Source organism: Botryllus schlosseri, chromosome 2, assembly GCF_051294905.1.
Source record: "Botryllus schlosseri isolate E-star chromosome 2, Bs_hap1, whole genome shotgun sequence".
NCBI lineage: Eukaryota > Metazoa > Chordata > Ascidiacea > Stolidobranchia > Styelidae > Botryllus > Botryllus schlosseri.
In genome coordinates, this window is record NC_137237.1 from 20,801,665 (window position 1) to 20,940,137 (window position 138,473).

A 138,473-nucleotide genomic window follows, 5' to 3' on the forward strand; every position below is an offset into this window, starting at 1 on the left:
AAAATGCGCATTTCCGTATTCAACGTAATGATGTCAGACTTCCTTGCGGCACATCGTCCACCTATTATAATTTTATTTGTCTCATAACAGCCGTTCGATTCTCACCTGGTGTTCGCTTTGAATTGATTTTAGAGCAATTAGTTTGCAGTGCAAATCGGTATATCATTTAATTATAGCTAGGACAAGTTTTTGTTGCACTAAAATCGCGAGAAAGTTGCATTTAATCTTGACAAAAGTTGCAGTAAAAAGTTTCATTTATAAGTTTTGTTGAATTAGTCGGGTATGAGATACTCGAAAGGTTACGCTCCTGCAGAGCTGTCAAATTTGTTACTTTGCCATTTCACGGATATTCTGGAAAGACCGCCAAAATTATATATTTTTCCTGTACACAGCAAGAAAATTACGCAATGCAGGAATAATTTTATCCCAAAGAGCCAAACAGCATAACGATTACCCCTCCCCATAAAACAAGTCAAATAACACACCCATAACCCCCAATGGTCTGCCAGCTTGAACGGCCCCTTGCGACGACGCGAATTCTGTCGTCTCGATAATTTCTCGCACAGGCGGGATTATCCAACAAGTGGTTGCCAATTTCAGAATTTCAGGCTTGGTTGTTCCGCATCAATCTTGAGGGGATGAGTCGAGGGTTGAGCTTTTCACCCAGTGTGAAGCGTGTGTTCTAATAAGTCTGGAGACATGCTGATTTATGCGTTCCTGCAAATCGGGTTTGTATGACCTATGATTAAATTTTGGAAGCAATCAGTCCACCACGTCAATCATGTAGGCTACTACTACTTTTAGAGAAGTAGCCGTTTTGGCTGGAACACTGAAAGATTTCGTCACGTTAAGATTGGAATTGAATAACGGATCATGGGTGTAGGTAAGTAATGACTAGGGCAGGGGTGTCAAACATACGGCCAGCGGGCCGCATCTGGCCCGCGGACCGATTCTGGGCTGATTGATATATATTTATAATATCCATCATATTTGTAACAAATGTCGAGAGTTTTTGTAGGAATTTCTTCCTTTAAATCAGTGGTTCTTAACCTTGCCTCCAGCGCCCCCGAGGGGCGCTGGCGATTTTGAAGGGGCGGAAACGCTCAGGGGGCGATATGGGGGGCGCTTGGCTCAGGGGGCGGTATGGGGGGCGCTGGAGAAAAATGGCTTTGCAGTAGATGATGTGGTGTTAGGACATATTCCTAATGAGTATTCAGAGTGAATTAACACCGAAAACTTCGTTATATATAGCCTACAAAAGACATATAGGTTTAATTGTCCATGGGCGCCTAAATGACTGGCACCGAATGTTCCTGTCTTGGCAATCTGAACCCCAGAAGACGAATTCCATCTGGCAGGGAAAAATTATATGCAAGTGAAGAAATAGGCCTACCACTCTGAAATCGTGTGCGTCTTTTAGTTTAGTACGATTGGGCGACAGGGATATCTAAAACTAAATATTCCTGTTGGGCGATATCCCTGTTGGGCGATTCTATATTTTTTTATATAGCAGACAGGAGGTCACGAAATACCATCATGCAACGAAGTCATACCAACGGGCTCGCCCGCCCGAATATGTTTAATTATCAGTTAAGGGCCTACAGTTTTCAAGACACCTCACAATGTTCGCTCTAAGTTTTGATGAGTCTGCGCACAGTCTGCGCTGGCCCTTGGACAACAGTACGTAACGACTAAAAAAAGGTCATAACTTCGGATTTGTTGTGCGCAACGTAGATTTTCTGTGCGCAAAGACCGTGCACTGCGCACGTGCGCAACTTAGAGGGAACATTGCACCTCACTCAGCTCTACAGGTAAATCTGGTAACGAGAGCAGAGAGGACAAGAAATTGATAGCAATATATATGCAATTCCCGATCTTACTGACCGATTTTATTATGAATTATCGAAAGTTTTCGCGCTTCGCACTGGCTCGCTAAACAGTACAGCTGATTCCTGGCAAAAGCGAACGACGTGATGGGGGACGGTCGGTTTATCACCCTATGGGATCCCAAGACCCAAGTTTTTTCGGGGGCCTGACGAAGTGCCGTTTCGTTCCTGCCAACGGGTATACGCCCGAAGATGTATAATTATTATTGAGGGGTCCTACCTTTTCAATCACACATCACCCAGCTTTACCGGTAAATCTGTTCACGCGAGCAGAGAGAGGATAAAAATTGATCTCAATATAGCCTACATGCAATTCCCGATCATATTGACCAATTCAATCATTAATTAGTGAAATTTTTCGCACTTCGCGCGGCTAGGCGAGAATAGCTGCCTCAGTAAATGGACACCCAATGCAGATGACTAGTTTCAGCATTTAGCGGATAGCCGAAGGGGGGGGGGTCTGGGGGCTGTTTGGTTTACCACCCGATGGGGGCCCAAGACCAACGTTTTTTTGGGGGGGGGCGGCTGACGGAGTGCTGTTACGGCCCTGGTAACAAATTAATTGTACCTAAGGGCACGCCCAAATATGTTTAACTATTAATTAAGTGCCCTTTATTTTCCCATACAACAGCTCACTCAGCGCTACTGGTAAATCTGATTACGTGGGCTTAGAGGATAAAAAGTTTATAGCAACTTTTACATGTAATTACCACCTATTCATTCATGCATTATAGAAAATTCTGGTACCTAGGGCGACCAGGCCACACAAACTTTGCTGACCATCGAAATCACGCTGCGGGGTTCTTGGGGGCAAAGCTTTCAGACGTTTGGTTTATCACGCTATGGGTGCGCAAGGCAATCGTTTTTAGGGGGGTTGACGAAGTGCTGTTACGGCCCTCCCTCTTACTCATTGTCTTTATTACATTCCTTACAATATGAGGTTGGGGGCGCTGGAGCACGATAATTTTTGAAAGGGGGCGCTGGAGGAAAAAAGGTTAAGAACCATTGCTTTAAATAATACAAATGCAAATATGCAAATAATTCAGGACAGGAAATGTAGAGCATGTCCATTGTCCGTATAGGCCACATTATTACAAATCGACTGTTGCGTTGTGGTTTCTTTCTAGTTACCACTGGGAAAAGTCGGTGACTTTATCACCCAATTTCGATAAGGCATTGAGGTCACACTAAGTTTCGAGTTCTACGGAAAAATGAAACAAAATACGTAGTTTTTCACAGAAGCAAACACGCCAATGCGAAACCGTTATATGCAGTTTGCATCTAGAACATATAGTGGTCATAGAAAAATACAATGCAAATATCCGTGGTTGCACTGCCGAGTCACTTCTCACTCAAAAGGTGCCCACTGCCCTGCCCAGTTTTCAGACAAACCCGAATCGCCATTGTTCGCGAATAAAGGTGTTACTACTTGTTAGAATAAAACCCCTATGATCCGTGGTACAATGCATTATACTATTATCTGTATATACTTGACAATAAAGTAAAAAGATAGGGCATCATTTTAAAATCAGTTGACTGGTGCAGCCCGCGAGCGATTTGATGGTTTGAGTCCGGCCCACGACGCAGTTTGAGTTTGACACGCCAGGACTAGGGCCAGTTTTTGCAACTTTTGTAACTTTTTTTTACAGCTTCCGGCAGTTTCCTAGATACTCAGAATCCAGCATGTCCTATGATGTTTTATTGTGTTTGGAGGGATTTTATAGTGCAACTTTTCGCAACTTTTCTATATTTTTCATGTCAATTTTTACTGCAACTTTTATCAAATATTGCGCAAAATGTAAAGGAGTCATTTAAAAAACATGCCAAATTATTCTAGTATTGTTCTTTTCTCTTTGATTTACATAACAAAAAGCTATATGAATGGTTAACTGCATCTCACTGTTATCTATGACACAATGGCTTGCAAGCTAGAAATTAACCTACCATGCCAAGTACGACCGTGTCCGAACAATATGTAAATAGATCGCTTTATTAATTCTGTCGTTTGAATCTGAGATAATTTCCCAGGCCTAGTGGGCTTGGGTGTGGTATTTGACTTGTTCTAGGGGGAGGGAGGGGTGGATTATCGCTTTGCTGTTTGGCTTTTTGGGAAAAATTGTTTCCGCATTGAGTCATTTTTTTTGCTGTGTACGGGGAAGAGATGCAATTTTTGGCGTTTCCGCCAGACCTTCCGTGAACTGACACAGAATTGCTGTCAGGAATAGGATTCAAACTAAAATAATCTAAAAATGTATTCATGATCGTGATCAAACGAATAGCGAGAAAAAAATGGATCAAGCATGCACCCTGCAAATCTTAAACTGTTGGGTTATGCAACGGAACCTTTCGAGCATCTCATACCCTAATAATTTGTAAAAAATTTATAAATGCAACTTTTTACTGCAACTTTTGTTAAAATGAAGTGCAACAAAAACTCACACCAGGCCTAGACTAATGACACCAACTCGCTCAGTCGTTCATATTGGCTCGTAAGGACCTATCCGTGATCTCCATTAACTGGGGTTGCCATACGTTCTCTTTTAAGAGGATTTGTCCTCTTTTTGACATTTTTGTCAAGTGTCCTCGGAGGACGCCCAAATGTCCTCTTTTGAGATTTTGTCCTATTATTTGAGAATTTTGGTTAAATATAGGGCAAAATTCGACCAGGATAGAGTGAATCAGCACTGAAGTAGCGCTCTGCCGGCTATTTCGAGAGCTGACTTTTTTTTTAGTCCACCGACCACGAAGTGGAAGAATTTATCACTTTCTCAGGATTTTCATCCGGTATTGCAAGTCTGAAATTTTCGACAAAATGTCCACGTTTTCAGATTTCCAAAATATGGTAACTCTACATTAACGCAAACCACGCTTCACAGTGAAGCTCGTCTTCCGACACACGCACTGCTCGAACGTGTAACGGTGGCATGTGTCGGAAGACGAGGACGATATTTCATATCGTGGTCCAGTAATCTCGAGCGAGCGCTGACTAGTATTCAGCTGAAAGGTCTCAAGTACGTCGTTCGGAGACGCTTGGCCGACATTGGGAATCGTCGCAGGCTTTTCTTTGGCGATCGCAGGGCTTTAGAAACACCATGTTGCTTGACTCCAAAGAATGGAATGAATGATAATGGAAGGCTCCGTTGGCGACGCATAAGTCACTACAGTTTTCACAATTATGATAATACAATTGTGCGTGGGCCCGACGAGCCAATCCTGTATCATTAAACAGAAAGCATTCAACCATGCAATTGACTTTTCTGTCTATATATATACAATATACATAGTACACACACTCTTTACAATACAGCTGGAAAGTATCTCCCGGCCAAATAGCCACACTGCGTCACAGTATAGCAAGTACAGCTTTGCTTCTCTTGAAATTAATAGCGTACTCTCAAGTCTCAAGTCCGCAGCGATAGTTGTTCCACGGAGACGAGTCGAGTATTTTAAAGTAGGCTCCATTTCCGTTTTGCCGTTCTACGAAAGTTCTCGTTTATTCTTGCAGTACAGCTCCATCCACTACCAGTGAGATGTCATACGAAGGTATAGCCGATTTCGATGATGAACGACATTTAGTCGAATGTTTGAGGGATCTCTGCACGCCTTATGGAGACGAACGGAAATCAGAGTTGCGAAGGAGCGCTGACATACTCCTCAAATATGGTCGGCTCTATGCACGAAAGTCCATGTTATCAACTGGGACGGATCAGAAATTGAATTTCATCAAATGCGCTGCGTTGTTGAATGCATGTAAATCTAGATGTGAGATGTTCCACGATTATACGAAAAACTGTGAAGCTGTGAGTGCCATCCAGGACGTTAATCGCATGTTGGTAAGAGCGTGTAACGGTACTGGATTCGAAGAAATCGCGGTAACAGCAAACAACGTGAAAAGGAGATTCAAGGAGCTCCGCTTGAGGGAACTTCAGGATCTTGAACGTTTAGGTATCATCGGTGATGACATCGCAGAACAAGTAGCGCGTGATGCCCAGGAAAGTAAAATACTTACAGTAAAGCGACTAATAGAGAAAAATACTGCAAATTTCAAGGCCTTGATGTGTTATATCGCGAACAAATGCATTGAAATTCTTGGCGAAAATCCGTGTCAATTCAGTATTTTGGGATTGGGGTCGTTAGCCCGAGGAGAAATAACTTTGTATTCTGATTTTGAAAACGTAATTATTTTGGAAGATGGCGTAGAAAATCATCAAAACTATCCAGACATTTTGGAATATTTCCGGTGGTTCGCGGTACTTTTTCAGATTATTATCATCGGTCTTGGAGAGACTATGCTCCCAAGTGTTGGAATCGAAACTCTAAACAATTTCTATTCTGAAGATAAGAGAAAGAATTGGTTCTTCGATGCGTACACTCCATCAGGAGTTGCGATTGATGGCATGATGCCTCAAGCTTGCAAAACACCATTTGGAAGGCCATATGGCACACCGAACAAGCCTCATACAGTCGAACTGATACAGCCAGTGCGAAAAATGGCATCGTTTCTTTCTTCTGAGGAAGACTTGAAGAATGGGTATAACTTAAAGGATGTGCTACGGCAGTCGTGTTTTGTTTTTGGCTGCGATGTCGTACATAATGACTTCGCGAGGCATTCCCGTGACATACTGAGGTATTATAAAGAACGACATGTTTGGTCTGAAGTGAGACGTCTGGTCGCAGAAAACATTAACGATATGGTCAAAGGCTTACCACGCATTCAACTAGGGAATTTCGATATCGACACCAAGTCATTAATGTACAGACCTTTGGCAACTCTGTTTAGTTACGTTGCTCATGCTAGAGAAATGAATGGAAATTCATCGGGATTCGAGATCTTATCGAAGCTTGCGCCAGGTCAAAATGTTTCTCTGCGCCACCGGTTATCATGGGCCTTCGCCGTCAGTTGCGAGTTGAGGATGAAGGTATATGGAGTAGGTGGCGGCTCCAGACAACGGGTAGTTCGAGAGGATATTCACAAATTCGTAGGGAAATCCTGTCTTCATAACTGCATTCAAATGTGTCTCAGGTTATCAACAATTCTAGCAAGCGCTGATGCGAGTTGGGAAGAAATTTTGAAAAGTCCAAATTATTCTGAAAATGGAGTAGCAGACGCCGGCGCTGAAGCACATACTCTTCTTTGCAACCATGGCAAAGCGATCGAATGTTACGAGAAAAGTTTTATGTTATTAGAAAGCAGGAAGAAGCTAGGAGAATATGAAGAGTTGCAGTTCGTACAATGTTGCGGCGCTCTTGGAACAGCATATTATGAACTGCATAAACAGACACAGAGTCACAATGAAAGGAGAGAAATGTTGAAAAAAGCTAAAAGGTACATTCTGTGGAACGGAGACAAATATCTGAAAGATCCAATCGGAGCAGGGACCCTCGTAAATGTGTATTTTAAGGAGAATAATTTCAAAGCTGCGCTAAATACATGCGAACAATTGATCGAAAGGCATAAAGCAAAGAAATTGAAAAGTTTGCCTGTTATTAAACGTCTTATGGTGCATTCGTTACAAAATACGAGGAGTCCTTCGCGCGTCATCTCTTATTGCGAAGAAGCATTGTTGAAATATGACGATGTCGCATCTAATCTGGCGTTCAAATTCGGTATCGCTGTTGCTAAATTTCAAGTTACAGGCACTGAAGAAGTATTGTCTGAATTTGTCGAGTTTCTTACATCAGAGGGAACCAAGCAAGGGAATAAAAATACAATACTTCAGTACCTGTCACGAATTATTGTACTACAGCATCAAATCGCAAGTTCGGCCGTTTTGAAAAGCTGGAAATATTTCGAGATGATAATGGAATCGAAAGTACAATTTGTACCAGATCAAAAAATCGATATGTTAAATCATCCGATATTCGCAAAAGCAAGGGATTGGATGAAGCAAAGGCTACGCGAAAGGACAGACTCGATCAGCTCAGCTGACGAGGAGAAACTAAAATATGTTAAAAGTGCCATGTGGGATCCGTTGAATATTCCTACTGAATAACATATATCTCATGGCTATTACATTGATTCACACTATTCACTCTAATATTAATAGTGAAATTACTAGGGATGGTGTGAACCTCTGAAAGGTTCAGGTTCGTGTGAACGCGAACCTTTTTGAAAGGTTCTGTGTGAACCCGAACGTGAACCTCATGACGTCACGTGACGTCATATTCCTAATTCCAACCCTACATTTCAGTGAAGTGATAGCCTATAATAACGTACATTGTAACTAGCGACGACTCGGGCCACATAATGCCGCAATGCTAAAGTACATATTGACGATTTAAACGTCGCCAATGTATCAACTGGGTCAATCAAATGATATAATAATCCCATATAATCAATATCTTCCGTCGCTTTTCCAAAAAATTCGACGATGACTGGCAAGGGAATATAAGCTTACGCCTTAACGGTCTGGGCCAGACCGGACAACGTATTCGGCGTCTGAGTATTGCTACGTTGATATTAAGCAGAGTGTAAAATGGGCTCCTCTGCTACCAATATTACTCCATTAACAAAGTTATACAGCAGTAGCCAACACCCTAATCGCACAGATTTGGTTTTTATGATATAATAAACATATGAAATCAAGATTGACCACGTATGCCTGCTAGATTTTTTACGTCAGACAACGATGTCAATTTCATTGATTGGTTTAATAAGCATCATTGGTTGTCTACCTAGGCTACATATATTGTGTCACTCTTGATGTTGTGTGATTGTGGGTCAAGCTCACTGCAGAGAGTCAATAAATATTCACAAACGGAAAGCTGGATATTTCGAGCAAACTTTTGCAACAAAGCAAGTAAAAGTTTTGAGATTTTCAAGGGGTATGTTCGTTTAGTGTTGATTTTTTATGCTCCCAGCGCCATGCATAGAGTGACCCGCAGTTGAAACGCAATAAATTTCAACCAAAGATGTTATAATAAGGCGAAAATTGTAATACATGAAAAAGGTTCACAGTGCAGAACCTACCAAGGTTCGTTTGTGAACGTGAACCTCTCAATTTCCGAGGTTCACACACAGAACGCGAACGTGAACCTGACGTTCACACCATCCCTAGAAATTACTTGTCATTTTCGTGTAAGACTTTATATATCAGACCAACGTTGAAGCTACTGGAGAAACGACATCAAATTTATTTCTGCTTTTTAATAAAATGTAGTTGCATTTCTTTTTATACACGGTATCATTACTTTGAATGCTTGTAAACAATTAGAGTTCTTTTTTCTGGAGCACATACAAGTTGAAGTTTGTTTGTTTGGTATTCATGGTGTTTGTCGACTATGATGGTCATTTACACAAGGCCGATATTCGGTATTTTTAATTCCGTAACTGCCGACTTGCAGCATGGTCCACTTGTATGCTTTTTGTTAGACACCGCTTATGCTGATGATATGGCAAGGAGGGGCCTATATAGATCAGCAGTTCACAACCTTTTTGGACAAGGGCATGCACCCCCTTTGGCGATGGTCAAAAATTGCGCCCCCTGATCCCTCTGCACTTATCGTCATGTGAAAGAGAGCACATCATCTAATACAGAGGTATGCAACCTTTTTGCTAATCACGGCCGCATTTCAGGGCATAGCCGTATAATGAACGAACTGGACGCAAAATCATCTGTTCATATCCATTTCCGGTGAACTCCGGAATATTCTAATTTTTCATACCGGTCTATTGTACGCACCGAAATCGCGAGTGGCAATGTTATGAATAGTTGCTGGGATTGCATATTGTCGCGCGAAAGTTTTTCAGATTCACGAATGAATTCCGTACTTAATAGTAGCAGTAGGCCTATCACATATTATCATTTATCCTTTCTCAGCCCATGTGATCAGATTCGCCGGTAGAGTTTATGAAGGTAGTGCTTTCGAAGATTTAGGGCAAGTTATAAATGATAATGCATCTTCGGGTGGGCCAATTGTTATTTGTCACTTTTTTGCATGGTGTTATTTCTTGACCCCCCATCAGGATTGTCGATTGAATCAGTAGTGGAAATATATTGAAATCGCCCAAATGTACCATAAACAAAAATCTTTCGTGGGGAGCACACGATTCCGATTCCGGCTCAGATTGAGAAGGGCGCTACTATTAGGGCTATACGTCCTCCTTTAGGAGGATTTGCCCTTCTTTTTCAGGTTTTTTGAAAATGTCCTCCGAGGACACCTAAATGTCCGTCTTTATGAGATTTTGTCCTCTTTTTTGAGAATTTTGGTCAAATTTACTGTCAAATTGGACTGCGATACCGTAAATTAGCACCGAAGTACGCTGCGGTGGGTGTTTTGGGAGCTGAGCCGGAAAGTTGACCTTTTTTATTTTATTTTTAACCAACCACTTGTATGTAAACGTAAAGTAAAAAATGTATTTTGGGCGTTGAGCGAGAAAGTTGACCTTTTTTTTTTTAGTCAACCGACCACGAAATGTGAAAAATTGACCATTAATTCAAGATTTTTTTCCGGAACTCTGAGTTGAAAATTTTGAAAAATTGTCCTCCTTTCCCGATTCCAAAACATGGTAACCCTAGTTACTATATTAAAATCGAAAAATGAAGAAAAGTTGAATTGCGCGGAGCGCGAAGAAAATTCAAGATGTGAATTCGTAATTTCAATATTTCAATTTGCATATCGACGGCCGCGAACACATACTAATTGAATTAGGTGTTGACGGCCGTACAATCCCTAGTATACATATATGGTATGTCTCACGGCAAGTTTGAATCCGCATTCCAGTGGTTGAGTCTTTAACATTTCTGACAAATTTCCCCAAACTTTTTGAAAAGAGCAAAAAACATTGAACAGGGCGTCAATTTATTTCAAGGTATAGGTTGCACTGAGACTTACCCTAATGCTGGTAGTGACTACAGAGAGCACGGCGTCGTTCTGTAATGCCATGCTAAATTTGATCAGTTTTGGAATTGAATTAAACTGTATTGATTTAGGGTAGCCTAATTGAGGGCGTAACCGGGCAGCCCATATTGCATCTAAGTCTGTCTTAGGCGCTGCAGTCCGCCAGCCATTAACAACAGCTACTCGGCGCACCGAATTTTAGGCTACTGCCAAAGCTATGAAGTAATAAATGACTTACACGTAGGAATTTCTCTAAATCTTCAAAGAATATAAAAAAAATGCTCAAATGAAGCTGAAATCAGCCTATATACTCCGTTGATCGCGACTGTTGGAGTTTGAATTTGGCAAGCTTTCTTGAATACGAAATAAGTTTCATTTTCAACAATCGTCTTCTCAGAATGGTTGTGAAACGCATGTTCAGTCAGAATTCATACAGACGTTTGCCAATTTCTCACGCTCCCTGAGAGCCTCCCGCGCCCCCAATGTGAGCGCGCCACCCAGGTTGAGAATCACTGCTATAGATATAACTCCAACACTTAGGTAGGAATTCTGGAGGAAAGTATTACCTCAAATCTTCAGTGGTGCTCGATCGTGACAAGGTTGGGTGCTGGGGCAAGGGTATACAATTTAGCTATTTTTGTCATAATGACGTATTCTGGCATGAAAATATGACGTCATTGTATTTTATGTGCTTTTCAGCCGGTATGCCGTGAGAGGTGCCTTGAGAGTATCCGTTGCTATACCGTCGCAGAGTCGGGATACTATGGCAAAAAGCTATCCATCGAAGCTGTATAATCAATGCAATCCAAAATACCCGATATTGAGAGAAAGTCCCGTAATTCTAATTGTCGCCTCTAATAAAGCGCAATTCATTGAATATAATTGCATCAATCACCCTAGCGAAGTGCTCTTCAACCTTTTTCGGCGTGGTATACCCTTTTTATCGTTAACTCAAAATCAGACGTGGTCAAAAAATACCTACTTGATCACCTCTTGTCGTTATACTAACACTGTTGCCCTACCTAGCCCAGACATTGCTTCATTGATCATTTGCTACCATCGTTTAACTTTTCTTCTATTTTCCTTTTTTAACTAACATTTTTTCCAGACAGACTGTTTAGAGCAGCGGTTCTCAACCTTTTTTGACACGCGCCCCCCTTGGCGATGGTAAAAAAAAAACGCGCGCCCCCTGACCCCCCCCCTTATATTTATCGTCATGTCAAAAAGAGCACATCATCTAATACAGAGGTGGGCGACCTTGCTAATCATGGCCGCATTTCGATTACTTATGTAGCCTAAGGCCGCATTCCAGGCATAGCCGCAATGAACGATCTGGACGCAAAATACCTATATGGTAAACTGTCCATATATCTATTCCCGGTGTACTCCGGACTATTATACTTTTCACAACAGCCTATTGTACGCACCGAAATCGCGACTGGCAATGTTATGAATAGTTGCTGGAAGTGCATATTGTCGCGCGGGGCGCGAAAATTTTTCAGGGCCGCGAATGAATTGTTATTTCTTGAGGATTCCCATTCCTGCTCCAAATAAAATCGAAAAATGAAGTCTTGTTGAATTGGGCGGAGCGCGAAGAAAATTTCAAGATTAAATAAAATCTCTCGAAAATTCGGGAGTGAATTCGTAATTGCAATTTGCATTTCTACGGCTGCCAGCACATACTAATTGAATTAGGCGTCGACGGCCGCACAAATTCCCTTCTACGTACTGGCTGCCCATACCCCTGATTTGATAGTATACATAAGGATCCTACTCCAGTTTTGAAACCGCATTCCAGTTGTTTAGTCTTCTACATTGCTGACAAACTTTCCCAAACTTGTTTGAAAAGAACAAAAAAAAACATTGAAAAGGACATCAATTAATTTCACGGTAGGTTGCACTGAGACTAATCCTGATGCTGGTAGCGACTACAGAGAGCACGGCGTCGTTCTGTCCTGCCATGCTAAATTTGATCAGTTTTGGAAATGAATTAAATTGTGTTGATTTATAGCAAATTAAGGGCAAAACCGGGCAACCTATATTGCATCTAAGTCTGTCTTAGGCAGTGCAGTTCGCCAGCTATCAACAACAGCTACCTAGCGCACAGAGATTTAGGCTACTGCCATAGCTATAAAGTAATGAATGACTTGCACGTAGGAATTTCTCTAAATCTTCAAAGAATATCAAAAATTTGCTCAAATGAAGTTGAAGTCAGCCTATACTCCGTTGAGCGCGACTGCTGGAGTTTGAGTTTGGCAAGCTTTTTGGAATACGAATTAAGTTTAATCTTCAATAATCGTCTCTTCAGAATGGTTATGAAATAAATGTTTAGTCACAATTTATACAGACATTGACAAAATTGACAAAAATTTCTCGCGCCCCCCCCTGAGAGCCTCCCGCGCCCCCAAGGGGGGGCGCGCCCCCTAGGTTGAGAACCCCTGGTTTAGAGCAGTGGTCGGGAACCTACGGCTCTTTTGGGCATAAGATATGGCTCTTTGCGAATTTTTTATTTTTGTGCCCAATTTTTCAATATTGCAGCAACGAGTTATTAAATCTTCAGCACGAGCAGTATAATTATACTTGTGGCAGTATAGAATGTATTTGAGGGGTTATTACAGTGACGTATTCAAGGTTAAGAGTTCGGACCCCCTTTTCAAAATCCTTAAATTGAAGTTGCTGTCGCGTCGGCGACCAATATCACTCGCAATAAATTCGATGTACCCGGTACGAAATCTTGAACTGCACGATGCATTCATTGACCAAAGAGACGAGGAGACATGGCGGCGCCTGTATCACAATGCAGTTTTCAAATATGCGTTGTCTTTCTGATCTGCGGCGAGAAATAAACTGCGATGGAAGTGACATTCACAATTACAAATTCAAATTACAAACAACGCCATAGCTATCCACGTTCTTGATTGATAACGTAGCTTTGTAGAATGTAGACGCTGTAGGCGTGTTGCGCAAATGTTACCGCCGAACACGTCAGAATTAAGAAGCCGAATCGGTATCAGTGAGACAATTACATTCGAATAATATCAGTCATTATACATTCAATGATATTTACGATGAATTGCCCTATCACAATGCGTTGTCCTCTGTTTCGAACTTTATTTTCTGACAATAAATAGGCAATAAGTTACGTGATTTTGGTAGTAAAAATGTTTAAAATCTAGTAGACAGGTGAGGCACTGCGAGCCATATATAACTCTTTCGAGTATAAATATGCTTCTTTGCCAAATATATATTGTTGTACTGAATTGATCAATATTGCAGCAACTTGCTAGAAAATTTTCATCACGGCCAGAATAAATATTCTCGTGGCAATATACACATGGCTTTGAGAGGTAAATACTAGGGATGGTGTGAACCCCTGAAAGGTTCAGGTTCGTGTGAACGCAAACCTTTTTGAAAGGTTCTGTGTGAACGCGAACGTGAACCTCATGACGTCACGTGGCGTCATAATGCTAATTCGAACCCTATATTTCCGTGAAGTAGTACATCAACGTACATACCTTAAGATATAGAGACGACTCAGGCTACATTATGAAAGCATTCGAGTGATATATAAGTACACACCGACATTTTCAGTATCCCTAAATATATCAAATAAAATGATCAAATGCTATATTAATTCCATGAAACCGATATCTCCCGTCGCTTGGTCAACAATTCCGACAACGTCTTCGCAGGGGGATATATGTTTACGCCTTAACGATCTAGGTTAGACTGGACAATGTATTCTGAAGGCGTCAGACGATTGCGGCATAGATGTTGATCAGAGTGAAAAACCGGATTCTTCACTTGCTACAGATATTGAAGTCCGGAAATTTATGCATGGGAACTTGCACAAGCTTGCACAAGCAAAACGTGCCTTATTCATACCAATTTTTTTGATGTAAATAATTGAGTGAGCACGATTCAACAAGTAGCTACATGTAGTGTATTTCGTTCTTGATTTTATGTAATTGCCGGCCACAACAGATAGTTACTAAATATTCAAAACGGAGAGCCGAATATCTTGAGCTAACTTTTGTAAGAAAACGAGTAAAATATTTGAAATTGGCAAGGTGCATGCTCGTTTAGTGCTGAGTTAATTTCCGTGCTGCCAGCTCCACACAGAGAGTGGCTCGAAGTTGAAATGGGAAGACTTTCAAGCAAAGCTGCTGAGGTGACGTACAAAATTGAAAGGTTCACAGTGCAGAACCTACCAAGGTTCTGTTGTGAACGCGAACCTCTAAATTTCCGAGGTTCACACACAGAACGCGAACGTGAACCTCACGTTCACACCATCCCTAGTAAATACAACGCCGTCTTCAGGTTTGGGGGCAGGAACCCCCTCTTTTCAAAATCATCAAATTTAAGTTACTGTCGCGCCGGCGACCAATATCACTCGCGAATTCGATGTACCCGACTCGAAATCTTGGATTGCACAATACGTTGATTGATCAAAGAGATTAGCAGACATGGCGACGCCCATATGACAACGCAGTTTTCAAATACATATTATCTTACTGATCTACGGCGCGAAATGAAATGCCGTGGACGTTAGATTCACAATTACAATACTCAAATTACAAAAAATGTAGTAGCTATCCATGTTTTTGATTGGTAGGCCTAAGTAGCTCTGTACTACCGGCAATAAGACGTAGGCGTGCGGCGCAACGTTATGTGTAACTGCCGAATACTTTGAGGATTGAGAATTCGATCAGTATTTAGATCTTCGGAATCACGGGGACAATTAGACTAGATTAATATCAGTTATAATAAATCATATAAGCTATTTACGATGAATTGTGTTATTATGGTCTGTGTCTGCGTCTGTGTCTACCTCACGTTTCGCGCTATATTTACGTACAATAAATATGTAAATTGTGTGATTTCGGGAGAAAAATGTTAAAAATCGTGTCATTCATGAACATCGATAGAAGATACCAAAAGTAATTGAAGGTTTCAAAATTTTCGTTCACTCATCCTGACGACAGGTGAGGTACTGCCTTACTTGCCCCCCCTAACCCGACGTCACTGATGTATCACAAATTTTAGATTGGTAGGCATATTACTGCAGTAGTGGCCATGTTTGGCTCCACCTACGCATGTGATCATGGGTTCTCGCATTTAAAAGGACAATCACGACGAATCTACGTTCTAGTAACTCATGTTTTGCATGCTTAAATAAGGTAACCAGTGTGATTAGAACGGGTTTTAACAGAGAAAATGTGGCGCACCCGACGGATCCCATGTAGTTAGTTGAAATTATTGCTACCATGACATCACGAATTTTCAATTGTGACGTAACAGTCGATCCACATGTATGGCTCTTTGGGAGTTAAAATGGAAAAAATAGGGCCAATATGGCTCTTCGGACAAAAAAGACTCCCGACCACTGGTTTAGAGTCAAGTGTACCTGGTTGATGCTGGTGTGACCAGACTAGATGACCTTCACGGTCTTATTGATCATTCTTATCTAATACCGAATACTGTGCATTGTGCATGCATGTTTTCTGTACCACCATCACCGCCGTGTGTTATGGATTTTGGTTGTATGAAAATAAAGACTCTCTCTCTCAGTAACGAAGTACTTCTACCTTTGGAAGTACTCAAGTAGATTTCCTTTACTTCTGGTACTTACTCAAGTAGATCTGATTTTCTCTGCTTCTACTTCGTAATATTTTGTGATCTACTTACTTACTTTTCGCTATTTTCAGTTTGTCAAGTAGAAGTAGTTCAATTCCCAATACGAAAGATAGCCTGAGGAATTTCGGGGCTGTTTTCACGGAGTACCAACATTTAATATTTATAAAAGTCAAGTAAAGCCCAGAAATTTTGTTGCGCTTCGCGCACAGCAGTAATGTTGTGACATATATGTTTTCACGAAAGTATCAGTGAATATAATTTAGGTGCCGGATTGCTTGGTTCCGCTCACACCGCATTGTTGCCCATATGAAATATTTCATCACAGTAAATATGGTCCACCAATCACCATAACGTTTGAAACGACCGTTTCGCCATCTAGCAATTACCTATATCATTTCGTAATCCAGCAGCCCATGACGTGTCCTGCTAATCTGAAAAAATCCGGATTTTCTAACGTTACACCTGTTTCAGCAGATCCCCTTTGAAGCTTTATGGACAAAAGACATGAAATATGTTTTCCGCTTTTTAAAAGTGGTATTTGTACTTCACTTTCAATTCCGAGTATCATACTTTGAGTTCTAATTACTTTCAGTTCCTTTGTCTGCAGAAAATACATGTTGATGCATAAAAACAAGTTTAGTAATGCCTCTATTTTCCGAAAACAAAGCTACATTAAATATAACTTTTACGATCCAAAATATTTGTTATTAACGTCTACTAATCGCGCAAAGTGTTGTAACCGTATCAGATACAACTTCTCCGTATTGCTCTTCGCCTAAACTTGGGGCCTTATAATAAGGGGTAGGGCGCCATGCCACGATATTCTCTAAAACGGGGTCTTCTAGTAAAAGGGTTAGTATCGCATTTTCATATCAATACTATAATTTGCATCCCATGATGCGAAAGAATGCTTATTCTGTCGAAAATTGATATTTCCTGGGATGCATCAATATGAATCAAGCACTCTGCAACCTCCGCATAGCTCAATTTGCAGCTTTTGACAGTCGATGCGAACGAATTAAGAATTTTCAAAACTACTCACTTACTTGAGTAGTCAGTCAATTCTACTTCTACTTCAAGTAGTTTTAGGTAGCTTATGGAAGAAGTACTTCTACTCGTACTTGATTAGATTTTTTTTTCGTTGCTACTTCTACTTCTACTTGAGTAGCTTTCTTGACTACTTTGACCACCTCTGCAGTCAGAACTCGTACACTCCTGACCGGTGACCACATAATACACCGATTCCGTAGTAAGTCGCATTTCGATTACACATATAGGCCTATACTTACATAGCATACGACCGCATTCCAGCGGAGAGTCGTCATGACCCATCTGGACGACAAGTACTCATGTGAAATTCGTAAACTGGGAACTTTGCACCGCGGAGAGCCCTTGTGGTATTCTGTGCCATCACTGATTTCTTGAGCTAAACCTTGCGTATCAAATTTTCTAATTGTGGAAGCAGATCATCCCGCAGGCTTACTATATTTTATGCACTAAAATCGCGAGTGTAAATGTCAGGAAAGTTACTGGGATGCGGTTTCTAGTCGTATGTTTGCTTCAATTGTCGAAATCGCATCAGGAAGAGCGATAGTGAGGACGTCATTTTATCAAAAGGTAATCAGTAAAGAAGTATTTCAACTTTTCGAAGTAGGCTAGTTGAAGTAGATTTTGCCTACTCGCACCACTTTCTCAATTGGCTTACTTTTTTACTTAGCCTACTTGTAAATCGCTTGTAAATGCGTACAGGGACCAGAGTTGGATCAATTACATTATTTCAGTTCAATTACAATTACAATTACAATTACTTTCATGAATGTTTCAATTACATTACAATTACAATTACTCCTTGCTAAAAATATCAAATTACAATTACAATTACAATTACTCCTTGCATGCTTCAATTACATTACAATTACAATTACAATTGCTGCTGTCGAACATGTAATTTAATAATCATAAATTCAACCGTGCTCCTTGACAACCGTAGCGTCGTATTTAACAACAATTCAAGTCTAGTTCGGATTGTGCTGTAATAAATGCGTTTATGTGCGTACATAATATGCTATGTGAGATGTCATTGTGGCGTAATATAAGCGTGTTTTGAATGCTCGGTAATTATGGCTCACGTAATTGGAAATGTAAAATGTTATTTACGTAATTTTCTATGGGTTAGGACAGGGGTCACCAACACGCGGCCCGCGAAGTCATATTTTGCGGCCGGCGACGTGATTGGAAAGCTAAGCTGAGAAACATTTTGAAATACTGAAATTGACGCGCAATGGATCAAACACTGCCAAGACCAAGACGCTTAGAAAACGGCTTAGGAAGTGGTTCAGACACTGGGGTGCGCTCCCCCATTGTGGGGGCGTAAAAGCATCTGAAGGAACGCGGAGCTGTGGCCAACTGAAAATTTTTTCGCGCTCCGCGCGATTTACCTCGAATTCACAGTTATAGAAGTTGCTCTGTGTATAATCAGGAATTCATATTATAGAATTCTCTCATAAACATTCATAACCTTCCATGCCATCCAACTATCCGTTGGGATTGTTTGCATTATGGGTGCATTTTGTGATATGACGATAAGGGGGGGGGGGAGGAATTTTTCAGTATCATAAAGGGGGCATGTCTAAAAAGGTTTTAAAACCATACTAGCTTAGGGCTTCACCACAAGATCAAGCTTTACGTGGAGATGGTCTTTCTGCTAGTAGGCCTACCGTATCTCGCTAGCCCCAAAAATCGTTTTCAGGTATCGTTCACAGCTCAGAGCTCAAAATAACATGAAATTGGTGACAGTGATCCTTTTTTGGATTTGTATTCCTTTAATTATAAAATATTACTTCTTCTGTGGTCACTATACCACACCCATCGCCTATGTTAGGTGGCACAAGCGTTGTACTGACGAAGAGTTTTAAAACGTGGTTGCCAACTTTATATCGATTTTGAATTCATGCGGCCCGCGGCTGCTACGAAATTTGAAAAGTGGCCCGCGACCCGTTTTGAGTTGGCGACCCCTGGGTTAGGATTAAGGATAGGGTGCAGTATGTCGTTGACAAAGTATTATAATATATGCACGTGCGTTTACCCCAACGAAACACCAATAATTACGTTACTATTTGAAACTACAGACGGAGTGGGGGTTTATTTGGCAAAAATAACATCCATTAAAAAGTCACTTGACGAAATTTATCAACCCCCGTATATTAATCGATGTAGTCATCTGGTTTGTTTCGTCTAATTTACTTTCTGCACCCATTTCACTGCTCCACACCAGGTGTAAACTCGAGTAAACATATTTATTTAGGCGTATAGCACGCAGTGGGGTCCCTATGGGTCACGTTTCAACACTGTATTGGTGGGCACCCAAAAAGCCTTCATATGCGGTCATGTGACGTTGAAGGACTAACGAAATGGCACGTTAGCGCCTGTGTTTTCACAGATCATCGGCTTACCTATGAGTAAAAAGCGACATTTATCGTATGGTGCGGTAAACGATCGGTTACGGTCCGGACTGAGATGTGGCAAACGCGTATTGTGTTGAACGCATCAAATTTGTCCCCCTGTCTATTCATGACCACACTCGATGATAACAAAAATTCTAAGGCATGAAAGAACGTACGAACGAATATCGACGCTAACAAGAGAACGATCAGTCAATGTTCAACTTGGCAGTGACTTTCCGCGTTAGTAAGTTTACCATAAACCATGAGCTCGTGCAAATAGTCCAGGCGTCAATTTCTATATTCTACACATGAGCGAGTGATCACTATTACGACGTTTGAAATTGGCTCTACAAACAGTGAGATAGACTGATGCTAACAAAGGTCTTGGAGGGTCAAGAACCACGACTGAGCAGATTGGGAGTATCCGACTATATTGATCAGTCCGGAGCGTCTCTAATCTGTATTGTCTAACCACAGAGCCGTAATATAGACAATGCGGTAATACTGTATACTTCAAGGCTAGGCAAAAGTATATCTGTTCGACAGCAGATCGACGCAAATCGCACGCAAAATTAATATACGATCGACACCAACATGGTATACCATTTTACACACAGCGGATTGATTACGCAGGTGGTGATCAGGTTTTGATCGATTTTTAATGAGGTCGGGCACAGGATAAAGTGGTTTGAGATTTAACTTGAATTTGCTTCACTGAAATACACAAAACAATACAACGTTTTTAGGTATGTTGTGGACTTGGTTGAGTAATGGCGTTAAAAGACGCTACTGATTCGAGTACTCGGTACTTGTGCTATAAACCCAAGTCGTTGTTACTTACTCCTCAACCGTTTCAGGTGAAATTACTTACTCTTTGCATGTCGGACTTTAAAAGCAGAAAGTAGTTTTGCAATGAGTTTACCTCACTTTTACAAAGTTATAAATCAGACCTACACCAAAATCCTACATTTGAATAACGGAATTATGCGAAAACAGCAAGATAGACCCTACCCGCCTCTCGTAGGTCCTTATTTCGCGTTATTCACGGTCTTTTGGGGTATTTTAAGCTAAAACGGAAGATAAATTCACAAAAAGGAGTACATTTATGCGAGGATATTTTCCTGGAGGAGGACGTACGCCAACCCCATTAGTATGAGAATCGATGGGGACATCAAATATATCGCATTGCCGTCAACCTTTACAGCCAGACTGTTTAGAGTCAAGTGTACCCGTTTGATGCTGGTGTGATCAGACTAGATGACCTTCACGGTCTTATCGATCATTCCTATCTAATACCGAATACTGTGCAAGCATATTTTCTGTACCACCATCACTGCCGTGTGTTATGTATTTTGGTTGGATGAAAATAAAGACTCTCTCTTTCTCTCTCTCTTTCTCTTACTGAGTATACGAGTTTCTTCAGACAGCTGATAGGACCGACTTCGATCGCGTCACACTCGACTGATCACAGCTGTTTTGAGTACATCACACCGAAATTACAAGCATTCGTACGACAAGTGATGAGAGCCCGTAAGTGTGATCATGGTTTCCGTAGTAAAAACAGAGTGATTTTGTCGAATACCCCACCGTCAGACGGGTGTATCACTAACGAATACCCCTACCGTTTTAGACCTAGTGTAAAAGACCATAGCTCCCGATCATCATTTTACAATACTAACAAACCCTACCGAAAGAAATGGTACGTAACAGTATCTTGTGGTCGATTAGCTTTTTCATAAAAATATGAAATCTACATTAATACATACCGTTGGAGTCGTTGAGGGGGTAAATTTGGTATCGTTGTGGGGTAAGATTTTATTCATCCTCAAATGATTACGTTCTTGTGGGGCTAAACACGATTGCACTAACAACACATGCACAGCCCACAAATAGGTCGCTACAAAGTTTCGCTGTACGCAGAACTATTAGGCCTTGTATGGAGGTGATCACGAGCCGGTCTTTCCAAATACCTACTCAAAAGCGGTGGACAGGCTTGGCGTAGACTCATGGTCACTTATACCCTATACTTTTACTCGAGGCAATCGCTGGGAATCAGACAGACGAACTCCGTTTTTGATTGTGGTATGTGGCGTGGAAAAAATACAGTACAATTACTGGGATTATATCACACCTCAAAAAGCTTTTCGTGTCTAAACTTGCCTCATGGGTCAGGCGAGGCGACTCACACAGATATTCTTAGTTTATCCTTGAGGGTTGTATAGATTACTGGTCAGCTGTATTTTTTATGGATGATTGACAACCGTTAGCTGTCGCTATTGCACAATTTACGTAAGTGTTATGCCAGGGTTGCACAACTTCTTCGGTCGGCGGGGGTGGATATAGCATAATGAAGTACTTGGACTCGACAGTTCTATGAAAACCTACTCTTTATAATTAGGATGAGAAGTAATTTCACGATATCAACATTTATTTAAAACTACTTGTACTTGAGTACTTCAAAGCTACATTTTTTTACCTACATTTGAAGGAAATTTAGCATTTGTTGCAAATCGGTCCCCGCTATCTCGATAACCTCGCCAGAACACGTTATTGATTTTGTAGTATTCATGGTGTTTTCCGACTACTATGATCATTTACACCGGGTCAATATTCTTCATTATTTTTCGTAACTACCGACTTATAGCACGGGCCACCTCTAGGCTTTTTGTAAGGCACTGCTGCTTGCGCGTATGAGGTGGCGTCGCGAGAATACGTAGTTTCGTCTGGATCTGTAGCGCTTAGGATACGTTGTGTATACACAGAGAGGGATTGCAGTGACGAAATTGCTTCAGTCGAGTAACGGGCGATGTCGATTTCACACGCGTTCCAAAGTACATCTTGTGAGAATGATGTACCATCTCCCCCGTATATTCTCGGCACGACATCGGGTCATTTGGCTGCACTAAGGTGGGTAGACCCCGACAGGGACGGTCGAGTGGGGCCGATTTTATCATGTGATGGTAGCTTGGGTCGCTTTAACTATTCACCAATAGATGTTTACACAGCCCCGTATTCACGTAATAGCCCGCGCAATGCCATCATAGGGTCATTTTTCGACTTGAGTACCTACATACCCGACTTTCGTAAACTAGCCCCGCATTTTGCGTAGTTCGCAGTGTGTTTTTAAGATTATGAGCCAACAAGGGAGCAAATTGACAAGGTGCATTTGGTCGAAGGGAGGGTATATCTGGGAAAAGAAGGGCATATCCTCCCCTAAATGAGGCCGTATGGTAACCCTATTGAAATAGGGATGTCGACGGTGACATAAAATACATTGCACTGTGTTGCTGTCAACCCGAAAACGCGAGTTTTTCCAAACAGGCGGATTGATGACTGACATCGATTGTGTCACGCTCGATTGATCACAGGTGATTTGCGTACATCACACCACATCGAAATTGGAAGCGTACCAACGACAAGTCATGAGAGTTGTTGGCGGGTAAAGTTGTTATCGTTGTGTGATTTTGCCAATGCTCCTTGCGGTGCCAAATCTAATTACACCAATAACACCAGCACAGACAAACAGAAGTCCGCCAATGAATCGATACAAAGTTTCGCTGTACGCAAATTAATGTACAACGACACTCCCCTTACAGCAGAACTGTTTTGTCTGGACGGGGGTGGTCACGATTCGTTTCCGGACCCTGCACAGATTTCATCAGTTTTGGTTAAACCCGGGCTGGATGCGGCCAAGTGTCTTTGAGAGTCGGATTTCTGCTACATTTTACCAGCCTAATACATGGAAATACCAGGACTTTACGTGCCAGTCGGATTTTTTGGACATTGATTTTGCAACCCTATAGTTGCAGTGGATTCCGATTTCGAAATCTCCCACTCTACTTTACACCTCACCGAAAGCAGGCTATAGATCGCATCACGTATGATCTGTCACAATTCATTCCCATTATTGCACCACCGAGCGCGTTTCAGCCAAATAAGGGCAGTCCACTGATCCCCGATAAAGCGAGCTACCCCGATTCGTCACTGTACAATTGAATCTGACATCGTACTCTCAGTTACCTAGTTCGAACGGGAAATGCGAGGCTCGAAGGTGTGACGCAGCAATTCTCTGACGGTAACACCTCGCCGATTCAATATATCCGTAGTATGATGCTGCAAATATGCTCGGCGGTGTTGGCATAACATGTGTTGAGGATATGTTACGGCACACGTGAGCACAACTGATTGTTTGCAGCGAAATTAGTCGAATTCGAACGACAGTGCGTGGCTGCCGAAGCAATATATCCTTGGTATGATATTGTAAATATGCTTGGAGGTGTTGGTATAACAATTGTTGAGGATATGTTACGGTGCACGCGAACACAACTGATTGTCTATAGCGAAATGAGTCGCTCTCGAGCGACAAGTGCGTGGTGAGCTCGCGATCGATATATATATCGTACATACGGGTAAAGCATTAGTTCGCCAACTGATCGATTCAAGTTGTACATCATGTACATTATACAGCATACAAAAATAATATGCCGCGGTAAATTGTATATCATTTACAGACACCGGCATGATTATGCTTGACCAGACGTGAAGAGTAAAAGAACCCATCATAAATACATTGTTTGCTTGGGACTGTCTGTCCTATATGAAGACGCTAGAAAGCGGTAAAGGTGTGGAACAGCAGTTGTTGCTTGCACCAATTACTAGGTACGTAATATCGGAAATTAACACGTTGATGCGAGTCAAATTGAGAATGAGGTATTTCTTTGATTACTTATTATATTCTAAATGTTACTTTATTTAAGTTAATCTATGATGTTCGTGGGAAAATGTAATAAATACTATCAAATACGGGGGAAAATATAATAAATAATACACAAGTCTCGTGTCCAGAGGTCAGGCGAGGTAGAATCAGGAGTGGAAAAGTAGAAGTAGAATGACTCCAGTCTGAGTACAAAGGTCAATCCAGATTCTTTGTTCGTTTTCTCTCAGTCAATCCCCCTTTTTTAATTGCCGCACAGTCAGAAGGGAAATCCCCTCGAGTATTGCTGCAAAATTGATAATGAGCTAATTCTTTCACTGTTTATTATCTTGATAATGTTTGTTTGTTTTTTATAAATCGCGAATGAGGGGATTCCGCCCATTTATCTAACTACTAGTTACAATTACAAATTACAATTGATCCAACTCTGACAGGGACACTGCGTGTATATGACTTTATGCATTTATATATTATAGGGTTATCATATTTTGAAAATGCGAAAAGAGAACACTTTTTCAAAATTTTCAGAGTAAAAACCGGGAAAATGGTAAATTTTTCCCGACTTTGTGGTCGGTCGACTAAAAAAATGAAATTTTTCTGGCTCAAATACCGGAAATCACGTCGGAGCGTTGCTTGGCCGCTGATTTCCTATATCTCAGTCCAATTTCCACGTGCAGGAAAGGAAAGGACGTAATTTATTTTTGTCCTTGATGTATTTGCGGCATTTACACCTACTCATGATCTACATAGGCCTATAGGCCTACACACGATCTGTGCATACTGCATATGCATACCATGAGCGCGTGATGTGCATATGCCGCTGGACAAGGAAGAAGGAAGATGCAGATATAGCCTTTTAAGACTTTCTAAGTCTTGCATCAACCCTCCATGCCATCCCAGTAATGCACGAGCGCCAAGCAGGGAAGTCATGGATACCAGTGTTACTAATCAGGTCTTTGGTCTGACCCGGCCGGGGATCAAGAAGCCGGACGCTTCACCAGAAAAAGACCCGACGAAAGAAAGCACTCATAAGGAATGGAAAGAACTAGAAAGGGCCATGACTTCAGAAAAGATCAAATCGAAAAGAACTGTTACATCGGACACTCTAGGGCTAGGCCGAGGTGAATGTCAGTCTAAAGAGGATCGCAACTGCGTTTCATTCGATATTCTCCTATCTGTTCATTACATCGCATTTTGTCTTATCGCATTGTACATTTTGTGTGACTTGTTCAGATGAAAATTATAACCAAACGATTATTATTGATCTTGTCGGTAAATGCAAAAAGAAATTCTCAAAAAAGAAGACAAGTTCCCCAAAAAGAGGACACTTAGGAGTCCTCCGAGGACACTTTGAAAAAAGTAAAAAAAAAGAGGACAAATCCTCTTAAAAGATGACGTAGACGTATGGTAATGGTAACCCTACTATATTAGAAATAGCCATTACCACGGATATCCGTGATGTCACTAAAACTATAGATTACTAACCTACGGATAGATACGCAGGTCCCGTCGTTACGCTCCGGCAAGCAGTTACACTTGTTGCTGAGCAATCTAAAAGCAGCATAATTGGTGGTGTTATAGTTCGCGACCCGAGGGCTGAAATTTAATGAAACTGGTCTTAATCGAGAGCTACTGCCGCACTGATTCCAAAAATACAAATTAAAATCTTGACGGGGATATGGAACCACCTCAAAACAGCCCTCAAAATCCGAAAATCGGCATTGTTCCAACAATGGCACCACCGCAACACGATGAACGTAACAATTGCAATTTCATCAAGCGATTGTTCAGAACAATGCCGATTTTCATATTTCAAGGGATGTTTTGACGTGGTTCCCTTTCCCCGACAAGATTTTAATTTGTATTCTCAGAATCAGTGCGACAATAGCTCTCAATTAAGACCAGTTTCATTAAATTTCACCCCTCGGGTCGCAAGTTATAACATCACCAAATATGCTGCTTTTAGATTGCTCAGCAACAAGTGTAACTGCTTGCCGGAGCGTAACGACGGGACCTGCGTATCTATCTGTAGGTTAGTAATCTATACTAAAACACGATGACGAGCTCATACAGTAACTGATAGAGATTTTTTTTTAATTATTCGAGGCACTCAATAAATTTATCATCGTCTCAGGACTTCCGGATTTTCTCGCAATGACCACTGCGGTGGACTGACAGCACTGAGCTATAGAAACTATAGAAATTAAACATGGAACGGCAACGACCGATTTTGCAGCTTCGTTCCGCTTCGCAGAGGCTGGAGAGGAGAATTGTTTTGCGTAAGCGAATGTAGGATTTCTGGCGACCCAAAAGCTATCTCCCCGAGCGCAGAAATTATTGAATCTGGTCTTGATCGAAAGCTACTGTTGCACTGATTCCAAAAATATAAATTTAAATAATGACCAGGCACTGATCCACCTAGAATCTGTCCTCCAAGTCTGAAATATCGGCATTGTTCAGAACAATCGGGTAACCGCAACACAATGACCATAACAATGACCCGTTGCGACTCTCCGATTGTTCGAACAATGCCGATATTTCGACTTGGAGGACGGATTCTAGGTGGATCAGTGCCTGATCATTATTATACTTTATATTTTCGGAATCGGTGCAGCAGTGGCTTTCGATCAAGACCATATTCAATAATTTCTGTGCTCGGGAAGATGGCTTTTGGATTGCCAGAAATCCTACAGTCGCTTACGCAAAACCACTCTCCACTCCAGCCCCGGCGAAGCGGAACGAAGCTGCAAAATCGGTCGTTGTCGTTCCATGTTTAATTTCTATAATAGAAACACTCGTAGAGCCATATACGCATTCATGCAGAACGCCCACGTTCGGTGCAAAAGCTCGGCGCGATCTATAGACGAATTTAGCGAATAAGATATGGTTTGTAAAGTTGAAAAGAGAGGAAGCTATATTCATCAGCGCTCGCCGCTCTGTATTTGAGTCCCGAAAGTATAGGATTCTGCATCAAAGGTTGCGGTTGCTAAATATCTGGCGTGAAGTATATATGTGATCTTATTCACTTGAAATTGTAACGACGAATTCTAATTCATATAATTCGAAGTTGGAATCTCACAAATAATACGGTACGGTATACGATACCGTTATCGTGTTGGCGAAATTTGTTGACCACTTCGGGGAAATATAGTTCAGTTGAGCTCAGAATTCTCATCTCTTTTGCCGTACCACTGGCGTTATTGTGAGACGTGGGGCAGTCAGGCCTGAGGTGAACCATAGTTATGAAATTGGACTGATGATTTTATGACTTGTGGTGGTGTGTCATTATTTCAGGTCAATCCATAACGGTCTTGAGGTTAGCTTATGAATTGAATAACAAGGTGTTCATTTTTCTTATTAGCAAATGTAAAATTTTTACTCCTAAACCAAAAATTATTGTGTGATCTGTCATCTGCGGAAACTCCGGGGAAGGATGTCACTGATTTGCTCGAGTAAGTAGCCTATATGTCAAATATGCATAATATATTCATTATTTGGTTATTCAAGATTTCATATCTGATGATTGTTATGAACTACGAAGCCAGACTTGGATTGGCTTATATACCAATGTTATATGTCTGTGGTCATTGTGTGGTGTCTATAATCTCAAATCAGATGATTGCATTGATGGAAAAGTGATTAAACCAATTAACCTCAGTTTTACAACATATCAAAATTTGGTTATCACTCCGGATCACACCACTGGAAGATTTCATAGTATTTTAATAAAATCATGTTTGTCTTCTATTCCAGTATCTGGTGAGGTGCCTGAAAACCCTTGCATCTCACACGTTTCCGGATGTATTTTTGAGCGCAGACTGCTGGAGAAGTACATTCAGGAACATGGTACGGACCCTACCACTGGCGACGCAATGACTCCGGACCAGATCACAGAAATCAAGGTTAGTGACCTCCTTTCTTGGCAAGAGCTGAAAACCCCGACACCACATAATCTGTCGCCATTTGATTTCCGTATTGTTCTGTGCGAGCAGTATTGGGCTACCGGTACTAGCGATGTAATTGATTAGGCCTACCACTATACAATTACTTTGGAGATACATGATTATTGTTATTATTTGATTACAGCAAAACCTAGAAGTTTTGGATGTCCATTTCGATTACATGAAAATGTATTGACCATTGCATTATTTCAAGTCCTTGAAATGGAGCCTAGAACACATGTTCCAAAACAATACATCCATTACGGAGATTGAAGCTCATTTTTGACTGTCAATGATACATTACATTATTCCATGTTCAGTTCATGCCATAGACCCTTTAAAACTCAGATTTTGTCCTGTTCATTACCTAAAAAGTTGAGTGATTGTCCGGTAAATGCAAAACAACCGATTACGATTAGTTTTTTTTCAGGTGTAAGCAATTTGATAACTTTTTTAAAATTCTGTAGCCTAAACGTCAGTATCACTTGCAATCTCATGTCTGTTCTGTGAACTGTAACTATACCTGCAGAATCTTGTGTTACATGTAATGTACGTACGAACTGTCCACTAATGATGTAAACAAAATCAGCTCGGCAGTAACTCCGGTGTCCAGCGTGTGGTTGATTCAAAACTACCGTCGTTGAACTGTGATTATGATCAGAAAAAAAATTATTACATATTTTTACTCAAATAATAATACAGTAATGGATATTAAATTGCACTGTGGAATAAATCCGTCCGGGTAATCAAGGCCTATATAATTTACTTTTTGATAATCTGGGCTTCATGAAATATAACGCAGTGCTTCATAAATGCAGGCTAACACAGTGATCAAACCGAAACCACCGTCCGCCACCAGCATCCCGGCTATTTTGAAGTCGTTGCAAGATGAATGGGACGCCTGCATGCTGAATTCGTACACGCTCCGACAGCAGCTGCAAACCACCAGACAAGGTTACTTCATAACTTTCATTTCCTTCTTTAGTACCGATCGGCCGCTTGTCAATAACGACTCTTCCGTGCCAATGCTGCAGTCAAGACCAGGTACATGGAGTCGGTTCACTTTATAACCGACTCCGGTCATTTCATTTCAATATATCTCGACTCTGACTCTGACCAAAATTCCTGTTTATCTACTCGGAAAATTATACATTATTACAATTTTTAGTTCGTTCCCAAGTGAATCGACCTATTTTTTAATTAAAAAAATTGCCCTCATCAACAGAAATGAAGTTTGTGAAGGTCCGCCTTCATGAAAAACTCAACTTTGTAACTGCAGCACTTTTTAGTAACATTTAGTTTGATTTTATAGTAGTTGGAGTCCGAGTCCGAGTCAGACATTCTAATAAACTCCGACTCCAGCCAGTATGTGCTTCCCCAAATTACAATTTTCTCGTTAAGACGCACCTCTATATTTTAGAACTTGCTCACGCCTTGTATCAGCACGACGCTGCATGCAGGGTAATCGCAAGGCTTACAAAAGAAGCCACCGCTGCCCGCGAGGCCTTGGCTACCCTCAAGCCCCAGGCTGGCATTGTACCAAATGTTCCAGTTGCCGCTGCGCAACCGATGGCCGTCGATGTCAAGGTGGAGGATGATGGTAAGTTGGGTAGGAACCTAGTGGGGGGTTGTTGCTTGGTGTTTAACCGTCATTGTCTTTGTAGGCGAACCGATCGGCATTTCGGAGGACGTGATTCAAACCTTGTTGGACAAGGCTCACGTGCTTACCAGCGAGAGGAAGAAACGAGGAAAGCGTGTGCCTGATGGTCTTGCCAGCAGCGACGACATTAGGAATTACAAACAAGTGAAGTGAAGCTAGTCGATTTCAATCGTATTTTGCACCGATACTTTACGCTAGGGGTTATTAAACTGGGGTTCACCAACCAGTTTTACGGGTTCAGTGAAAGGTTAATCTTGAAACTACAATCGTAAACTATCAAACTGCATTGTCCTTCATAAGATATGTGCTTATTTTTTAATTCATATTTACTGTGACAAGCATAGCTTTTCCCCTAGTGCATGTGTGGATGAGGCGTCGTTGGCGGAAAGGATGACCTATTTTGCAGTCATGAACATCCCAAATTTTTGTGAGTCCAATGAATTGAGGGGTCTGTGCTCCAAAAAATTTAGGAACATCTGCCGTAGGCCTATTTTTAAGTAAGGCTGGGTAAAATTGAGTACCTGAGTGGCTGAATGATTCGATTATTTTCTCAAGTTATAAACTGCATTTGATGTAGATTGCAGACATTTAAGGCTATCTTACGTTAAAGTTTTCGTGACAGGATTTGTGCTTCATAAGTTGACGAGGACTCTATCAAGCATTGTGTTTTTCTGGGACAAGATAAGGAACTTTGTTGTAATCGTAAAAACTCGACATGAACGTCACCAGCCGTTCAAAATTGGCATGCTGTTGATGACCTAGATATCCTGTTTTGCGTTCCAATGATATTGTTAAATACTAATAGTAACATGCAGTATCCAGCCAGTCTCTACTGTTACGGCTCGACAACTCTACCGTTTATAATGTGATATGGTCTCTCTCAATGGATCGGATATATTTCCAACCGTCCCATCTCGACCAATTCCGATGCTTGTTTTTTGCAGGTTGCATCTCACCCGGGACTGCACTCCGCCTCTGTGCCCGGAATATTATGCCTCGATCTTTGTGCGGCTGACAATAACAGGTACGCGTCACTGGATAGCTATATAATCACACGATAGACACCCATCAAGCAAGGACGCTCTACTTTGTTGTACCTGAACTCACAGCCCCGTAACTAACTCTTCGTAATCTAAACTTGCCGGTTTGCTTTCGACGGCCCTTGTGGTAGAAAACATCTCCCCAACCCCTTGAGCGATACCCCATGTCCTGACTGATTCACCGACTGATTAAATAATGCCGTTTTCGTTTCACGCCGCAGAGTTATCACGGGCGGAGCTGACAAGACAGCGGTGGTCTTCGACAAGTCCACGGAGCAGGTGATCAGCACTCTCAAGGGTCATACCAGGAAAGTGACGCGCGTCATTTACCATCCTACCGAGGTCAGTCACCGCAAATTGTTCCTTTGCAGTTAGTCAGCTTGTGTTCCCATCACGCCGATAGACGGGGTCAAAGTAGTTATCGTTGGTACTGGACTAGTAAGTAAGTAAGAAAGTATTCTAGGCCCAGTAAAAAAATACGTATTGTAGGCCTATACTAGACTGAAAACTGTCAAGAGGATGTAGAAGTAGCCTAAAATCGTAACTACTCGAGTGCAAAGCTACTGGACTACTCTAAAAAGCGGAAGTACTTCTTACTGACTGTCTCTTCGTAATGACAGGACGTCGCCTTCACATGCTCTCCTGACTCTACCATCCGTATCTGGTCTGTTCAAAACGGAAAGTGCTCCACCATCATCAAAGCGCACAAGGACAGCGTTACGGGTGAGATCACGGCATTACGACACTATGCCGCCAGCGAACTAATCGTAATTCTCGTTCAGGCATCAGCTTGCACGCCCTCGGAGATTACCTGCTCAGCTGCAGCGAGGACCAGTACTGGGCTTTCAGCGACATCCGCACCGGCAAGACCCTTTGCAGGGTGACCGACGAAATCGGAAGCGGTACGATGTGTCTCGGTCGGGTCCGGTTGTGTGTCTCTTTAACCTGTTCTCTGTGCTGTTGCAGCTTTAACTTGCGCGCAGTTCCATCCGGACGGCTTGATTTTCGGCACCGGGACTCAAGACAGTCAAATCAAGATTTGGGATTTGAAGGTTTGTATGGGTGTTTGGCCAATTGATTGTGGTCTGTGGCCTTGCTAATCATGTTTCGTCGCTAATCCTTTCAAAAGTTGGCCTGGGCAAAATCGAGTATCTGGGTGATCCGATTCTGTGTTGTGTATATATCTTCAAGTCGAGTAATAGGAGTACCGTCTGTTATGGCATGGCATCTGGCAACAGTAATGATGACTTGTGGGTTCAAAATTGTATCTTTTTTGCGGCCGCTAGGAAACCAGTTACACCCCATCCTGTATGATTTGGTATGTCTGGACCATGGCTATTTCGTAGCGCTTGTGGGGGTCGATCACATGACAGAGCTGTCGTTCCATGACTATTAGTAGACTTGTCCGATATGTTTTTCAAGGCTGAACTATGATCATGAACACTGAACAATCAGTTCTTCGAGGCTTTAGCAGTAGAAATACAAAATAATAATAATAAATAATTAATAATAATAATAAATAATAAATAAATAGATAGCCCTGCCCATAAAGCTGTTTCGGAACTGGATTGTACGTTCAGTTCTGTAAATCCCGTCTGAAACACTTGCTGGATTAGAAAGTTTCGTTAGTCAGCATGCTAGACTTCTGCAAAGCAATGGCGTCTACTGAATTGTGAATCTCCTATATACAGTGTGTTTGGTAGATTTCTTATTTAGATTCTCAGGGTGACATTGACATGTGAAATTGTGAATAGCTGGTCATTCTGAAGAGAGCTTTCGATCCGGCACTGATGTTTTGTTGCGTCTACTTTCAGTAAGCGAAAGATGTTTTCATGGACGTATGCCCGCAAAAAGTAATACTTTCGAGAAATGTATCATTGACAAGTTTGAACTGCGAATGTGTTGCAGATTTCTCTTTTTAGCGAATCCTGCTTGTAGCCGACTTACACCACGAGACGCTGTCGACGTATGAATTTCATGAGCGGTTTTTTATTCCTCTTCCTGTGCAGGAGCGTGCAAACGTCGCCAATTTCCCGGGACATTCGGGACCGATCACGGACATCGCGTTCTCTGAAAATGGATACTACCTGGCGACGGCGGCGGACGATTCGATGGTCAAGCTTTGGGATTTGAGGAAATTGAGGAATTTCAAAACCCTCACCATGGACGATAGACACGAGGTACAAGCTGGTTTGAAATGGGATGTTCATTTCAGGAAATGCATTCATACTTAATGCGGTCAATCCTGATTTGATGTTTTTATCCTCTGCAGCTACACAGAATTTATATTCCGCTCAATTACAAGTAGAAGTAGTCATTTCAGAGGCATGTTCAAACTTCTTCAAGTAGAAGCGGAAAATGCAGGTTTCAAAAACTAAAGTAGGTTCGAAGAGTAAATTCGGTTGAGGGGTCGTGTGACTGCTGTGACGCTACAAATAATTACAAATATATTCATATTCATGATATGGCAACTGTAATTGTTTCACTCTTATATCCCAAAACATTCTAGCGTATTAGATCCAAAGTGTTGTAAGCAAAAGTTGTAGCAGTCTGAGAACTTGACCGCCGGGGTAGGCAGTTCAAGTGGGTAATCTTACTTGGGTACCAGATGTGGTCAAAGTAGTTCTTGTTGGTATTAGAGTAGAAGTAGCAATTTTCAAGTATGTAATTCAATAATAATATTTTTCGACTATTTGTCTAGAAAACTGAAGTACTGGAAAACTGAAGTAGAATTGGAAGTAATCTAAAATCTTAATTACTTGAGTTAGCATTGCAAAAGACAAAAGCTACTCGAGTACTCCAAAAAGTAGACGCACTTGGTTGCTGACGCTCACCACCTCTGAGTAGAATTATGGCGATCTAAATTCTACACGAGCAGAATACGGTAGCGATTTTCGAGTAAGTAGAAAACGTGAAAATGCATTTTAGGCCTAATTTTGTTAAAAAAAACTGAAGTGTGAAGTAGAAATGAAAATATTCTTGATAATAACCACTTGAGTGAGTAGTGCAAGTTCGCAAAACCTGCAAGAAAAGTAGAGTACCTCGCTGCCGATGGCATTGTCCAGCACTCTGAAAAAATAGAGGTTCTTTGTTACTGAACGCCCTTTGGAACCGTTTCAGATCAAGTCTCTGACTTTCGACAAGTCCGGCTCGTACCTGGCGGTCGCTGGCTCGGACGTGCAGGTCTACCTGTGCAAGCAGTGGCAGGAGCTGAAAACCTTCAAGGAGCACGGCGGGCTCGCTATGGGCGTGCGGTTCGGCGAGAACGCCAGCTTCCTGGCGTCGTGCAGCATGGACCGCACTCTGAAATACTACGGGTCCGCTTGAGGACGGAGACTTGATCTTTTACTGGCTCTTTTTTATGATGGCATGCGACTTTGTCGCTGTTCAAATTGCGCAGTCACAATCTTGTGTTCTCGCGGTGATGCCGTTTCTGGAATCCCTCAGTCCTGTTTGGGCAGCGGGTTGATCGCGACATGAGCTTGAGCATATTATAGCTGCCATGAATCACTTTTTGAGTAAAACTTCGCCGAGATCGCTTTTGGGAGTTATTTTGACCTGATTGTTGTGGTTGTTGGTGGTTCGCAGGGCTGTGCGGTTGGTTCCCTTAACTGTTGACCCCAAGGCCAGGCATTTTCAATTTATGAACATTCCAGCCGATTTTACTGGAAAATCGTGTATTGCAATCATGTTCTTTCGGAGTTCAGCACGATGAAGAGCAGCCTTCCGGATAGATGCCAATTTATCACGCCTTAAACATAACGGTAGTCGTGTGTCGCCGGATAGATAAATAGATACATTTATTTGTCACACCAGTGAAAATCCCGTACGAGCCAGGATGACGACAAGAGACAGGGATCAGACTAAGGGCTGACTAATCGTCTAGTAGCGCTCTGCAGACCTAGGCCTACCTACTAAGGACAGTACGAACGTGAAAGGTTCGGGCTCGTAAGAAAACGAGCTTTTATACGAAGTTCTCTGTGAGCAGGAACGAAATGCCAGTTCTAAACACTGTCAATTTATTCAATACGTGACGGACCAAGGGATTATCTTGAGTTGCAACTAGGGTAGGGCTACCATATTTTTGTGAAGCAAATTCCGGACGCTCATCAGCGCCCACTAGCGGATTTTAAAATGGAGGTGTACCACTTTGACCGTAAATATGACGTCACACTAACAAAGCATTGCTCATCGATTGTATACACCAGGGGCGTCCAACCTTTTAGGCCAAAGGGCCGCGTGACATTTACGAACCACGGGCCACTTGATGTTAATAACCGTTTGTTAGATCACGGCGAAAACAATACTTATATTACTACGCGCCAAAATCGATTACAATTGTGTCATGAAAAGTCAGTGTGCAGTGCACTCAGGTCCCAACAGAAGTTTATAAACGTATTCGCATGGTTGTAACCAATACAAGGTTTATAAACGTATTCCTGTATTCGGTCAATAATAATGTCACTTGCATATATTGCGGGTCGAATCTATACACCGCTAAGCTCATTTGGCAAGGACTGATTAATCGGTTCTTGGGCATATTAATATCGAATATTTCGGGCTTCGGCAAATATGCGTCTAGCATTTTGCGCAAAGGTTTTATAGCCCACAATCTTTCTGCCATTGCAGACTAGAACATGTTGGACAACACGTTCTCTCATAATTTCGAACATGGTCAGACTCAATTCTGTAAATTGGGCGTATTTTTAAATTTTCATCTTCAGGGGGGTACCAATACTAAAACAAAGAAATCGAGTGACCATAAATAGCGTGGTCAGGCTAATCAAATTTTTAGTTGGCCTTGCCAGTTCACAATAAATTATATGGCTAATTAATTTTTTCTGTTATAACTAATTTCGAGAATTACGTCGCGAGCCACTCAAAACCTTCTCGCGGCCAGATTTGGCCCGCCGACCTCGGGGTGGCCGCCCCTGGTATATACTATACAGGAATGGAGTGGAACATAGGTCATGAATTGGGTCATCTGTAATGTGAGCTCTGGTGATTTCTACTTGCTAGGGTCTGCGATAGATTCCTCCACGGTCCGGGTGAAATCATCTGGCGGGCCGTGTCTGGCCTGGCAGGATTGTGTTCGACAGCCCTGCTATACTGTTAGGCCGGTGCGGCTATCTGTTTATGTGTTTTAATCAGATCCTGAACAACATTTTTTCAGTCCCCTTCTGCCCAAAAAAACACTGATATTGGGCCCACCATAGGGTAGTCGATGTAAATTGTCAGGCACTTACTATATGCATTATGCTGTTGAATTTTATGTTTGAATTCTGTCAATAATATTGATTTTTCCATATTAGGCTACTATAAAATGCACCAGCAAGTTGCACATCCGGTGATCTCTAACCTTTCATGGTCGCGACCTCATTTCCCACTTGAAAATATCCCGTGGCAAAGCTCAAAACTTGATAAACTGATTACTAGGGATGGTGTGAACCTCTGAAAGGTTCAGGTTCGTGTGAACGCGAACCTTTTTGAAAGGTTCTGTGCGAACGCGAATGTGAACCTCATGACGTCACGTGACGTCATATTGCTAATTCCAACTTTACATTTCAGTGAAGTGATAGGCTTGCGATACCTAGAGACCACTCGGGCCACATAATCTAGGCTTACCATATTTCAGCAACCCAAATTCCGGACACTCTTTAGCGCCCACTAGTGGATTTAAAAATGAGTTATGACGTCACGCTAGCAAAGCTTTGCTCGTAGACCAGAGGTGGTCACGATCCGATTCAGGAGTATGTGACTGTGTGTTGTGTAACCGGGACCGAAAGCACATGTTTTCAGCCCCTTCTCGCCCAAATAAACAATGATTTTGAGCCCACACTATAGGGTAATCGATGCAACTTCTGGGGGGGGGGGAGCTTTTGCTATAGGAATCTGGTTTCTATATGCATCTGGGTGTGAAATTATTTGAATGAATTCTGTCAATAATATTGGTCGTTCCATATATTACTACTATACTCTTCGCCCACATGATCAGATCCAATTTGAAAATGTACCGTGGCCCAGATCAAAATTTGACGAGCTGATTACTAAAAGAAGTCAGCACCTTTGCCCAGACTTACTCACGGGCTATTTTGGAAGCTGATTACGTTCAACATATTCGCAAACCCCACAATAAAGGCATACGAACCCCCCCCCCCCCCCGTTTCGACCACTATCTTTGAATAAAGCACTTAAACGGCCTAAACGATCTCTAAGAATATACTTTTCTCCTATAATTGCGATTAGGCTTATTCCAGCAAATAAAGGTATATATATTTTGTGGCAGTTTTTGCGAGGGTGGTAGTCTCCATATTAAATTCAATAAATGTGATAGTAAATCGCGCGCAGCGCGAAGAAAAATATCATGCATCAGCATAAATATTCCAAAACATATTGTTTTTATACTGATTTACGAAAAAAATTATCGTCAAAATTCCGGACATTTGGCATATTTTAGAAATTCCTCCCGGACGCTAGATTGAACAGTGAAATTCCAGACATGTCCGGGAAATTCCGGACGTTTGGCAACCCTAAACTAGGGTTAGTTCGGATATCAATAATTTTTACTATCCGGATAACGGGTGTAGGGTGGAGTGAAAATTACTTTTTTTTTCAAATCGAAAAACGGGCTTCCTCAATCCTGACAAATGCCCTGAAACTTCAATGACAAGTGACTTCAGGGTATTACCCCCATTTCCCAGCCGGCAACCCCCCAATTTCTGCGCGTGGGGGGGGGTAAAATGGCCCATCTCGGCAACCGCTTGTCGTAGAGTCATGATATATAGCTCAAAATCTGTGGAAGCATCATGTTTCTATCTGTCTTAAGAAGAAAGTTTTCTCTATTGTGAATACAAAATGAGTTATAGCCAAAAAACAATATATACACACATTTTTGTTGAAATTCAGCATTTATTCTGACGAATTGTGATCCGTCATCAGTTTTTTTTGAAAAGAAAAGTAACACTCTGACAATACCGAATATTGGGCCCATAATAGACACATATTCACAACACAGTCCTTTTAAAATCGGTTCAAAACATCAAAATGAAACACTCACATATTTAACGACTTATTGAAAATGCATTTTTGTGTCAAATTTTTTCATCAGTTTACGAGACTTAGTTTTTTGGCGAATGAGTCCATCTCGTCTTTCAAATCCCGAAACTTGTTCTGATGCTTCTGTTACGAGCTTTACATGTCGTTCCACTGTTTGATTGTGGCATGGATGAAACAAAATCAGAGGCTTCTCGCGGCATTCTTCTAACTCTTCATCAGTTACGTGCTCAATCGCTGGAGGAAGTTGTTGATAAGGTTCAATACAACCAACTCGTGGTATGCCTTTGCTTCCAAGTTCAACTTTGGGACACATAATAAACGAATAGGACCGCAGTTCAATTGGTTGGAACTGCTATGACATACGTGCCATAAGTGAATTTTGTTCAGCGGCATGTTTTCGAATTCACTTATGGCACGTATGTCATAGCAGTTCCAACCAATTGAACTTCGCTCCTATTCGTTTATTCTGTGTCCCAAAGTGGAACTTGGAAGCAAAGGCATACCACGAGTTGGTTGATATTGAACCTTATCAACAACTTCCTCCAGCGATTGAGCACTTAACTGATGCAGAGTTGGAAGAATGCCGCGTGAAGCCTCTGATTTTGTTTCATCCATGCCACAATCAAACAGTGGAACGACATGTAAAGCTCGTAATAGAAGCATCAGCACAAGTTTCTGGATTTGAAAGACGAGATGGCCTCTCATTAGCCAAAAAATTAAGTCTCGTAAACTGACGAAAAAATTTGACACAAAAATGCATTTTCAATAAGTCGTTAAATGTGAGTGTTTCATTATGATGTTTTGAACCGATTTTAAAAGGACTGTGTTGTGAATATATTTGTATTATGAGCCCAATATTCGGTATTGTCAGTGTGTTACTTTTCTTTTCAAAAAAACTGATGACGGATCACAATTCGTCAGAATAAATGCTGAATTTCAACAAAAATGTGTGTATATATTGTTTTTTTTGGCTGTAACTCATTTTGTGTTCACAATAGAGAAAACTTTCTTCTTAAGACAGATATAAACATGATACTTCCGCAGATTTTGAGCTATATATCATGACTCTACGACAAGCGGTTGCCGAGATGGGCCATTTTACCCCCCCCCCCCCCTCCCACGCGCAGAAATTGGGGGGTTGCCGGCTGGAAAATGGGGGTAATACCGTGAAGTCACTCTTTATTGAAGTTTTAGGTCATTTGTCAGGATTGTGGAAGCCCTTTTTTCGATTTGAAAAAAAAGTCATTTTCACTCCATCCGTATATTTGGAATTTAGCTAACCGATATCCGGATAATCCAACCCTAGTTGCAACATCAGTGACGTTCGATAATGCAATGGTGCCTTTGTCTTCGCCCCTGTCTATATAGGACAGGGGTGGACAACCTTTTTGCTATTCACGGCCTCATTTCGATTACTTATGTAGCATACGCCCGCATTCCAGGCAGTGATGGGATCAGGTCACTACCTTCGAGTCACGAGTCATTGCATATTTTGATTCGAGTCAAGTCAATCGATTTTCGAAGGTGACTCGAGTCAAGTCAAATCACTCGATTTTTGGAGGTGACTCGAGTCAAGTCAAGTCAAGTTGCCTTTTCGAAGTATGAAGGATGGTTACGTCATTACATTTCGCCAGCTATCTGAATTGCAGATTGATTAGTCATTGATTCTGAACCGACGAACGAATATCGAGTTAAATATACATGCAATACGGGGTTGTATCGCTTACAGATCCGTAGAACTGTTAAACTGCGTAAGTTATTACATAGCCTCAGTTTATAGTTACCAGCCAGAATAAAGAAACGAATTGATAAGATGCAATACATTACCCATTTATACATATTAATATGATACAATTCGAGTCTGAGTATATAGCCTAAACTATATTCGAATTAAATTTCAAAATAAAACAAAAGGTTCGGTTAAGGTAACAACAGAGAACAGAAAGAGATATTTTGGTATTAAACTACTTAACTACTAGTTTACGACAACGTAAGCTGTAAGCTTCGATCGCTTCGTCTGTGGTCAATATATTTGTGAGAGAATAATGCAGGCTCAGTAAAACGCACGATCATTGAATGATTGGTCGCTCTCACGGGTTACGCCAGCGATTTACGAACAATAATCCGAACATGCAAGATACAGTGATTTTTCTCGACGCCGATTACTTGATGACTTGAAATTGACTCGTGAATTTTGCTCCGAGTCACGAGCCAATCCACATTTCTGATACGCCGAGTCAAGTCAAGTCAAAGCAAAATGACTCGAGTCAAGTCAAGTCCTACAAAAAGGTGACTCGAGTCATCCCAACACTGATTCCAGGACATAGCCGCGATGAACTGACTGGACGCCAAATATCCATGTCAAACTATACCCATGTCCATTATCGGTAAACTCCGAACTAAACTATTTTGTCATATCGCCTTACTACACTAATCGAAATTTCTATCAAATATGTATCGTTTCTCAGCTCATGCGATCAAATTTATCGGTAGAATTGATAGAGGGAGTTTAGAAAATTCAGGTCAAGTTTTAAATGATGTAGATGACGCATATTCGGGTGAGCCAACTGTTATTAGTCACTTTGTTGCATGCTGCTATATTTTGACCTCCCAACAGGATGTCGGTATAGTGATAAGATATTGGAATCTCCCAAACGTACCAGAAACAAATTTATTTCGTGAGGAGCACACGATTCCGATAGGCCTACGTGGTGGATCATTTCCCTCCGGTTTTTGCATTTGTATTCTGGGGCTCAGATTGCAAAAGCCGCTACTATATTAAAATCGAGAAATGATGTCGAATTGAAGCGCGCACAGCGCGAAGAAAATTTTAAGATCATGCAATTAAATCTCTCAAAGACTAATTAATCTCTCAAAAATTCGGAAGTCAATTCGTCAACTCAATTTTCATGTCGACGGCGGCCAAAACATACTTATTGAATTACGAGTCCACGGCCGCACAAATTTCCTTCTACGGCGACTCCAGATATAGGATGTAGAGAAGCAGTAAGCTATCAGAGCCTACCTTTGATGCGATTTGTATAATGCCGCTTCGAATTTGTCATATAGCAAAATCTTACGATAAATTCGAATAGATCCGAGGTCATATTCCATTATTCAAAACCAAAATACCGACATGTCAAAGCGTAGTGGTGAGTGTTGACGACACTTACGCTGGCGGGCCTGGTTAAATTCCCACCGTCGGAGGTTTATCTGGGATCGTCTGCCAACGTCGCCGTTCTTACGACGACAAAAATCCCAGAGTAAGAGCTATGATGTCGAACGTTGCACACTGCACACTCCTAGACTTAAGTTCCCAAACGGTTTCATACGATATTAAGTTGTAGTTTTTTCATAATTGCTAATACGGTTGGACTCGGTCTGTACATTAGTCATATTATTTGGGGGTACTGCCCCCAAAGACTATGTTTTATGTAGCTTTACGAAATACGTTTGGGTAGCCTATACGAGCTTCGTACATTTTAAGAACTTCTGTTTCACTTTTTGCTAAAACACGGTTATGATATGACGTTCGTGTCATATCAGGGCAAGCGTGCCGGGGGTTACCGGTAGTGAGGAGCATGGACCGGAGCCGGATTGGATATCCGATCGTATTTTTTCAATTTTGGCCGGGCCGGATCGGAGCCGGACTTTTTTGATAAGGCCAGAATCTTTATGGATAAGCATGACGTTTGTAACTAAATCACCACCAACCAACCACACGCAAGTAGTCGCCAGTGCGAGAAGAAACGAGCCATATTTTCGGATTCACGGAACCACTGTACCGTGTTGGGACGGATTTCTGGCAGGTCTTATTCATTTTTGACCGGATCCGGATCGGAGTCGGATCAGAGAATTGGCAAACCGGATCGGAGTCGGACCAGATAATTTGTAGATCCGCTCCGCACTATAGTTACCGACCCCCGATATACAGAAATTGACTATAACTTTTCATAGAAACAAACAATAATAACTGTCTATTTGACATATTCAGAGCCGCAAGAAGGGTAGCTTGGAGCTGCGGTTGGGAATCACTGGTGGGTGTCTGATTCCATAGACTACTCCGAGTCGCTTCGACATCTTCCTATCTTTTCATTGTATAGCATTTTGTGGTGTATTGAACTGATAAAATTGCTAATAAACCAATGATGATGATGATGTCACTGCTCTCGACAGTCGAGGCTCGCATACCGAACACGAACGAGTACCGATATTCGCACCATCCCTACTATACCTACGCCTGTTCAGCTACTATTGTATCGTACGATAGCGTTAGTAGGCCTGAGTTCCTTGTGATAAGCTCGCGGTCAAAATATTTCCAATACCAAGTGGACTACCGAGCTAAGAAAAGATATTTACAGTGCTGGGAGTCTTCAGATAACCGACTGATCTATGCGCGATTTGCAATTTGTGGATGTGGCATTGCATTCGGCGTCAGTTCATATGAAGGATAAATTGATGAGTTTACATTAACATTGCATTCATACATTGAGATATAGGCCTACTGAGTGATGCGTTAATCCGTTTTCTGGCGGATATCTGAGAGCGATAAGATAAGATAGCTGAAGCACCGGCGTAGTTTCAGTACTGTTACTACGGAAAACGAAATAGTTCTGCAATATAGTTGCATTATGATTGGATTGTTCCCCATAATAAAAATGCGTATAAGTTCGAGAACATTTACTTTACCAAAGACTGCGAAGGGAAATTACTCACAGAGCGTTACAATATCTTATCATTTGTAACTCTTTTAGTCGCTATTAGGTCTCGCGCGGCAAGCAAAAGACCTCTTGCTCTGCAATCAGATCCGTAGGGAATAGAACCAGAGTATAGTCTATCTGCACATGTGCAGATATCTTGGACGTAATTATTCATCGCGTGAAGCGATCCGGGTGAGATTGTAAAGATGACTATAGTTATGACTTTTGAGGAGACGGTATTGTGAATTGTGTTGTGAAGCTTGGGTATTGGTTCAACTTCTTCATTGACTTACAGTACGCAAAAACAATATTATGTTAGCGCGTAATCTTTTGGGAACTATAGCGCCCATAATACGTTAGTTTGTTTTTGTTTTCTATTAATTCATGCATAGCACCGGCATAACTGAAATCTACGTTTTGTGCCACTACATATAGTATTTTGGTATCATTTCCTACATGTGGACTCAATGCCGAGAGATACAGAGGGTTGTAACAGTATAATCTTCAAGCTGAGAAAGTTTTAAGAGCAGCGAAATCTGAATTGAAAATGGTCTATACAAGAGATGGATAGAGCATGTGAATTGTCAAAACTTTTGTAGGCGAAATGTTGGTACCCGTTACCTAATGTGTCGCGATAAGGGCTGGGCTAAATCCAGTAACTGGGTGACTCGGTTCTGATTCGAGTATCACTCATTATGATGTCATAACAGTATAAATGATGATTGATGACGAAAGTTCAAACGTGTACCGGGGCCTACAATATCGATATCGTATCGTGCCGATATCGTAGGCCCCGCATGTACGTCTTTTTGCAACCACTAAGAATGCGGTGGCAGTTCTACATCATATCAAAGCTAAGTTCGGCACCATACCTATTTCATTGCACTTTGTGACAATGATGTGGGTTGATCCGGAGGTTACAGAAATGTCATTTCCGCTGACGTGCGTAGCTTTGTTCTACATGTCTCGTAAGCAGCGATACGATCAATCGAGGTTTGAAAATTCTCGATTTGATTCAGATTCCAATACTCGGAACATTCTGCCTGGCCCTAGTCGCAATGACTAAACTTGAGTAACTATATATTGCTAACATGACGAATTTCGCAGGAATGTGACTGCGCCATACAGAACAGTGAACACCATAGCGCGACGCTAGTATCTCACCGATATAGAGTCATTTATTTCACGTCACATTGTGTTGATTCGGTATTCGTTCGGGTTACCATACTATGGCGGCCACCGAGGAAAGGGAGACATGGAAAAGAAAAATTGATTTCGCAGTTTCAATCGGTGGTGGCTTCGTCGGTTTGGGAAACGTCTGGAGATTCCCATACCTGTGCTTCAAGAATGGTGGAGGTGATACGTTTCTCTAGCCGTGGGTCGAAACGTAATTACCAAAATATTGAAATTCTTAGGAGCATTTCTTATTCCTTATATTCTTTTCGTGGCTTTGGGTGCACTTCCGGTTTTCTTTCTCGAAATCGCCCTCGGCCAATACGCAAGGCTAGGAGGTGGAATGGCCTGGAAGATAGCACCTGTACTGAAAGGTAGGCCTTCGTAATTGTACAAATGTACATGTACGCGGATGTGCGATATTTATGGAACGCGTATTGAGTCTTCCATTCGTTGTCCAGCCAGAACAGATAGAGAGAGCCAACGTGCTATGCCCCGGGGAAACTAATCACTTTACCACAATTCGTACAATGGACCTCGAAAACTAATGCAGATGTATCGGATTACATGTATTTCTAATTGGATTATTCGATTGCAATAATCGACTGGTGAATAGTGCAGAGGCGCCCGAAGTGAGGCCCACCTGGCAATTTATAACGGTCCGTGACTGGCCTCTTAAATTGACCCTTAACCAAAACCCCATCAGTAAAACTTTTCACCCATTTTTCAAATTGAAATGTTTAGCTAGTAATCAACCCACACCCATCACCGCGCACATGATGAGCAACAGATTTATTCCCTTCCGTTAAAATGTTATAGGAATGGTGCTTGATGCCCTTCCGGTCGAAAAATGTGATATCGGGGAATTCGATATCTATGACGTAATAACTCGTCCCCGATAAGACGAGATATTTCGTAGTTTTGCGTGTTTGGCTGAACCAGAAATTACAATTTGTGGCCTCGGCAAGGCTGGTGTTTTTCCACTCTATTTGAGGGAATATTCTTGGGTAGGTCCATTGTAAAAGGTCAAAATATATTGGCTCCTGCGCCATGTCATAAAACCAATGTCCGGTATGACCAATGACCATATGTCACCAATTTGCAATTGTCACACTTCAGCCGCTACTGAAAACGTAGCCAAAGCATTTCAAATAATTATGTCATCAATAGTACTACCGTGCCGCAATCCAAATCCCGATAGAATAGAATACAGAATACAATGGTAACACTACCGGCATGTCGAGTGAACCCTGCTTATATTGAAGTGTGCTATTTCATAAGAAGGCATGATTAACAAATGACTTCGGCACGTGTTTAAAAGATGGGCTTAGGCATGGGCGGCATTAGCGAGACTCTAATGAATACATTTACGTGACCAAACTATACCTCATTCGCCACTGGATTCGTGCTGTCCTGTAACCGCCACTTATTATTATTTTTTGATCCTTGATTGTTTTTACTCGTGGTGCTGAAATGTTATTTCTTACAATGCTGTTGCTATGTAGGCTATATGCCATTTTTGAACCACATGCATTCTTTGCACACCATCATTCGCCGTGTTGCAATTCGTCGGATTACCGTTACACTTTTTTTCTTTCTAGGTATTGGGATATCTTCAGTCCTGATCAATTACTATTTCAACCTCTACTACGGCGTGATTCTTGCATGGGCTTTGCGGTATTTCTTTGCGTCAATGTCGCGGGAATTGCCCTGGTCGACATGCGGTAATTCGTGGAATAGCGAGTCTTGCTTCGTCTATGGAAAATCTCACAATATCACACACCAGATCGAAGTGAATACCACAGAATTGAAAATATCTTCCGTCGTTGAATTCTGGGAGTAAGTAGTTGGTAGCCGCCTATGCAAGTAGTATAGTAGATCGGTCGCATGCGGCCATTGGTTCTTATGGACGGGGTGGCGAGCTAACGAGAAACCGGGGGTGGCGAACTAACGTTTTCGTCTTATGGCGGGGGTGGCGAACTAACGTTTTCGTCTTATGGCGGGGGTGGCGAGCTAACGTTTTCGTCTTATGGGCGGGGAGGCGAGCTAACGAGAAACCGGGGGTGGCGAGCGGCTTTTATGTCTTATGGCGGGGGTGGCGAGCGGCTATTGTGTCTTGTGGTCGCACGGTAACCCTTTTCAGCATAGACAGCGGTCGCACGCGGCTTCGTTGTTGGCATGTCGTACTTCGTGTTGAATATGTATCAAGTAAATAGTCATGTGAATGAACCTTTGTTAATGTGTATATCGTCGTGTATTATTACACGGTCTCTACTGATTCACCATGTGTTCTTATGGGTGCGGTCGTGATTCGCACTTTCAGGCATCTCTCGCGTGGTGTTCAATATCTACGAGTCACCAACAATAACCGCACAAACGGAAACGTGGCTTGTTGTGAGGATTAAGCAGTGCGACCTATATTTCGAATGACCTGCGCGCTGAATTGTTTCACGGCCAACCGCGTGCTACTATCGATTATTACACTATTCCATTCAGTGCGAAATAGTTTGCTAAATCTAGGAGTCACTTCCGAGGTAATATTTTGGTAATTAGTTTACCACAGAGTCGGCGTAGACGGCGATTCGAATATCAACAATAACCGCGTTCACAAACTAACACTTCAAAAATGTGTGAAATAGTTTACAAAACCCCGCGATCGCTGACAAGATAATGTCTCGGACATAACCATCTTTCGCGACTTGGTGTTACAGGCATATCGATCGCTCACGCGGAGAAATATTCGTAGGCATCACTCGCAGAATTATATTTTGGTAATTATTTTGTCACAGAACCGGCGTAGACGGTGATTCCAACACCAACAATAACCATGCACACAAACTAACACTTCAAAAAGCGTGTGAAATATTTGTAAAATGCTACGATCACTCACAAGATAATGTCCCAGACATAACCATCATTCGTGACTTGATGTTACATACATACCAATCGCTCACAAGGTAATATTTTGATAGTTTGGTACGGAACTTGATTTCACTCGTAAGATTTATTAAGTAACGAATAACAGACCACCAGTGTCGGTAACTTGAATAGCGACAAATTGTCACTTATTTCCGCTCTGACCCTAATCCTTTGTGAAGTGAACGCTTATTCAAAAGGGTGTGATATAATTTTAAAATCCAACGACCACTCACCGGATAATGCTTCAGACATAGCAATCCCTCATACCCGCTCACAAGGTAATATTTCGGTAATTAGTTTGTCACAGAACCGTCGCAGGCGGTGATTCGAAAACCAACAATTTGTCACTCGCCCGCGATCGCTATATGTTTCACGCCTCCAGAATAGTGGCTGACTTTAGTTGCGTGATAAGATCCATGAAAATATTCAATCAATGTGTTAGTTTATCAACTTGAAATGAAACTCACTACACAAATCAAGTCGATTCGTATCTGAATGTTCTAAATCGGTACAACTCTAATCCTTTGACAAATCCCTTAACGCGTTTTTTGTTGACGCGAACGTAACCCGAATATTACTGACGCCGACTTTCAGCCGCATCGAATTATTCGCACATTCGCCGCTGTTTTCACACTTATAGAATCAATACCAACTATAACTCTACAAGAATCAAGAATCACAAGTATGTGCATTACACAGTTATTGTCTTTATTAACTTGAAATCAAACACTTAACAAAAACACGCAACTAATCATTTGGCAACTCTAGCATTACCAAAAAATTCCAGTATTGTTGATTGAAAATCCTTGAGTCATTATTATCAAAAATGTTATAGTACCGCATCGGAATCCATTCGCGGGATGTACTAAAGGTAAATCCAGATAATCCAAAATGAAATATTTGGACTTTGACATAGTCTGAATTGAAATATATTGACAAACATGACTACCAACTTTGATCCAGTCACATTTCAAGATCATACTTTGAAACAATCCTTGAAACTTACAACTCTATTCACGACTGAGTTTTCCGTTTATCAGTTTCAGTAAATACTATCGCGATATTTTAATGTGTTACTACACACAATAGAATCAATCAATGAAATAACACCTGTTGTAAATATTTCTAACTTGACAACCACTTGTGCATACCGCGATCGACTTGTGACGCGATGAGTTAAATCGGAATATTTCAATCTATTTGTCGAAACCTTGAACAAACTATCAGGTTATTTTTTGTTGCAATCGAGTGAACGGAAATAGTATTACGTCTCAACATTTCAACATCTTCCCATACACAAAAGAGTAAAACACAAAAAACCTTGTCAAGTCAATCCGTTTGTAACTTACCCAACCAAAACAAAAAGTAGACAAGACTACGCAAGTAATCACTACAACCAACAAACATATCAAGTTCGGTTTTAGGCATATACCACCAACTCGTCTTATTGGAATGTCAGAAACTCTTTACGGTCATAGTTACAACCACATAAACTAATTTACCCTTCCCACACGTCATGATCATTCCTGAAATCAATACAAACTCGACCACTGACTTGAGTTAACCACAAAACGGCATCAAGTTTTTAATCCACTTGTAGCTGACAGATTATTCGAATACATCGATGGAGAATATTATTGAACTCGTCGGTATTGTTACTTCAACAAATTACACCGACTGCGAAAGTTAATATCGAATGGTAAGACTTGATCACATATTTGTTGAACACAGACATGACAAAGAACATGATCGGGATTTTATAAACTAGTCATATTACTTTTCACATCTATCAATATCAGAATACAAGTCATCAAACTTTTTGTTAAATGTAACATAGCACTCTTGGAATCGGATTCGTTATAGTCGTACAAATTGTATTAAACCCAACATCAAAACAAAAGGACTTTTTTAGTTCATTGAAATCAAATCATTCGTCTTCGACTTGTGCTTTTTTAGATTGCCCGCGACAATTCGTTTCGAGTGAGTTGTAACCAAAGTCAAGATATCTTTGTGTCCACAGATATGGAAGATGAATATAGCTAACACAATCACGAATCGACGTTTCAGAGTATTTCACAGATGTAATAAACTTGTTAGTGTCACCTATCTAAAAGTACGCACGCGTTCGATTTCCATACCGACTGTTGGGATGTTTAGGATTCACTTACAATAACCACGGGTGAGGATTTAACATCAACGTCGTTACTGGTGGTATTCACAACAGAGAATCGAAACATTACACAGTGTGAAAATATATCTTTGATATCAAAGCATTATCCCAAGCACACGATTAATAGTCAACTCCGTTCACACTTTCTATAGAACGTGCTAAATGTAAAATATCACGAGGTTGCACTCTAAGACTTTGATCATTACAAAAGTAAATTGGAATATGTTTGCTGGATGCATTCAATTCAGCTAGAAATGTCTAGTGCACAACAATCGTAATATCAAGGAAGTACTTGCTATCACTAAACGTGTTTTGTATCGTTGTTCATTTGTAGCATTGATTGAAATTGTTTTTGAACACTCAAATAATAATTCCCGACATGAAACCAAGCCGCTGAAAGTCGTTACCATAACAAAGAAACAATTTGTACGATGTTTGGCAAATGTACCCTATAGTTAGGTGTACTAGAATTATTTGTGTAACACATACACCGACAATGCAATCGAAATTTTTTCCGTTGTCATTCGCTAAAGTAAATGTCATCACAATACTCTGTCACTAAAAGACGTTACTCGGACGTGCTTGAATTCTAGGCATAGTTCTGATTTACCCAACACAAGACCCAAGGACAACCCTAGTTTCAGTCGAACACAGATATCCAAAATATCGCACACTTCGCTATTCCTAAAGCGCAAACACCCGATACAAAATATTACTTGTTGTGTTGTTGCGGCATCATCTTCACAATATCACCCTCAATACAAATGATGTTTATGTGTGACATGCTATTGATTTGAATCACACCCACCTGACGGAAGAGGATTTACTCAATCTTTACAAAATGGATATTGACCAACATCACATCGCCGGATTGTATCTGTTTTGCTGGATACGAGTTATGTTAGTTTAACAGTAAACAAATTTCACCCTCTTGGATTATGAACTCAATGCGTTAGCAGTCATTCAATATTTTGTTTGTGTCAACTAGTTACTTGGTATGTTACTCCACAACTCTTACAAAAGTACGAAGGATATTAACATCACACTAAGTAATTAACTTTACTCGATATTCTCGCATTACGAAACTAAAGAATGGTTGGTTAGACTCTACAAACTGTTTCGATATCACAAGACCTTTATTGTCTGAATGGGTGTTCATCTATCTTAATAATCAAATAGTTCAACACAGAACTAGTACTAACAGAAACATCAGAGTTGTTTACACAAAAGTTTGTATGTGTACAGTATGCGAATACCATGTGTAAGTCCAGCACAATTGCGGTATCCATCCGAGTTTAGTTAACACAAATTTATTACAACGGACCCACGTAAACTTTCGTGAAAGAAAAGCATACTCACTTCCGGATGGTTCTATCAATGCCATAACAATAAATCAGCTACTCCAACAAAAGAGTACATATGTTTTCTAGTCGCGGTCCCTAAATCATACACACGAAACAATCTACTTTTGCTAACGAAAAGTGCTGAGTCATCACATAATCACCCTCACAACAAAACAGCTAGTAGATATTATCATTCAAAATATTCCTAACCCTTTACACACCAGTGACAAATCATACAACGAATATGTTTTGTGGGTCGAATTGTTGTTCAGTGTCAAGTCTGCCTGTTGAAACTTACATTAAAACAACACAGTCACAATTCAATTAAAACCACGAATCTATTTTCATTTCGTCACATACAGAAAAATAAATTTTCTTTCCCCAACACATACTTGTAACCAATCGCTTTCAATAAACACACAACTTCATAAAAGTATTTACTTTCTACAACATAGACATTCCGATGTAGTCAAGAAATATTTTTATTAATCAAAATCTTCGACTTCTGTTTACGGTGTTAGTGTGTGCATGTCATACACGTGGGGCCCGTATTAAAATGGACACGACACAACTGAATGTAAGGAGATAGAAGTCTATCGCATAGATTTACATGTGGTCTTCGCTACGGTTTCAAAAAAACGAATCATCTCTTTTGCATTGATCTAGACCGAGCAAGTTAGTTAATGACCATGATTGTGTTTGTCATATGCGAATGATAGGGTTACTGTCAAATCTACATACAACAACCTTCTGGCACTCGTAATAGCTATTTCATTCTCTCCCTTCGTAGTCATATACCCCCAACTCGGCTTTTTTGTTCATCGACAGCTGCGTTTAACAAGACCAACGACACTGAACCCACGACGTTTACCTATGTAAAATTACCACTTTCACTTGGCAGTCCGTCGTTTACCTGGCTAAACATATCATTTTCACTTGGAAATCTATTTTTTTCCAGAGTAAGAAACCTTTTTCACTTGGAAATCTATTTTTTCCCTGGGTAACAAACCTTTTTCACGTGGAAAGATATTTTTTCCCCGGGTAACAAACCTTTTTCGCTTGGAAATATATTTTTCCCTGGGTTAAAAACCTTTTTCACTTGGTGGTCCGTCGTTTACCTGAGTAAAAATATCATTTTCCTTTGGGGATCTGGCGTTTACCCAGTGTAACAATACATTTTCTCTTGGTCATCTAGCTTTTCCTAGAGTAACAAAACCATTTTCATTTTGAAATCTGACAAACTCACCTGACAATTTGATATTTTTGTATATTGTTACAACGGATAGCGACAAAATATACACCAACAACAACAACTCCAATACATTTGTGTAATCGCATATTCACTTGTGCTGATGCAACCCATCAAAATCATCGGTTACCCACATGCAATGTGCTGTTGTACATCGACGTTTATGTTTTTGAAAAATTGGACAATAGGCTTCGATAGTTCTGTGATGTCCGGGCTCGTGCTTTGGATTTTCCAGAGTCAAAATGTCTGAATAAAACACCTCCTTGACGATGGTTGGTATGTGGATAACGGTGTTCGGAAAACGGTTGGATTTATGTCACCCATCGCGATAACAATTCCAGGTCGAGTTTTCCCCCGCGTGTTTACTATATTGTGTCTTTATTGGTCAATGTATGTCTCGAGATTCAGTTTGAAATCGGAAACCCTGATAAAGTATGTAACCGGATCCGGATATCAACTCTGAATCGATAAACCAATGAACAATATTCAAAGTAAACATGTTACACCCTGTGTTTCCACGAAAAAATACCATCCAGACATACGTCGCGCTTGTTTCCCCACATCAGTATACGCGTAAATGGAGGTGTGTGACATTGCATGCAATGTGTTGGCATACAAACATCGGGGAGTAATCCTTCGATCCACAGACATTATCATAGCCGGTAGTTTTGATGTAGATCGAATGTCATCACACCCGATAACAATACCAATAAGCCACATTGCAATGACTCTGAGTCAATCTGAAACATGACATACAGACACACAAACATGGAACCCTAACATGGGTTATTCGCACGACGGTGAAAGTGAACTATACAGCATATACCAATAGAGCGTTCACAGACATTCACCGTGCACAATCATATACCCAGATTTTTGTTGGATATGTACGAAACCGATAAATCGATACATTTCTTTTCCTTCAACGTCAATAATACAAAGGTCATTCCAATTCATCGCTCGAATGTGAGGTTCGTCGGGTGTAAAATCCATGTCAAATAACACCAAAGTGTGCCTTCCGTGTTTTATTATTTCCACCGTCGCATCTTGTCTGTGTCGTAACACTATGGTGCAGGGACTTGAAAAACGGTACTTTGTAAAACGGATTGACATGTTCTTCGGTATGACCAACTGAATAGCCTTGTGGTGATGACAGTTTCAAAATGCTCCGATATGACGAGACCAACCCCGATCTCGCGTGGTGACGACCGTTTTTTTTTTGTAATGTTACCGGACGAACTGGACAAACCCTTACGATGGTGTGTTTTATGATTGTGTGTGAAATCACGAGGTAGTGTGGTATACGATTGTAGTCTTCATTCCACAGAAACACACCTTATTGGATCACAGTATCAGTCCGAGATTTGCAGAATCACTGTTCACGATATTTATCTGGAGTCGGTATGTGCGAGTAGCGACATCCATTCATCGTGACTGAAAGACTGATCGCAATCATTTCGAGCACCGTACTTCGATAGTTCACCTAGATCAAACGCTGTAGTCTCAGCAGAAAACTTCGGTATCGACAACACGGTGGATATCGACCGATGTATCCAATTGGTCTGGGTGATCTGTCTGGAAATAGGGTCATGACTATCTTGTAATGTTACAACGCGATAAAACCATCGAGTAAATCAGTGAACGGTGTGGAAATATCGATGTAATAGCGCGGACTCAGAGTCATTGCAATGTGGCTTATTGGTATTGTTATCGGGTGTGATGACATTCGATCTACATCAAAACTACCGGCTATGATAATGTCTGTGGATCGAAGGATTACTCCCCGATGTTTGTATACCAACACATTGCATGCAATGTCACACACCTCCATTTACGCGTATACTGATGTGGGGAAACAAGCGCGACGTATGTCTGGATGGTATTTTTTCGTGGAAACACAGGGTGTAACATGTTTACTTTGAATATTGTTCATTGGTTTATCGATTCAGAGTTGATATCCGGATCCGGTTACATACTTTATCAGGGTTTCCGATTTCAAACTGAATCTCGAGACATACATTGACCAATAAAGACACAATATAGTAAACACGCGGGGGAAAACTCGACCTGGAATTGTTATCGCGATGGGTGACATAAATCCAACCGTTTTCCGAACACCGTTATCCACATACCAACCATCGTCAAGGAGGTGTTTTATTCAGACATTTTGACTCTGGAAAATCCAAAGCACGAGCCCGGACATCACAGAACTATCGAAGCCTATTGTCCAATTTTTCAAAAACATAAACGTCGATGTACAACAGCACATTGCATGTGGGTAACCGATGATTTTGATGGGTTGCATCAGCACAAGTGAATATGCGATTACACAAATGTATTGGAGTTGTTGTTGTTGGTGTATATTTTGTCGCTATCCGTTGTAACAATATACAAAAATATCAAATTGTCAGGTGAGTTTGTCAGATTTCAAAATGAAAATGGTTTTGTTACTCTAGGAAAAGCTAGATGACCAAGAGAAAATGTATTGTTACACTGGGTAAACGCCAGATCCCCAAAGGAAAATGATATTTTTACTCAGGTAAACGACGGACCACCAAGTGAAAAAGGTTTTTAACCCAGGGAAAAATATATTTCCAAGCGAAAAAGGTTTGTTACCCGGGGAAAAAATATCTTTCCACGTGAAAAAGGTTTGTTACCCAGGGAAAAAATAGATTTCCAAGTGAAAAAGGTTTCTTACTCTGGAAAAAAATAGATTTCCAAGTGAAAATGATATGTTTAGCCAGGTAAACGACGGACTGCCAAGTGAAAGTGGTAATTTTACATAGGTAAACGTCGTGGGTTCAGTGTCGTTGGTCTTGTTAAACGCAGCTGTCGATGAACAAAAAAGCCGAGTTGGGGGTATATGACTACGAAGGGAGAGAATGAAATAGCTATTACGAGTGCCAGAAGGTTGTTGTATGTAGATTTGACAGTAACCCTATCATTCGCATATGACAAACACAATCATGGTCATTAACTAACTTGCTCGGTCTAGATCAATGCAAAAGAGATGATTCGTTTTTTTGAAACCGTAGCGAAGACCACATGTAAATCTATGCGATAGACTTCTATCTCCTTACATTCAGTTGTGTCGTGTCCATTTTAATACGGGCCCCACGTGTATGACATGCACACACTAACACCGTAAACAGAAGTCGAAGATTTTGATTAATAAAAATATTTCTTGACTACATCGGAATGTCTATGTTGTAGAAAGTAAATACTTTTATGAAGTTGTGTGTTTATTGAAAGCGATTGGTTACAAGTATGTGTTGGGGAAAGAAAATTTATTTTTCTGTATGTGACGAAATGAAAATAGATTCGTGGTTTTAATTGAATTGTGACTGTGTTGTTTTAATGTAAGTTTCAACAGGCAGACTTGACACTGAACAACAATTCGACCCACAAAACATATTCGTTGTATGATTTGTCACTGGTGTGTAAAGGGTTAGGAATATTTTGAATGATAATATCTACTAGCTGTTTTGTTGTGAGGGTGATTATGTGATGACTCAGCACTTTTCGTTAGCAAAAGTAGATTGTTTCGTGTGTATGATTTAGGGACCGCGACTAGAAAACATATGTACTCTTTTGTTGGAGTAGCTGATTTATTGTTATGGCATTGATAGAACCATCCGGAAGTGAGTATGCTTTTCTTTCACGAAAGTTTACGTGGGTCCGTTGTAATAAATTTGTGTTAACTAAACTCGGATGGATACCGCAATTGTGCTGGACTTACACATGGTATTCGCATACTGTACACATAAAAACTTTTGTGTAAACAACTCTGATGTTTCTGTTAGTACTAGTTCTGTGTTGAACTATTTGATTATTAAGATAGATGAACACCCATTCAGACAATAAAGGTCTTGTGATATCGAAATAGTTTGTAGAGTCTAACCAACCATTCTTTAGTTTCGTAATGCGAGAATATCGAGTAAAGTTAATTACTTAGTGTGATGTTAATATCCTTCGTACTTTTGTAAGAGTTGTGGAGTAACATACCAAGTAACTAGTTGACACAAACAAAATATTGAATGACTGCTAACGCATTGAGTTCATAATCCAAGAGGGTGAAATTTGTTTACTGTTAAACTAACATAACTCGTATCCAGCAAAACAGATACAATCCGGCGATGTGATGTTGGTCAATATCCATTTTGTAAAGATTGAGTAAATCCTCTTCCGTCAGGTGGGTGTGATTCAAATCAATAGCATGTCACACATAAACATCATTTGTATTGAGGGTGATATTGTGAAGATGATGCCGCAACAACACAACAAGTAATATTTTGTATCGGGTGTTTGCGCTTTAGGAATAGCGAAGTGTGCGATATTTTGGATATCTGTGTTCGACTGAAACTAGGGTTGTCCTTGGGTCTTGTGTTGGGTAAATCAGAACTATGCCTAGAATTCAAGCACGTCCGAGTAACGTCTTTTAGTGACAGAGTATTGTGATGACATTTACTTTAGCGAATGACAACGGAAAAAATTTCGATTGCATTGTCGGTGTATGTGTTACACAAATAATTCTAGTACACCTAACTATAGGGTACATTTGCCAAACATCGTACAAATTGTTTCTTTGTTATGGTAACGACTTTCAGCGGCTTGGTTTCATGTCGGGAATTATTATTTGAGTGTTCAAAAACAATTTCAATCAATGCTACAAATGAACAACGATACAAAACACGTTTAGTGATAGCAAGTACTTCCTTGATATTACGATTGTTGTGCACTAGACATTTCTAGCTGAATTGAATGCATCCAGCAAACATATTCCAATTTACTTTTGTAATGATCAAAGTCTTAGAGTGCAACCTCGTGATATTTTACATTTAGCACGTTCTATAGAAAGTGTGAACGGAGTTGACTATTAATCGTGTGCTTGGGATAATGCTTTGATATCAAAGATATATTTTCACACTGTGTAATGTTTCGATTCTCTGTTGTGAATACCACCAGTAACGACGTTGATGTTAAATCCTCACCCGTGGTTATTGTAAGTGAATCCTAAACATCCCAACAGTCGGTATGGAAATCGAACGCGTGCGTACTTTTAGATAGGTGACACTAACAAGTTTATTACATCTGTGAAATACTCTGAAACGTCGATTCGTGATTGTGTTAGCTATATTCATCTTCCATATCTGTGGACACAAAGATATCTTGACTTTGGTTACAACTCACTCGAAACGAATTGTCGCGGGCAATCTAAAAAAGCACAAGTCGAAGACGAATGATTTGATTTCAATGAACTAAAAAAGTCCTTTTGTTTTGATGTTGGGTTTAATACAATTTGTACGACTATAACGAATCCGATTCCAAGAGTGCTATGTTACATTTAACAAAAAGTTTGATGACTTGTATTCTGATATTGATAGATGTGAAAAGTAATATGACTAGTTTATAAAATCCCGATCATGTTCTTTGTCATGTCTGTGTTCAACAAATATGTGATCAAGTCTTACCATTCGATATTAACTTTCGCAGTCGGTGTAATTTGTTGAAGTAACAATACCGACGAGTTCAATAATATTCTCCATCGATGTATTCGAATAATCTGTCAGCTACAAGTGGATTAAAAACTTGATGCCGTTTTGTGGTTAACTCAAGTCAGTGGTCGAGTTTGTATTGATTTCAGGAATGATCATGACGTGTGGGAAGGGTAAATTAGTTTATGTGGTTGTAACTATGACCGTAAAGAGTTTCTGACATTCCAATAAGACGAGTTGGTGGTATATGCCTAAAACCGAACTTGATATGTTTGTTGGTTGTAGTGATTACTTGCGTAGTCTTGTCTACTTTTTGTTTTGGTTGGGTAAGTTACAAACGGATTGACTTGACAAGGTTTTTTGTGTTTTACTCTTTTGTGTATGGGAAGATGTTGAAATGTTGAGACGTAATACTATTTCCGTTCACTCGATTGCAACAAAAAATAACCTGATAGTTTGTTCAAGGTTTCGACAAATAGATTGAAATATTCCGATTTAACTCATCGCGTCACAAGTCGATCGCGGTATGCACAAGTGGTTGTCAAGTTAGAAATATTTACAACAGGTGTTATTTCATTGATTGATTCTATTGTGTGTAGTAACACATTAAAATATCGCGATAGTATTTACTGAAACTGATAAACGGAAAACTCAGTCGTGAATAGAGTTGTAAGTTTCAAGGATTGTTTCAAAGTATGATCTTGAAATGTGACTGGATCAAAGTTGGTAGTCATGTTTGTCAATATATTTCAATTCAGACTATGTCAAAGTCCAAATATTTCATTTTGGATTATCTGGATTTACCTTTAGTACATCCCGCGAATGGATTCCGATGCGGTACTATAACATTTTTGATAATAATGACTCAAGGATTTTCAATCAACAATACTGGAATTTTTTGGTAATGCTAGAGTTGCCAAATGATTAGTTGCGTGTTTTTGTTAAGTGTTTGATTTCAAGTTAATAAAGACAATAACTGTGTAATGCACATACTTGTGATTCTTGATTCTTGTAGAGTTATAGTTGGTATTGATTCTATAAGTGTGAAAACAGCGGCGAATGTGCGAATAATTCGATGCGGCTGAAAGTCGGCGTCAGTAATATTCGGGTTACGTTCGCGTCAACAAAAAACGCGTTAAGGGATTTGTCAAAGGATTAGAGTTGTACCGATTTAGAACATTCAGATACGAATCGACTTGATTTGTGTAGTGAGTTTCATTTCAAGTTGATAAACTAACACATTGATTGAATATTTTCATGGATCTTATCACGCAACTAAAGTCAGCCACTATTCTGGAGGCGTGAAACATATAGCGATCGCGGGCGAGTGACAAATTGTTGGTTTTCGAATCACCGCCTGCGACGGTTCTGTGACAAACTAATTACCGAAATATTACCTTGTGAGCGGGTATGAGGGATTGCTATGTCTGAAGCATTATCCGGTGAGTGGTCGTTGGATTTTAAAATTATATCACACCCTTTTGAATAAGCGTTCACTTCACAAAGGATTAGGGTCAGAGCGGAAATAAGTGACAATTTGTCGCTATTCAAGTTACCGACACTGGTGGTCTGTTATTCGTTACTTAATAAATCTTACGAGTGAAATCAAGTTCCGTACCAAACTATCAAAATATTACCTTGTGAGCGATTGGTATGTATGTAACATCAAGTCACGAATGATGGTTATGTCTGGGACATTATCTTGTGAGTGATCGTAGCATTTTACAAATATTTCACACCCTTTTTGAAGTGTTAGTTTGTGTGCATGGTTATTGTTGGTGTTGGAATCACCGTCTACGCCGGTTCTGTGACAAAATAATTACCAAAATATAATTCTGCGAGTGACGCCTACGAATATTTCTCCGCGTGAGCGATCGATATGCCTGTAACACCAAGTCGCGAAAGATGGTTATGTCCGAGACATTATCTTGTCAGCGATCGCGGGGTTTTGTAAACTATTTCACACATTTTTGAAGTGTTAGTTTGTGAACGCGGTTATTGTTGATATTCGAATCGCCGTCTACGCCGACTCTGTGGTAAACTAATTACCAAAATATTACCTCGGAAGTGACTCCTAGATTTAGCAAACTATTTCGCACTGAATGGAATAGTGTAATAATCGATAGTAGCACGCGGTTGGCCGTGAAACAATTCAGCGCGCAGGTCATTCGAAATATAGGTCGCACTGCTTAATCCTCACAACAAGCCACGTTTCCGTTTGTGCGGTTATTGTTGGTGACTCGTAGATATTGAACACCACGCGAGAGATGCTTGAAAGTGCGAATCACGACCGCACCCATAAGAACACATGGTGAATCAGTAGAGACCGTGTAATAATACACGACGATATACACATTAACAAAGGTTCATTCACATGACTATTTACTTGATACATATTCAACACGAAGTACGACATGCCAACAACGAAGCCGCGTGCGACCGCTGTCTATGCTGAAAAGGGTTACCGTGCGACCACAAGACACAATAGCCGCTCGCCACCCCCGCCATAAGACATAAAAGCCGCTCGCCACCCCCGGTTTCTCGTTAGCTCGCCTCCCCGCCCATAAGACGAAAACGTTAGCTCGCCACCCCCGCCATAAGACGAAAACATTAGTTCGCCACCCCCGCCATAAGACGAAAACGTTAGTTCGCCACCCCCGGTTTCTCGTTAGCTCGCCACCCCGCCCATAAGAACCAATGGCCGCATGCGACCGATCTACTATACTACTTATGCATATACACACCCAGCTATATCAGTAGTTCTTAACCTGGCTGGTACCGATCGAACCTCATGGGTTGTTCGGCGGGGGTCAAGCATATAAGATAATCATACCTATTGTTACAAGATATCTGGGCGAGCGATAGGCCTACTATACGAGTATGGTAGATGTGACAGCGAGGACAAACAGCGGAGTTTGATGCGGAAATGATATCGCGCAATCCTGAAATCTTGTCAAGGTTGGTCAGTAGGGTTGTTCAAAAATAACTTTTTTTCCAGATTTCAGTCATTCACTGATTAAATTGTCAGGTTACCCTAATAAAGGCTGCACATCAAATTTGGTTCAACTCTAACAAGTATAAGCCGTCGCAGAGCCAATTTAAAATTTTGATTTATTAAGAAAAAATAAAATTGGAAATTATCTGTCAACCCCATGAAACTGTTGAGTTGTCTTTAAAAACGATGCAAAACAAATTTGACTCAATTCCAACCAGTAGAAGCGGAGTTATTTGAGTTTTTCGTTGATAATTCTCGGATTATCCTTGATTGATTTGACCTTTTTCCGAGTGTCATCTATGAAACTCGAGATTGTAGTAATGTTGTCTGTACGTTTGTGGCTTTCTGTATTTAGAAACGGTGTACTTGGTATCTCCCCGGGAATCGGAGACATAGGAACCATACAGTGGAAACTTCTTCTCTGTCTTATAGGCACCTGGATTGCTATATATTTTTGCATATGGAAAGGTATCGAATGGACTAGCAAAGTAAGATGATAGTTTTGATTTACAAAAGGGAGGGAATGACAACGATATATTCTGCATTCAGATTGTATATGTGACAGCTTCTTTTCCACTGTTGATGCTTTTGGTTTTGCTTGTACGGGGACTCACCCTTGACGGTGCCGTAGATGGAATAGTATTCTATCTGAGGCCAGACCTGGCAAGGCTGGGTGATATTCAGGTATATCATTGTATTTGACCTGCATAATTACTGCATTCATTAATTTCGATGCAAATCAGATTCGCTTTGCCTTTTTAATGTAGTAATCCTAATCCATATATCTATTTATCGTAATCAAAGACTGTTGGATAAAACCATCTGGTTCTGGGTGGATGGTGATCAATGTTGACTGTTGGGTATCGACACACGAACCTAATTTGACTAGGCTGCTCTGAAATCTGCATTTTACATTGGACGACCTGAATGTTCTTGACTCTGAAACCTCTCCACATATTTTGGTATCATTAAAATCGAGATAATCAAAACCAGCAGACCAAAAGTTCTGCAGCTTTAATTCAAGGTACAACGCGATGATATTTACGCGGCTCATGCACGCACTTTCGACTGCATGTATACGTACGACCCCAATGTAACTTTCCGTACCAAATGCGAGGTCAATCAGGTGCTTCAGGTCATTATCATGTGATCACGCCCCGTATAGTAACGTAACCCATTTATATTGCTATATATATTTAATATTAGTATATTCTAGTTATTGTTACCGCGATGAGTGGGATTCTTCCGAATGTCCCGAAAGTGGAAATTTGAGTCTTTTACATAATTTGATTTCCAGGTGTGGTTAGATGCAGCCGCACAAGTTTTCTTTTCGTACGCCCTTTGCAAGGGAATGATGACAACAATGGGAAGCTACAATCAGTATAGATATAACAGCTACAGGTGTGAATATATCTATGTTTGTTATATTTCACCTGTATAGCAAAGAAAGTAGACCAGTCGTTCTCAACCGCGGGGGTCCGCAAAACCTCTAAATTTGTAAAATGATTGCTAACCTATAATTTGTATTTTTTTTAAATAGGGAAGGCATGAGACAGTTTCGATTGATAATTGCTAAAACTTCAGGACTCAGATCATTAGAATGGTCGTCTGAGATAAAATATTCTACTGTGCAAACCCATTTCAGTTGCCAAATTGCCAATAGCCTTCACTCTACTGCTCTACAGATACAAACATATTGCTGTTTAGAGACGTTTTGTTGGGTCATCTGAAATAGAAATTCCTGATTTTTCCCTATATTCTATCCCAATGAAGGGATTGAAACCTCGCCACGAAATCCATTTTCTCCTGTGATATACATAACAGTGGCGGCTCGTGACAATATCAGGTGGTGGGGCAAGGGCTGCAAGCGACTTTTTATCAAGATGACGTGACAATGGCGTTTTCCAACGTAAACAAGTAGGTTGTCAAGTCAAGGTTGTCAAGGTTGTCAGTAGGTTATCAAGATGACGTGACAATGGCGTTTTCCAACGTAAACAAGTAGGGTTACCATACGTCCTCTTTTAAGAGGATTTGTCCTCTTTTTTGACTTTTTTGAAAGTGTCCTCGGAGGACGCCCTTTTGTCCTCTTTTTTGAGATTTTGTCCGCTCCGGCGGGTATTTCGGAGTGAAAAACGGTTATTTTAGCTCTGGGTGGAAAGATGACCTATTTTTTAGTTATCCACCTAGCAATGCGGGAAGAAAAACGGTACTTTGAGCTCTGAGCGGAAAAGATGACCTTTTTTTTTAGTCAACCGATCACAAAGTGGGAAAAATTCACCGGTTTTTGAAAATTCTTCTCCGGTTTTGCAAGTCTCAAATTTCTGGAAAAGTGTCCTCTTTTTAGATTTCCAAAATATGGTAAGCCTATGTTACGGTAACATGAATTTCCCGACAACAGTGATTTTAACGTATGTGCCACGAGAGGTCTGCCGGTGAGCTGTGACTTGAAGTGTGGTAACTGCGTAAACGGCGTACGGAACAAAGATTCAACACGGTTCATGTTCGCACTAGACCTGACTAATTATCTGCAGAAATGGAAATGACTATATAACTCGAGAGATTGCGTAAGCCTAATTGGAAAGGTCAACGAGTTCGGACACCAACGCAATTGTTATCTCATACATTGGGCCTGTCATATTGAATCCAAAGCACCAGTCTGAAGAACTAAGAATAGCAGCCTCGGAAATTCGGTCTCGGTACAGCATAGGAGATTTTGGCCTTGAAACTGGAGACTGTAACACGACACATATGGCTTTATTACTGTCTATAGGTCTGCTGCGAAATCGCATTTGAAAAATATATTACCGAATGTATACGTGGATGAAAGCCGTACACTGTTACATGACATCATCTGCCCTAATCATTGAGTGTCAACCTTGAGACTTGGCACAGCGTTCGATACTAAAATCAAAACACACCGTGCAAAAGCTCATGACAGATCTAGGTAAGGAGCATCGTTAAAATCAATAGAGACCAATACCGGCTTTGCGTAAAATCTGTTCGCGATAAATGACGAGTCGGCTCTCACTCGACTTAGGAAGCGAAATTACCACTAACATAGTTCAGTGACAAACTTAAAACTTGGTACAGCGTTCGATACTAACATTAAGACTTACCGTGCCAAATGTCATAACCTATATCAGTATTGAACATCGTCAAAATCAATGGATACCAATACCGGCTTTTGAGTAAAATCTGTTTGCGATACATGACGGATCAGCACACACTCAACTTCGGAAACGGAATTACTACCCTAAACTTTAAGTAGAAACCCTGAAACTTGAGGCAATGTTAAATAACACCATCACGACATGACACACCAAGTTTCAAGAGTTTTCATGGTGTGAAACACCATCAAAATCGACCTATACCAGCAAAGGTCGACTAAACGCATATGACGGTAACCGAGTTCAGATATAGATACGATTGTTACATCACACCTTAGGGGCACAGACCTATTGTGCCCCGGTTGCTCGGTAATTTTATGAATAGGAGAGAGCAAATCCCCGTTTCTTTATTGTGCGCGGCTTTGAGAGAATAGACAGTGAAAGCTTGTTATGAGCGCTACCGGGGCATGCCCCGGCTAGGCATTCGCAAAGCGAAAACACAGAAGAGAATTCGATTTTCGCAGAGACTTCGCTATACATGGGCATTTACAAGCGAAAGGACAAGAAGAATATGATTTTCGCTGTGATTTCGGTATATATAGATTGTTGTGCGTCTATAACTGGTAAAGAATTGTTATTGAACAGAATTTTAGGTGGGGCAATGCCCCAGTTGCCCTATAGGACGAGCCGCCACTGATACATAACCACTATTCCAGAATAACATCAGGGTGAGGAGCTAGATAGAAATAACTAAGCTGGACGTTAGTCGTCATGTGTTCGTCAACAACGCTGTTTCTCAATTTCGGTGCCATATGTGTTGCGATCACACCAAAAGGTGTCGTCGGAAGCGTTACGCGTTAATATTACATTCGCCAGCACCTATTTTTGTGGAAATATTTTCGGTACTCGTTCATACCAAATCGAAGACGCGGATTTTCAAGACAATAAATACGGCCGCAAATTTCGCTTCGAAATAATAAAGGTCCGCGAAGACAAAAAGATTGAGAACCACTGAAGTAGACTATATGATTTGCGATATGTTTCATTTCACTACTTTAAAAGTTTTGCGTGTGTGTGTGTTACGAGCGAGTCTAAATCGCGTCAACCAGGGAAGACATCGTACTAACGTTTACCATTGCCGGATCTATTTCATTCTGGCATTTCGGATCAAATATCGGGTCTCCACTTCGTTATAGATGGCCATTGGCCATACCGAGGTCACCCACACAATTACTTACTAGAAACATTTGACATGATGTTCAACGTATCATGATCGAAATTTGTCACTCCCACAGCATATTGTCGGAAAATAGCAAGCTACTCTCTTCTGTGTATATCTGCTCTTAAGGTTGTAAACATATCATAATCGGGATACGGGAGTATTTTGAGACGTGGCTATATGTTAGACGTGTCTGTCCCATAAATGCTTGTTACTCTTTTCGATAGCCGCAGTCTATATTACAATTCTTGCAGTAGTTGTGGCATGAGGCTCGGTTGCGAATGTATCGTATTCGCCGTACTTGTGTGATGATCAGGTACCTCGTTGTATTTAACATTCAGATATCCTTTGTGATCTTATCACCAATGTTCGAACAACTCAAGGTGTTGTCGTACTGGAATCACTGTCGCCATGCTATTTCATCACCTTCGACCGATTAACGGATGATTCAATGCTTAAATAAAATGCTTTCCCGAATCCAGGCTATATATATTTATGTATGTGTGGTTAGTGGTTACGCCGCAGAATCATCATATGCTATGTAACTGGTCCAAATAGCGCCTGCAAAATCCTAACCATCGGGAATAGTCTGATTTAACCGGATACAAGCCATATAGGCCAACATGTAACATTCAATTGAGCTCATTGATACATAACTTCGCAATGTTTCAGAGATTGCATATTTTTGGCACTTTTCAACAGCGGTGTAAGCTTCGTGTCAGGATTCGCGATTTTCTCAATACTCGGATTCATGGCAAAAGAGCAAGTAAGCAGAATTAGAGCCCGACCGATATTGGATTTTTGGGCCGATACCGATAAAACCGATATCTAACATCTTCACCGATAACACCGATATATTCAGCCGATATTCAAATAAAGGGGAATCTACCTCAAAAGGCGCATTTTCAAAACTTCAGAGCATTTATTTCAACAACTTTACAGCCATTGTCATACTTGAACATGAAATAGACTAGAAAGGATGCATCTGGGCACTTCGAAAGTGTAAGCTGTACGAAATATAGCAATATTCCCAGTCTAGCGGTAAAGAATTATAGTTTACCGACTTCCTACCATCATGTTGTGACGTCACGAAAATGGCCGATATTTTATCAGCTCCAATGGCCGATACCGATAATTCTTTCAAAGTGTAATATCGACTCGATATTATCGGCGAACCGATAATCGGTCGGGCTCCAAGCAGGATACATTCGATTCGCTACATTGTATATCAATATGAATATTGTGTAGTCGACATAGGTGACTATACTTTGATCAGATACTCCTTCGCGGTTGAACCATTTATTGATAATCAATTCCCGCTCTTTCCGATGTACCAGGGTCAGAACATTACGGAAGTAGCTGAATCCGGGCCCGGTTTGGCGTTCATCGCCTATCCTAAAGCTCTCAACTTGATGCCATTGCCTCAATTTTGGGGATGTCTGTTCTTCCTTATGATTTTTATTCTTGGAATCGATAGTCAGGTGAGTCGTCTATACATAGTGCTACACAATTAAATCAATTTGCCCATGCTCACATGAATGGCCTACAAATCAGACGGAGTTATGCGTAAATGATGCGATGTTCCTGTATTTAGTTAGCGTCAAATTACTACATGTCTATTGTCTATATCAGTGATTCCCAACGTGCGGGCCATTATGAGAAACAAGGGGGCGAAAATCCCAAAGGGGGCAACTGGGGGGGGGGCGAAAATATTAAAACGTCCTGCTGTGAGATAGATTTAATTACCACGGCCAAAAAAATACACGTTAAAATTGTTTACAAAGTCAAAAAAAATTTTGTCACCTGCATTTCGTTTGTATCGTAAACGCTTGCACTGTCGATGAGCTTATCATATGACATTTTGCAGCTTTTAGCCTTCGTTATAGGCCTAACGTTGTAGACGGCATATTATTTGGTAATTGTGAATCATAAACGGTCAAATGAATCAAATAGGTTGACATTGAGTTATGCTGAACGTACCGCAATATTCTAACTTTAGCAAAGCTGCGTGGGCATGGGTTCTTATACAAAGAAGCGCATGATGAAAAATTGTGATGTAGAGAACATTGTCAGAATGAAGCAACACGCTGTGTCACCAGCAGTGTACGCACAATTTCAGCTGCTGTTGCTGAACGTTCTTTCTCCATTCTTGGCAAGCTACTTAGTAAGGACAGACAGTTCCAACAAGAAATGAAGATAAGTAGTACAATTCTAACATGAGGTCAAACTAATTGACCTCACGGCCGTATCGCAACTCCGTCGTCAAAGCATCTCGATGGTGCAGGCGAAAAAGAATATCATATCTCTCTCTCTCTCTCTCCATCATATCTGATAATTAAGCTTATTTGGTTCAAAACCTATAACCTCCGAGCACATTGCATAATGCACGGATTGCACACACCTGTCACACTTACATATGATTTTCAGTTCGTCGCTCAGGAGACGCTGATGGCCGCTTTCGTAGACTTGAATCCGAAATTTTTCAAGAAAGCCTGGAGAAAAGAAACGTTTCTAGCACTTCTCTGCCTCACGCAATTTGTCGTCGGAATTAGCATGGTCACAAATGTACGTATAGACTTGTACGAATATTGTGACAGGAGCTAACCGCATTTGTTTGTTATATGAAATTAATTTGAAATATTTATATGCTCTCACATTGGTAGCAGAAGGACCAGTGTCTCCGCATACGCCTGGCCATCGCTAGAATATATCAAAACTGAGTTCCGCAATTTTCGATGTAGGGTGGAGTTTACGTGTTGAATATATTCGATAACTACGGCGCGGCCGGATGGTCTGTTGTACTCATAGCATTCTGTGAATGCGCTTCCGTGGCCTGGATTTTTGGGATTGACAAATTCTGGAATCGTGTTTGCGATATGATTGGATATCGGCCATACCCATGGTTCAAATGGTGTTGGATGGCATTGACACCGATAGCATGCTCAGTAAGTACTAATAACAGTTGACATTTCAAATATAAATTTTGGCGATGAGGCTGATACAAATAGTACGAAAATACCATATGTAGGCTATTCTCCATATGCCTATTTTACAGTTGACTTATATAATGTATTGCAAACAGGTTGTGTTCGTTGCAAGTCTAGCTACATATAAACCTTTCACTTACAAACTGACGCATCGAACCTACACCTATCCTCCGTGGTCCGTCGGCGTAGCTTGGCTAATCGCGATGTCAGGAATGATTTGGATACCGGGATACGCAGCGTATAGCTTCATTTCAGCAAAAGGAACCGTTAAGGAGGTATTAAATATGAGATAAATTCTCCGAAGCTAGCATCTACGAAGCTTGCTCATTCCAGAAATTAAAGAAGATAACAACTTCTGAATTGATCGAGCCATCTGTTGAAAAGTGCAGTTCCATCGGTAATATATTTATACACAATACATGTCTAAAATACAAGCCCCGATATTTAATCCCCGCCAAGTGCACCGAGTAAAAACTCAAACACCAAGGACGACCGCTGCACCGCCGTATCGTATTAACGATTATCACACGTACTCCTATTTTCCCTTACTCCATTTCCGGCCGGGAACATCGATGATCGATAACACGTACCTCTTATAACTGGAACATTTTGCTACTGTCCGCATAATAGCAAGCAAAGCAAGCAAGTAAATATTACTCATTGTGCATATGCCGATCTGAACCCTTATAAGTTCGCATCAGAGTAGAGGTTCCCAAACTAGGTGTCGCGACTGCAATGGGGTCGTTTGCTTATTGTCTGGGGTCGTGGAGACGAAAATTAAATACCAATGACATTAGAAGAATGTCAATTAAGCGACTCATTTCTGAATATTTTAGTTCATTTTTCAAAATAGAATGGAAAACTATTGCGAATCATGCAAACAAGGTATCAGATCAGCCGAAGCGGCCTTTAAAGCGCCAACTCCTATGGCGCAAGGTTGGTGTCTGGTACGGATGGTGCGAACCCCTAAAAGGTTCAGTTTCGTGCGAACGCGAACCTTTTTGAAAGGTTCTGTGCGAACTGCGAACGCGAACGTGAACCTTGTGACGTCACGTGACGCCACATTGCCAATCCCAACCCTACATTTCAGGCCACATAAGCCACAATGCTTAATTAAGTACTTGCGGACGTTTTAAACGTCCCCAAATATGTCAACCTGTGAGCAATCAAATGCTATAATAAAATCAATATCTTCCGTCGCTTTGCCAACAATTTCGACGGGGACTTACAAGGGAACATAAGCTTACGCCTTAACGGTGTAGGCCAGACCGCACAATGTATTCGGCGCTTGACTATTGCTACATTGGTATTGAGCAGAGTGTAAAACGGGTTTCTGTACTTGCAACCGATATTAGCCTACCCCATAAACAAGTTATACAGTAGCCAACATCCCAATCGCATTGATTTGGTTTTTATGATGCAAACATATCAAATCAAGATTGATCCCATGCGCCTGCTAGATTTTCTTTTACGTTAGACAACGACGATGTCTTCTATGTGTCAATTTCACTGATTGTTGGAATAAGCACTATTCGCTGACTCCCCAAATGTAATTTATTTCGTTCCTGATGTTGTGTTATTGCGGGTCATGCTCACAGCAGAGAGTCACGATAATATCCACAAACGGGAAGCTGAATATTTCGAGCGAACTTTTGTAACAAAGAAAGTGAAATATTTGAGATTGGCAAGGTGCATGCTCGTTGAGTGTTGATTTTTTTGATGCTGACAGTGCCATGCATAGAGTTGTCCGAAGTTTATTGCAAAGAATTTCAACCAAAGATGTTATAATGACATGAAAAATTGTAATATATGAAAAAGGTTCACAGTCCAGAACGCATCAAGGTTCGTTTGTGAACGTGAACCTCACGTTCACACCATCCCTAGTGTCTGGTCATTAGTATGATCAATTAAAGTGTCGGGATAGCATATAGAAAGCAACAGGACGGTTATTTTCCTTACTGAAAATTACAAGAATCCATATGTGTTAACAAAATAATACATTCACAGGAGATACGTAGGCTAATGATCACGTAAATAAACACGTAGTAATCAGCTCTCCAAACTGAGAGGTGGGGTCGCGAAACAATTTCTAATCGAAATTTGGGGTCGCGACCATAAAAAGTTTGAAAACCACTGATCTATAGTTTCAATCTCGCGATGTCGTATGAATGATCAATCTGATGACACGCAATTTTGAAAAATTTAAACCGCCTTATCGGGTTTAGGTTACGTGACTCTCGACGATTTCACACAATACGTATCGGCTGAGTAAGGCATAGTATACTGGCCCATCGTCGCGACATCATGGCTGAAGCAAGCGTTGTCTACGCGACATATGCTATATTTTAAAATGCTATACTATAGAATAGAAATAGAATACATAACATCAGAAAATAATGTTTTTATTCTTACAGGCAATGGTTGTTCTCCAATCAAATATGAGTCAGAGGAATTGGCTCAACTCTATCAGCAAGTCAAGTCGGAAACCTAAGCACTCAACAAATGTTCAATTGTGTACCTATTGCATAGGCTACCTCGATATTTCTGCTGTATATTGATGAGTGACTATAAAATTGACAATATCACAAAAATATATTTTTTACTGAATTTGAATAAAAGTTTTGAACTAGGCAAATGGTACGAACTCGAGTCGTGAACTTATTGCTGATTCGTATCATTCCATTCCAGAGGTGAAGAAAGTTGTTGCTGGGGCTTCTCAAGTAGAAGTATAGAGAAGTAATGCAGTATATTATGCTCAGTGGCTCGTTACGTAGCGACAGAAAAAGCGGGTTTTAAGGTATGCCAGATCTAGTTGAAGTGGAAGTAGAAAACGAAAAGTTGAAAAACTACTCGAATAAGATAGTTGAAGAAGTTGATTGGGAAGAGGTGTTATACAAACTTCTGTTAGTCAATCACCCACAAAAATGACTTAAATTTGTTAAATACATATTTGTGATGCAGAGTATTTCAAAAAAGTAGAAACACCTTTTCGTTAGCCTACTGACTTCCTTTGTTCCATTCATGGCAAATTGTGTGTGACTCCAACAGTAATTAACTTGCTACTTCATAAGTACCGTTGAAATGAATGTGTCGGATTCCCTCCATATAGCATGCGTGTGCTGGATAATCCAGGTAATTGATAAGCTGAGCGATATTCAACAACCTTAATGCACTCATCGGCTATCCCGTGATTTATCATCGCAGACAAATGACTTAACCATGGTGGGGGTTGATGGGAAAGAGTTTTGAGGATGATTCCAGCCGTCATATTTCATTTGCTGTTGTTTTTATGTTTCGTTTTGAGTTAAATCCATTTTCTGGTTACATTTTATCGATTTTTTTACCCCACTCCCCAATTGAAAGGAAATTCACCCAGGAGTAATTCATCCCAGCGCGCTCTATATGCTTCAATAAATACAGAAAAAGGCATTAATCTTTCTTATTTTTCGCCCTCGACAAATAATCTAACGACCAACGTCGACTACAGCAGATGCTTTCAATCTTCTTTCAACCTTTTGCAATCATCGTTCCAAATATGGGTTGTGAGCAGGTCTAGAACAGGGGTGGGCAAACTACGGCCCGCGGGCCGCATGCGGCCCACAAGACCGTTCTGTGCGGCCCGAGGGACTCTGAAGATACTTATTAAAAATATTGATAAAATCGAAGTAATTCAGGGTCTCGATTAAACTTTTTCTTACTATATATCACCATGATAATTGTAGAGCCGTGGTTCTCAAACTGGGGGGTGCCACTTGGGGGCGTGAAAGCATCTGAAGGGGTCGCGAAGCTGAGCGCGAAGTTATTGCGCTAGCTATTGCTTTGTATTTAGTATGAATTTCATATTTAAAAATCTCACATCTACGGTCGTAACCTTTCATGCCATCAAACTATCCGCCAGGTTTGCTAGCATCCTGGTTGCGTTTTGTGATATGACGGTAAGGGGGCGCGAAATCCTTCACCATCAGAAGAGGGGGGGGCGTGTCTTAAAAAGTTTGACAACCACTGTTCCCAGTGTGGAGCTCTGGCCCCTTCTCTCTCATGTCTGTATATCACGTGACTTATATCTTTCTTCTCGCTACCACGTGACTTACCATTTATCAGCTCGTGCATTTCAATTACAAACTAGACTCATCTGCGATATCCTACTGTATATTCCATGCATATTCGACCAATATATCTATCTGAGGCAATACTGTCATTGCATTCACGGTTGAAGTTGTCAGATCAAGGACTTAACGCAGGAACGTGCGTCTTACTACCCACGAGCTAAGTATATCCACCCAGACACAAATTGCGTGGGACTCAGGTTACAACTCTAGCAGGTATCAGACGACACACCCTTCTGCACCAGGTAAATACTTCCTACATTACTTTTTGTGTTTAATTTTTGTCGCGACAGCTCGATCTGAAGGCCCACGCAGTTTGAAAGGTTTCAACTGCTAATCATCACAGAATTCCTAAACGAGATTTACATAATTCGGATCACGAGTGTGATTTCAGATCGGCCACTCCAGTTCTAATTATTTCAGTGATGTGCTTATAAAATAAGATTCGTGCATGTCTTAGGGAGATTCGTTCTGTGTGAGTGTAGAATTTGGGTATTTATATTTTATATACACATAGTAGAAGCGCGTTAAGCTAACATGGTTAAGATGCTGTCAGCATTGTGTGTCCTGGAACTGAACCAAAAGTAAAATAAGTAAGTAAAGTAAGTAAACCTATGAACAGAACGCTGCTCACAGATTTCAATCATGATCTTAGAATAGGGATATAACCGACTGGCATCTCTATCGTTTTGACAACCAGCGTATGAAATCTCGCCACTGTTTCTGACGCTGTACGATATCATCAAAGCAATGTTTGGTTTGTTTTTGAATAAACATATACATCATCCCCATATCCTCACTATATAATCAAATACCAATATTGCATTTTTGTTTATAATCCCGATTTTATATAGTGTGGCCCGCGAATGAATTCAGATGTTGAATGCGGCCTGCTGGCTCAGAAGTTTGCCCACCCCTGGTCCAGTGTTGGGATCAAGTCACTACCTTCGAGTCACGAGTCATCTCGAGTCATTGCAGATTTTGACTCGAGTTAAGTCAAGTCAATCGATTTTCAAAGGTGACTCGAGTCAAGTCAAGTCACTCGTTTTTTGGAGGCGACTCGAGTAAAGTCGAGTAAAGTCAAGTCAAGTCACGAGTCAAGTCACAATTCAAGTCAAATTGAATTTTCGATGTATGAGTGATGATTCAAAGTCATTACACTTTGCTGGCTGTGTGAAAGACAGATTAATTGATCAATGCTGATCATTTATCTTGAATCAAATAACGAATATCTAGTTAAATATACCTGCGAAAAGACGTTGTATCACTCACGCACACGTAGAACTGTTAATAAAATACGTGAGTAACTGCACAGTCACATGCTACAGTCAGTTATTATCAGCCAAAATATAGGACATAATCAACATCTATACATCCGTGAGTAAATAAACGCCCAAACTATAATTGTTTGATTTAAATCATAGGCTACATAAAGGTTGGTAAAGGTGAGCACTGCGCAACGTAAGCATTGATCCGTCTAAGAAACAGAGATACATTGCTATTTAGAGTAATCTTCTACTACTACTACTACTACTACTACTACTACTACTACTACTACTACTACTACTACTACGACAACGCAAGCTGTGATACTTTAGTTTGCGGTCTATTTATTTGTGATCTAACAATCGAGGATCAGTGTATCGTACGATCAGTGAATGACTGGCTGCTCTCACAAGTGACACCGGCGTATCTCGAACGATCCGAACATATACAAGATACAGTGATTTATTCGACACCGTTTACTTGATGACTTGAAATTGACTCGTAAATTTTGCTCCGAGTCACGAGCAATGTTCCCTCTAAGCTGCGCACGTGCGCAAATGCGCAGTGCTGAAACGGTCTCTGCGCACAGAAAATCTAGGCTGCGCACAAAAAATCCGAATTGATGATTTTTTTTCAGTCGTTGTGCACTGTTGTCCAAGGGACCGCGCAGGCGCGCAGAAAAATTATAGGGAACATAGCCAGGGGAAAATAGTGCAATCGCTGATGTCTGAAGCCGAGGTACAAGTGCTGCCCGCACAGGTAGATATTGCGCTCCATGAAAAAATGAGAATCTGCAATCACGTGCGCCTCACGAACGAGATTTTTCTTTTAGTATGGTTTCGTACGCGTGAGCGATACTGATTTCATTTCAATAGCGCAATCTTTTCTGGGAATGGCGAAATAACATGGTTTAACAAAGTTATATATAACAATGGGCTAGCTCAAAGTTAATCTGCGAGAAACTAACGAATAGTCTTTTTCGCGTGGCATGAACATTGTGTAAGATTTACTGTACAATTACATGCCGTGAATTTTCGAAGTCATCACCTCCATCAGGCGAATCTGATCACGTATGATGAGATAGGGTAATATCAATGCCAAATTAACAAATTATCTATGCCAAATTAACAAATAAGTGCGGTTCTTTTACCTTGAAATGGTTTTCGGAGCATGGGAAAACGGTAGAAAAAATTGTAAAATTAGTTGAGATTTTTTCTTTTTCGAGCGGGAAAAGTCTGCTCTGCAAAATATGTCTAGAAGCAAAATATGGAAAAGAATAGCATACATTTTCTTAGGAAAGCCACCGCACTCGAACTGAAGCCAAATCACCCTCAAAATATGCACCAAAGCACACGTGTGATATCCATGATATCGAGGTTTATCGCCATGGCGCGTGAATGCTTCTTAACCCTTTGCGACACCACAGAGTCGCACTTGTGTTATGGTGCATATCCTGAAAATATTCAAATGCGGTGGCTTTCTGAAAATAAATGCCCTCAATAGCTTATCTTCAAGTCGAGACCACATCATGTTTAGAGCGTAGTTCCCTTTCTTCACTTATAATGTGATTATCTGGTGTCATGCAATAAAAGTAAATGTAAATGCTGTACTTTGATTCTATCAATGAATCATGTGACTCGAATGGATACACGCACGTCTGGGTTACGCACAGGACCAAAACTGCCGCACCCCAAACCACTCAATTAGGGGACCCGATCTCCAAGGGGAGCCAAAATTTTTCGTGAATAAACATGAATCATGAAGTATGTTTTGGGAAATTACTGCAATTTTTTCAAAGAAGAAATGACAGCGTCTAAGTTTAGTACGTTTGGGCGATTTCAATATCTTCTGACACAGTAGATAGGAGGACACGAAATAGCATCATGTACCGAAGTCATTATACCCACGGGTACGCCCAAAGATGTTTGATTATCATTTAGGGGTCCTACCTTTTCGAACACACTCCACTCGATCAGCTCTACCGGTAAATCTGATTACGTGAGCAGAGAGAGGATAAATATTAATGGCAATATATATGCAATTCCCGATCATATTGACCGATTCAAGCATGAGTTATATCGAATTTTCGCGATTCGCGCGTCCAGGCTATACACCCACCAAAGGGACACCCAAAGTAGATGATAAGTTGCGGCAAAAAACGTAGGTGCCGAGGGGGGTCTGGGGGGCTTCGCCCCCCAGAGGTTCGGTTTATCACCATATGGGGACGTGGTTGCGCACTGTTGTTCATGGGCCTGCGCAGTAAGTTGACGTGTTTGCGCAGACTGGTGAAAAATTAGAGGGAGCATTGGTCACGAGTCAATGCGCATTTTTAAAGCTGCGAGTCAAGTCAAGTCAAGTCATTTTTCCAAAGTGACTCGAGTCAAGTCAAGTCATACGAAAAAGTTGACTCGAGTCTGACTCGAGTCAAGTCATGACTCGAGTCATCCTTACACTGCCCTGGTCTAGAGTCTAGGCTAGGGTTACCATATTTTTGTAATCCAAATTCCGGACGCTCTTGAGCGCCCACTAGCGGATTTCAAAATGAGGTAGATGAATATGACGTCACACCAGCAAAGCTTTGTCTATTGACTAGAGGTGGTCACGATCCGGTTCAGGAGTATGTGTTTGTCTGTTGTAAGTTGTAACCAGGGCGGAAGCCACATTTTTTCAGCCCCTACCGCCCAAATAAACACTGATCTTGAGCGCACCGTAGGGTAATCGATGCAACTTCTGGGGGCCTACTATAATGCATCTGGTTTCTATATGCATCTGGTCGATCGTTAAATGATTTCAATGAATATGTAAATAATATTGATTCTTCCATATATTATTATATAATTTGATCCTCTCTCCGCCCACATGATCAGAGTTAGCGGTAGAGATGGTGGAGAATGATGACTTCGAAAATGCAAGGAGCGTAATTGTACATCGTTGGGTCATGACCAGGCCTGTTTATTTTTGGATATTGGGTTTTATTTTTGGAGATTCTCCAAAAATAAGATTTGAAAACATCCAAAAATAAGCTTTTTTTGGTTGATTTTTTTCAAGTTTTTTAGTGAAATAAACGAGTCAGAGCAGTGTAAATACTGCTGAAACAACCAGGAAACTCACAAAAACACACGCAAAACAGCATGTGTGTGAGGCAGGGGGTCTCCGAAACGCCAAAAGTAGGCTACATCCACTCACAGGAAGGACCATGAGGCGTGGCGAAAAGGGTTGAAGAGGCGGCATGGTTTGAAATCGTACGAGTGTGGTGCGGGCTGGACCTTGTGGCGCAGGCCGAATACCGCCACCTCTACAGCAATCACTTCGTCCACATGATGATGGGACTGAATGCTGGTTACCTCAGACAGCAACAGGACTTGATCCAGGAGATGAAAAGTACGTACCCCAAGTTTGTTGACACCTGTTGGTTGTCAATTAAGAAGATGACCACTTGGTTAACTAGACACCGTACCCAACTCCTCGGAGTTATAAACGAGAATAGTCCGGCCTGTGCACCTTAGCCGCAGTGGTGGATCCAACTGATCGTCCTCGATTGCATGGCCACGAAACTGAGCACCACCGTCACGAAGCTTCAGGGACTTGCCCATCTGATTGTGGAGCAGCAAGAGGAGCTCCATCGCCTGGTCGAACGCCTTCAAGCACAGTGCCCAGCTGAGGACTGGGACAATCACACCCACGGCAAGGAAGGTTTTCTGGTTAGACGGTGCTGGGCTATCAAGTTCACTGAGGCACGCAACTTCGTGGAGGATCAGGGGTGTGCACTGTGCAGTCCTCAACGTTCTCGATAATATCGACGAAGAGGAGAAGCAGTCCACGTTCGAGGCAGCAGGGATAATTTATTGCAGGGCTCATCGACGGCATAAAGAAAATTGAAGTTGCCTGCCCTGTGGTGCAACCTTGTAGGCAGGACAGAACAAACACTTCTTGCTCTTTTAGATTCTAATATTATCAACAAGAGTGATACATATATATATGCTACTTTATTTGCAGCTCAGTGAATTGATCGACAAACACCGGGGTGGGCACCTGAGTAGATACAGAATATCAAAGACCAATTCCAGTCCATATCTCTCCGATACAAAATGGACGTCACTTTCAAGCGCTTGTCAGGAGCAAAGGTTTGGAAGATTTAAGAGTTTGAAACCATCCGACAGTTCTTTGGACCCATATGGTTTGATGTTTCCCACAACTGCGACGGTCGAAGCCGATTACTCGAAAATCAACTGGGAGAAGGGTCTCTACCAGGCGTCACTGACTGATTTTTATTTGGAAGCCATTCTTCAGGCCAAAGACTTTGTGAAGAAAGTATTGGAAAGTTAGATGAAGATCACTGATGATGTCGATGTGTTGAAGGACATAAATACATGATAATAACATACTTTCGGTGAAGTTTTCTAGTAGTATTAGGGCTTAAAAACACCTTCAATTCTTATTGTTGGAGATTCTCCAAAACTAAAATTTGAAAACATCCAAAACTAAGCTATTTTTGTTATTTTTGGAGAAATCCAAAAATAAACAGGCCTGCGGTCATGACCAAACGGCTTAAACCGACTCTATGAATATACGGTTATCTTGTAATTGCGATAACAACGAGACTTATTTCTGTAACTGAGTATTATTTTTATTTATTTGTTGATCGCAGTTTGCGAGGGTAGTAGTCCCCATATTAAAACCAATAAACGTGATACTAAATCGCGCGAAGCGCGAAAAAAAAATTAATTTAGCTTACATATGTGCCCAAAAATAATATTGTTTCTGTTGATTTAGGAAAAAATTATGAACTTACTTCAAAATTCCGGACATTTAGGCATATTTTAGAAATTCCTCCCGGACGCAGTTTTAACAGTGAAATTTCGGACATGTCCGGGAAATTCCGGACGTATGGCAACCCTAGTCTAGGCGAATGGGTATAACGGAAAATTTTCATGTTGGTTATTGGGCTGCAACCACAAAAATATCGGTAGCCTTTGGAGTCTGGACTACGGAGATACATGGCTGAGATGAGCGGATTTGAAATTTCTATGTCCTAATCCAATCCAAATACGAACCTTCAAATCCAAATCCAAATCCTAATCCATAACTTTTACATATTCAAATCCATGTCCAATCCTAATCCGATTCCAACTGGAAATTCAGAAAAAAAAACTAATTTATGCAATGGAGGGATTCGAAAATTTTCTTTGACAACCAACGATTCACTTGATTCAGTATTACCTAGTAACCATAAGTACATTAATAACTGATTTGAAGAAAGTTTGTCGCCATTCGCCACACGACATTTCAATCTCCCAGAAAATAGATAAATCCAATCCAAATCCTAATCCGTTCTGAAAAAAATGTCTAATCCAAATCCAATCCAAATCCGACAAAATTCCACAAATCCTGTTTTTTCAAAACCTAATCCTAATCCATGCTCATCTCTGATACATGGTTCATTATTACATCAATGGTAGCACGTCAAAAGGTTATGCCTCGCCGATTTCCTTTCTCGTTGAAGCGCTAGGTGGCGCAGGGTCACCGATGATATAATGATATTTCTTATCTAACATTTGCAGAGGATATCGCGCTGAATGAAAATATTGGAACTGATCTGAAATTGGTATAGTTTGGTAGTAAGAGTGAATAAGCTTGGTACGCTTGCTTGCTTGGTACGCTTGCTTGGTACGCTTGCTTGGTACGCTTGCTTGGTACGCTTGCTTGCTTGGTACGCTTGATGAGCCTTGACCAAGAGAAGGCGTTCGATCTGGTCAATCATGATTTTATGATGAATTTGATGGATCGCCTAAACCTAGGCAAAAACATTTGCGGATACATTAGCAAGACTTACGAATCTGCCAGGAGCAGTGTTGTCATAAACGTAAAAATATCGGAAGAGATAAAACTAGAGAGAGGTATCAGGCAGGGCTGCCCAATGAGCATGGCTCTTTATGCAATTGTGGCAGACCCCCTGGCCAGATGCATAATGAAAGATGATGGGATCAGGGGCATAAAACTGGGAAATCATACATTGAAAATCCAACAATATGCCGATGACCTCACTGCTTTGGTGACAAATACCGAATCTATCAAAAGAATATTCAAAAAATGCAATGACTTCCAAGAAGCAACCGGACAAAAAATTAATAAAAGCAAAACACAACTGCTCCCAGTAACATCGAGAGCAAGAAACCTAATTGAAAACTCGGCATTCAAAGAATTTAGTAGAAACCAAATTAAGATACTGGGACATCTAATTGGGAAAAATAACGAACAAGAGATGTGGGATAAAATTAGAGTAAAGGTCAGAAAAGTTTTGAACATGTGCAAATGTCGCAGACTCACTTGGGTGGGGAAGATGACAATTATAAATAGCTTGGCGGCATCACTGTTATTGCACACCGCCCGTGTATACCCGCCCAAAGAAGAGCTGATCAAGAAGTTAGAAAGAGACTTTTTTGAATTTCTATATTTTCCTGAGAAAATTGAGACAATCGCGAGGAAAACACTGATTAAAAGGAAAAACGAGGGTGGAATAGCAATCCCCTATCCTCGAACAAGAATACTTGCAAGCAAGCTAATAATTCTAAAAGGATTAGCAAAGATGGATAAGCCATCAGAATTTTGGCATCGATACCTTATGTATCAATTCGGCTCTAAAATCAAGAGCATAAATTCGGAACTTTATACAAATGAAATACCCCATAAAAACAAACCCGACAAACATTGGCTTGATATCATCAACGAGAATAAACAGCTGGGGTGGAATAGAGATGAATGGAGCAAAACGACTTTCAAGTCACTCTACTTGAACCTAACTAAACAGCACGAAAAAGAAAACGAATGTACAGGAACAAATAAAAGTTGGCTAAAAGTAAACAAAATAAAAAGCAATGATAAAACATACTTAACGAACAAAGAAAGAGAAATAAATTTCAGACTTGCAAACAACGGATATATTTTTGGGGACCTGAAATACAGAAGAGGAATGTTGAGGGTGAGGAATGGTAGAATGGAAATCTACCGTTGTAAATTCTGTGAAATGACTGACACCATCGAACATGTCTTCCTATATTGTGCAACGACCAGAGACGTACTATCGAAGGTCGAAAAGGCGATAGGTATAGATAAGATTGAGAATGAAACAATTCTATACAATGAGGGCGATCGAGTCGACATGGTGATGACGCTAACAGCAATTTACAAAAAGAGGATATTGAAAACGAAAAGAAGCTTGGACATTGAAAACTCGCTACTAAAACAGGAGAAGATTTGGAAGGAAAGTACAGTAGCGAAAATACTAACAAAAACGTATAAAAGATTGGAAAACGTACACCAAAATCCAAAAGAAGGAAAAATCATCAAGAAATGGAAAGACAACATCGAAAAATCTATGATGAAAAGAATGGAATTCAACAAAACGCACCTCTTACCACCACTAACGAGCGACCGACCAGATGATCACCTGAAGCCGATCGAAACAGACGAACCTGTCGAAAGAAGGGAAAATGACGAACCGAGCCCGAGCTCGAAACACGACGAAATTGCAAACGACGACGAGCCGCGTGACGAGCCCTTGCTCGGAACAAGTGATCCCGATTCGACGACGGATGACGAAGCGAGCGCGTGCTCGGACCGGACGACGACGTGCAGAGTTGACGAATCCTGAATCCTGAAAGATGAAAAAATTCGATTTTGCAATACTATATATATATTGAATTTATTTGTATTGAAATTTTAAAGCAATAAATTATGGCAGAAGGCCGAAAGATAAAAAAATTGGTACGCTTGCTAAGCTGGGAAGAAGTATTATGCAGCATGCAAGTCAAATTTAGTCAAGTTCAAATTTAGATGTCGTTTCATCACAGATGCATTAACTACATCTTGATATTCTTTGTTCGAAATAGCGTTACATAATTAAAAAATAATGGCTGCTCTACGCGCTATAATTAAGGTCAACGCAACTGGTGCTTACAATCACAGCCTGGTGAAAACATCTTCAGCTGGCCTCGTCAATATCGTAAGTAACGGCATTACACACATTACGGTAATTGACTTATTGGATTATTTTATTTCAATAACAGACGAAATTTTTCTCCAATGCGCCACTCAAAGACGAAGATCGAATATTCACCAATTTGTATGGAAGGCATGATTGGAAGCTCAAAGGGGCGATGCAGCGGGGTGACTGGTACAAAACGAAAGAAATAGTTGTTAAAGGTAAAATGCGTCAACGGTTGTTGGTTTTGTGGTCGCTTTCATGTTTGTGAGGAGTTTATAGCAATATGACTATTGAAAAAACTACAGTATATATATAGTGACCTTGTGCATGATATGAAATTGTGACATTTCTGTTGACATTGAAATATACGGAATCGTCACCTTAACATTTAGTATGTTGATAAATTCTATGCTTAAATGTTAAGTATGAAGATAAATAAGGACCAACAATTTTCTATTGCGATTATGAATTATGATCAAAATTTTGATTTCCTTATAACGATTTATTGAAAGTCCAAGCTTAGTGGAGTCATAGTTTGTAAATCATATAATCTCATTCAGTCGTAACCAGACGTAGGTGACTACTTCAACAATGTAATCTATTGCGATTACGATTACTTCTGAATGACGCGATTACGATTACAGCAAAATCAGCAAATAATCGGTTGCGATTATGATTACAATGGAAAATTAATCACGATTACTCACGATTACGTTCATTTTGCTGCCTAAAATTTGAGCCTTCTACACATTGGAAGACAATATAATCATAGTGTCCTATATGGTCGGGACACAAGCAAATCTCGCGGATCAGTGAAATTGGTCTACGTCACACTTTCCATCTGGTCGAAGGCAATTTGGCGGTAATTTTTGACTGGCTTTTCGAGCATTGAATCTGATGAAACGCGTATCAATCGAAAGCTACCACGGTACTGATTGCGAAAATATAAATTTTATTCTGCTCTTGGTCCTGGAACCCCCAAAATCAGCCTCGAATGTTGCATTGTAACGAAATTTGGTATTGTGACGCAACCCTATATTTTCAATTGTGGATGTCAATCTACGATGACGTCACAATTGAATATTGATGACGTCACAATTGAATATTGATGACATAACTTGAAAAAAAAGTTTTTAAACAAGGGCATTGTGTTAAACGTTTGTTTTTAATTGATTTTTATTTTAAATGTACCCCTAATCCATATCCACCTTCAATTGTGGATATGTATGTATTAGCTTCTTACGTGGCATGAGTTTGAACAGTGCTGATATGAAATGAAACAAGTTCTCAACTTAATCAGCTACTATTTTGCGCTTATACATTTGCAAATCTGACTCTAAACGAGTCAGCGTCTCACCAGCATCGCCGAGCAAAGCTAATACTTGTGATATAATAATGAACAGTGAAGTTTGAATATCCCACGTCTCTGCTATCAGTAATGTGATAAATATTCGCATTATTACTCGTTCATGGATGGTCAGTTGATGTCATAGTCCTTGTACAAGTAGAAAGTAATCGTTGTCATACAAAGAAATCGCTTAGATATGTGACATAATCGATTACAGTTACTTCAGTTTTTTTTCAAATGTAATCAATTACGATTACTTGAAAATGCTGTAATCGTTGTAATCGATTACGATTACTAATCATGATTACCCCGTGTCTCGGTTTGGTATAGAAGTGGCTATTGTATTCATCAACTTTTATGACTTAGTTTAGTGTTGGCATATTGGTGGTGGGTTCAGATTTTCAAATGGTGGACTATGGGTTCAAACCTGACCAAACACTTGCCTCAAAACTGATATCCATATCCTTAGTTTAACTAACTTGCTGTTCAAATCAACTGCGTCAAGGTTGTTCAATACGCTCTCTCGTGAGAAATATGACATGAATGATACAGAGAAATGGAATGAAATTATAATCGCAAACGTAACGGTACTGTTGTCAATCATGTAAATGGCTGCCAATACTGACCATGACCAATCCATCCCATTTAACTATTGATTAGGCCAATATTATTTATAGAATTACCTTTTGTGTTTCCATTCTTTCTTCATCACTGAAATATCTTCCAGGAAATGAATGGATATTGCAACAAATAAAGGAATCTGGTTTGCGAGGACGTGGTGGCGCAGGTTTTCCTACTGGTCTGAAATGGAGTTTTATGAATGCACCTTCAGACGGACGGTAATGAGCAAGTGCATTGTGGCTTGTAATGTCTAGTAACAGCGATTTTTGTTGCTCCATTATTCTGTCTCTTACTCACGGGTCATTGATCTTGTAGCTTGGCCTAAGATGGATGTAAATGCATCCAACACTATGCCTTGACATGTTTCTTCATTAGGCCTGCAATTGCATAGGATGTCCTGCAGACATTTACTTTCATCTCCTGCCTGACATGGTAAGGCATCTCACACATTTTGGTGAATTTTCGAGCAAACAAGTGTTTGTTGATAACTTTTTCAAATCTAATCTTTCTGTTTCGTTAGATGAAACTTTACGTTGTCATATTTCATGACCTATACCCCTATAGTCTTCTCAAACATTGGTGTGTTTGTTCTTTGTACTTTACTTTCTACACTATGTTGATTTCGATCTTTGAAAATAATTTCTTGGGCCCATATTAGGGGGAGATGCAGTTTTTCAATGTCGAGAAGCCTGTCTCTTCAAGGGATGCTTGAAAATTCCAAATTCTGCTCGATAAAGTGTCCAGAGGCCTCCAAGCAGAGGGCGCATGGTTGAAATTTCCGATTGTGCAGAATATTTCACCTAAAGTTAGTTCAATCTTCTGTTACCGTCCCATTCGTAGGCCCCTGTTAAATATATATATATATAATCTCCCAAGTTCTTGAAATTTTTTCATAAGCCAGATCTTTACTATCAAACCAAAACTTGGTAGAAAAGGCTTATTTCTGGTGTTAAATGCGGGTTGAATCTTACTGTTGATTGTAATGTAATGTTTGCTTGATTACCTTGGATAATAATTGTTGTTGCCAATGTCAAATTACTTGTAGGCCCGAGCCCCGAGGTATGCAGGTTGAATCTCATCTTTAATAACACTTGTTCAGTCCCAAGTACCTCGTGGTAAACGCAGACGAGGGTGAACCGGGAACTTGCAAGGACCGGGAAATAATGCGACACGACCCGCACAAGCTCATCGAAGGGTGTCTGGTCGCTGGAGTGTCGATGGGCGCCCGGGCTGCTTATATCTACATCCGCGGGGAGTTTTATAACGAGGCTTCTAACCTCAATGTAAGTCTTAAATTCGCGATACTCTGATCTGAACGCTGGAAAAAATTTGTGCAACTGACAGGTCGCTATACGGGAGGCCTACAAGGCCGGTCTGATTGGGAAAGACGCGTGCGGTTCGGGTTACGATTTTGACGTGTTTGTTCACCGCGGCGCGGGAGCTTACATATGCGGCGAGGAAACCGCTCTCATAGAGAGTTTGGAAGGGAAACAGGGCAAGCCGCGATTGAAGCCGCCGTTCCCCGCGGCCATTGGTAAGATTGCTCGGCTACCAAGTTGTGAGAGGCTGCTGTAAAGTTGAGTTTTTCTTGAAACAATGCTGCTGCAATATTGTGATATAGACATTGCGGTGCTCTGACATGAACAAAATGAATACCGGCGAAATACCAATAGCGTCGTTACTTTACTTTTCGAAATTAAAATGAAGTGTCGGTCTTGGCCGTCTGATTCTCGAGTCATATGACTTGGTCCGAGTCATGCGCAATGACTCGAGTCCGAGTCGAGTTATTACACAAATTTACTCGAGTCGAGTCATTTCAGTATTTTGAGAAAATGACTCGAGCCAAGTCGAGTCGTCAGAAAATCGCGACTCGAGTCATTACAACCCTGGTAGAAATTCACGACGTTACTTCCAGTTTTACTGGAGTACCAGAGGTGGTCAGTAACCAGTACTCAAGAAGGTCGGCCTCCTAATACTACTTTGTTGGTTACGATTTTAGCAGACTTACATTTCTACGTAACAGTCCTTAATTTTTTACTTAAAAATTGCTACTTCTACTTGCACACGAGTAGAAATATACGATGTTCTTAGTACCAACGATGCCTAATACTTTGATCACCTCTGGTTAATATCCATCATCAGCAAGGTGTTAGGAGACAAAGAAATAACTATGATATATTCGAGTGAGGGTCTGGCAGAGGTGTAAATTAATCGGTGTGCCTTGTTTCAGGAGTGTTCGGGTGTCCCACGACCGTCGCCAACGTGGAAACGGTGGCGGTTGCCCCGACGATATGCCGACGCGGGCCGCAGTGGTTTGCCGGCTTTGGCCGTGAAAGGAACACCGGCACCAAACTTTTCAACATCTCTGGCCACGTGAACTACCCGACTACAGTTGAGGAAAGCATGAGCATTCCGCTTAAAGATCTCATCGAACGACATTGCGGTAGGCTGGTTTCTTTTTGTGATTACCAGTGAATTGATGAATTTGGCCTAGTATGTAATAACTATTGTGATGAAGACGATGCATCAATATTGTATTAACAAATTCGGAAATGAATGCGAGCGTGAATTGTGATATACAGCACTTGGTGAATTTGGCATTAGATCTTTAATAACTATTATAATAATTAATATAAAAGTGAGTATCCATATTGTAATAATATATTTGAAAATGAAGGTTTCACTTAACGACAGCGTACATTGTTATACACGGCTCTTGGTGAAGTCGGCACTCGGCGCATGGTATCCTATATATGTGTTAATGCAATTCGTTAGGGTAGGATTTGAATTAAGGGCCGCCAAGTGTCGTATTCACGGGTAACGCTATCCGCCGGCAAGCTACTATCACCAAGGTACCTTTACAATGTCAGGTGGCGTACGAGGCGGGTGGGACAATCTTCTTGCCATCATTCCCGGCGGTTCTTCCACGCCTCTAATTCCGAAGCACGTTTGCGACGACGTACTGATGGACTTCGACGCGTTGGTAGCGGCCGAGACCGGTCTGGGTACCGCTGCGGTTATCGTGATGGACAAAAGTGTGAGTGTTCCTTTGTTGGTTTACAGCATTGTGATCAATGTTCCCTCTAATTTTTGACCAGTCTGCACACGCTCACCAACTCGCTGCGCATATCCTTGGACAACAGTGCGTAACGACTAAAAAAAGGGTCATAACTTCAGATTTTTTGTACGCAACTTAGATTTTCTGTGCGCAGAGACCGTGTCAGCACTGCGCATTTGCGCACGTGCGTAGCTTAGAGGGAACATTGATTGTGATCGTAATGATTTTTTCGCGAGTACACTCGCAGTTCGCTTGACCATACGAGCACTTTTTTACTGCTGTTTTGGTACCTCCCTCTTATTTCGTCCGTAGGTGATTGACCTTGTTTTGTAACTGGAGGTCAGTCGGACAGACATGTTTATTCAGCAATAATTCCTGACAATATACAATAATTTTTGTAGCGATATGATCTTCTAGCCAACTGCATTGGTGTTGTAGAAGTTTTGGTGTACTTGTAAGTTGGAAACTGCTTCTATAATCGGAAATGTATGTATGCTGCGTAGTGCGTAGACTGGTAATATTGCCTAAATTGCAAGCTGGATTTGCAGTAGAATGACTTTCCTTGCAAATTTGACGTGGTTTCAGCGATACTGAGTCTTCCAAGTGGCTATCCAATGCTGTTGTATTAGTGGAGCTGAAATCTTCCGTGCTTGAATTTTAAAGGCTCGGTTTTGGTTCGATCTGATTACTATGTAGTACCGACTTTAGAAATCTTATTTCGCATCCCGTGCTGGCATTTCCATGTCCAAGGATAAATAGAACTGGTCAAGACTTTCTTAGCGACTAACCAGCGCTTCATTTTATGCTACCAATAGCTGAAAACATTTGTAATCTAATAGCAGTGCTTCCCACAAAGTCTTTTAGCTATGACACACACCGCAGCGCTTTCAAGTCGCATATGCTTGTCTGCATGTCAGATTTTAAATATTTATACAGTTCAATAGCTTCTTGGAGAGACAGAACTTCAACACACAATTGATTATGAACTGGAATATTTTTGGGTGACACTAGTCTGCGTAATCAGTTGCTGATGAGTGTCAGCCGAAAATATGCGGTTTCATTTCAATATGAATATACTCAGTGGCGTATCCAGGGGGGGGGGGTTAGGGGGTCGGAACCCCCCCTTTTCAAAATCCTAAAAATTGATGTCAAATATAGCCTCTATAATATTTGCTAATTTATTAGTTTAACATATTCGTTTTTACGTATGAGAAGGCGAATATGGCGTCTTAATGTTATTTAAGGGGACTAACACCCCTACAAAATATTGGAATTATGCGCCGAATTAGTCGAAAGGATAAAATAGGTCATTATAATTCGCTAATTCCATACGAATTCTGCGCTTGTTCAGCTACATTTCAGCTGTGGCAATTGCTGACGTTCTCAACTTTGTTCCCTCGATTTCTCTATCGCCTTGCTAAAACGAGAGACGCATTTTAGGAAAATCTAATCTAATTGGCCGACGCGATACGTAATTGCAAAGACGAAGTTGTCGCCAATCAACATCGCTCGCGAATTCGCTGCACCTGCTCGCCTTGAAATCCTAATTAAGAATGGCACGCGGCGTGTTGATTGATCAGCGAGACGCAGACACGACGGCACCAGTACGACAATGCTATTCTCAAATCCACATTGTATTCGCGATTATTGGCGAGAAATGGCCTAGGATTGACATTCACATTTCAAAATACAAGCCTAGCAATCCACGTTGCCGATTGTTAGGTGGCTTGCTGTCGTCCAAATACAGGCCTATGTTGTCGCTGAACGGGAGAATTGAGTAGGCCTAGTAGTAAAGTTAACCTAATTATATCGGCTGACAAGTTTCTCTGTCGATCAAGTTATTATCCCAGTGTGTACTCTGTATTAGTTGACTGACTTGCGTGCTTGCAATTAAGGTCTAATTATCTTCGCGCGTACTACACGCTCAGCCGTATAGCTAGTAAAGCCATCGAAAAGCACACATTCGTGTACGACGTACACTGTTCACACCACACCTCTGTGGCGATCGCGATCGCCCTCGCCCTATTCCGCGCTTGTTCGTCCGCTGCGATACTACCGACCGTGCGCATAATATCGTCAAAACCCAACAAAATCGCGCATCTCTGACCGGAACTAGGCGCTTGAAGACGGGCGGCGTTTGCCAGCTCATGACTAAATTTGAGCATTTACGAATTTCTTTCAATCATACCGTAAAAGAAACGCGATTTTCAGGCAATGTCCGTATCGTATTCGAACATCTCCCACTCACCGCAAATCTCTGTTTATTATTAAACTATAATATATTAAATATTCGCCATGGCGTGGAGACGAGTCATCGTAATGATGACGTCACAATAGCCAATTCCGTAACGCAAAACCCCCCCCTTTTTCGCGCTCTGGATACGCGCCTGAATATACTATTTAATTTATACAGTTCTTCCTCAACTAATTCCCATCACACCTGATAATCTCTGGCGGCACACAGTTTAGGCTCGATTTCGGTCCCTTCGAGCAACACTCGTGACTTCCATCTTGATTTTTATAATGAAATGAACTCAACACTTTTCAGACCGACATAATCCACGCTATCGCGAGACTGATAGAATTCTACAAGCACGAGTCGTGCGGGCAATGCACGCCGTGCCGAGAAGGCGTCAGCTGGATGAACCAGGTATTTACGATATGATATCTGGCGTGATCCTCTGAAAATGCAGCGCTGTATGAATTACAGACGATGGAGCGTTTCGTGAAGGGCGATGCAGATCCTGAAGAGATCGACTCATTATGGGAGATTTCCAAGCAGATTGAAGGCCACACGATTTGCGCGCTTGGCGACGGGGCGGCCTGGCCTGTTCAGGTATATCTAATCGATATGGTTGGTCTGAGAATTTCGAGCGATCTCTGTGGTGTTTGCAGGGTTTGATAAGGCATTTCCGCCCCGAGGTGGAGAAACGGATGAAGGTGTTCAGGGAGCGACAGCAACAACGGAAGGCGGCTGCGTAGCGAACTTATGGACGATGCGTTTCAAATTATATTTACGTAATATACTGTTTTTGACTCACACGGAGGCGGTGTTGAGCTCTTGCGGGTATTGAGTTTGTTGTATGTGAAGCAGGAGATTGTGTGGGTTCTACTATATGTCTCTTCATTTTGTATGATACACTTTGGAGCGAACGGCACGTCGGAGGCAGGGTTTTGCAACATGAAACAAAAGAATCCAGCAAGCTTGACTTCGAAATAACATGATTCGTAATGTTCAAACGGGAAGGTGTTTTCATCGGCCCCCCTTCACTTTAATGTTGCTAGTATAGGGTTGCGTTTGATGTAGCATAGAATTAACATATCAACGGAAATTCCACAAACTGCTGTAAATAATCATTTTCTTGATAATATAGGGCTAGATAAGAAAGCACTCGTTGAAGAATCGTCCGAATGCTGAGATGAACGAGTCAATGCCTCTGTTGATCTCGACCATCCGATGGGTTATATTATACTTGGAGACTGGGGCACTTAGGACTGAGTAAGTATAGCTGTCTATACTAATATAAAAGCAATAACTATACTTCCGATGCTGTGACAATGTGTCTGCATTCAGTAATTTAGCATCCATGATCATTATATTGATTCGTTGCGCATATTAGTCATCAATCTAAATCAGTGGTCCTTAACCTTTTTTGCTCCAGCGCCCCTCTTTCAAAAATTGTCGTGCTCTAGCGCCCCCCACCCCCATATTGTCCTCATTTTTCAAGTTTTTGAAAATGTCCTTCGAGGACGCCCAAATGTCCTCCTTTTTGGCAATTCGTTCTCCTTACAGCTTTTAGAGCTAAGATGGTGGATAGTTTTGAGTGAAAATGGGCATAAACGATGCTAAACAGGAAATCGTGTTTCGAACGTAATCGACGAATTTCTTTTGTCTACCAACGGAAAATCTAGAAGAAAAACTGTATTTCGGGAGTTGAGCCTGAAAGTTGACCCTTTTTTTAGTCAACCAACCGCAATTTTCAATCAATATATGGCCCATTTTTTCAACTTCATGATCGAAAATGGAGTCTACCCAAGCTATCTAAAAAAAGCCAGAGTAGTCCCTGTACACAAAGCTGGGGATAGAACTAATGTCACCAACTACCGTCCGATATCCGTTCTCCCATGCATCGGGGTTGTAGGCCTATTCAAAAAGTTGCTCCTCTCCCGCCTGTCCTCATTCCTCGCCAAAATGTCTATCATTTCCCCTCAACAATTTGGCTTCCGAAACAAACACCAAACCGTACATGCCCTCTTAACAGTGGCCGAGCAGTATTATGAAATCTCAGAGAAGCGAAATGTGGGATGTAGCATTTTTCTCGATCTAAAAAAAGCGTTTGACTGCGTGGATCATAAAATTCTCATCTCGAAATTGGCGCGTTACGGACTTCGGGGCCCACAACTTGAGCTCATGAAAAGTTACCTCACTGGACGCCAACAAATGGTTGCGATCTCAAACACCTTGTCCTCTCCTCACCTGGTGACCTGTGGTGTGCCCCAAGGCTCAGTACTTGGACCGGTCCTCTTCACCTTATATGTCAACAACATTTTTGAAACCTCCTCACTGAACACCACACTGTTCGCTGATGATACTCACCTTCTCTCTTCCGCATCTTCTACGGCAGAGCTGGATGCCCTGACTGGTGACCAAATGCCTAAAGTCCATGAGTGGACGGCCCAGAACAACCTTTGCATAAACGCCTCGAAAACCCAATTGCTGACAGTAAATTCAAAAAATAACCTAACCGTTAATATCGCTGGTCAGCCCGTTTCCAACACAGATAATGCCAAATATCTCGGGGTTTTACTGGGCTCGAACATGTCCTGGAAGAGTCATATTCTGTCCCTAGAAACTAAATTATCACCGAAGTGCGGCCTGTTCTACAGCCTTGGGCGCTTCATGCCAGCATGGGTTCTTCTGATACTCTTCAAATCCTTAATCCAATCGAAGTTACATTATGGCATCCTCTGTTGGGGGGCTGCCAGTAAAACTGCACTCAAGCCACTGCAGAAACTACAGCATAAAGTACTCCGAATCATAGCTAGGGCCCCAAAGGGGCCTGGCTGCCCATCCAATAAGTCGCTGCTGAAGAGATTCGGCGTCCTAAACATAGAAGATATGCGGAAACTAGAAATCGCCAAGTTTATGTATCAGTTTCACTGCGGTCGTTGCCCCGAATACTTCAATGACTTTACCTCTGAGTCAAAAGCGCACAAGTACAACACACGCGCGTCCACGTCGTCCAAATATCATATGATCGACCGAAAAGATCATCGCCGTATCAAATATGCCGGACCTGATGTGTGGAACAGTATCCCGCCGGCCATCAGGCAGTCGACGAGCATGTCCACATTCAAGTCGAAATACAAGCAATTACTACTAAATAAATACAGTCCATCCTCAAGATTACCGGACCACGACTGACCTATCGATCTCGCTTCCCCCTGACATGCCGCCCTATTTCTTGTCGCTTCCTTTTTCTATACTATCTTCTTTACTTTCATTCAGTGTGCATGCCTCCTCTTTACATCGCCTAGGCCAAGGTGGGTGTCCGATTCCATAGACAACTCCTAGTCGCTTCGACATCTTCCTTTCTTTTCATTGTATCGCATTTTTGTGGTGTATTGAACTGATAAAATTGCTAATAAACCAATGATGATTTTGTGGTACATTTACCATTTTTCCGGATTTTACTCCGGTATTGTAAGTTTGAAAACGTGTCCTCATTTGTCCATTCCAAAATATGGTAACCCTACGTAACAGCACTTTGTCAGTCCCCCTAAAAACCGATTGTCTTGGGCATCCATACCGTCATAAACCAAACTTCTGGGGGCTTCGCCCCCAAGAACCCCGTCGCGTGATTGCGATGGTCAGCAAAGTTTGTGTGGCCTGGTCGCCGTAGGCGCCAAAATTTTAGATAATGTATGCATGAATAGGTGGTAATTGCATATATATGTCGCTATAAACTTTTTATTCTCTCAATCCACGTAATCAGATTTTACCAGTAGGGCTGAGTGAGCTGTTTTCTTGGAAAATGAAGGCCACGTAATCAATAATTAAACATATTCGGGAATGCCCGTTGGTACGATTAGCCTACTTCATTACATGTTGTTATTTTGTTACCTCTTGTCCGCTATATCGTCAAAAAATACTGAAACGCATAAACGTATTGAACTTGAATAAGTACACGATTCAAAATTGGTATTTCTTCACTGTCAAATAATTTTTCTCTGATGGATATTATTTGTCCTGTGGGGTGCAGATTGCGACGACATGATAATTCTGCACGAGCGATTTAAGCACATATGGACAATTAGACTAATATACATCGAAGTTTACGGTCAACATAAGGGCAATCCTCTTCGGCTAAGGTTTTTTCGCTAGCGATCTTTTTGGCACACTTCTCAGAGTCCTATATTAGCCAGAAGTTCATGTCTTCGTGCATTGTGGCGTGGTAATGGCCAACGCCGAAATGCCTATCTCTATTTTCTATAATTATGCGTATTTTTTCGTGGGGAGTCGTAAAAACTTGATGTATAATTTATGATCATTCACCGGAATAATTTGGGCCGCCTTTGAGCTCACCAACCCCCCCTCGCGATTGGGAGTTTGGGTTGCAGCAGTTTTGGTCCTGGTAAGAGGTCAAAATCTAGTCGGTCTTTTCGGGACTTTAGTATTAAAAATATTTCGCGATTTAATAGCGCTCGAGGACCACTCAACTATAATAAACCATATAATAATTGTATTTAGTATATTCAGGGTCAAATCAAGATTGGTATAACAACAATTGGGCACGGTCTCATACCCTGTGATTCGAACCATATGTACAGCACATCCCGAATTCACATCTGCGATTGGCAATACGGGGGGGGGGAATTAATAGTATTGGATTTTTTTTAGTGCTTTGTGTGACTAAGTGAGTCAACTGATAATGGGAAGTATATATCTGCAGTATGCACACATTGAATTAGTACTGTACCCAGCTATTAATTTTAACATGAATGTATTCCAAACAAAACAACTCATATTATATAACGTTGATGGCTAATTCCATTATAATTTAACAGGGGCTGTAATGCATACCCTCAGAATTGTCCAATATTTACAAATGTTATTCTTTTTTGAATTCCAAGTTTATTAAAAAAAAAAAATTGAAAAATGTTCAGCAGTTCAAAAGATATTGCGATTTAAAATCCTCTCGTCACTAGGTGGCGCTACTTTCAAAAATCTTTGAAATCGATATTTTTCGCTTAAATGATGGTAGAGAACCAATTAAAATGTCCAATTAACCAATTCTGGGGCCAAGGAATTCAATAAAACCAACTGTTTCGCCCTAAACTCAATGAAAAAAAAGTTACGGATGAAAAAAAAAATGGGGGGGACGGGCTTGAAAATGTCTGTGGGATACGGCCTACACAAAAAAAAATTATTGTGAAATGTGCTTTCAAGGAGTATGGTTGATAAAAAGCTTGATTTTAAATTCCCCAGTTATTCCACCGTGAAATATGCATTACATAAAAATTTCATGGTCCCAACCCATATCCCTGCTCACCGTAAATACTATTATCACCAGTCAAATATATGAATAAATTTATCAGTTTTGGTTTTTGAAATTTTTCAAGTAGAATCCGTGCTGAACCACTGCATCAACAATAATAGAAGCAAGTAACAAAAGACATATTTACAATTGATCTTGAAATGTGGCAAGTCGACGATCCAAAATGCATGCCAAACACGAAACAATAAATATGTTCGGATTTTTGACTTTTGACTATACTAAGAGACAAAATGCAATTTCAACATATTTATTGTTTCGTGTTTGGCATGCATTTTGGATCGTCGACTTGCCACATTTCAAGATCAATTGTAAATATGTCTTTTGTTACTTGCTTCTATTATTGTTGATGCGGTTACATTTTGTTTATTACGTTCTTATGGTATGTTAAATTCCACAATGGAAAGCACATAGCGGTAAGAAGGCGTAACACTCGAATTTCATAAGCTCAATAATTTCGAATTTCAATTTCGCTTCGCTTCATCGGAAGGTGCACCCCATTATGTTGTTCTTTACGTTCGAGATGATGTTTTCTAGTTGGGGGTCTTGCAGGATCGGTTTCCTCATCGTTATCCTCCGCTTGAACGAATTCAGCAGCCACTGGCGATCTATCTTGCGCGTCTCTTGTAGCTTCTTGTTTCTTCCAGTCCATATCGCCTGTTTGAACATAGAGATTAGGATCATTAGAGTTCGCTCATGGCCTTCCCTGATTGGTCGTTTGGGTGACATATGAAGTATGGTCTGCATGTTCGCTCTTTGTTCGGTATTTGCCGTGACTTGTTCCCACGCTCCTAAAATGAGGTTTAGAACTGGTGTAATTGTATCACACTGGGTAAAAATATGGACATGAGATTCAGTTCGGATTTCGCAGAGTGCACACTTATCAGTTGGTTCGACCAGGCGTGCGTTCAACTTATTCATGGTTGGAAGTATTTGATGCGCCGCATCCCAGTTGAGGTCTCTTTGTTTCCGCGTTAGGTATTTTGCACGTACGTTCTTCCAGCTCGGGCCTTCCATGTCCATGATTTCCCTTTTGTGTTGCCTTACGATTGTCGCCCGGTATATGTCCTTCGACATTCCTTTTTCGTAGTCTGCGTCTAGGATTTCCAGTTCCCTCATTGTTTCGTTCACTTCCACCCAGTGTGGTTGCGGCTGAAATGCATGAGGTCTGTCATTAGATAGTTTGTTCTTTCTGTACCTGTTAAGGATGATTGCCAGCTGGTGCTCCATACGTCCGTCCCATTCTGTCTCCGTGTTTTTGCCCGAGTTTTTTAAATACCGGATTGCAGGCTTGATGAAGATGAGGTCCGTAATTCTTGGTATATCGGTCAAGCCAAGTCCTCCGATTTCCTCCTTTTGAATAATCTTGTTGTAATCCGCCCTCTTCTCTATGCAGAACAGGAATGACATAATGAGTTCTCTTAGTTTGGCCTTCAGGTCCTTCGGCATTCTCGAGGTGGTGGCGTGATATGCGAACAAAGGAAGAATATTGGTCCTTATTAGTTCTATTTTTTCATACCTTTGAAATTTCATCTTTTTCATTTCTCGGATGCGTCGATCTGTTTTGCCAATTGCCGCTTCCCATTGCTGTTCTGTTGCTTGCAATTTGTTGCCTATTGTTTTTCCTAATATGCTAACCTCATCGGCCCATTGGATCGCCGTTGCTGTATTGTATTGGCCTTCTGCTCCAAATTTTATTCCTTTTGTTTTTTCCCAATTAATTTGTAGTCCGCTTGCCTTCCCGAATTGGGTGACGATGCGCACGGCCTTTTCGCAATCTTGTACTTTCGCCAGCGTTATTGTCACATCATCGGCGTACGCCGGGGTGGTGATTCTGTTCTTGAGTCCGGTCAGTTTGTACCCGGCTAGGTTCTGGTTGAGGCTCTGTAACAAAGATTCGGTGGCAATGGTGAACAAATACATGGAAATAGGGTCGCCTTGTTTAATTCCCGTCTGAATTTCTATTTCGTTACCAATTCTCCCCCCAACTGAGACTCGCGATGTGCTCTTTTCGTATACTTGCCGGTAGAATTCACGAAAGGTTGGCCCGAAGCCTGCTGATTTTAGTGCTTCCTGTAGGTAGTTGTGATCTACAGTGTCGTAAGCCTTTTTGAAATCGATAGATATTATTGCGCCTTGTTCTTTGGATCTCATTTCTGATGCTGCTTCCCTGATCAAGAGGTTCAGCTGCTCGATGGTGTTGGGCGGGTTTACGAATTGGTGCCGATGCGTGATGTTCGGCAGCGCCGCCTTTACTCTGTTGGAAAGAGTTTTGCTTAGTATTTTATAGTCACAGTTCAAAAGTGTTATTGGTCTGTAATTTTCTATATTTTTTGCATCACCCTTCTTGTAGATGACCTTAAGAATTCCTCTTGCGAGGCCGCTCGATACTTCCTGCGTAGTGTAAATTTCATTGAACACTTCGGTCAAATCTTCGGCTATCGTGTCCCTGTTCTCAATGTAAAATTCCGCGCTGATCCCATCCTCCCCCGGGGTTCGATTCCTGTTTTGTTGTGCGATGGCTAAGCGGACCTCGTCTTCGGTGATGGGAGCGTCTATATTCTCCTGCTGCTGCATCGTCAGCTGTTTTTCCTGGTACCTGAGAAAACTACTTGCAGTTTGTTGGTTTGTTTGTTTCTCACCGTATAGTTCCGTGTAGTATTTTTCGATGATTGTTCTTATTTGTTCATCATCCGAGGTTATTGTTCCATTTTCGTCTTTTAGTTCTTCGATGTTCACCGCCTCCTTCCTCTTCCTTATTGTCTGACAGAGGAAGTACGGATTGTTGTCCAGGATCGTTTCTCGCTTGGCTTTTGCTTCTGACTGAAGCTTGGATAGCTCTTCCGCTTTCCTCTTCCATATTTTCTTCTTTATTTTCCTGTATTCTACTTCAGAGATGTTATTTCGTAGAACATTTTGTCTTACCTCTTCGAGCTCGTTCTCCTCCTTCAATCTGATGTCCCGCTTTTCTTTTAGGGTTTCCCCAGCGTGTTTCACCGCGAGGTGCTTTAGTTTCCTCTTGACGGCTTCCCACCATTCGATTTTGGTTTCGTATATGGCTGGATGCAGCGTCTTCCATCTTCGCCATTTTACTTGGAAGTCATTTTGGAACGCCTCCTTTTCGTATATTTGTGTGTTATTCTTCCACGAATTAGGCCTCGGACTCTTTCCTTTTACACGTAAGGTCGCAATCACAGCATCGTGGTCTGTAAGGGTACAGGTTATATGTTTGCAATTTAGAGGTATTATACCTTTCGAGGTGTAGATCCTGTCCAATCTGGACTTTCCTTTGGGGTAGAAATATGTGTAGTCTTTTTTTTTCCCATTTGTTTCGCGAAATGTATCGGTCACTCCTATGGTCCTCATTACTGAGCGATTGTATGTGGCGTCTTCTCCAAGTCTTGTTATGTTGGGCGGTTCGCGGTCGAGTTCGCAGCTGTCAACCCCGTTAAAGTCTCCCGCTACCACGTGTCGTTCTTTCCGGCTTATTCTTGTTGCCAGTTGACGCAAGAGTGCTCTTCTTTTCGTTCTGTTATTGTGACCGTATACGTTAGTGATAGTGAGATTGATTTTACCTGACTTGATTCGGATTTGTAGTATTCTTCCTTCCGTATCCATCGTCTGGTCTAGTGTTCTGTATGATTTCCTTCTGTGCGTTAGTAGAACTGCTGTTCCTGCCGTTTTCCCGTTTCCGGAATTCCAAAAAGACTTTCCCTTCCATTCTGCAGCCCAAGTTCTTTCAGTGTCCAGTGTGGAGTGCGTTTCTTGCAGACAAATTATGTCGGCGCCTGTGTCCTTAATGTATTTAAATATTAGTTCTCTTTTACTGGCTAGATTCATTCCGTTGACATTGATTGTTAGAATCTTAAAAATATTCGGACCTGCCATAATGAACGTTACTTGTTAATAGTTGCGGACTTTTGCCTCTTCGATTTCCTGCACCTTGCGCACGATTTGTAAAACTTGGCATCCTCATTTCGGATTAGGTTGCCACAGCAGCTGGATATTTGGCATTCGCTTTTGCAGGTCCCGCAGATTATTGTTGTATTGTTAGTTAATTGTTCGCCCGTCACGATGAATTGATCATTCGTGTTGCAGCACGCCTGTATAATACAGTTTTCAGTTTGACATTGCATACAGGTACATACCGATCTTTGGTTCGTGAATGTAATCGGCCTGCCGCAGCTGATGCACGAGTCCGCTCCCTTTATTTCACCAGAGTAGCTATTGAACCTTCTGGTTGGCTGGATATGCTCCTCAGAGTCAGTGCTTTCCCTTTGCCTCTTGTCCCTCGAGGTCATATCCTGAGGCGCTTCATCTTCTGGTCTATTTACAAGGGCATTCGTTTGATCAAACCAATCGCTTTGATATACCTCTGCATTTTCGCTACTGCTTTTGTTGTTTGGGCTCTCGAATATGGTAAATATGTTCTTGTCGGTGTCGACGGTGTTTTGGACGTTCTTTATGCATCGAATCGTTTGGCTCTCGTCTATTTCTTCGTCGTCCTTTGCCGGTTTGTCGTCGGACTCTTTCGCCGCACCCTGCTGTTCGTTCGTTTCACCGGATGGGCGTTCTTCTTGCTCTTCGCGTTCACTCGACATACGTCTCTCGTTTCCTTTTATGGGCCCGACTTCCTCCGATCTCCTCCGCTGGGTTTGTTGTTTTCTTGCGCTCTCCTCGATTGTTGATTGGCTGTCGATTGCAGTCGTTTCCATCGACGTCATGCGTTTCGCCTCGACATCTCCACCTATTGATGTCGCAATAGTGGGTGTCGGCGCATTTCCTGCATTCTCTGTTAGCGGATTTCGATATTGCTGGGTCCCTCTGTTGATACTTGGGGTGATTTTTGGGTCTTCGCGCCTCTCGTGCTCTCTCCTCCTAGGTCTGGGAGGTCTTGTTGATTTCGTCGGGCATAATCTAGCAATATGTCCTGGCTGCTCACATATAGCACATGTAGCTGTTTGTCCCCTGTATTTCACTGCGATTTTCGCCCCATCTATCCAAATATATGATTTTATTGGGTTTTCTTCAATACACTTTTTCCCTACTAACACGCTTCGGATCCCGTTTTTAAATCCCATGTCATCTTTTTGCTGGAAGATGCTCTTTATGGGTCCATGATTGTTTTCAAAATATTCCTTTATCCGGTCGTCTCCCATGCGAATGGGCACCCAGCTGAGGTAAATCGCGATGTTTTCAGAGATGTACATCCAGTGTGTCGGGAGGTCGATTCCATCTCTCTTCATTTGTACCATTCTTCTGTCCACGTTTACCGCTAGTCTTCTCTCTCTGAATGTGAGGTCAATCTGACCATTCGGGAACTTTATGATTCCTTCTATGTGCTCCTTGTCGATTCCGACTGCATCGAAAAGTTCTATTAATTCTTGTCTTTCTGGCACTTGACTCAGTTTGATACCAATGTCGCATGTCCTGTCTATTAGCTGTGTAGCACCAGCTGCATTTGCGTATGACGTTGAGGCCGCACCTCTATTTTCATCTTCCACCATCGCCATCTTATTGTTCGGCGCTTTCCGTTTCTAGACCTCTACCTCCACACCCCTGCATATTCGTGTCAATACAACCGGTTCAGCACGGATTCTACTTGAAAAATTTCAAAAACCAAAACTAATAAATTTATTGATATATTTGACTGGTGATAATAGTATTTACGGTGAGCAGGGATATAGGTTGGGACCATAAAATTTTTATGTAATGCATATTTCACGGTGGAATAACTGGGGAATTTAAAATCAAGCTTTTTATCAACCATACTCCTTGAAAGCACATTTCACAATAATTTTTTTTTGTGTAGGCCGTATCCCACAGACATTTTCAAGCCCGTCCCCCCCATTTTTTTTTTCATCCGTAACTTTTTTTTCATTGAGTTTAGGGCGAAACAGTTGGTTTTATTGAATTCCTTGGCCCCAGAATTGGTTAATTGGACATTTTAATTGGTTCTCTACCATCATTTAAGCGAAAAATATCGATTTCAAAGATTTTTGAAAGTAGCGCCACCTAGTGACGAGAGGATTTTAAATCGCAATATCTTTTGAACCGCTGAACATTTTTCAATTTTTTTTTTTTTAAGAAACTTGGAATTCAAAAAAGAACAACATATATAAATATTGGACAATTCTGAGAGTATGCATTACAAATCTCAAAAAATTTGCTAAATTATAATGGAATTAGCCTGATGTGAGGTAGTGGACCACAACACTAGATAGATGAAGAAATATTCTGACGATTTAATTTTGTAGCTCTCAAATACAAGTATATTTAGTTATTCCTTTCGTGCACAAAGCTTCAAAGCATAAGCTATGTACAAAGGGGCTCTCACTCGCAAAAGTGATATACAGTGCCTCCTTCGATATCCACACGCTGTGCGCTGCAGGATATACCTAGTTCGGAACATGTTGTGGAAAATAACCCGAGCAAGCGTGGCGTTAGTGTGTTAACGGGTGATTGGCGATCTAAAAGTACGCGCTATCCATTTAAAATGAATTATAATAACCCACTGCAATTATGAGAACATGTGCAGCAAACGTCGCCACGTAGGCGACCAAAAATTTGACATGTTTATTTGCTCTAAATACTCATTAAGGATATGTCATACTACTCCATCATCTACTGCGAAGCCATTTTTCTGCAGCGCCCCCTGAGCGTTTCCGCCCCCTTCAGAATCGCCAGCGTCCCTTAGGGGGCGCTGGAGGCAAGGTTAAGACCAATGATCTAAATGAAATCAAATCACCACCTTTCAATGTTATTGTACGGATAAAAATTTACTGTGGCATATTAGTCAATACAGGTATAATAACATCTAAGGCGATGATCTGAGTTTGCCCATCCTTACCCTATACATGCATGCATAGCCATGACAGTCGGGTTCGGCGTCAAACATTGGCGTTAACAGCAAGCTGTCAGTATTCTTAAGGACGATACTATATATTTATGTGTATAACGTATTATAATTCAGAAAAGTTGCTTGAAGTGGCAATCGCTAAAAATGATCTATTGCGCAGTATAGGAGCTATACAGCGTGAGCTATATATAGTGTCCTGCTGCTCAAGTTGCTCTTGTACTTGGAAAACGCCATATCTCCATACACATCATCTATCCAACTCTCACTACAGGCATCGTTCGTTGGTTCGTATATGAACAAACATCTTCCCAGACTAACTATCACCGTAAAATCCCGGACAGAAGCGAGTGTCATTTCAGGCTCAAATTCCCCACAGCGTTCAGTCGTTTGTGGACCCTATCGGCCACAGTTGCGTTTTCCTCATGAATTTGACTGTGCGATCAAATTTGCAGGCATTCACTCAACAATAGCAGGCACACTGGAATCTTGCTCCACTGGCTGCTCTGAAGTATTGCTATCTTGCGTTTTGCTCACAGCATCCGGATTTGATCTTTTGCTTTCGAAATCTTTCATTTCTTTGGCGTATCGGGCCTTGTCTTTCTCGTACATTGCTGTGGAACATGGAACATAGTGATGGTCAAGCTATCAATGCGTGAATAGAATAAAAGCATGAAGTTGGTAATCACCGTAGTATGTCTTGCGATCTTCACTGGCTGTTTTTTGCCAAATCTCTGCTAGCTTACGGGTCATCTCTTGGCGACTTATCTCGGTTTTGTGGGTCTTGTTATACTGTTCCTGCAGGGTAAACAGACGGACAGCTTTATTCAACTATATTGTAATCGAAATTCACTACATTTTACGGTGATACAATCCTTAGGATCCCACGGATCTTCTAGTCCAACTGCATTGATGGAGTATGAGTTGAATGCAATAATACTAAGTAGGAAACTGTTTCTTATATCAAAAATGAGTTTGAATCTAAGCATAATGACTACAGGCCGAATAGCTGGAAAGAAGTTGGGACATCAACAGATGGAATGACAGTGACAAAGAATTAAATTCGAGGTCAAATAAATACAGGGAAGTTGTCAATTTACGAATACACAAACAAACTGCTCTCACACCTGCACTGAATCCCGATTTTTCTGGCAAAACATCAGGAAAGCGTTGGTCGGTTTTTTCGGTGCATTTTGCAGTCTTTTCACTGAAATCATCGATATTTATGTGAAAGAGGAGATAATACTATCAGAATTAACCGCTTGCTTTGGTCTCTGATTGTTTTTGCAACCTAGCTGACGTCATGCGTATGGTCAGCATGTAGCTACGCAGCCCGGGAGTGAATGGCACCGATTCCCCTCCCATCCCAAAAATTTCGACTTGGACAATTGTGCTGTTATCTATGTTCACTACCCCACAATGAATCTGTGATGTGACATCACTGAAAAAATTCGCTCCCCCCCCATTTTTAATTCGACATTTACAAATTTTCATTCTGACAACGCCTATGGTATCATGTTGCGGTTGACAAGCAGTTCCACTTAACATGTTCTATCAACTACAGCATTGGTGTACATTAGTTTCAGTCTCTTGGTCTTCTGGAAAGGGGTCTATTGTATCATGCATGTCGATAACTACAGTACCGTACCTTTCACTTTTTTCTTCGGCCTCTTGGCTTCTTTAACTGTCAGTTCCTGATCGTGTTGCAAAGCCAGAGCTATTTTCCGTTCCTCGTCTTCGACTACTTTCAATTTTGCGGCATGATAGTCATCGCCAAACGCTTCGAGTCTCTTCATTAAAAACCTAGGACAAGGAAAGGTTCTCATTCACAACAGATTGCTTATAGCTACGGAAGTGGAAGACCATGGCATCCAGCCAACAGGTTTCCCTACTACACAGTTCATTTGAATACGAAACATGCATTAGTTTGAGTACACCACTACACACACACACACACAAAGGAGTTCGTGTACCATCTAAAAATAGTGCATTGAACATTCTCTTGTTCGAAATGTCATGCTGGTGCCGTCATATTTTGTGATACGATTGTTGATATACAATGTTCTTTCCAATTCTCTACTAGTGTAGTATGAGTGTCAGCCAAAAATGAATGCATACTTTTATTGGTACATCACAAGTGGAGAGATTTGATTGAAACCACAGGGAGCATCATCATGACGAATGCAAATGATTAATGACACTCCAAATAGACACCATATTTGAAAATACATTTAGTTAATGTGGTGCGCATGCTATTTGACACAGTTATTATAACTATTTTCAAAAAAGCAGTTTTACCAAATGACTTGTGAAGTAGAACTAGTGTAAGACATAAGCACTTAAGCAAGTAGTAAAAGTACTTGGTTAGGCTTAGGCTACTGCCCAGTGTCCACCTCTGCTTTAGACACACATCAAGTGCTAGGGCTATGATGCACCAGTCGGATTAGTAGGCGCATTATTACTTCGTCAAAAACATACAAATTTGACTGTAGACAATATCACCAGTGCATTGAATGAAGGTCTGCTTATCAAGGAATCTATTTCCCACCTCACATGCTCCCGGTCGTCCTACCCGACTACTTCAAATTGAACAGTCACAACTGGTCCCGTATAGAATCGATGTCCTGTGCTCACACTGTTTTATTTTTTTATTATTTTTTATTAAATTACGTCAACCTAGAAAATCATTGCTGCTCACCTGATATATCAGGAAAAACGGCCAGCAATTCCAGTCAGGCAACTGGCCATCATAACATTATATGCTATAGTTCAAGGAAATTACACACATTTCACATACCACGGCACTCAGCATCGAAGTAGATTTCAACAGGTAGGCCTACCTCACAATTCGAATCCACGACAACCATTTCAGTCACATTCTACGCTGCTCTATACCAACCTTCTTTCTTTCTGTATCCTACCGACGACTTTATTAACCCTCCTTATCTTCTCGGCGCATTTCGCATTCTCCGCTTGGACTCTGATACACTCTTTGTAGAGAGCATCGCAATCTTCCTTTCCCACGTTCTTCTCATCATCATCTACCTCCACACTATCCCCTGAATGGGGCTCGGCAGGCTTGGTTATATCAAACATCGACACATCCGCCAACGCCTCCTTTGGGGACGTAGAACGTACCGAAGCCGCCGTTTCCTTATTGTCATCGTTGCTTAACATTTATACAGCTTACCCCAATGTCTAAAATGAGTTGTGACAAAATTCAGTTGGGTTGAGCTTTTCTGAAACAATTTCGTACGAGATTATCATAGACGATGATACAATGGTATAGAAAAGAATCACAGATATAATACATTTTGTTGCAGGGCAAAGTGCAATGAATAACGACCGAAACAGGAAAACTGCCAATGATTGAAATGAGTTACTGTATGAAATCAACTGCCAATGACCAGGGCCGGGGAGACGGGGTCAAGGTTTGAATGCAGCTTCACCTGCTTTGTTTTTGTCCGGCTGACACGTTTTGTTGCTGTAACTACCTACCTAGATCTAAAAACCAAATTTGCTGCACAACTCTTCTAATATCATATATCTTAGGCCAGTGGTTGACAGGGTGGTAGACATTGCACCGGATGGGATTTTCCAAGTGATAGGGCGTAAAAAAATGAAGGGGGCAATAGGGTGATGAAAACGTTAGAACGTTCAATCGAATGTTTGATGACAATCAACTGTATAAAATTAACTGTACAGTATCTTGCTGAATTCAATTTATATATATATATATAATGGATTGATGTTGTTAGAAAAGTGGCTCAATACTTGACTCATCCCAGCCGTGAGAGGTGAAAAGGACCAAATCAGGGATATCTGCTTCACATCACATAATGAACTTATTCATAAACTCTATCAACCTCGCCGCGATGCAAAATTGAGCATACGAAAATCATTGTTTCAGCATCAGAAATTCATTGAGCAGTATGCAAACAGAGCTACTTGATTATTACGAAAATGTAGAAGTACTTCGGTACTGATTACCAAATACCTATAGCTTTTAGGGGCAAAAAATATATCACTTTGGCCAGAACTATCTCCATTACAGCCGGGTAAGAGTGGAAATCACAATTTCATTTCTGAAGAATCCAGAGTCATTTATTCAAAATCAGTCATACAGTCTCACCCAAAAATTGGAATATCAAATGAGACATAGCAATCTGAAAATTTTGGCGACACACCTAATATCCGTCATCAAAGACACTACTGAAACACCGCTTTGTGGTGCAAAGACTGGTGACTCACTCAAATCGTAGTGTTCAATAACGGAATGGCGGCGAAGAATCAGATCGCATCGACCAATCTCGTTTTTTGCAAGTACGCTTTCATAGACGACGCGTAGGTCCTTCCGTTTATGATACGAGGCGGACAGTAGCCATGACTGTTCCCGACATCGTATCCCAGCAAGTGCTTCCTTAGTTTCTCATCAGAATAGGAGTCGAGTCCGTTTTCCAAGATGTCGGAAACCACTGAATCAGCATTTTCATCTGCGCTTTCTTTCTCGATCGCCGGCTCGCTTTTGATGATCCGGTTTATCAAATGTTCCGGCAGCATGCTCATGATAATACCCGTGCGTTGCAGTACGCTGCCGGGCATGAACTTGCCGAGAACGCGACTCTTTTCTTTGGGAACGTCTGTCTTTTTCGGAGATGCGTCCAGTTCGTTCCAGTCTACTTCAGGGACGCGACTTTCCGATTTTGTAGCCTCCTTGCTTTTATTTGATCCGTCGGGTGCGCTCTTGGAAGACGCCGTTTTTCTCGAAGATTTAGACTTTCTTTCGTAATCTTTTGATGAGTGCGGCGTTTCTTTTGGCATGCGATGACTCGAGGGAGACCTGTTCTCTCTCGTGTCTGACCGCTTTTTCTTACCTCTGTCTCGCGACACAGACAAATGCCTAGAGCCACCGCTTTCGTCACGATGTATGTTCGCGACACGCGGCCGATCGCCAGTCCTGCCCCTCTCGTTGTCCACATTTTTAACCAGTTTCATACTCGCAATCTCCCTGGAGTGAGACTGCGTTCTCTCGGTTTTCACCAACCTCATCGAATCTGGGGCCGGTTTCCTATCGCGTGGCGAATTACGATCGCTTCTCGGCGATCTTAGACCTACGGGTTCGCGGTTTTTATTTTTAATCCCAGTGGGCGGGTGAGGATGTGCAGACCGAGAGTCGTGACTGCCCGATCGCGACAGTCTGTTATCGTATTCGTCGCGTACAGGCATATGTTTCCGGTCGCGTCTGTCTACGTGTAAGACAGTATCTCTCGGGTGATTTCGTTCGAATTTCCTGTCATTATCGACGAATCGGCCGGGGTCTAGATACGGTTGATTGTCTCGAGGGTGAGGCAGCCGCGGCGGACTGCGTCCTCGGCCAAAATTCGGGGACAACAAAGGCGGCGGCCTCCTATCGTTTGGTCTCATAACGTGCCTTTCCGGGGCAACACCGACCGAGTGGATACGATCGTCGCGATACTGATCCGGTTCTGGACGGTTCCTTTGCTGGTATTTATTTGCGGGGCCCCTCGGGTTATCCCCTCGCATATCCTGTTCGTGCGGCATCGACATCAATCTTGGTATGATGCCTTCTTTCCGTTCGCCAGAGTTGCGTTTCATATTTTCGCCGTGCCAGTCCATGACTTTGCGACTACTGCTGATACCGCTTCTCTCCGACGAGAAATGACGCACCTGCGGTTTCGGGCGAATCACCTCTCTCCTTTCCGGAGAATATCTCTCCTCTCTGGGACGTTCCATTTCGTCGTAACCCACCTTTCTCCGGTCCAGGTCGAAATCTTTGTGGGGTCCTCTGTACTTTTCGTAAGTCTCACGACGGTCATGTTTACCACCGGGCATACTCCGTTCTACTTTCGGATCGCGTCTGACGCTAACCCGGTCAGGAGTTTTACGTTGGAACGGCTCGATTTTGTCACGGCGAGAATGGTACTTGTCCTCACGATGTAATTTTTGCGACGGCCGCACCTGGGTCGGTTTCTTGTCTTGATCGCGGTATTCCTGTTCCTGGACGATCTCCGGAGATTCGTAAAAGTTACCTTCGTCTCTTTTTCGTTTTCTCTTTTTTCTCTCCTTTTTCGCATCGTCGCTATAATCGTCGTCTATGACTTCGTAACGTGGCTTGCTGGACGAGTCTAGTTCCTTTTTCAATTTCTTCTTGCTCTTGGCGCGTTTCTTGCTCTCTTTTTCGGTGTAGGTGTCACTGCTGTAGCGGTCGTCGTTCGCGACTTGCGACATTGCGGAAAATTCGACTTGCGAATGCCGGCTGCCCGGGGAGAAATCGGAATATGGCGGCGCCGGGGATTCGTCTCTGTGCACTCTCTTTGGCGGGTCCGCATCCTTGTGCTGCCGTTTTTTGCTCGAATGCGATTGCGACCTGTGCGATTCTTTAGTATCATCGTCTTCTTCCGGGATTTTTTTGCTTTTCTTGTGCCTGACGGGATTTTCTCTAGGCGAGTCGGGGTCCTGTCGCTTTCGTTTGCTTTTGCCGGACCTCGCTTCTTTTTCTTGCTTAGGATGAAATTGATCGTCCGAAGACGGGTCGTAAACGACGGGCGATATCTTGCGGTGGCCTTTTTCATGTTCTTTCGACTGGCCGTGGCTGGTCTTTGGCTTTGCGGATTTTCGTTCCACGCTGACGTCATCGGGATGATCTTTCTCCGTCTTGCGTTTCGCGGACTTTTTCGATTTAGAGGAGTGCCTGGACTCGACTTCGGAATCGTTATCTTGAGAGTCCAGCGACTCCTTGATTTTCTTTGACGGATCTTTAGATTTTTTCTTTTCTCTGCTTCTGCCGCGTTCCTTGTGCTTCCTGTAAGCCGAACGATCCGGGGAGAGACTTTGCTCGGGCTGATCTGCTTTTTCGACGGACGAGCGCTTGGCGCTGTGTTTTTTTGATTTTTTCTTGGGCGACATGGAGTCAACGGTAGCCCGGTCCGGAGTGTCTTTAGAACGTTCGCGCAATGGAGAGACTCTCTTTTGGATGATCAGATTCTCCATTTTTCTCTCGCCCCTGTCCGATTTACGTTTTGAGCTGCTGTATGATTCGGATTGTTCCGACACGTGTCTCTCTTCGGATCGCCTGCGCGATTTTCTGGGCTGTTTCGGTTCATATTCCTGTGTTTTTGATTTACCGGACGAAGAATGTTCCTTAGATTTCTTTGCTGGCGCCACCTCGGCCTCTCGTCGTGACTTTGACTTTTTCATAGCCTCGTCCGCTTTGAAGTCTTGCTTGATTTGCTCTTTCTCAGGCTTTTCTTGCGGTTCCGGGTCTTCCTTTGGCTTTTTCCGGTGTTTGTCTTTGTTTCCGAGACGTGCAAACACACTGCCTCGTTCAAGTTTCGTTTGCTTTATGTCGACAGTTACTTTGCGTCTTTTACTACTCGAAGACGACATATCCTAACTGACATGTACCTTAACAGTTGATCTTCATTAGTTTGTGAATTCAATTTTCATGAACCATCTTTTCATAACAAAAAGGTTTCGACATTGTGTCGTCATCGTCATGTGAAAAAAAGGAGTCAGAATCAGGCCAATATAATGGAAGGCCTTACTTCAACTAATAATATATTACCAGAAGTGGTGATCTTCACGACTCCTGGCAACTTCCATTACCAAGCGCACAGTGGCACTGATTACTTGTGATACACATCGATTCTAATTTTATTTCTATACAACACTCGACGAGACCTGATTTGTAGTGGGCTCCAGGGTTGCCAGACATCTTTCGAGAAAAAGGGCCAAACAGCGCCGGAAAAGGGGCCAAATTGTTCAATAACGTTAATAACGTTGAAAAATTACCCACAGTGCTTTTGTCAATCACCTGGATTTCCAGTCTTATATTAGGACACCAAATCAAGTTAATCAACGACCTATAACTACACTGGATCCAACCACAATAACTGCTATTATTTCAAGCCGTTTCCAACTGAATATAAAATCGTAAAAGAAAACATTTTGTGCAATAATATGAGAGCAAATGCCACCCGGGCACCCACAGAGCATTAGACATGACAATTTCTATGGTACACCTTAATGATATCATCAAACCATAGTGTCCTATATTGGGTCGACACAAGCAAATCTCACGGTTCAATGAAATTGTATCACGTCACAGTTTCCATTTGGCTACAGGCAATTTAACGGTGATTTTTAACCGGCTTGCCGAGCATTAAATTTGATGAATCGGCTATCAATCGAAAGCTGACGCTGTACTGTTTGCGAAAATATAAATTTTATTCCACTCATGGCCCTGGAACCCCCACAATCAGCCCCAAATTATTCATTGTCGAGTAGATTGGCAGTGTGACGCAACAATGCTGTCTGGCGAAACGAGAGTGTAGCTCAAGAAAAAGGCAGCCAGACAGCATTGTTGCGTCTGTCGTTTCGCCAGACAGCATTGTTGCGTCCCAATGCCAATCTCCATAACAATGGAAAATTAGAGGTTGATTGTGAGGGTTCCAGGGCCGCGAGCGGAATAAAATTTATATTTTCGTAATCAGTGCAGAGTCAGCTTTCGATTGATACCCGTTTCACCAAATTTAATGCTCGGCGAGCCGGTCAAAAATTACCGTCAAATTGCCTGTAGCCAAATGGAAACTGTGACGTGATACAATTTCATTGAACCGTGAGATTTCCTTGTGTCGACACCATATAGGACACTATGATCAAACACTGTGCCAAGTCTCAAGTTGGGCATTCGATCATTAGTGTAGCGAAGTTGATTATGATTAGCACAGACGCGCGCTGATCTGGCATCTAGCATACGGTATTGAAGCGCGAAACAGATTATACGCAAAAGTCGGTATTGTACCGGGTTAATTTTAAAGGTGTTCCATCAGGAGATAGGTGACGAAATTTTGTATGGTACACCTTAATGATATCATCATAGTGTCCTATATGGTGTCGACACAAGCAAATCGCACGGTTCAATGAAATTGTATCACGTCACAGTTTCCATTTGGCTACAGGCAATTTGACGGTGATTTTTGACCGACTTGCCGAGCATCAAATTTGATAAAACGGGTATCAATCGAAAGCTGCCGCCGTACTGATTACGAAAATATAAATTTTATTCCGCTCGCGGCCCTGGAACCCCCACAATCAGCCTCTAATTTTTGATTGTTATGGAGATTGGCATTGGGACGCAACAATGCTGTCTGGCGAAACGAGCGACGCAACAATACTGTCTGGCTCCCTTTTTCTCGAGGACCTGTCTCGTTTCGCTAGACAGCATTGAGGCTGATTGTGGGGGTTCCAGGGCCGCGAGCGGAATAAAATTTATATTTTCGTAATCAGTACGGCGGCAGCTTTCGATTGATACCCGTTTTATCAAATTTGATGCTCGGCAAGTTGGTCAAAAATCACCGTCAAATTGTCTGTAGCCAAATGGAAACTGTGACGTGATACAATTTCATTGAACCGTGCGATTTGCTTGTGTCGACACCATATAGGACACTATGATATCATCAAACACTGTGCCAAGTTTCAAGGTGGGCACTCGATGCTTTATCTAGAAATTCGTTTAGCGATAAGGAGTATGATTAGCACAGACGCGCGCTGATCTGGCATCTACCACACGGTATTGAAGCGCGTGAGTGTGCGCGCGTGCAATATTTATTTATTTTCCGAGGCTGGATTTCCGAGGCTGCGATCCCCTTTGGTATCCAGGGCAACATTAATCACGAACCCGGATCCCATGTCTAGTACTCTAGTGTCTAGTCAAGTCATTAGTCAATCAAGCACACAAACTTTACAGCGCAAACACAGACAAAATAAGACTGCTGTCCATCATTCTGGGCCGAATACTTGTATGAAATTTCCTAAGCGGAAAAAAGATATGACATACCATTACTATTTTAAACAAATTTACTCCTGGAGGATGAGTTAATACCTTTTTCTGGGTTCAATAGTGGTATAAATTACTTACCAATATGAAATAGCTTATTTCCAGCCGAAATTTGTGTGATGTGATCGCATTCGCAACGATACACCATTGCTTCGATCAATTTCACCCTGTCAATATATCTTATCGGTAGGGTAACTTATACGTTGTTCCGGAAGATGAGTTCATCATTGGTTATACCTTTTCTGAATCTCATAGTCGTCTACTTTACACCCAAACTGGAGAGAACTTATTTTGAGGTACACATGTAACCCTAAAATCCAACTGAATAGGTCGGATCTGATCGCTACAAAGGGCAATTCACAATCGCTTCACGCAATTTGACCAAGTCAATATAATCTATCGGTAGGGTAACTTATACTTTGTGCCGGAAGATGAGTTATACCTTTTATGAATCAAATAGTCATCTATTTCACTCCCAAATTGGAGACATCTTATTTCAAGGTACACAACCATCCGCAAAATTCACCCAAATGTGTGTGATAAGACGACCTACTGCGACAATGCACGATATCGCTTCATTCGATTTGACCATGTCCATTAGGGTTGTTCAGATTTGGGCATTTTTTTGAAATCTTGTTTTGCGTAATTGCAAATGATAGTTTAGTGCATAAAAACACTTCTAAAAGCGATTTTGGTCATTTCCATGGCGATCTTCCTTGCGCGCAAAGCCCCCAAAGACCCACGGGCCAATTCTCCTTACTGCAGACTATTCACAATTCCTGGTTTGTAGCTTTAGTGAAGTTTAGAAAACGGCTGAGTAGAGCTGGGAAATATCAGGTCGAATTATCCTTTTGACGATTGAACATACTTACATTCCTATACATTCCAAATGTGGTTCACCTTCCCGTATTTGGCATAGGTAGCCGTCTGGTAGGCCTATGTATGAACGAATACAGGCATTTTCAGCTTGTTTCAACTCAGTAAATGTTAATCAAAGACATATTGTATATGAATGTAATTTCATCTTTATAGTAGCTCCAATTCGCCTAATCCGCATCAGGTTTGCAGTATTTAATGCGTCAGAAGGAAAGTTGACCCCCCCACCTCCGAACACAAAAACGGCCTATAGTACCGAATACGGCCAAAATACCTAGGTACATTGTGCAAATGTCAAAAGCTCGCGATACTAGGCTTCTTCTCAAAAGATCATAGTAGTTGAGTCTAAATGGGGGTCCTGATCCTCAACTATCAATGCATTCTGTCAGAAAACGTCCTCGGCGTTCTTACGGAAACAGAAACAATAATCTCAATACATAGTTGCAAGCACATACCATAGTAGGTGACGACAATGACTAATATGCCATTTTGTAAGTAGTGTCAAAGTCGTTAATGACGCTGCTGAACGAGGAGTTCAACTCAACTCAACACCGACTTTTGCTTCGATCATCACAGATGATGAGCGCCATAAGAAAAGTCTGCTGCAAGTTGTTGAGCTACACCATCAGAAGTATGACAACTTCAATAAACCCACAATGAAATCCTATAAGCCTGCCTGAGACTAGCGCCTGTTGTTATCCACTTTTTGTTTTACGCTTACCCAATTCTCGATGTGCTTCAATGATAATAACTGTCTTTTCATCCTTCACAATTGTCTCAAGTCACGTAAATGGTCGGCCTACTATGTCCGGATTTGTGTTTTGCCTTATTCTGCTTTTCAAGTCTGATAAGGCAAATTTCCTTACAATAAATTCATCAAGTTTCAGAAACATTGTCTGTGCCAGATATTTGTTTTTTTTTGTGTGAATTCAGTTGTAAACACATACCATAGTGGGTGACGACACTGACCAATATGTATTGAGATTATTGTTTCTGTTTCCGTAAGAACACCGTGGACGTTTTCTTAGAGAATGCATTGGTAGTTGAGGATCAGGAACCCCATTTAGACTTAACTGCCATGATCTTTTGAGAAGAAGCCTAGTGTCGTGAGCTTTTGACATTTGCACAATTTACCTAGGTATTCTGGCCGTATTCGCTACTGTGACAACGCATTGGACAGTACAGGCCTGAGTTTTTGTGTTCGGAGGTGGGGGGGGGGGGGGTCAACATTCCTTCAGACGCATTAAATACTGAAAACCTGATGCGGATTAAGTGAATTGGAGCTACTATAAAGATGAAATTACATTCATACTCAACATGTCTTTGATTAACATTTACTGAGTTAAAACAAGCTGAAAATGCCTGTATTCGTTCATACATAGGCCTACCACGCGGCTTCCTATGTCAAATACGGGAATGTGAACCACATTTGGAATGTATAGGAATGTAAGTATGTTCAATCGTCATAAAGATAATTCAACCTGATATTTCCCAGGTCTACTCACTGCTCAGCCGTTTTCTACCGCAAACTTCACTAAAGCTACAAACCAGGAATGGTGAATAGTCTGCAGTAAGGAGAATTGGCCCGTGGGTCTTTGGGGGCTTTGCGCGCAAGGAAGATCGCGATGAAAATGACCAAAATCGCTTTTAGGAGTGTTTTTATGCACTAAACTATCATTTGCAATTACGCAAAACAAGATTTAAAAAAATGCCCAAATCTGAACAACCCTAATGTCCATATATCTTATTGGTAGGGTAACTTATACTTTGTTCCGGAAGATGAGTTATACTTTTTATGAATGTAATAGTAATCTATTTTACACCCAAACTGGAGACTGGAGACAATTTTACACAAGTAACCCTAACATCCACCTAATTCGGTCGGATCCTATCGCATTGTGCGACAATGCACAATAGCTTCGCACGATTTGACCATATCAACATATCTCCTCGGTAGGGTGACTTCATCATCATCATTGGTTTATTAGCAATTCCATCAGTTCAATACACCACAAAAAATGCGATACAATGAATGGACAGGAAGATGTCGAAGCGACTTGGATTTGTCAATGGAATCGGACACCCACCTTGGCCTAGGCGTAGTAAAGAGGAGGCATGCACACTGAATGAAAGTAAAGAATACAGTATAGAAAAAGAAAGCGACAAGAAATAGGGCGGCATGTCATGGGAAGCGAGATCGATAGGTCAGTCGTGGTCCGGTAATCTTGAGGATGGACTGTATTTATTTAGTAGTAATTGCTTGTATTTCGACTTGAATGTGGACATGCTCGTCGACTGTCGGGTGGCAGGCGGGATACTGTTCCACACATCAGGTCCGGCATATTTGATGGAGCGATGATCTTTTCGGTCGATCATATGATATTTGGACGACGTGGACGCGCGTGTGTTGTACTTGTGCGCTTTTGATTCAGAGGTAAAGAAGTCATTGAAATATTCGGGGCAACGACCGCAGTGAAACTGATACATAAACTTGGCGATTTCTAGTTTCCGCATATCTTCTATGTTTAGGACGCCGAATCTCTTCAGCAGCGACTTATTGGATGGGCAGCCAGGCCCCTTTGGGGCCCTAGCTATGATTCGGAGCACTTTATGTTGTAGTTTCTGCAGTGGCTTGAGTGCAGTTTTACTGGCAGCCCCCCAACAGAGGATGCCATAATGTAACTTCGATTGGATTAAGGATTTAAAGAGTATCAGGAGAACCCATGCTGGCATGAAGCGCCCAAGGCTGTAGAACAGGCCGCACTTCGGTGATAATTTAGTTTCTAGGGACTGAATATGACTCTTCCAGGACATGTTCGAGTCCAGTAAAACTCCGAGATATTTGGCATTATCTGTGTTGGAAACGGGCTGACCAGCGATATTAACGGTTAGGTTATTTTTCGAATTAACTGTCAGCAATTGCGATTTCGAGGCGTTTATGCAAAGGTTGTTCTGGGCCGTCCACTCATGGACTTTGGGCATTTGGTCACCAGTCAGGGCATCCAGCTCTGCCGTCGAAGATGCGGAAGAGAGGAGGTGAGTATCATCGGCGAACAGTGTGGTGTTCAATGAGGAGGTTTCAAAATGTCGTTGACATATAAGGTGAAAAGGACCGGTCCAAGTACTGAGCCCTGGGGCACACCACAGGTCACCGGGTGAGGAGAGGACAAGGTGTCTGAGATCGCAACCATTTGTTGGCGTCCAGTGAGGTAACTTTTCATGAGCTCAAGTTGTGGGCCCCGAAGTCCGTAACGCGCCAATTTCGAGATGAGAATTTTATGATCTACGCAGTCAAACGCTTTTTTTAGGTCGAGAAAAATGCTACATCCCACATTTCGCTTCTCTGAGATATCATAGTACTGTTCGGCCACTGTTAGGAGGGCATGAGCGGTTTGGTGTTTGTTTCGGAAGCCAAATTGTTGAGGGGAAATGACAGACATTTTGGCGAGGAATGAGGACAGGCGGGAGATGAGATATAGGCCTACATTTCCTGAATCCAATAGTCATATATTTTACACCCAGACTAGAGGCAGCTTATTTCGAGGTACACAAATTACTCTAAAATCCACCCAAATATGTCGGATCTGATCGCTACAAAGGTTAATTCACAATCGCTTCACGCAATTTGACCATGTCAATATATCCTATCGGTAGGGTAACTTATACTTTGTTCCGGAAGATGAGTTATACCTTCAATGAATCTAATAGTCATCTATTTCACACCCAAATTGGAGGCATCTTATTTCAAGGTACACAACCATCCGTAAAATTCAACCAAATGTGTGTGATAAGATGGCCTACTGCGACAATGCACGATCGCTTCACAAGATTTTACTATGTGAATATATCTTGTCGGTTGGGTAACTTAAACTTTGTTCCGGAAGATGAGTTATCTATTTTCTGATTGTAATCGTCATATACTTTGAATACAATCAATGAGTGATGACCGATGTTCAGATATATAAACAATAATTTTTATTATCAACGAAAATGAAAGAACGGGCGATTAATTTTTTTAACAATAAAGCGGCGTAGAACAATATTTGCCCATTTTCTCTGATGAAATCGAAGGCTTCTTTGACGTCCACGAAATGTACCTGATAGTCGTTGAAACATATAGCCCCCCAAGGCAATTGAACGAGTACGACATCCAGTGACCACCAGCATCATTGCAACCTTTGTGAGTTATTGCGGATTTCAAAGTATATGTACGGGTACTACCATCTTGAAGCAATACTTTGATCTTTTCGTCAATTTGAATTGACGTAGCGGCTGTTAAGGTGCCAGTTGATTGTCTTGCCAACGAAATGATTAGAACATTATAGAGATCGACGTCAAACTATTTCTGACCAAGTTATTGGCGGAGCTGCAAACGCTGCAATGTCTGAAATCGATTTCGTTTTTGAAATGGTCCAAACAAGTTTGTATGCTTGTGCAAGAACTGGGTACTGGGACCATCAGATCTATTCTTCGATTAGTCTGCTTATAAATTGAATTACCACAGTTGCAGCATTGATATTAACGATCGACGCTCACGAATGGTACGCAATTGAAACATTCCAAGGCAGTTGATACGAAAGGAGATGATAGAAACTCTTCTGAATCCAACTGATCGCCATACACGAAATCGCAGAAATCGCATGCTTCTTTAACCGATAAGTCATAAAAATCATCAGCAATCTCCTGTCTGTGTCTGCAAGTGTCCCGCGGCATAGCTTTCACCTTTCAAATCACATTTCGAACTGATGAACTTCCCGCATGATAACAAATTATAATGCGATTTTCCCTCTCTGCACAATTGGTAAAATTATCATTGGAATAACGAAGATGTCTAAACAACCTCTTTGGTGGCAATATTAGCTTACATGTCTGCACTTATGCGAACAACTCAGGGCACATGAGATTGCCACAGCGTCTCACCGATTGTGAATTGTCGCCGGGAGCGACCAGATCCATCATATTTAGGTGAATTTAAGGGATACTTGTGTACCTCGAAATAAGTTGTCTGCAGTCTAGGTGTAATATATATGACTATTAGATTCAGAAAATGTATAACTCATCTTCCGGAACAAAGTATAAGTCACCTTACCGATGAAATATATTGACCTGGTTAAATCATGTGGAGCGATTGCGCATTGCCGCAAATGCGATCATATCAAACACATTTAGGTGAATGTTGCAGAGGGTTGTGTACCTCGAAATAAGTTGTCTCCAGTCTAAGTTCAACATAGATGACTATTAGATTCAGAAAATGTTTAACTTATCTTTCGGAACAAAGTTTACCTTACCCTGCCGATAAGATATGTTGATATGGTCAAATTGCATGAAGCGATTGTGAATTGCCTTCTGTAGCAAGAAGATCCGCCATATTTAGGTGGATTTTAAGTAACTTGTGTACCTCGAAATATGCTGTCTTCTGTTTGGGTGTTAAATAGATGACCATTAGCCCCAGGATATGTATATCTCATCTTCCGGATCAAAGTATAAGCTACCCTATCGACAAGATATATTGACATGGTGAAATTGCGTGAAACGATTGTGAATTGCCCTTTGTAGCGATCATAGATCCGACGTAATCAGTTGGATTTTAGGGTTACTTGTGTACCTCAAAATAAGTTCCCTCCAGTTTGGGTGTAAAGTAGACGACTACGAGATTCAGAAAAGGTATAACTCATCCTCCAGGAGTAAATTGGTTTAAAATAGTAATGGTAGGTCATATCTTATTTCCGCTTAGGAAATTTCATACAAGTATTCGGCCCAGATGACAGCAGTAAATAAACTGCATTTGATTACACTGGTCAACACATATTTTTAGACAGACAAAGTAAGAGTGGTTTTGGTTGTTCTGAAGGGCACTGATTCCGAATATGACCTTGTTTTTTTTTTTCTTTTTCAAATTGGCTCTTGTTTTGAAGATAACCCATGGGCCTATTTTGACCAAAATCTCGCATTCCATTTTCGCTGTAATGGCTGGATAGAAAATCGGCTCGGTCGCACTATAAAGTTTAGAAATTCAATCTACATGTTATTTTGACGCACAAAAGACTCTTTTTAAATCAAAATACAGCAACGCCACTATATTTAGGTGTATTAGATTAATCATAGTTATACCATAGTGTCCTATATGGTGTCGACACAAGCAAATCACACGGTTCAATGAAATTGTAACACGTCACAGTTTCCATTTGGCTAGAGGCAATTTGACGGTGATTTTTGACCGGCTTGCCGAGCATTAAATTTGATGAATCGGGTATCAATCGAAAGCTGACGCTGTACTGCTTGCGAAAATATAAATTTTATTCCACTCATGGCCCTGGAACCCCTACAATCAGCCCCAAATTATTCATTGTCGAGTAGATTGGCAGTGTGACGCAACAATGCTGTCTGGCGAAACGAGAGACTAGATCAAGAGCAAGGATGCGGCCGAGCGGCGAGAGTGGGATCAGCTGACGTCGCGGCAATAGCAATGTGCAACCGCGCCACAGAGAAACGCTGCGCTGTTGATACTTTTTCTATGCGCTTCGGTACAAGCGAGCACACACCAGCCTTTCCTTGACTTGTAAGGGTAAACTGGGTCCACAGAATGTATTAGGGCCCTACCAATTTTCGCGCAATATCCTTCAGCTGATAGAGATATGTAGGCTACGTCTAAGTAGTCTACATTGGATATGTCAGATTATTATGATATCGATTGCCTCAGCCCGCTTGTTGCGTAGGGCACCAGTCAGGGCATCCAGCTCTGCCGTCGAAGATGCGGAAGAGAGGAGGTGAGTATCATCGGCGAACAGTGTGGTGTTCAATGAGGAGGTTTCAAAATGTCGTTGACATATAAGGTGAAAAGGACCGGTCCAAGTACTGAGCCCTGGGGCACACCACAGGTCACCGGGTGAGGAGAGGACAAGGTGTCTGAGATCGCAACCATTTGTTGGCGTCCAGTGAGGTAACTTTTCATGAGCTCAAGTTGTGGGCCCCGAAGTCCGTAACGCGCCAATTTCGAGATGAGAATTTTATGATCTACGCAGTCAAACGCTTTTTTTAGGTCGAGAAAAATGCTACATCCCACATTTCGCTTCTCTGAGATATCATAGTACTGTTCGGCCACTGTTAGGAGGGCATGAGCGGTTTGGTGTTTGTTTCGGAAGCCAAATTGTTGAGGGGAAATGACAGACATTTTGGCGAGGAATGAGGACAGGCGGGAGATGAGATATAGGCCTACATTTCCTGAATCCAATAGTCATATATTTTACACCCAGACTAGAGGCAGCTTATTTCGAGGTACACAAATTACTCTAAAATCCACCCAAATATGTCGGATCTGATCGCTACAAAGGTTAATTCACAATCGCTTCACGCAATTTGACCATGTCAATATATCCTATCGGTAGGGTAACTTATACTTTGTTCCGGAAGATGAGTTATACCTTCAATGAATCTAATAGTCATCTATTTCACACCCAAATTGGAGGCATCTTATTTCAAGGTACACTACCATCCGCAAAATTCAACCAAATGTGTGTGATAAGATGGCCTACTGCGACAATGCACGATCGCTTCACAAGATTTTACTATGTGAATATATCTTGTCGGTTGGGTAACTTAAACTTTGTTCCGGAAGATGAGTTATCTATTTTCTGATTGTAATCGTCATATACTTTGAATACAATCAATGAGTGATGACCGATGTTCAGATATATAAACAATAATTTTTATTATCAACGAAAATGAAAGAACGGGCGATTAATTTTTTTAACAATAAAGCGGCGTAGAACAATATTTGCCCATTTTCTCTGATGAAATCGAAGGCTTCTTTGACGTCCACGAAATGTACCTGATAGTCGTTGAAACATATAGCCCCCCAAGGCAATTGAACGAGTACGACATCCAGTGACCACCAGCATCATTGCAACCTTTGTGAGTTATTGCGGATTTCAAAGTATATGTACGGGTACTACCATCTTGAAGCAATACTTTGATCTTTTCGTCAATTTGAATTGACGTAGCGGCTGTTAAGGTGCCAGTTGATTGTCTTGCCAACGAAATGATTAGAACATTATAGAGATCGACGTCAAACTATTTCTGACCAAGTTATTGGCGGAGCTGCAAACGCTGCAATGTCTGAAATCGATTTCGTTTTTGAAATGGTCCAAACAAGTTTGTATGCTTGTGCAAGAACTGGGTACTGGGACCATCAGATCTATTCTTCGATTAGTCTGCTTATAAATTGAATTACCACAGTTGCAGCATTGATATTAACGATCGACGCTCACGAATGGTACGCAATTGAAACATTCCAAGGCAGTTGATACGAAAGGAGATGATAGAAACTCTTCTGAATCCAACTGATCGCCATACACGAAATCGCAGAAATCGCATGCTTCTTTAACCGATAAGTCATAAAAATCATCAGCAATCTCCTGTCTGTGTCTGCAAGTGTCCCGCGGCATAGCTTTCACCTTTCAAATCCAGAGGTGGACAGTAACGAAGTACTTCTACTTTTTCGAAGTACTCAAGTAGTTTTCCTCTACTTCTGGTACTTACTCAAGTAGATCTGATTTTCGCTACTTCTACTTCTACTCCGTAATATTTGGTGATCTACTTACTTACTTTTCGCTATTTTCAGTTTGTCAAGTAGAAGTAGTTCAATCCTCCAATCAGAAAGATAGCCTGAGGAATTTCGGGGCTGTTTTCACGGAGTATTAACATTTAATTTTCATAAAAGTTGAGTAAAGCCCAGTATTTTCGCCACACTTCGCGCGCAGTGGATACGGAGTAACCAATATGATTTCACGAAAGTATCGTTGAATATAATTTAGGTAGCGGGTTGGCGTGGTTACATTCACACCACATTGTCGCCCTTCGCCCATATGAAATATTTCATCACAGTATATATGGCTCATCACAACGTTTGAAACTGATGTTTCGCAATCTAGCATTTACTTATCATATCGAAATCTAGCATGTCCATTGTCCATTGTCCATGGCGTGTCCTAATCTGGAAAAGTGGACTCTGACTTTTATTTTTAAGTTTTAGAGCTATTTTAGCATACCACCTTTGAAACTTTCTGGAGTAAAGACATGAAATACATGTTCTGGTTTTAGAAGTAGTATTTATATTTCACTTTCAATTCCCAGTATCATATACTTTGATCTCTAATTAATATCATTTTTTTGTCTGGATAACATCAGAGTTGGATCAATTGTAATTTGTAATTGTAATTGAATGTAATTAATTACATTTTTTAATGTAATTGTAATGTAATTGTAATTGAAGCATTTTTATTTTGTGTAATTGTAATTTTAATTGTAATTTGACAAAAATTTTGCTCAATTACAATTTCAATTACATTAAATTGCTATTGAGACCTGACAAGCACAACATAAAATAATTGACTTATAATGCATTCTCTCTTCAAATGTCGACAAGGAATTTGGAGGATCCATTCACAATTTGGAGGATCCATTCGCGGAAGCCCTTAACTGCGCCCTTGCGGGCGAAGTTTTTTTTATTTTTACCGCAATGCTGGCCTCGGCTGCCATTGTATACAATTTTTAGATTACTAACCAACGGATGGATTCGCAACACGTGACTCACGATTGCATACGCCGAGAAGCGAACTGCTGATCCGGCTAAAAGCAGCAGAATTGATAGTCCCATAGCTGGCGATCCAAGCGTCGAAATTTGATATGTATGGTCCTAATCGAAAGCTAGTGTCGCACTGACTCCGCAATAAAAGTATATTTCCCGGCAATGGTACCATCCCAAAATAGTCGTGAAAGTCTGGGAATCGGCATTGTTCTGAACAATCGCTGGGCGTATTTGGTAATTGTTGTGGTCATGCTGCTGCAGCGCTCTCACTTTTCAGAACAGTCGGCCTTAAACGGATATTTTGGAGCAGTTACATTGCCCTGACGAGATTTTATTTTGTATTTTCGGAATTAGTACATCAATAGCTTACGATAAAGACCAGATGCATCAAATTTGGACGCATGGATCGCCAGCTCTAGGACTACAAAGTTTGCTGCAGTACGTTTGTCGGTGCATTCATCCGTGACTCACATCTTGCGCATCAATCCGTGGGTTGGCAATCTACAATACGATTTCAGATCACGATGCTGCATCGCTACTTCGTCTGGCTAACTAACCAGACCAGTGGATATTATATAACGTCTTATCTGACAAAGCACGGTTTTGTTTTTACTCCTCATCCTAATTCCTACGTCCCTCGATAAAAATAATATTATTTCTTTAATTATATACTATATACGCAAATCCAACACGTGCATATATTATAATACTTTTTTCAACGACATACTGCACCCTATCCTTAATCCTAACCCGTAGGAAATTAGGTAAATAACATTTCACATTTCCAATTACGTGAGCCATAATTACCGAGCATACAAAACAAGCTTATATTACGTCACAATGACATCTTACATAGCATACTATGTACGCACATAAACGCATTTATTACTACACAATCTGAACTAGACTTGAATTGTTGTTAAATACGACGCTACGGTTGTCAAGGAGCACGGTTGAATTTATGATTATTCAATTACATGTTCAACAGCAGCAATTGTAATTGTAATTGTAATGTAATTGAAGCATGCAAGGAGTAATTGTAATTGTAATTGTAATTTGATATTTTTAAAATGGAGTAATTGTAATTGTAATGTAATTGAAACATGCATGAAAGTAATTGTAATTGTAATTGTAATTGAACTGAAATAATGTAATTGATCCAACTCTGGATAACATGCACGTTGAAGTATAAAAGCAAGTGTCGTAATGCCTTTATTTTCCGGAAATAAAGCTACACAGCATGGCATTTTTACGGTCCACCATATTTTTTATCAACGTTTATTATTCGCGCAATGTATTGGTCTTCAACTAAACTACGGGCCTTATAATGTAAGGTAGGGCGCAGAACCATGATATTTTCTAAAACGTGCTGTTCGAGAAAACAGAGGATTAGTATCATATTTCCATATCAATACTATCATTTTCATCCCATGATGCGGACGAATGCTTATTCTGTCAAAAATTGGATACCTCCTGGTATGTAAAATAATAATCGTTATATTTTTCATCTGAATAATAGTCACACACAATGCACAATGCGATATAATGAACACATATAGGAGGATATCGAACGACACGCAGGTGCGATCTTTTCAGACTGACATCCACCTCGTCCTAGAGTGCCCGATGTCAAAGTTCTTTTCGATGATGATCTTTTCGAAGCCGTGGCCCTTTCTAGATCTTTCCATTCCTTGTGAGTGCTTTCCATCGTCGGGTCTTTTTCTGCCCTTTTTTTTTGACGGTGGGGGAAGAGGAGCCCAGATAAACCTCCGACGAGAATCGAATTGGAGCCACCCGATTTGTAGGCGCTTATCGTCACCACTGCCCCATCAATATGAATCGTGATCGCCACCTTTCGCATAGCTCAATTTGCACCTTTTGACAATCCATATGAACGAATTTGGACCGTTTTCACAACTACTACTTACTTACTTGAGTAGATTTAAAATCAGTCAATTCTACTTCTACTTCAAGTAGTTTTAGGTTGCTTCTGGAAGAAGTACTTCTACTCGTACTTGAGTAGATTTTTTCGTCGCTACTTCTACTTCTACTTGAGTAGCTTTCTTGACTACTTTGACCACCTCTGTTCAAATCACATTTCGAACTGATGAACTTCCCGCATGATAACAAATTATAATGCGATTTTCCCTCTCTGCACAATTGGTAAAATTATCATTGGAATAACGAAGATGTCTAAACAACCTCTTTGGTGGCAATATTAGCTTACATGTCTACACTTATGCGAACAACTCAGGGCACATGAGATTGCCACAGCGTCTCACCGATTGTGAATTGTCGCCGGGAGCGACCAGATCCATCATATTTAGGTGAATTTAAGGGATACTTGTGTACCTCGAAATAAGTTGTCTGCAGTCTAGGTGTAATATATATGACTATTAGATTCAGAAAATGTATAACTCATCTTCCGGAACAAAGTATAAGTCACCTTACCGATGAAATATATTGACCTGGTTAAATCATGTGGAGCGATTGCGCATTGCCGCAAATGCGATCATATCAAACACATTTAGGTGAATGTTGCAGAGGGTTGTGTACCTCGAAATAAGTTGTCTCCAGTCTAAGTTCAACATAGATGACTATTAGATTCAGAAAATGTTTAACTTATCTTTCGGAACAAAGTTTACCTTACCCTGCCGATAAGATATGTTGATATGGTCAAATTGCATGAAGCGATTGTGAATTGCCTTCTGTAGCAAGAAGATCCGCCATATTTAGGTGGATTTTAAGTAACTTGTGTACCTCGAAATATGCTGTCTTCTGTTTGGGTGTTAAATAGATGACCATTAGCCCCAGGATATGTATATCTCATCTTCCAGATCAAAGTATAAGCTACCCTATCGACAAGATATATTGACATGGTGAAATTGCGTGAAACGATTGTGAATTGCCCTTTGTAGCGATCATAGATCCGACGTAATCAGTTGGATTTTAGGGTTACTTGTGTACCTCAAAATAAGTTCCCTCCAGTTTGGGTGTAAAGTAGACGACTACGAGATTCAGAAAAGGTATAACTCATCCTCCAGGAGTAAATTGGTTTAAAATAGTAATGGTAGGTCATATCTTATTTCCGCTTAGGAAATTTCATACAAGTATTCGGCCCAGATGACAGCAGTAAATAAACTGCATTTGATTACACTGGTCAACACATATTTTTAGACAGACAAAGTAAGAGTGGTTTTGGTTGTTCTGAAGGGCACTGATTCCGAATATGACCTTGTTTTTTTTCTTTTTCAAATTGGCTCTTGTTTTGAAGATAACCCATGGGCCTATTTTGACCAAAATCTCGCATTCCATTTTCGCTGTAATGGCTGGATAGAAAATCGGCTCGGTCGCACTATAAAGTTTAGAAATTCAATCTACATGTTATTTTTACGCACAAAAGACTCTTTTTAAATCAAAATACAGCAACGCCACTATATTTAGGTGTATTAGATTAATCATAGTTATACCATAGTGTCCTATATGGTGTCGACACAAGCAAATCACACGGTTCAATGAAATTGTAACACGTCACAGTTTCCATTTGGCTAGAGGCAATTTGACGGTGATTTTTGACCGGCTTGCCGAGCAATAAATTTGATGAATCGGGTATCAATCGAAAGCTGACGCTGTACTGCTTGCGAAAATATAAATTTTATTCCACTCATGGCCCTGGAACCCCTACAATCAGCCCCAAATTATTCATTGTCGAGTAGATTGGCAGTGTGACGCAACAATGCTGTCTGGCGAAACGAGAGACTAGATCAAGAGCAAGGATGCGGCCGAGCGGCGAGAGTGGGATCAGCTGACGTCGCGGCAATAGCAATGTGCAACCGCGCCACAGAGAAACGCTGCGCTGTTGATACTTTTTCTATGCGCTTCGGTACAAGCGAGCACACACCAGCCTTTCCTTGACTTGTAAGGGTAAACTGGGTCCACAGAATGTATTAGGGCCCTACCAATTTTCGCGCAATATCCTTCAGCTGATAGAGATATGTAGGCTACGTCTAAGTAGTCTACATTGGATATGTCAGATTATTATGATATCGATTGCCTCAGCCCGCTTGTTGCGTAGGGCTCCAGAGATGCGTGGCGCTGTTGATGCTTTCTATAGGCGCTTCGCTAAAAGTGAGCACACACCAGCCTTTCCTTGACTTGTAAGGGTAGAACTGGGTCCACATAATGTATTAGGGCCCTACCAATTTTCGCGCAATATCCTTCAGCTGATAGAGATATGTAGGCTACGTCTAAGGAGTCTACATTGGATATGTCAGATTATTATGATATCGATTACCTTAGCCCGCTTGTTGCGTAGGGCTCCAGAGACACGTCGCGCTGTTGATGGCGGGTGTCGATACTTTCTATAGTCGCTTTTATGGTTAAGTGTGAGCAAGGAGCATTGAGCATGAGCATACATTACAAGCTTTTATTTGATCCGTATGGGTAGGACTTGGTCCGCGAATGCAGCAGGTAAAATGTTGATTGTTGAATAAAGTTTAACAGCAGGAGTGTCGAATTAAACTGGTATCGCTGTCCGGATTCAATCCGTTACTAGAAAGCTTGCGGGCCATACCTGCCAAATGATTCCAAATTGTTACCACCAAATTCATACCTTTGTTTTTCACTGGAATATATCTGATATCACTATAAACCAGTGGTTCTTAACCTTTTTTCTTCCAGCGCCCCCTTTCAAAAATTATCGTGCTCCAGCGCCCCCCTAACTTCATATTGTAAGGAATGTAACAAAGACAATGAGTAAGAGGGAGGGCCGTAACAGCACTTCGTTAACCCCCCTAAAAACGATTGCCTTGCGCACCCATAGCGTGATAAACCGAACTTCTGAGGGCTTCGCCCCCACGAACCCCATATCGTGATTTTGATGGTCAGCAAAGTTTTTGTGGCCTGGTCGCCCTAAGTACCAAAATTTTCCATAATGCATGAATGAATAGGTGGTAATTACATATATAAGTCGCTATATAAACTTTTTATCCTCTGAGCCCACGTAATCAGATTTACCAGTAGCACTGAGTGAGCTGTTGTATAGGAAAATAAAGGGCACGTAATTAATAATTAAACATATTCGGGCGTGCCCGCAGGTACAATTATTCGTTACCAGGGCCGTAACAGCACTTCGTCAGCCCCCCCCCCAAACAAAAAACGTTGGTCCTGGGCCCCCATCGGGTGATAAACCAAACTTGCGGGGGACTTCACTCCCAGACCCCCATTAGGTATCTACATTGGGTGTCCATTTACTGAGGCAGCTATTCTCGCCTATTCGCGCGAAGTGCGAAAAATTTCACTAATTAATGATTGAATTGGTAAATATCATCGGGAATTGCATGTAAATTGAGATCAATTTTTGTCCTCTCTCTGCTCACGTAAACACATGTACCGGTAGAGCTGAGTGAGGTGCAATGTTCCCTCTAAGCTGCGCACGTGCGCAGTGCTGACACGGTCTCTGCACACAGAAAATCTACGTTGCGCGCAACAAATCCGGAGTTATTACCTTTTTCTAGTCGTTACGCACTGTTGTCCAAGGGTCAGCGCAGTGAGTTGTTGAGTGTGCGCAGGCCGCAGACTCATCAAAACTTGAAGCGAACATTGTGAGGTTTCTTGGAAACTGTAGGGCCCGTTACTAATAATTAAACATATTCGGGCGGGCGAACCCGTTGGTATGACTTCGTTGCATGATGTTATTTCGTGACCCCCTGTCTGCAATATCAAAAAATATAGAATCGCTCAACGGGGATATCGCCCAACAGGAATATCCCTGTCGTCCAATCGTACTAAACTAAAAGACGCACACGATTTCAGATTGATATTTCTTTACTGACATATAATTTTTCCCTGCCAGATGGAATTCGTCTTCTGGGGTTCTGATTGCCAAGACAGGAACATTCGGTGTCAGTCATTTAGGCGCCCATGGACAATTAAACCTATATGTATTTTGATGGCTATATGTAACGACGTTTTCGGTGTTAATTTGCTCTGAATACTCATTAAGGATATGTCCTATCACCACATCATCTACTGCGAAGCCATTTTTCTCCAGCGCCCCCCAAACCGCCCCCCCGAGCCCAGCGCCCCCCATATCGCCCCCTGAGCGTTTCCGCCCCCCTTCAAGATCGCCAGCGCCCCCTGGGGGGCGCTGGTGGCAAGGTTAAGAACCACTGCTATAAACGTTGACGTTGGAATTTGGTTTAGCATTTTTCAATCACCAAACAGTTTTTTTGAATGCGGGCGACCTTTTGCGTCAAAAGTAATACAGTGGTATCACAGATATTTGAATTATATTCATTCTGTAGCCTGTATATATATTCCTAATGTAACTTACGTAAAACATATTTGCAGTATTTTTTGCGTCTGTGAATAACTGAATGTCCATCGTCCATTCGGCCCAACTGAGTTCGCACTTTTTCGCCTTCTCGGAATTTGGCAAGGTCACCGACGTGGTGCTTATGGGGACTAGAGTGAAAACTCAACACTGTAGTTGTATTACTACAATATGATATTTTTACATCATCTAAATTTGCTGTCTTGAGTGAATCTTATTACTTGAAAGTATATTTTTCTTACTAGAAATATCTCTAACAGCTGAAGGACTGCGCGAAAATTGGTAGGGACCAAATACATTCTGTGGATCCAGTTCTACCCTTACAAGTCAAGGAAAGGCTGGTGTGTGCTCGCTTTTAGCGAAGCGCATAGAAAAAGTATCAACAGCGCAGCGTTTCTCTGTGGCGCGGTTGCGCATTGCTATTGCCGCGGCGTCAGCTGATCCCACTCTCGCCGCTCGGCCGCATCGTTGCTCTTGAGCTAGTCTCTCGTTTCGCCAGACATCATTGTTGCGTCACACTGCCAATCTACTCGACAATGAATAATTTGGGGCAGATTGTGGGGTTCCAGGGCCATGAGTGGAATAAAATTTATATTTTCGCAAGCAGTACAGCGTCAGCTTTCGATTGATACCCGATTCATCAAATTTAATGCTCGGCATGTCGGTCAAAAATCACCGTCAAATTGCCTGCAGCCAAATGGAAACTGTGACGTGATACAATTTCATTGAACCGTGCGATTTGCTTGTGTCGATACCATATAGGACACTATGATTCGACACAGCGCTGATAAATTTCCTACGCTCTGCTGCATTTAGCATTTATATATACTATTTTCTTCAAATCAATATACCACAAGATTGCGATATAATTTGAATAGATGGCAAGGTGCCGATTCTATTTAGAGTAGTCTTTTAATCAGACACCCACCTTGGCCTACAGTATGTAAACAAGAGGCATGTAGGACAGGTGCACCTGGTTTAAAAAAGGATAGCATAAAAGGAAGCGGCGGAAATTAATGCTGCACGTGTGGGTTGGCGAGGTCGATATGTAAGATTGTGGTCCGATAGTCTTGAGGGCTGAATAGTACTTATTCAATCGAACTTGCCGGTATTTTGATTTGACTCTGTACACTGAACATGCTCGATGATTTTCGGATAGCCGGCGATATGCTGTTACACACTATAGGCCCAGCATAGTTTCGCAGCCACATTATCTGGTTCAGTATGCCCATCTTACCTATCTTCATACTCTCTGTTTGTTTTCATGTTTCAGTTGTATAAAATAGGAACTCATTCTCTCTCTCTCGCTGATATTTGGGCCCCCAGCCCCCCACCCTTCGTCGCTGTTTTTACGAATGGAAGGCTCAATGAAGGACGGATACAATAAAGAGATTGAACCGCCAAAAGGAAACGAGTTACATTACTGTTTTGACGTTGAAATGCAATCGTTCAACGGAACAAGATATTTGAAAATGAAACGATGATCGACTGTCGATGCTCTTTTCGACAAATTAAAATTACCCTGCAATAATGCTTCGCTTCAGTGATTTTGATGAAGACGAATCACAAAAAACGTCGCAGACGGATTTCGAGATGAATTTAATGAGCGAAATCTAAGCGGAGTTGTTTTGGTGATAAACAGGGGTCATGGCGTTTGGTCCGCTGGAAAATTTCCGCAACTTTCTATCTTCGCGCCCGCCTCTTGTTTTGTTCGTTGTCTGCGTTGGAATGCTCGCGATTGCGTTCATCTCTTACGCGTATTACATCAAGTACAATGACGTATACAATCCAGACATACAAGAGGTAAGTATATCATAACAGTCGTTATCCAGTCAGTCAGTCAGGTTTATTAATATTTTCATCGTTTCAAAACATCACAAGACTGCGATACAATGAAAAGATAGGAAGGTGTCGAAACAACTTGGAGTAGCCATTAAGATCAGACACCCACCTTAGCCTAGGCGAAGTAAAGAAGAGGCATGCACATTGAATGAAAAGTAATGCAGAGAATATAAGACTCAAGCGACAAAATGGGGTGGCATGTGGCGGAGGGCGAGGTCGTGGTCCGGTAATCCTGAAGACTGGCTAGTATTGATTTAGAAGTAATTGCTTGTATTTCGACTTGAATGCGGACATGCTCGACGACTGTCGGATAGCCGGCGAGATGCTGTTCCACAATTGGGGTCCAGCATACTTGATAGAGCAATGCGTTTTCTTGTATTCAGTCCTGATCATATGGTAGTTGAGTAATTCCCTCTCAACATGCAAACGCCCGTCTCCACACCCATTTCAGATCAAATTGAAAATTTTCACATCGATCAGGCATTAAATTTGGTGCATAACAATCTTTGTTTCAAGAAAATCGGACAATTCGTTACAGAGTTATTGCAATTAGAAAAATGACATTTTGTGCTCACTCGGCCGTGACGCTATACCGCTTGGAACCTGTGTGTAATTGTAATTATCTTTATAGTGATCAAATTACTGCCGGGCAGACTTAAATTTCTGTAGTAAGATATTTTGGTATATGCTTATTGTGATAGACCTAAATTTTTAACTTTACTTATGGGGGTTAGGGGTCAAATGTCAATTCAAAGTCATCATGTTTTCAAAATCAGCCATGCGTAACAAATATGCAACTCCGCCTAGCGTAATTCTATTTAAACAGATTTTTTCGAGGAAGGTGTCAAATGGAAGCTTGGAAAGAGTAGGACATTGCTGAATTGGTATTGCATGTGATATTTGACTGCCACTTGTCTAAAACTTAATTGAAAAGATGCGCTCTAAATAGTGCATGACGTGTTCTGCATAAAGTGTCAAAGTATATTTTTAACCGTGGTCCAATCTTATATTCAATTTATAACCAAGTCTGATGGATTCTAATTGGTAACAGCTTTCATATGACACCTTACTTATAAATTTTGAGTTAGATAGAGTCGTGCCAGAGAGTTCGGAAATATCGTCACGCATCACTGATTTTAACATACTGGTATGTCAATTTTCAAATCAAGATTTGAACCTTGATCCTGTAATGCGGAGGGGAATTCCTAGTGAGTGAAGAACATGTATTACCAATCATTGCTTACCAGCATTACCCTGATTGGAATCGCTGGCCTTTTTGCCTGATATATCAGCGGAGCAGCGATGATTTTAAGTTAAAGTAATTTAATAAAAAATAATTAAAAAAATAAATATAGTGTGAGCACAGGACACCGATTCCAAACAGGAGCATTACTACCTGCAGCCTGTATAAGTATGATTTTAGCAGTTAATAATTATACGCAAATTTCATGGTTGAGTGAGCACGAAATCCTCATTCTTCATACTGCTGCAATTGCTCAAGAACCGATCAATAAAGTTATATTCTATTCTACTCAGAATTGAGTACTTTAGTTGTACATGATATTGCAGAGAAATCTGAGAGGGTGTGAAGACGAATTGAAATATTATTTGGATGTTGACTCCAATTACTGATAGTCGGTAAACCCAGAAGCACCCTTGCAAGCATAATGCACAGGCAATAAATAAAGGTACTCTCTGAGCATGGCAATAATTATCTACTGAAACACGTTATCATATAACGAGTAGAATAATGGCAAAATCAGATAATCACTGAATTAATATAATTAAAATTAATTAAAAAATGACCTATTTTGCATTATGCACCATATTATATTTTTAACCATGTTGCTGTCAAATATCAATAATAAAACTATGTTTCGTGCATTCTAGTTGGAAACAGCTTTCAAATGACACCTTGCTTGTGAATTTTGGTTTAAATAGAATTGCACCAGATGAGTTGAAAAATATCGTTATGCATCACCGATTTTAACATATGCCAATTTTGAAATCGCGTTTTGAACCTTGACCCAATACTGTAGAGCGGGGATATTCGTGGTAAGGGAAGAACATGTACCAGCAATTATTGCTAAATAACATTCAAACCTTTACTCTACGTAACCTCTGAGCTATATCAGTTACAATCCTACACAGGTTTTGTGTTACCAAATTTCATGGTTGAGTAACCACAAAATCATCATTTTTCAAACTGCAATAACTCGAGAGCCGTTCAACGAAATTGTCCGAAATAAATTTCGTTGTACTCAGAACTAGATACTTTAGTTGTATGTAGATTTAGAGAAAAATCTTGGGGGGGTGTGGAGACGGATTTAAAAAATATTTGCATGTTGACAGGGAATTACTCAGTTGTTCTTCGTTGACGCGCGTGTGCTGTACTTGTGCGCTTTTGTCTCCGAGGTGAAGTAGTCCTTGAAATTTGAGCGACATTGACCGCAATGGAACTGATGCATAAACTTGGCAATTTCTAGCTTCCTCATATCTTCTAAGTTTAGAACACCACGTTATGACCTGCCCTATTATGAAGTCGAACTTTGTTCTTTAGAAATTGGACAAATTTGCGGAAAATGTCACAAGTCTTAATTTATGCACAAAACTGAGCAACACTTCATGGGTATTGGGGAAGAACTACCAACCTGCCAATTTCACGTTGGATGACATCTACATGCATTATAACATGAATGAAACAAAAGAGACGGAGGGATATGGCACTGTCTCATTTCCAGTGACCGTTAGCGTGAGCTTCTTGAAGAGGAAGGAGTTGCTCACGAGGCCTATCACAGACTTTGTATCAACATTTCCTGTTTCTCTTCTTGGAGTTCGTGGTGAGCTCATTGTAATCCCAATTATTATTTGCAAGAAAGCATATTCTCAATACCAGACCATTAATGAAGTATTATTACTTCAAAGTAGATTTTGCCTACTTCGTCACTAAGTTATCTAAGTATGGTACTGATTTTATCTATTTCATTCTAGACAGTTTTCAGTTTATTGGCCAAGATTGAGCTTAAAATACTTTCTCTTGTTCCTACTTTTATTTTAGTAGAAATTCACGATGTTACTTCTACACAAGTACCTACAATGACTAGTTTGACCTTGTCTGCTCACCACTAATATAGGTGAATGTTCTTAGTTGGATCAGATGAGCAATTTTTGTCCGTAAAATATCCCAACTCCTTGGACAGTTGCCCTTCGTACAATTGTGATTATGGCGTCACTGAATTATTATTCTACCTAGTCGCAGATACTTATCTAGTTCCAGTTGGGGAATCTTCATCGGCCATGAAGTGTCAGAAATATTACCATACTGTTCTAACTGTAAAGAAGTGACTGATGTTCTAATGTGTAGCAAAATGTTTTCCCTGAACTCCAGGGCATGCAGTGAATGTAGCTTTTAGGCGAAAGACCTACTAGCCGTCTACTTTTGATCATGGTTGTAAGGTTAGAGCTGTTCAAAAATAACTATGTTTTCCGGTTCCGGATTCCGAGGATTCACTGATTGTTTGGTTGTCAAAAAATTGCTACACGACAAATTTGTCTCAATTCACCAGTTGAAGTGGCCGCAGAGCAAATTGAAATTTTTGAATTTATACGACAAAAATTTTTTCACATTTTAATGTCAACCCCATGAAATTGTCGAGTTGTCTACAGGAACGAGCAGAACAAATTTGACGCAATTCCAACCCATAGAAGCAAAGTTAGTTGAGTTTTTCATCAATTTTAGCTGGGATTTCCCACAGCAATGCTATTTTTGCATATCCCCAACTTTCAACTGCAATAACTTCACTTCTACTAGTTGGAAGTGAGCAGAAATTTTTATGCATCATTCATTTTGGCAACTCAACAATTTCATGGGGTTGACAGTAAAATTTTGACATTTTTCAAATTTTTTATAATAAATTGAAAAATTTCAATTGGCTCCGCGGCCGCTTATACTTGCTGGAATTGAGCCAAATTTGTTTTGCAGCCTTTGTAAACTAACAATTTAATCGATGAATCCCCGGAATCCGGAAACGAAAGTTATTTTTTTGAACTTCCCTACTGCATGGTCATCGTGCCAGTACCAGCCATGTTGGATATCATACATTACTATTAATCTCTCATTTTAGGCGAGAAAGAGAACATGTCAGTTTCGATGGAAATGGTACCCAAAGAGCCCGTTAGTTTGGAATGCACCAATGAAGTTTGTCTGGTCGAGTATGACATGTGCACTACGGTCATCGCTCCGGAAGGCTTACTTCCAAACACAAGGTAAGGATACCTCAATGAAAATCTCACCAATGAGAATCGCAATCTCCTAATCACAGACAACCATATCTCAATGAATGCGCGTTTCCCAAAGACAATTCGTCGCGTGCCTTCGTTGCTTGGCTGGACGTATCTGCTCCGCCAAACGGAAAGAACGGCCATTCGCTGGCCGAGTGTGAATCGAGCATTCTACTGAAATCCGAGAGGATCAAGGAACAATTAACAGTTTTGTTGACCTTGGTGGGGAATGGTCCGCTGTGTTACAATAAACTTGAAAGTGACAACAACATTTTCATTGCAGGAGAAACGCTCCGAAGTGAATATCCATCTCATGCATGGCAGCTACTTTATATTTGTCGTTATTCTTACTTTTTTATTATTTGGAATATTAACTGGCGGTGGTGAACGAAAGCATGCGAGAAATCAAGGAAACCATTACTCCATGGTGAGCGATGTGTAGTGTTGGTCCCAAGCTGGGACTTGACTCTGTCTATACCAGTAGTTTCCAATGTTTTTCTGTCTATACCAGTAGTTTATGTTTTTCAACTCGTCGCCCCCTTTCAATCTCTACATAGATTTTTGCCCCCCATATTTACGGATCTGAAAAAGAGGACACATAATCGGGAAATTTATTCACCTAACTCCGATCGCTGGTGCATTAACCGAAAGTAAAGGCCATTTTTGTGAGGTAACTGGTGCTCGGAAAACTGGTTTCCGCTCCTACCTTCCGTTGAGTTGACCTTTTCAGTAGGCTTACTCTAAAAAATCATGCCCACTCCTTCACTCGAACTGTCTCAAATGCTAGATTCACATTCGAGAATCTTTCATGGGTAGTTCCAAGCTCGAAATAATGATCTACCACTCAGGTCTGTGGAAATGCGCCCGGCAAACGACAGTATTCACAGTGTAATTGTGGAACAATTGGAAGGACTTATTTGCTATGCCCCGCTATTCCATAAGCTCATGTAACATATAACTTTACTATTGCAGATGGGATCCATCGCGCCATGAGCACCAGAGGGTCGGCCCAAGGGCACTTCGGCATACTGAAGTTCACTCCCAACCCACGCTGAGCTTCGTGAAATTAGATTCTATTATTTATAGATAGCGGAAAGTATATCTTAACAGCTGCAATTCCAAAAATGTACTAAACATATTTTATTGTGCGATCACTGATCCGTTTTAGGAGCGCCAAACACGTCGGGCATCCTTTCGATAGTATATTTATGTTGACTAATATACATAATAGGAACGCCTGGTACTTTCCGTATGCGTCGTTTCAGATCTCTGTCGCATGTCGCCACTATGTAACACTTGTGCTGTTTGACTCTTTGCACCAAACAGTCATCTGCGTACGTCCCTTTGTGCAGGCAGGGCAGCCTTTCGAAGCGGGGATCTTTTGCAATGCGCAGTGCGACACGGTACTTGGGTCCGAGTTTTTCCAGCTCGGCCATAACACAGTCTGTGATGTAAGGCGTGCATTTCGCGAATAGGCAGTCCATCAGCGATCTCATAATGTCCAACTTGTTCTTTATTGAAAAGTTGATGAAATTGGTATCGATCTGAAAGTGTGTAAGCATTGTATAGGCAATGGTATTAATATGGTCAGACTGCAAATCTTTTGCTTACTCACCAGAATGTGGTAAGGCGGCCCGAGCTGTTCGTTATATTGGAGAAATAATGCTGAAGAATTTTGTGGCACGTGCCGTTCTATCACTCCACCGCTCATCAGAAACTCTTTCCTCTTCTTCGCTTCTTTTTCTGGTTCTTTTTTCCTCTTTTCTTTAGCAATTCTGGGATCTTTCGAACTTAGCATTCGTTTCATTTCCGCAAATTTCCTGGTCTTTCTTGCCTTGCCCTGTAGTGCAGGATTCCGAATTAAATACGCTGCCAGGCGGCAACAAGGTTAGAGAGATTCAGCAGGATTCAATATTAGCATTAAACCCTGTTACCTAGTAATTGACTACGATGAGGGGTGGGGTATCTGAAGACTCAAGTTGAATCAAGCTATTTCCACCCCATCATAGCAAGCCTAACTCTCTCATGCTCACACGTCACTACAGGGCCACGGGAAGATCAAATGTTTTCACACGAAAAATCATGCTTTCGAAAAATCATGCTTTGTTAACAGGTCTGCTAAAGGTGCAGCATACCGTAACCTACTATTCGACTTTGGGATGAGATGATAGTTAACATCAGATATATCAAATTCTACTGAATACATACTAGTTGACACATGACAGCATGAGATTTTCGGACAATTTAAAATATCAATTTTATTTTGCCTGTCAGCTCACACCTATATCCCAATATGGAATATGTGTCTTGTGCACCTCAAGGACTATGCTGACTACACACAGGTGTGACGCTGACAACCGTCTTGGCCTGATTGGAATAGTTGGCCTTTTTGCCTGATATATCAGGGGAGCAGCGATGATTTTCCAAGTTAAAAGTAATTTAATAAAAAATATTTAAAAAATAAAACGTAGTGTGAGCACAGGACACCGATTCCAAACAGGCGTCTTGGCACACCAAATATATTACGCTAAACGTGTGGTACACCGGCATTCCAACCCTGCCTATATCTTTTCGTTTAATGGCAATCTTGTGTATTGAACTAACAAAATTTATAATAAACTGAACTGACACTGAATAGTATATTCATAGTGAAATGAACCCGAATATTTTCGTCAGCAACTAGAGAATTGGAAGGAACATTGTATATCAACCAACAATCGTACCACAAAATATGACACTGTAATATGGAGATACCGGACTATTACAAGTTCCAGTCTTACCATAATCTTCAATATCGTTTCCTCCGCCGTACACAATTGAGTTTGAGAATGAATACTTAGCAAGAACACAGACCCGTTAAATGACACCGTCCATACAGCAAAGCGTCGCAGTCTGGCAGTCAGCTTCCAAACTCCAGCCACCCGAGCCTCATGTGACGCATGAATGATTACAGTTATCAGACCTTCGGGGCGGGCAACACAAACTGAACAACGAACATACTGACCGCTGACACTTGATAATGTGACCCGCGGGTCTTTAGACAGTTGCGTACAAACATCTATGACCATGAATATTACCAAGACAAAGCTGCGTTCCAGTCTAATTGATGTTCACATCCACGCTCTATACTACGGGGTTCTATATATAGCAGTGGTTGAACCGGCAAGACAGCGTAATGGTTAAGCGTCCGGCTTCTTGATCGGTAGGTCGTGGGTTCGATTCCCGGCCGGGTCAGACCAAAGACCTGATTAGTAACACTGGTATCCATGGCTTCCCTGCTTGGCGCTCATGCATTACTGGGATAGCATGGAGGGGTGGTGCATGACTTAAAAAGCCGTAAAGGCTATATCTGCACTTCCTTGTCCAGCGGCATATGCACAATTGCACATCATGCACTCATGGTACGCATATACGCAGATCGTGTGTATGTGTATCATGAGTCGGTGTATATGCCGCAAAAACATCAAGGACAAAAAGAAACTACGTCCTGTCCTTAGTGGTTATCAACCTTTTTGTCTTCGGACCGTCACGGACCCCCGCGGACCCACACGAAGTTTTAGTTCAAATTTAGCTCAATTATCGTGCAATTGTCCTTTGTCTTGTGCAAATGATGGCTGTAGGCTTGGTGATAAACAGCAACAAAATGACTTTTCTTGAAAATATGATCATAGCCTACTATTCATGTAGAAATTGGGTTGACCTCTATTATTTCAAAGCGAAATCAGCAACTCTATTTCGATTTGGTATGAACGAGTGCCGAAAATTCATTTCCATAAATATGGGTGTCACTGGCGAATGTAATAATAACGCAAAACGCATCCGACGACACATTTGGGCATGATCGCAACAAATATGGCACCAAAATTGACAAACAATTTTTTTTAATTGAACATATAACGTGAAGCCTGGTCATTTCTATCTAGCAGCTTAACTTTAGGTTATTATGGGAAAATGGTTGCGTGCATCAGGAGAAATGGATGTACGTAAACATTTCGAAGTCACCGTGATTGCTGACCTTACTCACCACAATCCCCAACAAAACATCTCTTAACAGCAAAATATTTGTATCAGTAGGCTATTGGCGATTTAGCAATTAAAATGTGTCTGCACAGCAGTGTTGGGATGACTCGAGTCATGACTTGAATCGAGTCAGACTCGAGTCACTTTTTCGTATGACTTGACTTGACTCGAGTCACTTTGCAAAAATGACTTGACTTGACTTGACTCGACGTTTCAAAAATGCAGATTGACTCGTGACTCGGAGCAAAATTTACGAGTCAATTTCAAGTCATCAAGTATTTTGTGTGCCGATAAAAAAACGCCGTATCTTTTATATGTTCGGATTGATCTCGATACGCTGGCGTGCCCGTGACCTCTGGGAGCGACCAATTTCATTCATTGAATGAATTCACGTTGTACTGAACCTCCGTTGTTCTATCACAAATAAATTGATCGCAAACGAAGTGATTTGAGCATACAACGTACGTTGTCGTTAACTAGCAGGAAAGCAATATGATAGCTAAGTATCCATCGCCGTTCTGTAGAATGGTCGGTCATCGGTGCCCGGTGCTCAACTTAACCAAACCTCTTGTATGATTTATATTGAATTCGAATATAGTTTATATTACTCGTCCACCGTTAGCACAGGCTTAAATTGTATCCCATGGATATGTAATTGGGTCGTGCATCATATTACTTCCTTTCAACTATCTGAGGTTTCGCATTCTATTCTCTGTTTTGGCGGATGATTATAGATGTAGGGTATACCGTTACTTACGTAGTTAACCAATTTTAGACATGTGTGAGCTATACAACGCCTTTCGTCTGTCTATTTAGTTTTATATTCGGTCCGCGATTTAAAATCAATGGTGAATGCAATGACTTTATCATACCTCGTACTTCGAAAAAGCAACTTGACTTGAATTGTGACTTGACTCGTGACTTGACTTGACTTGACTCGACTTGACTCGAGTCACCTCCAAAAATCGAGTGACTTGACTTGACTCAAGTCACTTTCAAAAATCAATTGACTTGACTTGACTCGAGTCACAATGAGCAATGACTCGAGATGACTTGTGACTCGAAGGTAGTGACTTGATCCCAACACTGCTGCACAGTAGGATATTTCATCTCAGCTGGCCATACTGTTGATGTGAGCTTTGGAGTTTTACTTGTAATGAAGCAAAACTGCCTCGTGATCAGGGCTGTGGAGTCGGAGTCGGAGGAGTCGGAGTCGGAGTTTGACTAATTTTCGCTTGATGGAGTCGGATTCGGAGTCGTGAAAACTGTAGTGGCTGGATTCGGAGTCGGAGTCGTGGAAAAAAT

At 41.2% G+C, this 138,473-nt stretch overlaps 9 protein-coding genes across 10 annotated transcripts; 5 read left to right on the forward strand and 4 right to left on the reverse strand.

The window, feature by feature from the left end:
* The first annotated feature begins 5,033 nt into the window (after positions 1-5,033).
* Positions 5,034-9,135, forward strand: LOC145434096 (uncharacterized). Its single transcript, XM_080311393.1, has one exon. The coding sequence runs from the start codon at positions 5,417-5,419 to the stop codon at positions 7,877-7,879; it is 2,463 nt and encodes an 820-aa protein (XP_080167519.1). The 5' UTR covers positions 5,034-5,416; the 3' UTR covers positions 7,880-9,135.
* Positions 9,136-27,823: 18,688 nt separating this feature from the next.
* Positions 27,824-34,702, forward strand: LOC145434103 (pre-mRNA-processing factor 19-like). The gene is made up of 12 exons (XM_080311400.1): positions 27,824-27,973; positions 28,275-28,423; positions 29,281-29,416; positions 29,883-30,062; positions 30,127-30,266; positions 31,067-31,146; positions 31,384-31,504; positions 31,783-31,885; positions 31,945-32,064; positions 32,129-32,214; positions 33,172-33,342; positions 34,283-34,702. The coding sequence occupies exons 1-12, from the start codon at positions 27,955-27,957 to the stop codon at positions 34,487-34,489; spliced, it is 1,512 nt and encodes a 503-aa protein (XP_080167526.1). The 5' UTR covers positions 27,824-27,954; the 3' UTR covers positions 34,490-34,702.
* An 8,213-nt stretch (positions 34,703-42,915) lies between these two features.
* Positions 42,916-70,210, forward strand: LOC145456410 (sodium- and chloride-dependent taurine transporter-like). 2 transcript variants are annotated; one of them, XM_080334527.1, is made up of 13 exons: positions 42,926-44,274; positions 44,334-44,465; positions 45,693-45,930; positions 60,618-60,750; positions 60,812-60,946; positions 61,560-61,663; positions 65,261-65,354; positions 65,926-66,069; positions 67,016-67,153; positions 67,330-67,533; positions 67,671-67,850; positions 67,909-67,972; positions 69,990-70,210. In XM_080334527.1, exons 1-13 carry the CDS (start codon positions 44,148-44,150, stop codon positions 70,064-70,066), a joined length of 1,770 nt encoding a protein of 589 aa, XP_080190653.1. In that variant the 5' UTR covers positions 42,926-44,147; the 3' UTR covers positions 70,067-70,210. The 2 variants fall into 2 exon arrangements, with proteins under 2 accessions (XP_080190661.1, XP_080190653.1); XM_080334535.1 differs by lacking the exon at positions 67,330-67,533 and having other exon boundaries at positions 42,916-44,274.
* Positions 70,211-80,793: 10,583 nt separating this feature from the next.
* Positions 80,794-89,000, forward strand: LOC145456450 (NADH dehydrogenase [ubiquinone] flavoprotein 1, mitochondrial-like). Its single transcript, XM_080334574.1, has 10 exons — positions 80,794-80,949; positions 81,014-81,149; positions 83,007-83,118; positions 84,000-84,183; positions 84,245-84,434; positions 85,131-85,343; positions 85,771-85,937; positions 88,507-88,608; positions 88,669-88,794; positions 88,854-89,000. Exons 1-10 carry the CDS (start codon positions 80,857-80,859, stop codon positions 88,938-88,940), a joined length of 1,410 nt encoding a protein of 469 aa, XP_080190700.1. The 5' UTR covers positions 80,794-80,856; the 3' UTR covers positions 88,941-89,000.
* An 8,410-nt stretch (positions 89,001-97,410) lies between these two features.
* LOC145456440 (uncharacterized) lies at positions 97,411-99,042 on the reverse strand. Its single transcript, XM_080334567.1, has one exon. It carries the CDS (start codon positions 99,025-99,027, stop codon positions 97,411-97,413), a length of 1,617 nt encoding a protein of 538 aa, XP_080190693.1. The 5' UTR covers positions 99,028-99,042.
* A 1,355-nt stretch (positions 99,043-100,397) lies between these two features.
* On the reverse strand, positions 100,398-103,552 carry LOC145456582 (uncharacterized). Its single transcript, XM_080334718.1, has 5 exons — positions 103,270-103,552; positions 102,019-102,173; positions 101,498-101,577; positions 101,060-101,168; positions 100,398-100,984 (listed from the first exon to the last, which is right to left on the reverse strand). Exons 1-5 carry the CDS (start codon positions 103,545-103,547, stop codon positions 100,830-100,832), a joined length of 777 nt encoding a protein of 258 aa, XP_080190844.1. The 5' UTR covers positions 103,548-103,552; the 3' UTR covers positions 100,398-100,829.
* A 15-nt stretch (positions 103,553-103,567) lies between these two features.
* Positions 103,568-108,227, reverse strand: LOC145456385 (uncharacterized). Its single transcript, XM_080334467.1, has one exon. It carries the CDS (start codon positions 107,775-107,777, stop codon positions 104,661-104,663), a length of 3,117 nt encoding a protein of 1,038 aa, XP_080190593.1. The 5' UTR covers positions 107,778-108,227; the 3' UTR covers positions 103,568-104,660.
* A 20,346-nt stretch (positions 108,228-128,573) lies between these two features.
* On the forward strand, positions 128,574-134,436 carry LOC145456542 (transmembrane protein 248-like). The gene is made up of 6 exons (XM_080334687.1): positions 128,574-128,828; positions 131,428-131,707; positions 132,992-133,133; positions 133,190-133,370; positions 133,432-133,575; positions 134,121-134,436. Exons 1-6 carry the CDS (start codon positions 128,673-128,675, stop codon positions 134,139-134,141), a joined length of 924 nt encoding a protein of 307 aa, XP_080190813.1. The 5' UTR covers positions 128,574-128,672; the 3' UTR covers positions 134,142-134,436.
* On the reverse strand, positions 134,206-136,231 carry LOC145456549 (rRNA-processing protein FCF1 homolog). The gene is made up of 3 exons (XM_080334695.1): positions 135,929-136,231; positions 134,764-134,988; positions 134,206-134,692 (listed from the first exon to the last, which is right to left on the reverse strand). Exons 1-3 carry the CDS (start codon positions 136,214-136,216, stop codon positions 134,300-134,302), a joined length of 906 nt encoding a protein of 301 aa, XP_080190821.1. The 5' UTR covers positions 136,217-136,231; the 3' UTR covers positions 134,206-134,299.
* Positions 136,232-138,473: the final 2,242 nt, after the last annotated feature.

What these genes read in the sequence shown, in the direction of transcription:
- LOC145456440 (XM_080334567.1), bottom strand. Translation starts at nt 99,027, where the DNA reads ATGGCGATGGTGGAAGATGAAAATAGAGGTGCGGCCTCAACGTCATAC.
- LOC145456542 (XM_080334687.1), top strand. Translation starts at nt 128,673, where the DNA reads ATGGCGTTTGGTCCGCTGGAAAATTTCCGCAACTTTCTATCTTCGCGC. An exon ending in GGCTTACTTCCAAACACAAG is followed by an intron (nt 133,134 to 133,189) that starts GTAAGGATACCT and finishes TCCTAATCACAG; the next exon opens with ACAACCATATCTCAATGAAT. An exon ending in AAGGAAACCATTACTCCATG is followed by an intron (nt 133,576 to 134,120) that starts GTGAGCGATGTG and finishes TTACTATTGCAG; the next exon opens with ATGGGATCCATCGCGCCATG.
- LOC145456410 (XM_080334527.1), top strand. Translation starts at nt 44,148, where the DNA reads ATGGCGGCCACCGAGGAAAGGGAGACATGGAAAAGAAAAATTGATTTC. An exon ending in TTCTTGGAATCGATAGTCAG is followed by an intron (nt 66,070 to 67,015) that starts GTGAGTCGTCTA and finishes TATGATTTTCAG; the next exon opens with TTCGTCGCTCAGGAGACGCT. An exon ending in TGACACCGATAGCATGCTCA is followed by an intron (nt 67,534 to 67,670) that starts GTAAGTACTAAT and finishes TATTGCAAACAG; the next exon opens with GTTGTGTTCGTTGCAAGTCT.
- LOC145434096 (XM_080311393.1), top strand. Translation starts at nt 5,417, where the DNA reads ATGTCATACGAAGGTATAGCCGATTTCGATGATGAACGACATTTAGTC.
- LOC145456549 (XM_080334695.1), bottom strand. Translation starts at nt 136,216, where the DNA reads ATGGTCATAGATGTTTGTACGCAACTGTCTAAAGACCCGCGGGTCACA. An exon ending in AAACGATATTGAAGATTATG is followed by an intron (nt 134,989 to 135,928) that starts GTAAGACTGGAA and finishes CCTGCACTACAG; the next exon opens with GGCAAGGCAAGAAAGACCAG. An exon ending in GGCCGCCTTACCACATTCTG is followed by an intron (nt 134,693 to 134,763) that starts GTGAGTAAGCAA and finishes ACACACTTTCAG; the next exon opens with ATCGATACCAATTTCATCAA.
- LOC145456582 (XM_080334718.1), bottom strand. Translation starts at nt 103,547, where the DNA reads ATGTTAAGCAACGATGACAATAAGGAAACGGCGGCTTCGGTACGTTCT. An exon ending in AGGATACAGAAAGAAAGAAG is followed by an intron (nt 102,174 to 103,269) that starts GTTGGTATAGAG and finishes TCCTTGTCCTAG; the next exon opens with GTTTTTAATGAAGAGACTCG. An exon ending in AGATCGCAAGACATACTACG is followed by an intron (nt 100,985 to 101,059) that starts GTGATTACCAAC and finishes CATGTTCCACAG; the next exon opens with CAATGTACGAGAAAGACAAG.
- LOC145456385 (XM_080334467.1), bottom strand. Translation starts at nt 107,777, where the DNA reads ATGTCGTCTTCGAGTAGTAAAAGACGCAAAGTAACTGTCGACATAAAG.
- LOC145456450 (XM_080334574.1), top strand. Translation starts at nt 80,857, where the DNA reads ATGGCTGCTCTACGCGCTATAATTAAGGTCAACGCAACTGGTGCTTAC. An exon ending in GCCGTTCCCCGCGGCCATTG is followed by an intron (nt 84,435 to 85,130) that starts GTAAGATTGCTC and finishes GCCTTGTTTCAG; the next exon opens with GAGTGTTCGGGTGTCCCACG. An exon ending in GCGTCAGCTGGATGAACCAG is followed by an intron (nt 88,609 to 88,668) that starts GTATTTACGATA and finishes TATGAATTACAG; the next exon opens with ACGATGGAGCGTTTCGTGAA.
- LOC145434103 (XM_080311400.1), top strand. An exon ending in GCACAAGGACAGCGTTACGG is followed by an intron (nt 31,886 to 31,944) that starts GTGAGATCACGG and finishes ATTCTCGTTCAG; the next exon opens with GCATCAGCTTGCACGCCCTC. An exon ending in TCAAGATTTGGGATTTGAAG is followed by an intron (nt 32,215 to 33,171) that starts GTTTGTATGGGT and finishes CTTCCTGTGCAG; the next exon opens with GAGCGTGCAAACGTCGCCAA.